The following is a 144,179-nucleotide window of genomic DNA, read 5'->3' on the forward strand; positions in this document are numbered from 1 at the left end:
TGCGCACTTCAGCATACTGACAGGGTAACTGTGAAGATAAAATGGAAGAGGGAGAATATTGTAAGCCAATTTTGTCTCCATTGGGGAGAAAAGTAGAATATAAAATAAATTTATACAAATTTTTAGGTGAATGGAGGCTTCCTTACTGTGATTCCTCAAGTATGGAACTTTCTCCTCACGTTAGTTCCCGACACCTCCAGAGCTTTATAGTCAGATGAAAATTATTCTGTTTTCGTCAGTTCAGTATTTATTTGTGTGGTTGTTCTCTCTCCACTAGTTAAACTTATTTTCCTGTCCTTCCTGTTCATGTTATTCCTGCATTATATCTTCAGTTCTATGATTGGTTTATGGGTCTGTGCAGGATAATAAATGTGCTCGTCTGCCTTTTTTTTTAAGCTGCTGGGCTTGCTGGCTATAGTGTGATTTTTTAATGTAATAATATAGTGTGATTCTTTAATACTGCTTATATTTTTATTTAACATTGTTATATTAAAGTGGGGAAGTAGGGCATTAATGTCATATACAGATGGGTTGGGAGCTTATTCGGGCAATCACCAGGCAGATCACCATAATGATAAAGTGGCTGGCCTCTGTGCTGAGCAGCAAAATCAGACTACACAAAGACTGCATACTCAGCAGACTCCTTGAATTTGCAGGAAAATAGGAGTGAACCCAAGGGGGGGAATTGGAGCAAAAATCAATCTGATGAAGACTGAATATACTCTTAAGAACAAAAACTGAAAACATTTCAAAATTACTTACAGCGAAAGGGAGCAGGGAGAATTAGTCCATTCTAATCCTGGAGAGTTTGTACATGAACATACCTGACTCTGTCTTATACTGAATCAGATCAGTGCATCAAGGTCAGTATTGTCTACTCAGAATGGTGGCAGCTCTTAAGGGAATTAAGTAGAGGTGTTTCTCATCAACTGGCCCTCTTTAACTGGAAATGCTAGGGACTGAACCTGGGAACTCATACATACAAGGCAGATGCTCTTCCACTGAGCTACAACCCTATCTAGGGAATGTGGTGGAACATCTAACTTTTTATTCCTCATATGGCTTCTTGCTAGTTCCCAATTTGTAAAATCTTCATTAGGAAAGGTCTTTTTCCAATGTAGTGAAAGATTTGCCCCAACTCATCTTTATTATCTGCTTGTACTTCAACACAAGTAGTAATGGTATGGAGGTATATACTCCTGAATAAGCCCTCTAGAATTGTGCAATAGTTGCAAATTAGCCCATGATTGCAGTTTTTCACATAACATGTGGTTTGCAGTCCTTGACCTCAAAGATATGGCTATACAAGAGGATTGTAAGAATTCCTCAGCTCTGTGACAGTTCTTCCTATAAAGAAGGGTTGTTTTTTATACCCCATTTTTTACCACCTGAAGGAATCTCAAAGCAGCTTACAATTGCCTTTCCTTCCTCTTCCCACAACATCACCCAAGATAGGTGGAGCTGGAGAGCTCTGAGAACTGTGACTAGCCCAAGGGTTTGCTGCTGGGTGCATGTGGAGGAGCAGGGAATTATAGAATCAAACCCAGCTTTCCAGATTAGATTAACCACGATACCAAAATGTTTTCCGCTGCGTCCTGACCATCGTACCAAGAGTGTTCACAAAATGCATAGCTGAGGTGGTAGTTTACCTAAATCTTCAGGACTGTTGCATTTATTGTTAATCTAGACAACTGGCTTTTTGAAGTCCCTACTCATGCGGAGCAAGCACATCATGAGAAAGGCGGGATTAGAGGAGTCACAAATTGGGATCAAGATTGCAGGGATAAATATAAACAACCTCAGATATGCAAATGATACCACTCTAATGGCAGAAAATGAAGAGGAACTAAAGAGCCTGTTGATGCGGGTGAAGGAGAAGAGTGCAAAAGTTGCCTTGAAACTCAACATCAAGAAAACAAAGATCATGGCATCCGGCCCTCTCAATTCCTGGCAAATAGATGGGGAAGAAATGGAGATAGTGACAGATTTTATTTTCCTGGGCTCCAAGATCACTGCAGATGGGGACTGCAGCAAAGAAATTAAAAGACGCTTGCTCCTGGGGAGGAAAGCTATGGTAAATCTAGACAGCATCCTAAAAAGCAGAGACATCACTCTGCCAACAAAAGTACGTCTAGTCAAGGCTATGGTATTCCCAGTTGCAATGTATGACTGCGAAAGTTGGACCATAAGGAAGGCTGAATTGAGGCTTTTGAACTCTGGCGCTGGAGAAGACTCTTGCAAGTCCCTTGCAAGTCTCTTGCAAGTCTCCTAGAGGAGATCAGCCCTGACTGCTCCTTAGAAGGCCAGATCCTGAAGATGAAACTCAAATACTTTGGCCACCTCATGAGAAGGAAGGACTCCCTGGAGAAGAGCTGGGAGCGATTGAGGGCAAAAGAAGAAGGGGACGACAGAGAATGAGGTGGCTGGATGAAGTCACTGAAGCAAAATGTCTCTGTTTTTGTTCCCAGGGATCAAAAGGGAATGCTTTCTAGTTCCCTTGGACCCTATTCTATGCATTCTAGTAGTTCAATTTTGACCAGAGAAAGCTGGTTCCCAATTCTGTGGGCCTTAGCAGGGGGATCATTCATAACATTCCCATCAGGTAGGAATCTCCTTCAAATAGGAACACTGGCATCTTGAACCTCCATCCATCTGAAAGCTTGGTAGATAATTCAATGAACAGTTCTGAAAGAGTATCTGAGGACTTAGTATCTGCAAGAAAACCATCTACCAGGAAGTCTAAATGGCAGTGTTTTACTTTGTGGGCAAGGGAGAAAGAGTTCAAGCTGGACCAATCCTCACTGTCACAAATGTTGATTACCTCCTAGCTGTTATAGACCAGGGTTTGTCTATATCCTCAATTAAGGTCCACATAGTCACAATTTTAGCTTTTCATCTAGGATGTGACTCCCAAACGGTGTTCCAACATCCTCCTTCTAAGGTTTCAATTTGTTTCTGTTAATCTCTTGTTCCCCACTGAAGAAGAGAATGATGGAAGCTGCTTTGGGTCCCCACTGGGAAGCAAGGTGAGGTATAAATTAAGTAAATAACTTTGTCTGCAATTCTATGCACACTTGTTTAGGAGTAACTTCCATTGCAAACGGAATTATTAACTTCTCACTAAGTATGCTTAGGAATGAACTGCTAACTGAGGCATTACAAGATGCTTGCAGATTCTAATGATACATTTAATTATTTCATTTATAGTATGGTGTGCTCTATACTAAGAAATGGATTGGCCATTAAAACCAGACAAAGTGCCAGTGGGTCGAGAAGTACTAAAATAAAGACTGGTATAAAATAACCTTGCAATGTATTTTACTGCAGATTGCAGCAGTAATCATACCAACTACGCTTCATGATCTCTGCCTTTCATATGGGAGTTGTGATTGATAAAAGTTCTTTAACAGAGGCTACTAAATTGTCACAATGTTTATCTTTATTGGCAGTGCACATCACATTCTTCATCAACCTCACTGCAGAGTTAAATTGTACTTCTTCGGGAGAGCAGGTCAAGCACTAACTAGTATGGATTTTGACAAGAGCTTTTACTGTTAATCTGTTTTGTGCATTTCTATAGTATACTTACAGGAAACAGAATAGCATCTAATTTACTGTGCCAGTTGCACACTTTATTTGTTTGAGTACCAATCTCATCAGTGAAATTATGTATGACCCTGATTTTCATTTGCTTTGAGCAGCCTAATAAGCATCAGTATGGCTATTTGCATTTGTAATACCAGTTCTCCTCTTGACAATTTGCTATGACTAAGAAAGTATTTAAGGAATTCCTCAGCGTGCTAGCTGGCCTTCCTCACATAACTCGAGGAAGCAACATAGCACTTAGGTTATGACCAATGAAGACTGGAACATAAGAAAACAAAAGCGGCAAAAACAACAAAATTACCCCACCAAAGGCTGCACAGTTGTTGAAGACCATGCAAAGCAGGTTACTAACGACCTTCTAATACAATGCACCCCAACCCTTTTGTACAACAATCCGGGTGTTTAAAACAGCAGTTGAAAACTGTGTTTAAAACGCTGCCTCTTTAATTTAGATTCAAGCGGGTAGCCGCGTTGGTCTGAAGAGTCCAGATTGAGAGTCCAGTGGCACCTTTAAGACTAGCAACATTTTATTCAAGGAATATGAGCTTTCAACTGCACGCACACTTCCTCAAGTACAATTTCTCTCAGACATTGTATCAGGGGGAGTGTGCGTCCACACGAAAGCTCATACCTTGAATAAAACTTTGTTAGTCTTAAAGGTGCCCCTGGACTCTCAATCCTTCCCTCCATTGATTTTCAAGCCGAACCGGCTAACCCCCCTGAACAGAGTAAAATGGAGATGCCCAACTCAAAGCGAAGGCAAGAAGCGCGTGCGCCGCTCTCTCTCTTGCATTCCTCTCTATGGCCAGCGGTCGCACGTGCAGGGGGCCTGTGTGGCCAGAGCTACAGGAAGGAAGCCGCGCGGGAGAGCTGCCTTCTGTTCTCTGCCCTCCGTCTCATTCCCTCCGCGGGAAGAGGAAAGACTCGTTTCCCCATAAACCCGCGTGGGCTGCAGGGGGCGCTGTTCGAAACCCTCCACCCGCGCGGTTCCCGCCGGCGTCGCTCCCTGGACGCGAGCACGTCGCTGGGCGCGCGTTTGGCGCGCAGTGGCGGCCGCCGTAGGCCGCTCAGTGGCGCCTTCCCGCCCCACCCCCGTTTCTCTTTCGGCTTCGCTGGCGGGCTCCTCCGGTGGCCCCTTCTCCGTCCGTCCCAGTCGGCGCGAGGCTGCGAAGAGGGTGCAGCGGGATGTCGGGCGTGGGGCCGGGGCCCGTGGCTCAGGGGCTGAAGGAGGCGCTGGTGGAGACCCTGAACGGGATCCTGTGCCCGGTGCAGGGGGTGCGTGCCGCTGCCGAGGAGCAGGTGAAGGTGCTGGAGGTGACCGAGGGTGAGTGGGGGAGCCGCGGTGGGCTGGGAAGGGTGGGGTTCCGTTCCCCTCCCCCCTTCCGTCCTGGATGTCGGCCTCCTGCATTTCAGGTCTCTCGAGATGGGGCGGGAGCCGGGTGGGAGTTGCTCTCCCTCACCCAGCCCCTTCGCGGCAAGCGGGATGGAGATTTACGCGAGCAGGATGAAGGGAGGGAAACTCATGCTCAGTCGTCGCCGGCTCCGCATTCCTTTTCGGAGGTTCAGGGTTGGCTTCCGCCGCGCCGATGACCCCCCGGCTCGCTTTCCTCTCAAGAGGCACCGATTCCAACCGTGACTGTGTTTCTCGTCCTTCCGCCCACCTTGTATGGCTTGACACTTGGACTGTGCAGTTCCTGGTGGTGGTTGAGGATGCTGGGCTGTCGCTCTGTTGGCTTCCTGGTAAAGTGCCACAAGGAGCAAAGAGAGCAAATAGGGAGAGCACCGTTGAAATTGAGGGTGGGGGTGGTGTTTTTGCTTACCACAGGAAATTGGTTAAGTCTTGGGTAAGTTGTGTATCTCAGGCAGTTAATAGGAAAAGTTGATAAGGATGGTCAAATACAAATAATGGAATCAAATGATGAAATTTAGAGTCAAGTCTGCTCTGCAGTTTTCCAAATAGTGAAACTTGCTCCTTAGTTGATAAAGTGAGCTTCATTCATTCTTCATTGCATGTGTTGAATCCTAAATCTAAAGCTATGTTTCAGCACATGTAGTAGAATGGAATGTATGCACATTTAAGAAGGCCTCTCATATATTCCAAATTGGGAGGGAGAACCTACTTTATTGCTGTTGATGTACTTTATGTATTGGTTATGTCAGTAAATTCAAATATTAAATCAGACCTGGAAATGGAGACTTCTCCCCACATTAGCTGGGAATTTAGACTGAGTTCTTATGATCTCACTATGACAACTTATGAGTAGTTATGCTTGCACTACACCTATTGCAATTATGTCATGCAAGGAGAAGGGATATATTTAAAAGGTCTATCTGTCTATCTTTTATCCCATGCTTCTTCAGAGTCATTAAGGTCTGTGATTCTCGCTTCCCTATTTTATTCTTACAGCCCTATGTGGTGCACATGAACATATAAATGAAGTTGCTATGTACAGAGTCAATCTATTAAGGCCAGTTATTTACTCTGTGGGCCTTGAGTTAGGATCCTTCAAATCACCAACTATCTTTGAACTGGAGATGCCAGGGACTGATCCTGGGATTATCTGCATGCAAAACAGATACTGTACCACTGAAACAATAGTGCATCTCAGATTGGCTTGAGAATGACCGACTCAGTTTCACCTAGCAAGCTTCTTGACAAAATGGGAGTTTGAACAAGGATCTCCCAAATCTTTGTCCAATATTTTATTTATTTATTTATTGGATTTATAACCCGCCACTCTTAAAAATCGGCTCACGGTGGGTAACAAAAGAAAATCATCAATACAATAAAATTCAATAAACTCCCCATTAAAACCCAATCGCAATACAAAAATCACATGGCCCTCCTGAAAACAGGAAGGCCCTTGCAAGGGCAGCATGGGTGAAGCAAGATATTTGGTACTAGATGTATCTTCTTTGCCACTACACTATTCAGTCATAGCTTTCACTATTGAGTCATAGCTTTCACCTCACCTCGTGTCATAACCAGCATAGTACTTCTGTGATGCTCTGCTACTTATTACAGGGTGAGGCCCAATATTTTTTGTATGATTTGTATTTTTTCTGTCCTGTTAGTTTGGCATATTGAGGGGACTTTTCTTTTGACCTGGGACCATGCTTTGAGGCCTCTTCTCAGATATATAAATCTCAGGTATACAAATCTAAATAAATAAATAAAAATAAATAGATGCCTTTTCTCATAGAACAGTGTTGTATCTTGCTCAGTTTCTTAGGAGATAGATACAATGATACAGTTTTGCCAAAGGTTTGCTCAGAAAGGCAGAAGTGTTAATCTTTTGTGTAGGAGTCGGTTGCTCTTTTGAGAATACCAGTAGCTATTCATAAAAACTTGCATGGACTCTTGCAAAGGGCTCACAGACTCCATGAAAAGGTTCTTTAAGGATAACATTAGGCCTTTCACAAAGGAATAGGTTTTTATGGAGTCTAAAGTAATCTAAGCAATGTATTAAAGTAATCTAAGTTAGCGATCCCCAACCTGTGGGCCGTGGACCACATGTGGCCTTCGACTAGTTGGAGGTGGGCCCCGAAGGACGCCTTCTCCCCCCCCGCCCTTTACTTCATCCCCCCCAGCCCTTTACAACACACTTCATTGTTGTGGTGTGTCTGTATCTTATTTTGAAGGGATGTTTAAACATTACCATAGCAATCAGAGAGCGCTAGGGCAGTGGTTGAGAGTAGAGGAGTAAACTACCCCCCCACCGGGCCTCAGTAAAAGGCGTTGAGTGGTCCCCGGTGATAAAAAGGTTGATCTAAGTAATGAAGTGCAATATATGTTTTCTTTGTAACTTTCCAGATATTCTCACTCTGCTTTCTGCCTAGGAAAGCACTGTAGGCTTTCTGAAGAGCTTTCTAAGTAAGAAAGTCCCCAATATTGTCCCCATTCAGGAAACCCTTCCAGGGCCGTCAAGGAACCCCAGGGTTTCATGAAACACCAGTTGAGAAAGCCTGCACTAGACCTTCTGTGTCTTAAACATCATATCCAACTCCATTTGCATAGCAGTAACTTCAACTGTGTGTAACATCAGTAACTCAATGGGACAATATTGTAGAATGTCTACATGGGCTTCAGCTCATGCATAACCTCATTACATCAGCTGACCCAACTTTTGTCTGGAGAGTATTGCAGCAGCTAGTATAATCAGATTAGACATCAGCCTTCCCACCCAATTTAGGAAATTCTACTTTTGGACATTCCATACTAAGCTGAGAAATGAATGTCAAAATTCCTTCTTGGCTGAGGAATGGAAGACATTGCTGTTGGTATGCAATATAAGAGAGACATTTGAGTCTAGTAGCATCACAGAGATCAACAAGATTTCCAAGATAAAGATTTCCTATCAAAGTTACATCATCAGATGTAAACAGGAATAAAGATCCCGACACCCTTATATCCCAATCAGAAGGTGATAGAACTATTGTAACGAAGGGAGTCACTTTAATCTTCTGGACATACCATTGCTGACCTAAGTGTGACAGTCCTCAAACGCAAAGATTTCAAGGGGAGATTAAAAACTGAGATTGCTGAACACACCCCACCCCCAGGCTGAATAGAGGCATGGGATTATTATTTCACTACAGATGCTAATTTTCTGGCCCAGGCATTTCTTAACATGCTCTATGATTTGTACTGTTCTTTTGCATCCTGATTCACTTCTTCAACACCCCTCGCATCTTCTGACTGAGATACTAGGGCTCAGTAATCTCCATTCGTACTTTCCTATCTGATGAAAGGAGCATTGAGTCTCAAAAAGCTATATGTGGAAACCTTATTTCTCTCTAAGAAACTACTGGACTTGAATCTTTCTAAAGGTAGAGAATCCTTACTTGTTGACTTCTTATTCATTTCTTATCTGTTGTTACTTGCAGCTTCCTTCACTGTCCATTCTTCAAATAGCTATTGTTTTCTAGTTCAGTCAGGAGGTAAAGAATACTTTTTTAATCCATGGCTTTGGGAAGTGGCAAATACAGGGGTAGGGTATCTCTCACTGGTGGAGACAGGAAATGGATAGTCATGCCCTGCCTCCTTGACTAAATGGTGAGAATCACCCATTGTGTCTTGCTTTCTTCAGAGTTGAAGGAACTCTCATCGTACATATCAAGCTCATCTTTCTCCTGACAATACTATCTCCTTGCATTGGCCATATGGAAACAGTGAACTTTTTCAATGGTAGGTCCTTTCTTCTGGAATGGCCTACCAGGATGATTGTGAAGGGGGCCTTTACTTGTTGCATTTAGGAAGAAGTGTAAGATAGTTTTATTTCAGCAGTCATTTGGTGGAGGTAAACAGTTTTGGCTATTTGGCTCATTATTAACTGTATAACTGGAGAGCCAACTTGGTGTAGTGGTTAAGAGCGGAGAACTGGATTTGATTCCCTACTGCTCCATATGCAGCCAGATTGGTGACCTTGGGCCAGTCATAGTTCTCTCAGCCTTACCTATTTCTTAGGGTGTCTCTTGTGGGGAGATAAAGGGTAGGCGATCGTAAGCCACTTTGAGACTCCCTTCAAGTAAAAAGAAGCTCTGCTTCTTCTAATGTTTTCATCTTGCTGATAGACGTTAATGATGTTTTTGTGTCCTTGTAGCTATTGCTGCAATGGTAATCACGTAAAGTCTGAGGTGGTAAGGCAGGATATAAATCTTGCAAATAAAATTAGGATGAACTTCCTTTACACCTACCACACATTTATCACCAACAACAGAAACAACATTTCTGACTGATTCAGTGTGGCTAAGCCAGAGGAAACTGTCGAGACCTGGTAGTAGCCATAAGAAGCTGATTGCTACTCAGAAGATCAGGGAACAGTACTGCTGTTAAATAATAACTGAGGTTTGCTCATTATAGGAGTGGCTGCTTGAGAAGCTTGAGGACACATCACCTTTCCAGTTTCAGTAGCAAGCCCAAGCTGTGTTCCATGAAATAATGTCAGTGTGGATTGTGGGTCACTGTAAAGCCGTCTGATCTGACTAGCTTTTACTTTGCTTGCTTAGAGCCCTCACAGTTTCTTTCAGATGCTTCTGGATAGGTGTAGTATATTATTTATACTCAGGCTGACTGCAAAGTTGTATTGAAACTGGAGTTTCTGAATTGATTCGAGGGGAATACAGTACATTACAGCAGTCTGCTCTTGATATTACTGTTGTATAGATCTAGATAGTCTGATCAGCTGTATCAAGGTAAGGGAACATTCTTAGTCTAGGCTGGGTTAGTAGAAAGCGTTTTTTGCTTTTCCAAGCAGCATTTGCTTTGTCTTTTCAGGGTTTAGTTTCAGTTTGTTCACTCTTAGCCAGTTAACCACATCAGTCAGGCAACTATTTAGGACCTCTATCACCAGGAGATTTGGATAAGGCTATACAGAGCTCATTAATGCTCAGCATGGTCAGTGGCAAAAGGAAATGTGGTTGCCAAAGGATCCGCTGGCTCAACACAATCAAAGCCAACACAGGGATGACTGTGAACCAACTAAAAGAAGTGGTCATTGACAGAGACGCATGGAGGAAGCTTTCCTATAGAATCACCGAGGGTCAGACATGACTGAATGGATGACCTCATCATCATGATACAGAGTTGGTTCCAGACCTGCAAATAATTTGATCTAAGGGCTTTACATGGAGATGAAAACTGAGGGGGATAAAATTGCATCCTGTGGAACCTTACAAGATAGATTCCACACAGGTGATAACTGGCTAACTGACTCTTTAGGGTTGATCCATGAGGGATGAGTTGAACCAATTTAAGGCACACCCCTGATGCCTACTTCTGCCTCCAAGCATCTCAACAAAATGGCTTGATCAGCTGTACCAAAGGCTGCAGAGAAATACAGTAAGAGCAACAGAGAGATAAGGTAAAGGTATCCCCTGTGCAAGCACCGAGTCATGTCTGACCCTTGGGGTGACGCCCTCCAGCGTTTTCATGGCAGACTCAATACGGGGTGGTTTGCCAGTGCCTTCCCCAGTCATTACCATTTACCCCCCAGCAAGCTGGGTACTCATTTTACCGACCTCGGAAGGATGGAAGGCTGAGTCAACCTTGAGCCGGCTGCTGGGATTGAACTCCCAGCCTCATGGGCAAAGCTTTCAGGCGGCTGCCTCACCACTCTGCGCCACAAGAGGCTCTAACAGAGAGATATGGCCTTTATTTATACCCAGAGGAAGATCATCAACTAAACCTAGCAGAGCTGTCTGGAGCAGACAGATGACTTCTTTAAATGGTTAATGGAAGATGCCCTGAGTTAGTGACTGGATTTATAACAGATCAGCTGGCTAATGACATCTATAGATAGATGTCTGAAGTTACATTCCTTGTTATGCAGTGAAGTTATAGTTTTTGGTGTTTGGAAGCAATGTCAGTTCTTATTAGTAATATACACATTTTGCTTGTCATAGAAGTTCATTGGTTTTGGCCTGGTAATGTAATTGTTTGACCTTAGCAGTAAATTATATAATTTTATTAGAGCCATTTACACAATATACATATATTTAGATTAGATGTTTGCCTAAGACAATTTAAGTATAAGGTTAAAATGTCTTAACAATGACCATCAAATGGGCATCATACCAGTGCATTTTAAAGATGTGGATCTGGCTGCTGTGCTCAGTTTGAGAACACATGTAGCATCAAAACCAATGTACATGCAGTGGCAAGTCCGAATTGGCTGGCGTATAATGCGTGACATTTTATAGTTGCTGGGGGGTGGGGGAGAAGCTCAAGGATAATGTTGGTTTGTTTTATGGGGCCCAAAGATATAGAAGGTTGTTATTAATGGTATAGCACATGTTATGGGCTATATCCTGCACCAGGTACAGGGAAAGGTGGTGTATGCCATCAGCTAAATGCTGTCCTTATCTGTGCACTATGGTAAGATACCACCCTGTAACTGGGGGAAGAAACCCACAATTATTCTCATGCTCTACTAATAGGTGAAGATAGTGGCATTAGTTGACTGAATATATCTGTTTATGTTGCTTTCTGTTATTAATGGTACTTTGTTATTTTGGGAGTTACTTTGTTGGTTATTTTAAACAAGTCAGTATTATGACTGTGTATTTGTAATAAGGAAAAAGTGGTTCTGGATATAGTTTTATATTTTATAGCCACATTATATACTTTCTGTTCAGAATCCAGTGACCTGTCTTTGATGCTGGAAATATTGTTGAATATAATGTTTTACTTGCTACCATCAGGCTTACCTAAGAATTCATAATTCTCTGCTAGAGCTGTTGTGTCGATATGCTGAATAAGTGCATTGCCAAGTACAGGTTGTCTTGTACACCAGCTAATTTGACTATCTGGTTGGAGGAGATGGTCAAGAAAGATACATTTATCCGTAATAAACTGTACTGCCCTCATAGGTGTCTATTATCCTGTAATCTAGGGTTATATCTACTGTCATATACTAATTCCATTAAATTGGAAACTGACAGAGAAAGAGATTACTTTCTGATTCTTACCTGAGGTTTTCTGGATCTTTTCCAGTATAACCTAGACATGGTTCTTCTGCGGAGGGGGAGCCCTCGGGGGATCAAGACTCAGCCCTGAGCATGTGGTGTTCACTGAACCTAGCTGATGGAGCCTGCATTCAAATAAAGGCCAGTTGTGCAGTTTGTTTTTTTACTAATGGTCTTGGCTTTGATTCCACAAGTAGCTTTAGATGTCTAAAATATGTGCAAGTTTTTAACTGTCTGGATATTTTATAGCAAGAGGAACTTTAATGTTGCTTGGTATGCTCCTGCAAGGAATAGTGTCCCATCGTAACTCAGGAACCCTTGAAGAAAGAAAATGCAAAGCTTTAAGTTGCATTCTTTATATTGTACCTCATTAGCTTTATATATTGTGTGCTCCATTTGTTGTATTTCTAATGAAGTGAAGTAGAGAGGTTCATGAGAAGAATATAAATATGGGTTTAGCTGGCAAGAGGTTTCAAATTTTTGTCTGATTGGACTAACAGTGCCAAATGGGTGAATTTATAAGATTTTTGCATTAATAATTTGGTAGTTAAAATTTGGCTTATATTTTTGAGCTAAAATTATTAAGTTATACCACCAAGTGAATTAAAGCTAAATATGTTTTTAGAACATAAAACAATCTCAACCTGATTAACAGACAACTCTTATTAATTATGTGTAACTATGGGCATTTAGGAATACAACAGGCGTTATATTTGGGGGGTGGGGGGGAAGAACTCTGTGATGGTCTCTCCCTCCCCCAGGACCTGGAAAGGCTGCAGGCTGGAGGCTTCCGGGAAGGAAACTCACTAGCAGGGGCAGTTCTCACGCAGCAGGAATCTGCAGCCTTTAAGCCTCAGAGGAAAGTGGAAGGAGGAGGGGGGATGGTCAGGGGTGGGAGACAGAAGGCAATTGGATGGCCACTGGACAGGCAGGCAAGCTGGATGGAGGAGGAGGCACTCAGGGGTGGGACAGCCATCCTGAGTGGATGTTCCATGTAAACCGCCCTGAGCCTCCAGGGAGGGCGGTATATAAATTAAAATACATAAAATAAATAAATAACTGTTAAGCGCTGAATGGCACTTAAGCCATGAGACACGCTTCTCCTCCAAGGTCTTACCAGAAATATATTACGTGGAACAGATTACTATAAGGGTTAAATTGAAAACATAGAAAAAATCAATCATTTCCAACTCCACTCAGCTATCCATTTCTGACTCTGTGGAGGAATCTCAAGCTGTTCTTGTGAAATGACTTGTAAGTAAAAGGACACACTTTTTGCTTGCAACATCTACTAAATCATGTGGCTTTAGTGAAGGGCAACCTCCAAAAGTCAGTTGTCTCATGGAGCTATTAGTTTGAGTTTTCTTTGGACAGCTTCACATTTTATGGCATACTTGGTTGCTGCATGTACATTATTGTATCTTTTGTCTCAGAAACACAAATGGCAAATGTTATAACCCACTTGTCTGTAAACACTTGTCTGGGAACTCTAATTGGTTCAGGATTCCCAGACCCATGTAGATGGTTCAGGTAACATATGTGATTGTTTATACCTTATATATTTGCTGAGGTTTCGTGTAGCATCAGTATAGCTGTAAGATTTGCTGAGTAAAGTGTGGTGCTTCTCTTAGTTCTGATAAGGGCCCGTAGCAGTTCACGTGATACAGCCTCGTTTCACCCTGAATGAGAATCAGAAGTCTACCTCATTTGGCAAATAATAGAATTATATGCCAGTCTCTTCCTACTCTTGTCTCATTTAGTGAGCCATTGGGGAAAAGATGGGAATAGCGAGTTGTAGTTCCTTAGACCAGGGGTCATCAACCCCCAGTCCGCGGCCCGCTGGCGGGCCACAAAGGCCACGGTACCGGGCCGCCGGCAGCCATGCCTGCCTTCCCCCGCTGGCAGGAAGAAGGAAGGGAAGAGGCAGGTGCAGCCGCCAGTATGGCGGCGACGCAAACACGCATGCGCGCTGTTAACCGCGCGCACATTAGCGCCCCCTAGTGGCGAAAACGTGCACGTGCAGTTGTCGTGCATGCGCATTAGCGCCACCTCGTGGCGAAAACATGCATGCGCGGCAACTGCACGTGCACGTTTTCGCAGCACCCGGGCCGTCAGCTCTTCCCTCACTCCGGAGGCGGTCCCTGACCTGAGAAAGGTTGGGGACCGCTGCCTTAGACCAGTGGTCCGCAACCTTTATTAGGCTGTGGACCGGTCGGGGGGAGGGCGCTCCGGCTGCCACGCATGAGCGACAGCCAATGCGCAAATTCGCATGCGCTGCAGGTCCGCGCATGTGCGCTTGCTCCATACGTGGCTGCAAACGCTCCCCCCCTCCCGCAAAAAGAAGCTTGCTGGGCTGGGAAGTTTCTCACTGCGCCGGGGGGGGGAGCCGCGGCCCGGTGCCGGGGTCTTCGCATTTATTCTTTACCCCCTTTTTCTCCCTATGCTCAATAGCATGTTCTCTCCCTACTCTCATCTTTATATCTCTGCTTCTTCCCTCTTTGTTCCTGGTCTTCTCTTCTCTGCCATCTTTATTTTGACTCTTTGCTTTCAGTGACAGTAACACCCAAGGCTTTAATTTTCCTAAGCAGTTCATACATGAAAGGAGTCTTGGATACAGGCCAGCTGGAAATGCAGGTGTATCATGTACTTTTTGAATCCATGGAAAGGACAAGCATAAGATGTTCTTTTCTGTCTACCCTCATTTTAGTGCATTTAGATAGGCCTTAGATATTTCATAATGAGATGGCAAATGGCTACAAGTGCTGACTGGAATTAATGAGGAGGGGGTGGTAGAAAGCCAGAGATGGGGCTGCAGTTGGCCCATTGGCTTGCTTTTGCATATTATTGGTGTGTGTGCTGCCGCCACAGTTGGAGTTGCGGCGTGAGGGTGGTTGAGAACCGCTGCTCTAGGTCCTATCCTCCACTGCCAACAGGAACCACTCCTTGCCCTCCTCTAAGTGACAATCTTTCAAATGCCTAGAGCAATCATATGCCCTCTCAACCTCTTCTTCTTCAGGCTGAACATTTCCAGGTCCCTTAACCTTTCCTCATAGGGCTGCTTCATCAGGCCCTGGATCATCCTCATGGCTCTCCTCTGTACCCTCTCTGCTTTGTCCACATCCTTTTATCTTTTTGGAAGTGAGACTTCCAGAACTGCACACTACTCCAGGTGCAATCTGACTTAATGCAGTATACAGCTGTGCTATGACATTGTGCAGTTCTGATGCAACGCCTCTGTGGATACTATCACCTTCTTTATTTCCACATCACACTTTCTGCTCATATTTAGCTTACAGTCCATAAGTACCCCAAGATCTCATTCACACACAATCATACCCAGAAATGTACCTCCCATCCATTATGCATACTTCTCATTTTAGTCACCCAGATGTAGAACTCTGCGCTTCTCCTGATTGAACTGTTACCACATTATTGTCAAAACTAGGCTTTACAGCCTATCCATAAGGACGGGCTATGAAGGGGCTGGGGCACCCGCCCCCCGCCGACTCTGCTGCCTCACCACGAGCCTCGGAGCCTGTCCCAAGGCCCGTGGGAAGGCTCCCCTGGTTGGCCCCCTCCCCGGCGATCGGCCGGCTTCCCACGGGGCAGGGAACAGGCCCGTGGGAAGCCTTCCATGGGTGCCCAAATCCCCGGCACTCCCCCTCCCACTCACAGCTGCCTACCTGCCGTATCGCTGGGCATCCGGGGTGTGGGTGGGTTGGGAGGCGCTCTGCGCCTCCTGACTCGTCAGTCTGGGGCCAAGGGACCAATCGGAAGGCGCGCACAGTTTCGTGCCTTCCAATTGGCCCTTCCGCCTGTCAGTCCAGGGCGAAGGGGCCAATTGTTGCCCATCCCAGACTTGGCCCACCCCACCCCCCTTAGCCTTTTATTAATACCGCAGAATGCAGTTTACAGATGATTTAACTATTGAAAAACTAAGCGAAACTTCTGAATGAGTGCTGGCCTGGTGGATTTCAAGGCAAAGACAAGAAAGACCACTGGTGTTAACCAGCAGGGCTCCTATGTTCCATCTGTCATAGATAGTCCCAGTTTTTACAGTTAGATCATTCTGTGCCATATGTGCTGATATGGATAATATAATTTGCAATTGATCCTTGAAAAATGGCTAGAATAAATACAAAATAATTGAAAATAATATATTTGCGCACTTTTTCACATTTTATGAAGTTGCATCTTCTCTAGGCAGTCTTGTTAAGTCTCTTGTACAGAGATATACTGCCTTTGTAGCACAGTTGTAGTGCTTCTTGAGGGGTAGTAATGCATTTCTTAGGGCCAATACTTGTTGATTTGTTATAATATGGGTAATAATTGAATCGATATAATACATTGATCCAAATAGTCCTGTGAATCTTTGCTTCAGAAGGCTTGAAGTTACTAAATCAGTTGTATAAGTTGTTTATATATAACAATTATTTGGACCTTGATGATAAATAGCTATTACATATTTGATTACAAACCTTGAGGTGAACCAGCTTTCAACATAAACTTGATATCTGTCTCAGGAAATCATTTTACAATTAATTATTTTTGTGCTTGGTCCTGTTGATCACACCTCCTCATTTGTCACCATTATATTTAGTTTTCTTGCCACTGACAACAAATATAAAACTTGCCATGGCAAACTTTCTAAATCTGATAAGCATGTGTTAAGTGCTGCAGAGAAATTTATCTACCCATTTATTCAGTGCTAATTTAAAATGCTGAGAGATATGCAAAATTTCTGGAAATTTTCAGGAGGGGGACAGAAATGTCAGGCAGTATTAAAATATATGCAATGCTTACTGTCTTATCACACTTAAGCTACTTTCTTTGCTTTAGCAATATGAAATGCATCATTTACAACTTAGCATATAAAACTGGAAGGGCTCTCTTCAGCCACCATTTTGAAAATCCCCACATCGCAGTACTATTGAGGGGCCTTTACAGTACCTTGGTACCATGGTTGGAAAACCCTTGGTAAGAGCATTAGGACGTATCACTATGGGAGAATTATAATAAGGGTGCTGATAAGGGTGCTGGTGTTGATTTTTAAATCCCTGTATAACTTGGGGGCCACCATATGAACCTACCTGACTGTCATGCCCTTGAGGAGATAATCAGCCACAGTGCTGAGCCAACATCCATTCACCTTTCAAGAGGGGTATGTGAAATATTTGGAGAAGCAAAGCAGGAGTTAGTTCAAGACTGCTTCAGGGAGAGTGCAGTCTGGTCATCCTCCGTAAAAGAGAAGATACTTTGAAGGTTATCTCTGCCTGGTAGTATGACAGAGTCTAGCTCTACCTCTGTGAGGTAGTTAGATGGTAAGATTGTGTGATTGTTGGGCTCATCTCTAGTAATGAACTTATTCTGTGCCATTTAGTCCGACGCTTGGGAAAGGGCAGGCTAGTGCGGGTGGAAGTCTGTGTGTGCAAGAGGATCCAGCCTAGTGGCTTGTCGGTAGAAGCCGGTTTGTGGGTGAAAGTGTTTGTCGCCCTCTGCCAGTATTGTTTTGTTTGGGATTTTCTCACTGACTTTCAGTAGCCCTCCTTCCTGTTTCCATATTTTTATGTGTTTGTGTGTTTTTATTTTTAAATATATTTACCCGTGTATTTTAAACACTTTTCAGTGTTCCAGATATTTTAATAATTGCTCCCTCTGGGGACCTTGAATACAGTGGAAAGATGGCAAACAAATGTGTGTGTGTGTTTTTTTTTTGGGGGGGGGGTTAATAGTATACCTGCACTGGAAGGATGAGCAGCAGGATCTGGTATTGTCATCCTGTCATATGAACTTTTAATCAGTAGCATCTTCAAAGTAAATGTTTTTATAATTGAAACCATGAAGTCTAAGTGTAAATTGCTAACCAACAGTCAATTTCCTTGTTTTTGAGCTGTTTTGTTGAAATATCTAACACTTTAAATATATGAATGCCTTTTACTTACCTCTCCTTATATCTTAATGTCTTTTGTTAACTTGATGGAGTGAATATGTAACTGGAGCTCACTAATATTCTTAGTGTGATATCTGTCTTGCTGGAGAGGTGCATTCCTTATTCACTTGGAACAGTGTCTTTAAATGACCTGGGTTTTAGTGGAAAACAAGAAAAAGGAGAATGGTCTTTAGACTGGGGAATTAATTTATTCTGTAATCATGTTTACAAGCAACACTATCACTGGTGTCTTGAATTTCCATAGGTAACTTTGGAACTCTTATTTTTTATAATTATTATAATTGTTATCAATTACTGAATTGGAACATAATTTTTGTCTATACTAATGTTTTCAGTTAGCTGATAGACATTGGTTTGTAGAATGGGATGTATTGGGAATGCATTGTGCATTATATTGAGACTGTTTTTATTGTGACCTTTTATACTGGTTTCTATATTATCATTTTATCTTTTTTTTCTTTCAGAATTTGGTGTTCACTTGGCAGAACTGACTGTAGATCCTCAAGGAGCACTGGCTATTCGTCAGGTGACTCTTTTTTGACTGAAGTTATTGAAGGAATCAAAATAATAGCTTGAGTTACAGCATAGTCTCATGTTTTCCTTACAGAAGGCTGGTCAGTGAAGAGACTGTACACTTTCTAGAATTACAGGTTTCCCCTCATTTCTTCCATAATTCTTAAAGAGGCTAGGTTGTTGCTGTGAGCCAGTAGATGATGCTCCTCATTCATTTGTTGCAGTGAAGTAGAACAAATCTTTGTTCCTTATTGCTATAATTAAAACATTTGACTGTCATAACAATAATGGAAGCTGTTAGTGACACTACTTAACTCAAGGGTAAGCTTCTAACTTTGAGAAGATGGTCAGTGTAACTCAGTAGACTGGTTTTGGTTTGTTGAGGCAAGAAAAGCAACAGACTTCTAGCCCCTCCATGGCAGAGATAGCATCCATTAAATTTCTCTGTGTGGAAGTTGCTCCTCAATTTGCATGTTTCTATAACTTTTAGAATTTTGTTTCTCCTATAATCCAAGAGTCTCCAACCTATTTGAGCCTTCGGGCACCTTTGGCATTTTGACTCAACATGGGTGCAACTACAAAATGCCTGTCATGGAATGCAGAGCCAGCTACAAAATTGTTGCTGCAGTTTACCTTCAGTCACATAGTAAAGATCTTGGTGCTATGTAGGCAGTTGCTGCCAAAGCAGCATGTTTAAACTTCTGCACAGCCAATCAGGGTAGGTGTCAGTAGGGGCTATGGCCTTTTTAAAAAATAAAGGTCTAAAGTACTTTTTAAAATTAAGGCCTGAAACAAAAAGAATGCTTTGGAATTAATCATGAATTTGAGCACTTTTTACATTTTTCTTATCTCTATCCACAGTTGTCATCTGTGATTTTGAAACAATATGTAGAAACCCACTGGTGTTCCCAGTCAGACAAGTTTAGGCCTCCAGAGACCACAGAAAGGGTAAACCTGATTTTTAATACTTTATTTCATGCTGTCCTGGTTTTAGGAGCTTCTTTTTATCTGCTTGTTTTTTCACATAAACTGTATTTAAATGCACAGGCTCAGATCCAGATCTTGTTTTCTGATTATGGAAATGCCTCCCAGCAGTGGAGAAACTAGGGGCTGATTTCCTCCTCCAGTGGAGAAACTTGCTGATTTCCCCCTCTTCAGATCCTAACATTGCTTTGAGGCCTTTTCTTGGGAATCCCCTAAAATCTGGGTAGGTGGGTTTGTACATTGGGCAAAGGGAGGCAAAGTTCTGCTTCTCCTTCAAAATTTTGCTTGCTCAGTATTAAATCTCTATAGGAACTTATTTTTTGGCATGGGACAAGAGATTTGCAGTATACTGTAATGTTCAGAAGTGTTTCTTGCTAAGGGTGTCTTTCTCCACAGGCTAAAGCTGCTATTAGAGAGCTGCTACCTAATGGGTTGAGAGAATCCATTAGCAAAGTGCGCTCAAGTGTTGCCTATGCAGTTTCAGCAATAGCTCATTGGGACTGGCCTGAAGCTTGGCCTGAACTCTTCAATCTATTGATGGAAATGCTGGTTAGTGGGGATCTGAATGCAGTGCATGGAGCTATGCGAGTCCTTACAGGTGTGTATATGGCACAGTCTTAATTGATCAGTTTTGATTTGACATGAGCTTGACTCTGGGTCTCCAATTTTTTGTGGGGAAATTTGGCACTCTGCTTGTTCTCTTCTCCCCCATTTGCAATGCATAAATAATGTCCTGCACTTATACAAGATTGTAGAATCTTCATGGTGTGATAATTTGGATGTAGTCATGAATGGGATCAAAGTTCATTCTAGTAAAAAAGCATCAACCATCAACCATTTTCCTTTCAGCTATTGAGATTAGCATGTGTTTTATTCAGTGGTTTGTTTTTGGCAATGGGTATGCAGGTGTAAGCCTGTTATGTTCATAATGCTCAATAAAAACACAAAAGTATGTTTAGTTGAGACAGAAAAGAACCTGAATCCTGGGAAATATTTGTCTTCATAGGACCAGATACTATATTTTAAAGCAGGATCAGACTGATTAAAAGAGCAAACCTATAAACAGGCCTACTCAGAATCCTACTCAGGTGTATTCCATTGGACTTACTCCCAGGAAAGTGTTTTTAGAGTTGTTCTGTAAATTCCTGCACGATTAGAATCTGAAATGAAACATTGCAGTCCACAGTACCCCTTCCTTGAAAACCCCTTGATTATTTTTGTGACTCCTTGGGGGTGAGATGAAGGCATTAACCATTTGGGTCACTTTTGAGGTAGGAGTGGCATATGCTGATAAGAGGCAACATAGAAGGTAACTGGCAACTGATGGCTGTGTCCATATACCACACTATCATAGATTTTGGGCTATTCAGTATGATATCTCCAGTATCTGTTAGCCTGCCAAGCCTCAGCCAGGCAAGCAGAGAACTAGGGTGCTGAGTAGAGTTGAGTGATGGTTTCACTGCCGATATACATATTTGGGCCAAGTATTGCCTTTGAATGACTTCATTAGATATAGGCCCTGTTTTCACTGAGGAGGCAAGCTTGTATTTGGATTCTATCACCAGTATACAAGTAAAGATCTACGTCAAAAACTAAATGTCAGGGAAACCTTTCCTTCTCATTGACTTCTAATTTTCTTCATGTTGGGAATTACTTTATATAGAAGGGGATTTAATCTTGAGAGAACCTGGCTGCAGACTGAAGTGGTACAACTTAGATACAAGTTTGTCCCCTTTGAGAAGACTAGGCAGATTATTTTGAGGGAAAATCTTCTCCATGTTCATTTGTAAACATGTATGTGCCTTCTGAATACAGGGAATGGTTTGGAATTGAGGAACTACCCCCGAATCTCTGCAAAATGCTTTATAATTCTGTGACTATAATTTCGTAACTTAGACTGTTGTTATTTCCTAGAGTTCACTCGGGAGGTGACAGACACACAGATGCCCCTTGTTGCTCCTGTTATTCTTCCTGAAATGTACAAGATTTTTACAATGGCAGAGGTATGCGGGGAGCAGGGATTGCCTTCCCTTTGTCAGGAATAAAATAAAATAAATCTACGTTGGAGGAACCTATCCTACCAAATATCATTATGCTTAGGTACTTGTCACTGAAAACAAATACTTTCTGTAGTTTCTTATGTCCTTGAAGCTTATGTAGAAAAATTTAAATGTGCTAGTGGAGCAAAAAAAAAATCTCACTTGGATCTCCTAGGTTACTGTGTTGCTACAAATAGCAGGTGATCTACATATGGATATTGTTAGATGCCAAGCCAAAGGAAAGTAATTAGTGTTGGAGATGTGGCCGTTTAGTTCCATGCCTAGAGTAGGATGTAAACCTGTGTGCTATATATAAGGGACTATGGGCAACCAGTCATGTGTTCAGGGTACCACAATGCAAGATATGCAAGGAGAAAAGAGAATCAGATGGAAGAGAGAACCTGTAATGAAAAGCAAATGGATATCAGATTATCACCTGTAGGGCAATTTTGTCATAATAGTAATAGTGCAGATAAGCCTATCTCACAACCTTGGTGTGGTTAGGAGGGCTGACTTCTAATCTAGCAAACTGAGTTTGATTCTGTGCTCCTCCACAGCCAGCTGGGTGACCTTGGGCTTGCCACAGTACTGATCAAGCTGTTCTGACTGAGCAGTAATATCAGAGCTCTCCCAGCCTCACCTACCTCACAAGGTGTCTGTTGTGGCGAGAGGAAAGGGAAGGTGTTTGTAAGCCGCTTTGAGCCTCCTTCGGGTAGAGAAAAGCAGCATATAAGAACAAACTCTTCTTAGCTGTCACTCGGGTGCTTTATGCATTTCTTACAATTAGGACTCCTGTTGATAGTCGGTTAGAAACTGAATAGGAGGGTTCTGATTTCATTCTCTAGTGTGGTTCATGTTTGAGTGGAGAATTGCCTTCCCTCAGAGCTTTGTAGATTTTCTCACCTGTGATCTATACAGTGGCAATCCCATGTATGAATGCACACAAAGCTGTTTGAAGAACAGTAGGATTCACCTTCACTATGATTGCTATCAGAACTCTGTCTACTTCTGTAGATGAAAGTATTTCTAGAATCTGTACCCCCCACATACACACAACCCCTGGTCTCTCAGCAGCTGTGGGTGGGGGGAAACAGTCGATAGCAGATACAATTAAACATGTTTTTTCGTTAACTTACCCAATATCAGATCATTTCAAATAGACTTAAGAATATGCTTTGAGAGCCCATCAGACTAGAAGTGCCATTATGAAAATATATCAAGAACTGTCTTTTGATGTAATTATTCACCATTTTTCCTCTGTGCCCATCTGCTAGTTCAGGACACATTTCATGTTTATGTTACAGTACATCAGTTTGTAAGGTGCCACAAGACTTTGTTGTTTGACAAACATGATTACTTCTCTGGAATCTATACATTTTTTTTGTCCTGTGGCTTAAATATCCTGGTATTCTGAAACAGAAGTAATTGGCTCATTTAGATTCTCTATGCAAAGGAAAAGTCGGCTTTCCATTTTGCATAGACTTGTGGAATCATAATTCAACTGTTCAGAACACGAGAACAAATACTGTCTGTCATCTTTTAACAAGATCTCTCATATTAGGTCTACGGTATTCGTACGAGGTCACGTGCTGTGGAAATATTTACCACATGTGCCCATATGATCTGTAACATGGAGGAGCTGGAAAAGGTATACTGCACCATATATCTTGCTATGTTACTTACTATGTTTATACTGCTTCATACCTTATTGGTCTCTGTAGTATTACATGTTGTGTTTTGTATGTAGGAATTGTATGCGTTGTGCAACTGGAAGAACAATTGTGTAGTAGGGGTCATTAATAGTTAATATAGCTATTTTGCCCTGGTTGAGATGACCAGCTTGATCTTATTGGAAGCTAATCTTGTTTGTATTTGGATGGGAGAACACCAAGGTATTCTAGGGTCATAGAATCATAAAATCATAAGAGTTGGAAGGGACCTCCAGGGTCATCTAGTCCAGTGGTCCCCAACCTTTATTAGGCTGGGGACCGGCAGGGCATTGGGCCGCGCCCGCAGGGACCGCGCGGGCCACGCCCACGAGCCGCGCCCGCGGATCGGGCCGCACCCGGCCGCGCCCGCGGGCTGTGCCCGCGGGCCGCACCCGTGGATCAGGCCGCACCTGCGGGCCGCGCGGGCGCGGCGCGGCCCGGCCCTGATTCCCTCTCCCCTCCCTCCCCGCAGTAAGAAGCTTCCGCGGCCTGGGAAATTTTTTACTGCGGGGGGGGGGGCGGGGAGAGGGAGCCGCGGCCCGGTGCCATGGCCTTTGCGGCCCGGCGCCGGGCCGCGGCCCGCAGGTTGGGGACCACTGATCTAGTCCAATCCCCTGCACAATACAGGACACTCATAACTACCTGTCTACCTAATTTCATGCTCAAGTGATCCCCCATCACCACCACCAAAAATCTCCAGAAATCAGCCTGGCCTGGAGGAACTTCACTTGCCATCCTACAGTAGCGATCAGCAGTTCCCTGGGTATGTAAGGAAGGGCCACAAGAGACAAACACTGACACACCCCTTCCTGCCCACCCACTCACAATCTAAGTTCATAAAATCAGCATTTCTGTCAGATAACAATCTAGCCTCTCCTTAAAATAAAAACTTCCAAAGAAGCAGAACCCACTACCTCCCAAGGAAGCCTGTTCCACTGAGGAACTGCTCTGTCAGGAAGTTCTTCCAGATGTTTAGCTGAAAATTCTTTTGAATTAATTTCAACCTATCAGTTCGAGTCCAACCCTCTGGGACAACAGAAAACAACTCTGCTCCATCTTATATATGACAGCCCTTCAAATATTTGAAGATGGTTATCATAGCACCTCTTAGTCATCTTCTTAGTCAGCAAATCCTTTCTGAATATCTCTTGCCTTGAAAAACCCTATGGGATAGCCATAAGTTGGCAGTGATTTGTTAGCGCCTCACAGACATACATTGCTATTTTAGTGTCACTTGAAAGGACTTTTGAGTTATAGCATGTGACAAGGGATCACTCTGAGCTGGCTCCATTTTCCATTCTGACCCTATCGTCCTGCTTTAGAGCATTGGACAGGTACCTATGGAGACTGACTAAAATAGATCAACTGATAAATCATTAGAGGTTTATGTCTGTGGGAGGGCTAAAGAAAAAGATTTGTACCAAGAAGAATACTTAGGTGCAAAAGTTGAGCACCTTACTGGGTATTAGTGGTAGTTGGATATCCATCCCCATTTGAAGATGACCTAATTGTTTTGATACCCGAGTCTACTGATGCTCATCTTTGAAAATATCACTTTTGATTTGGGAAAAGATCTACAAATTTGAAAGTAGTATAGCAAAATGCTGCTTATTAGAGGCTGTCTACTAAAGTTAAGAAAACATGTGGTTTACCAGCTAGTCTAATATTCACTGCTGAACTGGTTGCAGGATACCAAGGCTAGATGCTCATTTAGAGGTTATGTTGACATTGAATAGTAGCTGAGATAGCTTGTTCCTTTTAAGGAGCAGGTGTGAAAATGGATCTGAATCAGCAGCTACAAGGCTTCCTAGACATTTCTATGAATGACAAGCCATTTACAAGTTTCTACATCTGCACCTCCAAGTACCAATTGGTTTTTTTTTTATCCTGGTAGGGAGCAGCTAAAGTTCTGATTTTCCCTGTGGTGCAGCAGTTTACTGAAGCATTTGTTCAGGCCTTGCAGATGCCTGATGGCCCTACGTCAGACAGTGGACTTAAAATGGAGGTTTTAAAGGTAAATATACAGAACCACCATATTAGCATGTAAAGATACATTGTTTTCCTGTTGGTAACAAAAAGAGAATTCTTCATCACAATGCCTTTTTACATTGTGTCTCACATTTTTGATGTGGAACATCTACTGGTGTGGTCCCTCCAACAGACGTCTATGGACATGATGTCTGTAGTCCCGCCCCCAGGGACCGCAGCAGTATATGGGCAGGGGCGCCAGAGCATAGAGGTCCATTCAGTGCTCTGGCATCGCCACCGCCAGTCTTTCAAGGCTGCTCCCTCTGGAGAGCAGGGGCAGCCTCGGGAGACTGGCAGGGGCAGGGACGGCCCAGAGAGACACAGTGCTGTGTCACACTGAGTTGGCCCCAACTCCATTATGCCTCCAAGTCCATAAGGGGCGAGAATCCTTGTTGGTAGATTTATTCCTCATTTCACCTCATTCTGATATTACAGCATTTTTCAAGGAGAGAACTGCTAGTAATAACATGCAGGTCCTTTGATATGGCTGAAACAGAATACACCCTCAGAGATTTTGAAGGAAGTATCTTATTTCAGAGCCTGTTAATAAGAGAAGAAAAACTCAAAAATACATCTTCCACAAAATTATATTAGTCTGGAAATAGCTTTGTAACAAATTACTCAGGGCCATTTTATTGCTTGGTAAATTGCATGATGAGCTCAGAGTGCAAGGCTGGAAGACCAAGAGTGAGTCTAAAAGTGCTTTTTTTATACCCTTCAAGATCAAGCTCCCATGAATTAATGTTTTTTTTATTTTAAAAAATCAGTATTTCCAGTATATTTCTCAAAGATGGTTCAACTACTAGTTGTGATTAGGGGTGGGCATGATGAACCAGTTCATGACTCAAAATTTGTCACCAATGTTCATGGAAGGTGCCTTCCTTGAATATTTCTTGGACTTTTTTCCAGTTTGGTTTAGCTATTCGGGCCAAATAAACCTGACAGTTGAGCAGAGCAGGTCTGTCTGTCAGCTGTTAGGCTTAAATGACTTGAACTATTTAACTTCTTCATGTTGTTCCTCTGCTTCTTAGCAGGATGAAGGGAAATGGTGAGCTTATATGTCTTACAGCCATTAAAGCCTAACAGTGGACATGCACAGTTGTCTCTCTATTAGGCTGAGATGGCTGCGAGCCATTTAAATTGTTTGTTTTGCTCCCAAGTGTGGGGAACCCAGGATTGGCTACGGTGGTAGGAACTGAGCAGAGAAGCAAAACTGATCAGTGAAATGGCTTGGAGCCATTTCAATGTTCCCTTTTGCTTCCCCTTTCTTGGCAACAGGCAGTTTAAATGGCTCACATCCATTTAAACCTAACAACTGATAGGTGAACCCACCAAGCAGTTAGGCTTAAATGTCTGCCAGCCATTTAACCTGCCCTCAGTGATCTCTTCACATCCCTTCTCTTGGTTGATTCAGGTATGTTTTGCTTGGTTCAAAGTTTGTTTTGGGACCACACTGACCCATATTTTTTCAGTTTTTTTTTTTAGCCCATCCCTAGTTGTAATGTAAATAAATGTGTAGATCATGTGTGCAGATGTCTTTAATCAGCTATATTACCATTGATATTCACTGGATAATGAAGGAGTATTCCATTCTGCAGAAGAAGAAATATTAATGTATCAGTACCTAAATTATGCATTTTTTAAAATACAGGTATGTTCAATAACTCTAAAAGTATAAAGGTATGTGTATTTTCCTTTCCAGGCAGTGACAGCCTTAGTGAAGAACTACCCAAGACATATGATTTCCTCCATGCAGCAGATTCTTCCCATTGTTTGGAATACCCTCACAGAAAGTGCAGCATTATATCCTTTCTTACACAGAATGTACTTATGGCAGGGAAAAGAAGAAACAGTAGAAGTGTAGGTTGGGACACCTTAAAATAGATATTCCTCTGAGTTTAAGACATTTGAGGCTGGAAAAATAATGTTGTATGGCTATTCTGCATAATATAGACTGCAGCCGGAATGTAGGTAACACTGTAGACACCAATTGGATTCTGGTAGCATCTTTCTGTTAAATAATTTGTGATATTCATTCTTCCTTATCTTCACTGTATTTCCTTAACTTGTTTCTATACCTATGTGAGAACAGAAGTAAATTACACAGAAGAAGTAGAGGACCCAGTTGATTCTGATGGTAGGAAACAAATCTATTGCTTTTTAGTTATTGGTATAGGTGTGACTGAAAATACATGTAAGCAAGAGAACGAATAGCATACGGCTCATTATAGGGGAAATAACCTGTGCTTGGAAAACATGGTGAAAAGACTATTACAGGATCTGTTGAAATAAGGGAATAATTTGAGAAATTCAAGGATCTTCCCTTTATTTAGATTTATAACTCTTCATTTAAAGGAACAAATAAGTTTCTTTTCATTTAAATGCTGTGGTTAAAACAGCAATAAAAATCTTCTTGCTATAGAAAACTGCAGAATTTGCAATCTGCTTTTTCATTTGGTGGACTTGTTGTTGCTTTCAATTTCAGTTGCATGAAAAAAATAAAACAACTTTCATTCAGTACACTAAAATAACTATTTTAAGACTTTGATTTTCTTTTTTTCTAAATTTAGGTGAAGTTTTGGGCTTTGAAAACCTAGTATTCAGCATATTTGAGTTTGTTCATGCACTGTTAGAAAACCCCAGATTTAAAAGCACGGTTAAAAAGGCTTTGCCAGAGCTAATATATTACATCATTCTCTATATGCAGATCACAGAGGAGCAAGTAAGTGAATTTTATATGCACATTTGCATAGAAAAAGGTTTTATTTCCAATATGTATTGTTCTTGAATATTTGAGATCCATGATGATTTAATCTGTTCTTTCAACAGTCTCTAGTGATTTTTATAGCCTTATCATATGGTTATGTCCATATCCATACATATATGTATATATGCCTTTTCTTGCAATATAGAGTTGGCAGAATATTGCAATCAAAATAGATTTCTTTCTAAGAAATATTTCTAATTGGAGTGGTATTTGATGCTATGGGAGGAGGGTTGCTAGCTCTGACTGCTAGCTCTGACTTCAACCTTTTATTTTATATACATTTGCCATCCATATCATCTGCTTCACTGAGGTATAACTGTTCAGTTAATATTTCAGTAGTCTGGTGGGTGAAAGAAGGTGTTCTGTCCATGTAGTCCTAAGGGCAAATCTCCTCGCTGTGCATTCAGAACAAAGAAAACACTGGTTATTCAGATGAAAATGTACATCAGATTCAAACAGCAGTGTGAGGGATCTAGCATGCTTTTTGAATAACAGTATATGTACATATCCCATCTGAAAATTCTTACACCTGCAGTTCCCAGAGCTTTTGAATTTAAGTTTTGTATAATAAGGAAACAGATGAGAAACTTCTAGGAAAAACTTAAACTGGGTATGCACCCTGGGTATGCAGTAATGCATATATATATTGTGGGAAATTGGAACTCTTCTGTATATGGCAGTTCTTTGGTTTACTTTCCTTTAGAAATCCAGGCTGGACAGAGAATTTCTTACAAATTACTGATCTATTGTGAATTCATTACTTTTCAGATAAAAGTCTGGAGCGCAAACCCACAACAGTTCGTTGAGGATGAAGATGATGACACATTTTCTTATACAGTTAGAATAGCTGCACAGGATTTATTGTTGGTAAGAATAAGTGCACTGTTTGAAACTAAATAGCAATAGAGAATGGTGTTTGTCTTTTACACATAGCTGGCCCATATTGTGGTCTTTTGGCTGCTGTGTATATACTTTGCTCTTGAGAGCGAGTGTTAACAATGTCAGACTGAAGTTACATCCACACAGAGGTTAAGAAACAAAGCATATCTTGCAGCAAGTGGGTGTGTGAGTGAGAGGGAATGGCTTTTGCACGCTTTTTCCCTCTTACTTCTTCTCCCCATCCCTTCTCTGTCTCTTCAGAAGCATATACATGATACTGATTGTGCTTTAGCTCTGCATGTTTCCTCTTACTTTTACTTTCTTTGCCGAGTCACATTGGGGTGCTTAGCTGGTAAAGTGAAAAAGACCTTTAAAAGGCATGTGTGTGAGAGAGAGAGTGCATAATTTATGAATTAGCATATAAAATTGTACTATTTGGCATGTTTATGGAAGTTGAGCAAATTAAGAACAGTGGCAGTGAGCATTGGTGAGACATTTGCTACAAAACAGCAACATCCAGAAATTTGAAGTCTAAAAAATTCTAGTTTTCTGTAAGAGAATTTGCATGTCAAAAGCTTAAGCCTTAAGACTTGTTGGGTTGCAGGGGAATATGAGTACTTTGGAGGTTCAGAAAAGAATGGTGTCAGGGATGCTTCAGATTTTATCGCAAACATATTAAACAGTCAAACTTTCAATGTTCAAAGGTGTAACTGAGATGTGAGCTGATCATACAATCTTTTTTGTTCATGTTGAACAGCCTCAAATGCTTGCTGAACAGATTCCTATCAAGTTTCTGCAAAATTGTGCATGTGCTGTTACTGATTCAAACCAATCACCAGCAATTAGATTCACTAGGAAGTACTCAGACATTGAAGAGTAGGATTTTTTAAAAACACAACATTTATGATTAATTTATTTAACATCTGGTTTATCTGTTTAACCAGTTGCCTGCTGAGTAAGCAGTTACACACATAGAAATAGGAGTATAGCAGAGCTCAGTCGGGCTGTTTGAGAATGGGTATGTGCAAAAATCCACTTGTTTTCTAGTGTACAGTTAGGAAGGAATCCAAGGGAGCAGCTTGCTAAACAGCCATGATCAGGTCAACAAATAGTTGAACAATCATTTTTAAAAAATCAGCTCCTTATTTGTGACTGGCAAATTTGAAACCAGCATGTGTTCGAGTATCTCTAGTCACAGGTCATAAAGGCGTGGAAAGGAGAAGTGGGCAGGTTCAGCCTGCCCAATAGGCAATGGGTGATTGCCTAGCTTGCCAGAGGGGTGTGGGCCAGCAAGTTGGCAACTGTGAGCAGCTTCTTTGGCCCCAGTGCTGGCCTCCATGAAAGAGAGGTGGAAGATACAGAAGCAGACAACTCCAGGCCATGGTGATGGCACCTGACTGGTATAGGGCAGTGCTAGTCAACCTGTGGTTCTCCAGATGTTCATGGACTACAATTCCCATGAGCCCTGCCAGCAAACGATGGCAGGGGCTCATGGGAATTGTAGTCCATGGTTATCTGGAGGACTACAGGTTAACTACCCCTGGTGTAGGGTGCCTAAAACCCTTGGGCTGGCCCTGGAGGTGGGGTACTGAGATGTCCGTTGAAATTTCATCATCTTATCCAAAGAGGCAGCCATAATTTTTATTCAAGATATGACTTCTGGATGTATGTTCACATGGTAGGATCTACTCTGACATGGGGGAGTGTTGCCAAATTTATCCGTCTGGATACATCTCATAAAAGAAGTGAATGGTGTGTCATGTTATGCTCACCATTTTACTGCTTCCTTGCAAACAACAACCACTAAATTGGGGTGGGGAGGCTCTAAGTGTAATGTCATACATTTGTTTTACTAGGCATTACTGGCAAGCTGTGGTTCAGCTGCAGACTCATGTGCCCTGTAATGTCTGAGTAGCCCTTAAGTGAACTGCAGATGGAAGAGTGAGGGCATTTCTGATTTCTGCTCAGATTCCCTGTGCTCTGGAGTTGGACGTTATATAACTTCCGTTCTGAATTATTTGTAAAATAGGGTAGGATTATATGAAGTATTTTTTTTTGTCTTGTCTGAAAATGCCAGCTATTGTCATACTTTTACCTAGGCTGTGGCAGCTGATTTTCAAAATGAGAGCGCAACAGCTTTGGCTGCAGCAGCTACAAGACATTTGCAGGAAGCCGAGCAAGCTAAGAACAGTGGCACTGAGCATTGGTAAGACATTTGCTACAAAACAACAACAACAACAACATATACGTTGAATATTATCTCAGCACATCCAACACAATCAGATTATTTCCACTGCTGATGTGTCAGCTTAGATAAGGGATGTAGAACGTGGTGATTACTGCAAGTGGTCTCAGATCTAATGAACAGAAACTTCATAAAAATCCCATTCTGCAGCCTGTAATAAGTGTTGTCTGTTTCTTGAACATCTTTTGCTTAAGTAGAGCAACTATGAGGTTGGAAATTAAAATTACCCACTGATTTCAATTTTCTGCGCTGTAGAGACTAGTGTTCTTGAATTCTTTGAGCCACAGAAGAATGTTATTGGTAGGTAATGATACAGCAGTTTAGGTAGATGAACAAGCCCTTAATAATAATAATAATAATAATAATAATAATAATAATAATAATAATAATAATAATAATAATAATAATAATAATAATAATAATAATAATAATAATATAAAATATATTAAAGGGTCCCATAATGGATTGTATTCAGATGTCACAAAAAAAAACATTTGGGTTTACGTACTTCCTTCCTGCAAGTGCCAAGGCTAAACGCTTCTTGTTTTATGAAATCTTCATACTAAACATAGTTTGTGACTATGCCTGAGTTTGGACATATTAGGAAATTGGGCTATCTTTCTTGCTGACAAACTGGAACCATAATCCAATGTTTCATCTTACCTGAGGGACCGCCTACCGCCCTATATCCCTTGCAGGGCTTTACGCTCAGCAGGGAGAATCTCCTGATCGTTCCTGGCCCTAGAGAAGCGTGCCTGGCCTCGACCAAGGCCAGGGCCTTTTCGGTCCTGGCCCCCACCTGGTGGAACGAGCTCCCGGGTGAGCTGCGGGCCCTGCAGGATTTACCAGCTTTCCGCAGGGCCTGCAAGACGGAGCTCTTCCGCCAGGTTTTTGGTTGAGGCCGGGGTCAGCGAATGAGTGCCAACATTCCCCCCCCCCCCAGACCTAGCATCTCCTCCCCACCCTCTCTGCCGCTCTGATAGCAGGGGTGGGAATAATAAGTTCCGCCATGTTGGGATTGTTTTAAAGTCTTTTAATGGGTATTTTAATGGGGATAGGACTGCTGTGACCCGCCACGAGCCTACGGGGAGTGGCGGGATATAAATCCAATTAATAATAATAATAATAATAATTAATAATTAGGGTCAGGGTCAAAGAACAATTTCATTTAGAAACACACGCAATGGCCTATAAATCTCTCCAGAGAACTTCTGTACCTTTTCTTATCAGTTAAATCATAGAGCCTACATTTTACTCTCTGCATAGTGTAAATATAATCATGTGTCTTTTAACAGGAACACAGGCAAGGAGTTGAGGCTGCCCTTATATCTGTCCTTTCATACAAACTGAATGATGCACTTCCAATGTACTTTGCAACTGGATTTTACTCTATGGAATGGCAAAATCCACTCGCAAACCAATGACAGAGTGCATTGGAAGTGGGTTGAAAGTAAAATATTCAGCATGTGTGTCTTTGCAGTACAGAAGAGCCTTTATGTGTGGAAGTAAAAGAGTGGGCCTAAATAATGAAGTCATCTACAGGATAATTTCCCCTAATAGTAAAATTCTTTCTTTTTTAGTAAATTAATATACTTTACATAATTGCCAATATTTGGCTGATCTGCTGATGGTCTGCTTTTACTTACCAAATGCCAGTCCTATTAAAACATGTTTAAAATGTCTAAATAACCAACAGTGAAGTACCAAGTATTGTAAGATACCGAACATATAAGATTCAGCTCAGTCAGCATCTTGTGTATTTCAGTAGATGTTCCGTAATATCATAAGTATTCATTTAGTATTTATTTATTTTTGCATTTCTGTACCACCGCTCTCCGCGGTTCACAACAGTAAGCAAAATACACTAAACATCCCTAAAACATTACGTTGACCAGATGCTGATCTATTTCTATTAAGAGTCCTAAGCTCTCACTCCCCCACCCCCGTTCAGCCCATGGGTCAAAAGTTTTCTCTCACTGGGAGCGAGGGACCAGATCTAATCACACATTGGGGGGATCCTCTGATGGTAACACTGTGACCCTGCCCTGGCAACCATACGGTTGGCGGAAGAGCTCTGTCTTGCAGGCCCTGCGGAAAGCTGACAACTTTCCAGGATCTCATTCCACCAGGTTGGGGACAGGGCCGAAAAGGCCCTGGCCCTTCTAGAGGCCAGTAGATTCATACCCACAGAGTGAAGAGCCGTGTGGGGGGGGCATAAGCAACTAAGCAGTCCTGCAGATAAGTGGGACCCAGGCTGCGTATAGCCTTAACGGTTAATACCAATACCAATACCTTGACCCGGAAGCAGACTGGTAACGAGTGCAGATATCGCAGCACCAGCTGAATATGAGCCCCCATGGTGTTCTAGTGAGGACTCCTGCAGCCGCATTTTGTACCAGCTGCAATTTCCAGATCAATGCCAAAGGTAGACCCACGTAGAGCGAGTTACAGAAGTCCATTCTGGAAGTGACCATTGTATGGATCACTGTATTAGCTCTAGGCATAGGACTGGGGGCTCAAAGAATTGCAGGGAAAGGAGAAATTCATAAACTTATTCATTTATTGAAAAGATGCGTATCCTATGATTTTAGTGTTCAAAATCATGGTAACAAAATGTTGCAGAGTGTTATACAATCTGATATATGTTTAAACTGTTACTGAAGCTTATTTTCACTTTAGTATGCAAAGGACTGTAATGGCATCTTTCATGTCATTGAAAAGGACATTTCCGCATAAAGATTCTTTTAGAGAGAACCTAGTGGGGGGAGGTCAGTAGCTTGCTGCTTACCCTGCCCCATCTTCCTCAGTGACAGCCCTTTGGGAAAAATGACCAAGCTAACATGGGAAATTGAAGACTGGGGTTTGGAAAGCCATGGCATATGGCAAACTATCTTTAGTGACTGTCAACTCAAACAAACATTGGAATAACTGAACTAGACTTAAGCCTGTAAGGGTAAGATGCCAGAAGCACAGGTTTCTATAAGTTATCTCTTCTGCTTTAATTTGAAACATACAATACCCCATGTTTACAAATATTTATCTTTTGTGTTAAGGGTGGTGACACAAATGTTTTCATCGTGAATGAAATAACTAAATTTGGAAAGCAAATATTGTGTTGGTTTATTGCAGGTGGAAGATTCATGAAGCTTGCATGCTGGCTTTAGGTTCAGTCAAATCTCTGATCACAGATAGTGTGAAGAATGGCAGAATACACTTTGACATGCATGGATTTCTAACAAATGTTGTTCTTGCAGATCTCAACTTGTCAGGTACCTAATTTCTTGCTTTATTGATCAGTGTTGAGAAAATAAATAACAGAAATTCAAGAACTTTGAAAATTTTCTGAATGTATAGGATAAATTATGTAGTAAACATTGAACACCTACATCACCTGTGGCTCAAGTATTAAGAGAGCTGAGGTCCACATTGCCATCGTAACCATAAGTGGCTCTTATATTTTATAAAGAGCCATGTGGGGTGCCCATGTAGGCACCCAGCTTTGGGACGGCCCCTGGAACACCCACCTTGAGGAGCTAAGCACGCGGGCCAATCAGGACACGCCCAGCAAAGCTGGCCATTTCTGGATTGGGACGGCCCCTGGAGCCGCCGGCTGCAGCCGACGCTCCTGCTCCCAGCAGCTGCAGCACCACTCAGTGAGGAAGGCACGGGACTGGGGAAGCCATGCGCTTGCCAGGACGGGGGCTGGGGATGGCTTCCCTGCGGACCGCCAAACACAACTGGTGCCTCTCAGAGGCGCCGAGTGTGCTTGGTGGGCCACAGGGGCTGGGGACGGCTTTCCCGTGGCCTGTCAAGTACACCTGCCACCTCGAACAGGCACTGGGTGTGCTTGGGCCGTGGGGAAGCCGCGGACTTGCCTGGGGAGAGGGGGCCCAGGGATGCCTTCCCCGCGGCCTGCCAAGCACACCCGGCGGCTTGAACAGGCACCGGGTGTGCTTGGCGCACCGCGGGGAACCCACAGACTTGCCGGGGTAGGGCCAAGGATCGCTTCGGCCGCACTAGCCACTCCATGGCCGGGGGGGGGGGAGGCTTTCAAAGCCCGTTCTTATGAATGGGCTTTGAAGCTAGTTATATCATAAATGTTAATTAAGGAAAGATAAACATTTGAAGAGGTTGAAAATTATACTAAGCCATGGCTCAGTGGTAGAACATCTGTTTTGCATGCAGGAAGTCTCAGGTGCAATCCTTGGCTTTTCCAGCTCATTGATCAGATAGCAGGTGACATTAAAGACCTCAGTTTAAGACTTTGGAGATCTGCTGCTGGTATGGGTGGATACCATGATGGACTAATGGCCTTGATTCAGAATAAAGCCAGCTGCATGTATTCAGATTGTAATCCAGTGTTTACTAGTTATAATCTTCTTGGTATCTATTTTACAGCAAGGTTACTTAAAAAACGCATAAACTTGGAGAGGGTCTTGATTAAAGATGCAAGATATTAACTTTTTCTGTTTTATTAGATAAAAATAATGGTAAGATGGTACCAGTTTTGACAAAAAATGGTCTGAACGTGGCTTCCGTGTACTCCAGAGTTTTTTCTTTTGAGTTATGTGCTTTTTCATCCATGCAACAAACAAATTGTCGTCTTGTGTATGATAACTGCTGCTAGGTTGGTTTTTGCAAAGGTGAGGCCGCAAAAAAATTGGTTCCCCAAAAAAGAAAATGGTTGGCAAAACTCTTGGAATAATGGTAGTTAGTACCTTCAGATTGGGAGAGGCAATGATTTGCATGTGTCCTTCCTTCCCTCCCCTAATTTTTCTGTAAATTTCAACTCCTTATGTCCTTCAAATAGAAACTGTTGCCACTTCTGGAAGCTTTGTGACAACCTCTCTTCCCTTCTGAGCCAGCTGAGAAACAAAGAAGGCCCTATAAAAACTGTAGATGTAGAAGAATACGAGCTACCAAGCTGTCTTATGCAGCCATTGTTCCTTTTCCTCTCCTTGCCCAGAGGGAAGAGACTTTTGAAGTGCAAGCCATAATTATTATCTTTAATAATTAGTGCCCTGGATGTTTTCAAGGGAGCAGTCTACAAATGCCTAATAGTGAAGCAACGTACATGTTCTCTGTAAACAGCTCCTTTCAATTTTGTATTGGACCACATAGTATAATAGTATTACTGAGAAAGTAATAGTAACTCTCCCCGCTCCCCCGCAGTGTCGCCTTTTCTGCTTGGTCGTGCTCTTTGGGCTGCCAGCCGCTTCACAGTTGCAATGTCTCCAGAACTCATCCAGCAGTTTCTGCAAGCCACGGTTAGTGGTCTTCATGAAACCCAGCCCCCTTCTGTGCGGATTTCTGCAGTAAGGGCTATTTGGGGGTAAGTCCATTGAAAAATAAGACTGATTGTGAGGCAGTATGAAGGAATGTGTCATCATCAGGCAGTTCCTTGATAAAACAGAAACAGTATAGTTTTATTGGAATAAATATTGCATGCTTACTATCTTAATGACCCTGTTGAAACTTTTCTTCTAGTTACTGTGACCAGCTGAAGATCTCTGAGAGCACGCATGTCTTACAGCCTTTCCTTCCCAGTATCCTAGATGGACTAATCCACTTAGCTGCTCAGTTCAGTTCAGAAGTCCTCAATCTTGTGATGGAAACACTTTGCATTGTCTGTACAGTAGATCCAGCTTTTACGGCAAGTGTGGAAAACAAGATCTGTCCCTTCACCATTGCCATCTTCCTCAAGTACAGTAATGGTATGTGCTTAGATACAGGTATTCATTTGATAAGTACAAAATAATTTTTCTCTTGGCTTTTTCCATATTCTCTTGGGAAAGACAATAATGATGTCCATTATGAATAGGAGAATTTAATGTATTGGGTAACTATGCCATTTCTTAATCCAGTCCTTCTAGTTAAGGGCGCAACCAAAGTAAAACGAGCTGTTAATCATAGGAAGTAGAGTTTCCGTGTGGATGGTATTATACACTAGCTTAATGTAAAATAGGTTCTGTGCAACCATCTTACTAAAATCATTGAGGCACATGCACATGCTTGAAAGTAGGACTAGATGAACTGGGTCGGAAAGATGTGCAGATCTGAGCTATCAACACTTTGAAGTATAGTCACCAAGGTCAATAAAAGCGAGAACACAGAATTATTGTTTTCCAGATTTGTTATAATCATATTATAAAGGAATTCTTTTATCATACAGTCTTGTTCTTTATATAGGCAGGATGGCATTAGTTAACCTTGAGGCTGATCCTGCTCACACGGCTAAGAAGTAGGGTCAGGTAATTTCCACAATTTTTATGGCTTTAATTCCTTAAGTGCTAATTTATTTCCCCACAGTTCAGACTTCTTACCCAAACTTTAGTATGGATTCTTATAACTTTTATTCCCTTCCATAAGTGCCTTGCAAGAAATCTTCTCTTGAAAACTTTTGTGGTGGCTGCTATTCAGCCTGCAATATCTCAAAGCTAGAGACTATCATCCAACCCAGAATTGTATAATACTTAGATAAATTGTCTGGTGCTCACAAGTGACAAGCTATGTTAATGTGTGAAGTATGCTACAGTGTGTAGTATACATTAACTGTTGTTGAATCTATGGTCCTCAGCGCATTGCATTTCGACTGGCATTCTTAAGAAGGCAAGTTAAAGATAAACCTAGCTGTATGGAAGAGGGATCAGCCTGAAGGGAACTTCAGTCACCGTGAATATGAGCCCGCCCTACTCTGATTCTTATTTTGGTACCATCTCTAATTGTCACAACAGAACCCACTATAAATTTTTCAACATAATGAATGTCTCCATCTTCCCCTTTCAGGCACTAATAAATTTTTTTCAAGCCTATCCAGCTTTTCAAAGTGAAGTTTAGATATTACATTTAAACCAATCACTGAATATAAACATACTTTCCCCATCGTTTGGACCTTATTTTAAGAAGAAGAGTTGGTTCTTATATGCCGCTTTTCCCTACCCGAAGGAGGCTCAAAGCGGCTTACAGTCGCCTTCCCATTCCTTTCCCCACAACAGACACCCTGTGGGGTGGGTGAGGCTGAGAGAGCCCTGATATCACTGCTCGGTCAGAACAGCTTTATCAGTGCCGTGGCGAGCCCAAGGTCACCCAGCTGGCTGCATGTGGGGGAGCGGGGAATCGAACCCAGCATGCTGGATTAGAAGTCCGCACTCCTAACCACTACACCAAACTGGCCAAACCTATTGATCAGTACTTTAATCCGTACTTTAATCCAAACCATCTAGATTGCTGCAGATTACATAAACATGTTGTGGGTTCTTCCCTGCCTTCACAACAGATGAAGTATATTTCAGACAGGAATTATGAGGTTCTCATCATAAGAGCATGTTTTGTCCAACATGGGACACTTAAGAAGAGAATCAGCCTCTGGAGTTGTCTTTTCTTCCTAACCCTTGTAACTACATTTCATTGTACTGAAGTGGAAAGGAGATATTATAAATGAGTAGTCTCTTTAGTTTATAATTAACCTACTGAATTGCAATATTATTGAAATGGTGCAACTTGGATTTGAATATCCTCAATCATTGTTGTTTTTCTTGCATTAGATCCTGTAGTTGCCTCTCTTGCTCAAGACATCTTCAAGGAATTAGCACAGATAGAAGCATGCCAGCATGCAATGCAGATGAGATTAATCCCAACTCTGGTCAGCATTATGCAGGCTCCTGCAGATAAGATTCCAGCAGGGCTTTGTGCCGTAAGTATAAAGGCACCTTCTCAAACTGGGAAAACATCCATATCATTTCCTAGTTCTATGTGTAAAGAACAAAAACATTTATTTCCAAATTATTGTGAAACATATACTAACTTTTGAAAGGAAATTAGGTTTTGTGAGAGGCTTGCTGCCTGGTCTTTTGTGCCTCATGGTAAGCTTCATTTCAGTAACTCTTTCCTGGTTAAATTGAATTGGTCCATCAGTTTGCTTCCAGATTAGAAAGTTTATACAGAGCTAAATTATAATGGGTATGGGGCTGCGGTAGAGCATCTGTTTTTCAGAATAAACCCAGGTACAATCCCTGGAATCTCGAGTTAAAGGTATCTGCTAATAGGTGATGTAAGAGACCTTGGAGAGCTACTGCAAGTCAAAGTAGACAGTATTGACTTTGATACACCAGTTTTTTTAACTTGATATATGGCAGCTTCATATGTTCATTTGGTTTAGATGTACTGCTAAATCATGGCTCAGGATTGCTTGTGCAATCTTTTCCCCCTTAAATGATGCACGCTAATTAGCGGTTTCCATGATAAACCATAACTGACTTATAAATCAGGACTCCAATTTGGGGGGGTGGGGAAGCAGCTCTTTATAATCCTGAACTGCAAGGCAAAAACTAACCATAGCTTGCCGGATAAGATATAGCTGCAAACTATGATCTGCTATGCAAATAGTGACATGTGAGGGTAAGAAGAGATTTCATGCACCCTTGAAGCTTCTCGGGGGCTTATTCTCATTCTGTTAAAGTACTGTTTAATGTTGTACCTGAACCAAGCCACTATTGTTCTGTGCCCTTACTCCAAACCTCACTTCTTGTTCCTGTTTCATTTTTTCAGACTTCAATAGATATATTAACAACTGTTGTGAGACATACAAAGCCCCCGCTTTCAGAGCTCTTGATCTGCCAAGCTTTTCCTGCTGTGGCCCAGTGTAGCCTGCATACAGATGACCATGCTACCATGCAGGTAATCTTCCCTGGGAACAGGAGAGGGTGGTTACGGGTCCAATGTTGCTTGCAAACTTTTGAATTTACCTTAACTGCAGAGGTCAATAGAACTGTAAAGACAACTGTATGAGAGATTTGTATATGATTTTGTCTGCCTTATGTATAATAGGTTATGTAAAATAGATAAAATAGAGACAAAAGCAAAAGAGAGAATATGTTAAAGGAGAACTGTCTGGAAAGAGATTATTGCCTTGATAATCTAAAGTGAATGTAAATAAATTTGGAGTCAGTGTCACTGCCTTCACTGATCTAGCGAATGTGGTTTCTGTTCACATAAAAGGAACTTCCTGTAAAGGCACAATTATATAAATAGCGTGGAATCTTTAAAACATATTTATGTTTTATATTCTTTTTTATATTTATATTCTTATAGATGGTATTTAGACTGTCATGCAGTTATTTTACGTTAGTTCCGTGTTTAAATAGAATTTCCTCAGTTGAGTCTTTGGCTGGCTGGCTCGAATATTTATCACATCCATATTCTGACCTCCCTCTAAAGACTCGATAGAATATATGGATCCAGATGTGCTCTGCTCTGCTCTGGTTCGGCTTCACTTGGAGTACTGTGTTCAGTTTTGGGCACCCCAATTGAAGAGGGATGTTGATAAACTGGAACATGTCCAGAGGAGGGCAACAAAGATGGTGAGGGGTTTGGAGACCAAGCCAAGACATATGAAGAAAGGTTGGGGGAGCTTGGTCTGTTTAGCCTAGAGAGGAGACAACTGAGAGGGAATCTGATAATCATCTTCAAGTATTTAAAAGGGTGGAGGATGGAGCAGAATTGTTCTCTCTTGCCCCAGAGGGACAGACCAGAACGAATGGGATGAAATTAATTCAAAAGAAACTCCATCTAAACATCCATGTGCAATTCATAGATAAAATCACACCTGTTCCAGCCAGTATGCTATTATTGCGGCAGGAAATCTTTAATTTTATCAGAGCCCAGCCTAGTCACAGTCATCTGAATAAATTTCAGCTTCTGTGGCTTGAGGATGTGGATGAGTTTCTCAGAGGGGTGCAGCACACTGGGCTGTATGAAGGCCAGTAAACTGAAGCTGCCCAAATGACTGATGTGCTGTCACTTGTTGTAGCTTATCAGGGAGTAAGTAGTCAGTGTATGGCTTGTGCTCTCCCTAAATGAGCACCCATCTTTTTATGGTGGTGTAAGATGAGTTCCTGCAGATAGACGTTCAGGTATCACTTATAGCATGTAACTTCTTTTAATCAACTTATGAGCCATTTGCAGTCCTTCCCTGAAAAGTGAGGTCTAACCACAGATTTCTGAGCCCTTAGATCAGGTTAGACTACTGCATTGTGCTTTATTTATTGGGGTTTGCCCCTAAAGACTCTTCAGAAACTTCAGTTAGTTCAAGACACGGCTGTAAGATCGTTAACTGGTGAAGAATATAGAAGTTATGACATTTATTTATCTATTTATTTATTGTATGGGCTGCCTTTTTCCCCAAGGGAGCTTATATTATTCTCTCAATCATTATATTCTTACAACAAACCTGATAAGTCAGTCAGGCTGAATGAGTGTGACTGGCCCTCTTCTACGGCAGAGTGGGGATTTGAATCTGGGCCTCCCACATCCTAGTCTAACCACTATACCACACTGGCTCAAAATAAGTGTGCCTATATTTTGTTAATTGGGAGTTTTGCCTTAGAGTAGGCAGGTTCATGTTCTTAATCTTGGCTGAATAAAGCGAGGTGCAAGTATATATATTAGGATTTACTACTGTTAAGGTTACTCTAAGGAAGCTTTCTTTCAAGGAAGTGGCAGGTTACAGTGCATGAGTGATAGGGTTGGAGGGTCCTGCGTAATGCAGGGCGTTGAACTAGATGACCCATGCGGTCCCCTCCAACTCTATGATTCTGTTCTTTGATTTTAGGTAATGTGGCTTAAATTAGCTACTTCTGTGAAGTCTTGGGTACTAGATACTCATTGTTCTAAAAGGCAGATAGCAAAATAACTGGCATTTGGCAGACTTTTTGCTTTTCAAATTCTTATCAGAGAAAGACTGTTGGAGTTTATTTGTTGGCTGATTCTACGTGTAACCAATTTAATTTTTCCCATATTATGCTGTTTGAATGTCTGAAAGGTACTCAACTCTCCGTAGATTGAAGAAGAGTTTTTTCTTTGTTTGTTCAGAATGGTGGCGAATGTCTGCGTGCATACATCTCGGTAGCGCTGGAGCAAATCGCTCAGTGGCATGATGAGCAAGGCCACAATGGACTGTGGTATGTGATGCAGGTGGTGAGCCAGCTCCTAGACCCACGCACTTCAGAATTCACAGCTGCCTTTGTAGGAAGATTAGTTTCCACATTGATTTCCAAAGCAGGGAGTGAATTGGGAGAGAATCTGGACCAGATTCTGAGAGCAATTCTTAGTAAAATGCAGCAAGCAGAAACGCTCACAGTAATGCAGGTAAGGAAGCTGGAAACTAAGAAGCTATATTCTAGTTTCTGTACTTCATATTTTTCTGTACTTTTAGATATGAAATAGGCCATATAATTAGGTCGAAGTTGATCTGTTTGGTACTGATTCCATTAATTAAAGACAGAGCAAGATAGCATTCTGGTTGTAAGTGGGTGATTTCTCAGGCTTGGATTCATGAGTCTGTCCATTGCTTCTGTGTAATACTCTGCATTTTCCAAGAACATTAGCATGCAGAACCATTTGCCTTTTAAAGCTTCGAAATGCCATTACGACAATTAAGAACTTATGAAGTTTTTCATTATGAGTTTTACTGAATATTTGGAATACACCCGAGCAGCACATCTGATGAAATTATAATTGGGCTGCACCATAGGAGGTGGCTAGGATACTTGCTCAGTTACTCAGCAGGAAGATGATCTTTAAAACAATAATGTAGTATAAGGAGACAGGATATTATATAATGAGGATATTATTTCCCATTTGGTTTTTGTGTGTGTTAAGTTCTGCGTTTATTCGGTCATTCAATTTTTAATTAAACAATACTGTATATTTAAAGAATATTGTATATTTTATTCAGTTTTATGATTGATAAAGCTGCTAAGGCACCCCAAATACAGGCATTCATAAAGGTATCATTATTTTGTCCCTCTTGCAGTCTTTGATCATGGTATTTGCTCATCTAGTTCATTCTCAGCTAGAACCACTCCTAGAATTTCTTTGTAGTCTCCCTGGACCAACAGGCAAACCTGCTCTGGAGTTTGTAATGTCGGAGTGGATGTGCCGACAACATTTGTTCTATGGACAATATGAAGGCAAGGTCAGGTAAGGAATTCCCTGATCCCAGGATGTTCCTTAGTGACACAAGCATGCATATTCTTCTTTAAAATAATCCTGTGTTGGTGCAGAAAAACAAACTGGAATGTGTATAGATTTCAGTGAGAGCCAGCTTGGTGTAGTGGTTAGGAGTGCGGACTTCTAATCTGGCAAGCCGGATTTGAATCTGTGCTTCCCCACCTGCAGCTAGCTGGGTGACCTTGGGCGTGCCACAGCACTGAGAAAACTGCTCTGACTGAACCGAAATATCAGAGGTCTCTCAGCCTCACCTACCCCACAAGGTGTCTGTTGTGGGGAGAGGAAAGGGAAGGCAACTGCTTTGAGACTCCTTCGGGTAGAGAAAATAGGCATATATGAACCAATTCTTCTTCATTGTTTGGTATTCCACATGACTTTTAAATGTTAACTTTGTTGTTGGCATGAAAATATCTCTTGTGCTTGATTGTAGCATGTAAAATAAAGTCAGTCAGCTGCTGGTCTCAGGTAAAACTAGTTCTTCATAGATTTTGACACTTCCCTTTCCTCATTGTCAGCCTAGAAACAAAAACGGTATAGAGACACTTAAATCTGAGGCAACAGAACCAGCTGGGAAGTGACTTTTTAAGGGTGTGGTAGCTCATCACTCTTGCTTCTCAAAGTGACCATCCAGAAAAAATGATTTACTAAACCTAACCAGTCCGAAAAGGGCCCTGCTCTCTCCCCTTGCCTTTTGGCAGAAACCAGGCCCAGAATGCCAGCCAAACTGTTGCTAGGAACAGCTACTATAGACTTCCATTTCTTAAAGCTACAGTAATTTATTTTGGGTTTTAACCCCATTCCCAGTGTATTATTTTAGATTTCAGATTTTTCGGCAAACCTGAGAGGCTTATTTTTCAGGTTTGTTGAAAGATCTATTCTGTCCATTCACAGCTCCACTCTCCAGATTTTAAGTATCCTCAGATTTACGCTGGGTTGAGTATTAGTGGGGAACCCACAAGAACTTATAGGGATGCATCTCATTTTCCTGTTTACTTCAATTATAGCTCACATTTCTCCACAATAGGGACCCAAAATAGTTTATATCATTGCCCGGTTTATTTTCAAAATAAAAGTGGGATAGCTTAGGCTGTTTGCAGAACTATCTCTTTACAGTCACTGTGGCCCCAAGCTGCAGATTTAAAGATCTACAGATTAGGCCACACTTGACTATTAGATATAATAATATATCAGTATACCAAAAACACCTTGTGCAGCTGCTTTGTTTTTCTGTTAAAATTCCCTTCCTTTGAAAGATTCTAAAGAGAGCTGAACGAATTTATTTTAAATAATGATTTATGCTCTTTGCTTAAGTATTTGTATAGCCAACCTTTACAGCCTTTTAAGTTTGGCCAGATGTTATTTCTGTGTTATTGAGGGGGAGGACCATCTAGATCATTCACAGCAGAAGGTGGATTTGAATCTATGACCTCTTGGAACCTCTTGTTTGAAATGTAAAGGGCTGGATCTAGTAGTAGATATCAGCTAATAGGGGAAATCACTTATTTCTTCCCACTCTTGCTGCAGATCACCAACTTTCCCTCATGCTGTTCCTGGGGATCCTGCATTTCAGTGAGCATTTAGAAATGCAGTTGGATAGGGGGGAGGGGTGCCCAAAAATTCTATTCCACCAACAGAATAGATTTTTGCCAGTGGAAATCATCACTTGGTCTATCTGATGACTTAGTTCCACTGTTTTCAGTCGAGAATGTCTTTAAAAAGAACCATGTTCTAAAACACATCCAAGCTGACTTGGTGAAATTGCACTTGGAAATGGCACAATCCCAGGAGAGAAATAAATCATATTGAAAGCAATGTATCAGCTCTTGTTAAAGATTTCAGGGGCAGTTTGTGAAGGTCCTAATGAACACTGTTGGGACAAATTCTCAGAACTCTGTATAACTGCACTGTACTTGTACTTGTCAGCTAAAAATGAAACTGATTTTCAAGTAACCTTATTTTTCCGCAGCTCTGTTGCCCTCTGCAAACTCCTTCAATATGGCATCAATACAGATGACAAGCGGCTCCAGGATATCAGGGTAAAAGGAGAAGAAATATTTAATATGGAAGAAGGAATACGTACACGATCAAAAGCTGCCAAAAGTAAGTAATCAAGACAGAATCAGTCAGCTGTAAAAGATCTAAAAAGTCTTATATATATTGTAGGTTGTAATAATGTGCACACACATACCAGTAGTCCTTTACCTGCATGTAATTTTGTAGAGAATAAAGTTGTGTACTAAGCACATTTGATCCATTTGGCTCAGTTCAGGCTAATGGGCAGTAAGAATAGCAATGGTCAATTAAAATATTATTCATAAAATTGAGATCGTAACTGGGTGTATGGCAAAAACTTAGGCAGGTTCAGCACACAATTCTCAAGTTCTAAATACACGTATAGCACAAAGCTGCCTCTTTGTAAGAACATAAGATCCTTGCTGGGTCAGTACAGTGGACCATATAGTCCAACATCCTGTTTTGCAGGGCAGCTAATCAGTTGTCCTGAAAAGCCAATAACAGGACACAAACCCTAAGATCTTCTCCTGATGTTGCTTCCCCACTTTCAAAGATTTACTGCTTCTGAATATGGATGATCCTTTTACTCACCCTGACTAGCAGCTGTTAATACACCTATTCTCCATGAATCTGTTGAATCTCCTTTTAGAGTTATCTATGCATGTGCCCATAATTACCTCCACTGCCAGTGAATTCCACAATTTATTGACATCGAGTAAAGAAGTGTTTCCTTTTGTCTGTCTTGTCTCTTTAAGCCATCAACTTTACTTGATACTCCCTGGTTCCAGTATTATAGGAAAGGGAGAAAAAGCTCCCTTTATCCATTTTCTCCATCAGATGCATTATTTTGTGTTAGTCTTCCTTTTACTAAACTAGTAAAAGAGAGAGGAATGGGAAGATGACTGTAAGCCGCTTTGAGCCTCCTTCGGGTAGGGAAAAGCAGCATATAAGAACCAACTTCTTCTAAAACGTCCCAGTCTCTTCAGCCTTTCCTCATAAATACACACACATTGTAAACATTGTACACACTGTACATTGTAGAGTCCAGTAACACCTTTAAGACCAAAAAAGTTTATTCAACAAATAAGCTTTCGTGTCCACACACCCTTCTTCAGATACAATGAAATGGGAACTGTCATACATATAAATAATGAACAGTAAATTAGCATACAGCATAATGAAGAAGTTTAACAGATTCAAGGACCAAGCAGGAATAATAAACTTAGTTTTTTATGGTCACCATTTGTTTGGGCTTAACTCTGGGTGAAAGCATAGTGAAGGAAATAAATGTGTCTCAGTTAATTATTCTGAGCATTCTACAATTAATGATATCTGTCCATCAATCTCCAATTTTGAGATATTTCTTTCTTTCACGGTTTCCTCCCTTTGGTCTTAAAGGTGCCACCAGATTCAGACTTGGTTCCATTCCTTCAAACCACCATGGATACTCTCCTGATTCTTTAGTATAAAGCTATTTCCTCATAACAGGACAAAATAAAGACTATAGACAGGAGCCATATAGTGCAGTTGCCCAGCTACAGCAAGTGAGAGGCCTCAAGATGTCTTAATCATAAGCCTAGAAAATAGAAATATTGTGGTGTCCCCTGCTGTTTCTATAACTATCACCTTTCAAACAGTTAGGATGTGTCTTCAAATCAGCCATGGTAATATTTTTTTCCTACATTGATTTTCTTGAGAGTATTCAACAATTTAAAAAATGTTTTATACCTTACAGATCCTGAGCGCTGGACAAACATTCCTTTGTTAATTAAAATTTTGAAACTGATAATAAATGAACTTTCGAATGCAATGGAAGCAAATGCTTCCCGCCAAACTGCTACGGAATGGAGCCAAGGTATCATGATGGTTTTTACTTTCTACTTTTTATGGTGATAACCTTTTGATAATGTGTCATCATTGCAGCTTTTAGAACAGTTTTTTTCTAGGTAGTGCAATCCTTTTTCAGTGTCTGGAATCTCTTTTCACATATTTTATACAGGAATTGAAGCATCATGGTAATATGATCCTTGCTAAACTTAAATGTTTTTAGTGTACCTGGAAAATATAAAATGTTTGTGTTGAACATTAGAGCAAAACATTTTTTTTAATATTCTTCATGACAAAATGTTTCTCCATTTTAATTAACAGATGAATCTAATGATATGTGGGAAGATCAGGAAGATGAGGATGAAGAAGAGGATGAAGGTTTAACAGGACAGCTGTTGTCAGATATTCTTGCCACAAACAAATATGGTAAGTAAAGCAGCTCTGATATAGAATTCCTTCCCCAGGATGATAATGTCTGTCCCCTTATATCATTGTCTTCCACCAGCATGTGAAGAACTTTTCATTTTGGTTGGAATTCTTCAATGATTCTTATTGACTTTTCCTCCTATCTACATGTTTTGCTTTAACTGCTTTTATTTATTTATTCGTTTTTAATGACTTTATTCACTTCCTTGAGGACACTAACTTGGGTATAAAGGCAGTTTTAAAAATATTGAATTTACAAAAAATATCTCAAGGATACTACTTTCACAACATTGTATCTAAAGAAGTGTGTGTGCACACGAAAGCTCATACCTTAAATGAATTTTGTTGTTCTTAAAGGTTCTACTGGACTCAAAGTGTTGTGGTAATAGAACAAAGTTTTTGTAAGTTTTTAATGAATATGATGAATAGCCAAGTAGATGGTTTGTCAGGAGAACTCAAACTATTGCCTGCTACATGAACATAATGGATGCGCAGGCAAAGTGTCTCAGACTTGTGCACTGCTTCTGCCTTGTCCTGTTTGTGGGTTTCTTGTTTGCAAAGCAGATGCAAAACACAGCTTGCTGCATCAAACATCTGCATCGAACCTGTGTAAACCGCTCCAAGACAGTATGTACGAGAGAGGCAATGTATAAATCCCTTAATAAAGACAGACGCAGAAACCGAATGGCAAATTTTGACATGATGTGAACCTGAAAATCTAGTTATCTAGCTGTACATTAGAGGAGGAAGTAGCCTTAAACTTGGCTTAATCTTAAACATAATCACAATAAAATGAGGAATGGATGTATTTTATGAACACGAGAAACTACAAACATGCATTTTCATTATACCATTTTAAAAAGCTGGAACATAACCAGTATTCTGAGTTTAATTCTTTTGTTGTCCACTGCTCTCTTTTTAGTGAAAATAAAATACGTCCGTTCCCTTCAATGTAAAAACAGCTATCAAAAAGACATCTCTAACCATATATTTGTTTGGGTAACAGATGATGATTACTATGAAGATGATGATGAGGATGATCCCGATGCACTGAAGGACCCTCTATATCAGATAGACCTACAGGTATGGTTAAGATTTTCTCTGTGTGTTTGTGTGAGTGGGACAACCTACATCCTATTGCCTATTTGCTTGCTTTTTACTAATTTTCTTTTCTTTACTGGCTAAAGTAGTACTATTTTTTCTGTTTTTCTTTTTCAATCCTCTCATAACACCATTTGAAAACTGAAAATAATTTTAATTATTACACTTTAACACTGAATAAATTACCATTCCATTACCTTACCAAAGTACTGGTTGTAACTGGCCAGGTTGGTGGGATTCAGCTGTTGTTTTTTAATAAGGGCCTCACCACAGCCTCTTTCATTCTCTCCAGGAACGTCCCTGACATCAGGGACAGGTTGATAATCTCCTACAGTGGGCCCCAGATCTCACCACCACCAGCTCTTATTAGCCATGAGGGACAAGGATCACAAGTACATGTGGTTGTCTGGACAGCTGCCAGGGCCTTGTCTGCTTCAGCCAAGAAGACCAAACTAAAAGTGGTCCAAAGTGGGACTCTGAGACTGTTGAGGGGCCTCTTGTTCACATTCTGCATCAAACCTGGTCACAAAGTCCTGGTGAAGCAACAAGATTTTCTCCCCAAAATAGCACGCAAAAGCCTCAATCTAATAAGTTTCAAATTTGGGGAGGATCCTAAGGATGTCAGTGACCTAATTATTTTAAAAAATTTGCCAGGAGTGAGCTTGCAGAGGCAATGGCTGCTGCATAGAATTCCTTCTTAGTGGCTTTCACTGCCATCACCTGCCTCGAGCCTTCCAGAAGAGGCGGGAAATAAATTGAAATATAATAATAATCATCATCATCTCATAAGCATCTCATAAGTTGTTCTTGCTGCTTCGTCACAATTTTTCCATTAGACTCACTCTAGCTGCCTCAACTCATATTTCTTATACAAATCAGACATACATTTTTTGAATCATGCAAAGTTAAGTACACTATTCATGACTAGCGTGGTTGTCAACTATTTATATTTTAAACACTATAGAATCTTTGAATTTATAAAGAAATATCAAGAATCTTCTGGAAGTGAAAATAACCAATTTTTTCCCTTTTGTCTTAGGCTTACCTTACAGACTTCTTGTGTCAGTTTGCGCAGCAGCCTTGCTATGCAGTGTTCTCAGATCACCTCAATGAGAATGAAAGAAGAGTGCTACAAGCCATTGGCATATGAATCCAGAGCATTGCGATCATATCTAGACAACATTTTTCTGGTTTGCTTCATGTTTTGTGACTTATGAAACACCTTCCATTGTTCACCAGATATTATATAGATGTGATCATCTTTATTTTGAAGTACTTCTCTTTATCACGATGTGGGTTAACAGAAGGATTGGTCAGAAGGCAACAAAAGATGTGCATTAAGTTTTGCGCGCTGGATTCACACAAGGGGAACATTTTATTCTTCTGATCAACTTTCCAGTAAACCATTAAAATAATGTGCCGTCACACCAAGTTTCTCTCCACCCTTGAAAAGGCACTCTGCTGACTTTTCATAGCACAACCTAATGGAATGAGGAAGGAATTGTGGTTCTCTGTAGTTTGTTTGGATGTGTAGAGTGGGGGGAGGGGGAGCTTGTCCCACTTGCACTTGTGTAACACAGGGTAAATTATCTCAAGTCTTACCATATCACATCTTTTTATAGAACTATGGATCTTTTTGACAAAGAGACACTTGAATGAAAAGGAATCTACTTACAAAACAAGAGTTTGAATTAAAACCTGAAAAAAATAAATTAATTTTTCCCAGTCGTAAGTGGAAGTAAATGACTTTACCTGGGTTCTCTCACTTTCACAATTTTTCTCTAAATCTGTCATTGCAGAACTTGCTACATAAAACTCAGTTCCTGTGGTTACTGATGACTTTGGTTTTGAAACCAAACAAACTTTTTTATATGGAATCCTGGTATTTAACATGTCAGTTTACTTCATGAATACAGTTTGATACTTTTGCTTCCTTCTCACACAGGAATTATTCAAAACAGCTAAACTCATAAATTAGTATGTGTATTTTTATAGGTGAGTAAAATTAACATATACCGACTAATCTGCAGGTAATGTTTGATGCATCTCACAACACCTCTTTGCCTTTTTCTCCCTTTTTTGGGAAAACTAAAATAAAACTGTTCAAATATTTATCCTTCTGGACTGAAGGGAGTGTCTGCATCCTTCATTTGCTGGTTTTAAGCAGGACAAGGACCACTGGATGTGTACAGTGACTTCTGTTCTTTGTATTACATGCTTTAAAATATAAACTTTATTCCTTATCCATCAAGTTGTGGAAGTAAAAGTTCTATTAATCAATTTGTACTTCAATATGATGGGTTTTTATAACCTTGTGTTGATGCATATGTTAGCTTGGGTGCATGGTACGCCCATTTCCTCCTCCTTGCTTAATCTAAACAACTCTGCATTTTTTTTATCTTGGGGGAGTACAGTATTACACAATCCGTGTTTCTCTGGTGTTCTGTGAGAACAAGAACATCATATGGATGTCTTACAAAAACAGACATGGAAGCTTAGACTTCATGAGCTGCCAAGTTTTAAACATGATAGAGAAATTCCACAGATGAAATCAACTTGGCTTTTGATGCTACAACAGATACATCCATCATATGTTCTCAAGTCAGTTTATTTTAATGGCTAAAATCCTATGGGTTACTCTAGCACAAAGAAAGGTGGAGGCTTTTGGTTACAAAAGTTCTAGTTCAGTAGCTGGCAGTAATTTCAGTTTTGAATTCTGTAGACTTGCATGTAAGGGTGTAGTATGTGCATGTGAACTGAGAGAGAGAAAGAAACACTATTAATAGATGGACCAAATAAATGTGTGTGCTGTTAATCGGTCTCCTTAAGCAAAAGGCTTGCATTAGGGTTCTCACCCCAGTAGGTACACAACTGTCAGTAGGAAAACCTGGACTGATACTAATTAAACAGTTTATTGAAATACACAACTACAAAAAGATGTATGATACAGGAATACGTGCAAAAAGTATGGGTACAAAATCATTAGTAAGATGTAGATGGTTCAAAGAAGTAATATAAGCAGATGCATAGGCAGTGCTGAAGCATGAGTAAATAAAATACAATTCTAAACCAGTTTTATGCCAGGGATGGTCAAACTGTGGCTTTCCAGATGTCCATGGACTACAATTATGAATGCCTGCCAGGGGCCCTCTTCTTATTGGTCATGAGACTGGTGGTCTTGCTCATCAGAGTTGTAGTGGCTCACCAGGTTTGTTTGTCAGTCTTCATGCTTGGTCAGCAATCGGAAATGTATTCTGGGCCTTCCCAAGGCTGGTGTTCAAAGAAAAATACTCTTGAATAACATGATTGTCCAGGCTAACAGTCACTGGGGGTTGTCTTTTTGACTTTTGTGTGAAACCCAGTACTGTGCAGTCTTTTTCTTACAGCTTCTCAGTAGTAGTTTAGCTTAGCTGACAAAATTAATATCCTTGTCAACATTTCAATGTCTGTGCACCTTCAGCTGAATTCGCAAATTTTCCCAAAACCATTTGTGCAGTCACTCAATAGGATCAAATATCCAGCAATCCATACTCCCCCCCCCCCCCATGTTATGATTTGGGGTAAAACATAATTGAGGTCTTCTCGTGGGAGGTCTTCTGTTGTAAAAATCCATTTGAACAAGGTCATACCTAAGACAAGTTTTAAGCAAGTTTGGGAAAGTTGTCCCTCCTAATAAAAGCTTTCAATGCTATGCTCTCCCAGTGTTTACAGCTACTTGCTACTTCCTCCATATAATTACAGGTCCTTTGGGGTCTGCTGTAAACCAATTTCAGGTTGGTAAATTTGTGGGGATTTGGGGTGGAGTCAGGCAAGGAACCTGACTGGGATATATTGCCATGGATTCCACCCTCCAAAGCAACCATTTTCTCCAGGAGAATTGATCAGTGTAGTCTGAAGATCAGTTGCAATTCTGAAAGATCCTGGTTTCACCTGGAGGTTATGAATCCAGCGTTGCCTAGGAGGTGCCTTGGATCTCAACTTACTCTTGGTTTTGATGAGGCGGTGTGCTTGAGAAACATCACAGATAGATACCCCTAGATGTTAGCATTCTGGTTTCCTTTTTAATATTGGGTGATGGCTTCCCTCATACAGTTGCCAGGAAGGAACAGCCTCACTAGAAATGGATTCCATGTTAAATGTTTATGTTTTAGAGGCCGTTGCCAGAAATGTGAGAATTAAAACAATTCTGGCAGAAGTCATTATTATCCATATACAAATCAATGACCTCTGTATTTCTCTCTGCGGAAGAAGAAACCAGTTTCACGTTCCAAACTCCAACTACTACTCTTGTGATTTCTAAGGCCACTGCATAATTGCAAAAGAACTTATTATATTGTATGAAAATGTTTCAGACTTTGACCTAATGTCTGGTCCTTAGTCTGTGGCAGAAGAGCTCAACTTGTAATAGAATAACAGTTGGCTATATATTGTTGCTCTGGGCAAAGGATGTTGGGAGATGCACAGGACCAAACATGAAATGCCCCTTCTGTTGGGAAATATAAAACCAAATGCAGTCTTCGGCTTTTCAAATGCTTTTTGCAAGTTTTTAGAAATCAAGAAAGAAATTCTAGCTTAGATTTTGAAAGGAATCTATGTTCAATGTTGTATGTATACAAGTTATATAAATATTCCTTCTTTTAAACATCCATCTTGAAAACTTTTTTTGCTAGGAAAAATATTTGTGTAAATGTAATAAGGATATTCCTACCAGTTGAATCAACTATCTTTTTCTAGTTTAAAATCGAAGCTAAATTTGCAGTATTTTATGGAAAACTTTACATCCCTTTAAAACAATATTTATGTGAAATGTTGCACCTTTTGAAATGAAATTTTGTTTTGTCAAAAATATTTGCATGAAATGTCAAGGTATATGCCTACAGGCCTATTTTTGCTCAAAGTGGGCAATTTTAAAAATGGCCAGTTGACCTGAAATTCTTGCTTGGTGATTCAGCCTATTGTTTGCATACTGCAGATGTCTGGTTTATGGGCAAACCATATGCTTGGGTGTGTTTTGGTGCCATGACCCTTCCACTAACAGAGAGGTGGCCAAACTGTGGCTCTCCAGATGTCCATGAACAATTACCATGAGCCCCTGCCAATTGGCTGTGCTGGCAGGGGCTCGTGGTAACTGTAATCCATGGACATCTGGTGAGCCACAGTTTGCCCACCCCTGTGACTAATGCAAGAGTCAATTGGCATGGCAGAGGCAGGTCTTGGACTGGAGGAAAGCACCAGCAGGAGGAACTGATAGGACCCATGCCAGGTTTCTGGAGATCACACTATAGTTTACCCATCTGATTGTACTATAGTTCGTACTTTTCCTGCAAACCAGGATTCAAAAGTAAGATTCCACCATAACTGAGAATCATGGTATGCTGGGAAAGAACAAATTATAGTTTTTTTGTGTGGCTGTAACAGCCAGCTATGGTTTCTGTGAAAATGGAAGTAGCTAATGCTGCATGCATAGTGAAGTAGAAGACAGCAGGATTCATGCATCAAAGTCTGAAGGTCCTTTGTTCAGCAGAAAACCATGGCTTGCTCTTGCATAAATAATGAAATTTTCTACACTTTGTTTTCTCTGTTAAAATTTCTAACAATTGTGTACTGCATGAACAATAGTTTACCTAAAAATCATAGTAACGCCATCGTGTTTGTACTATATGAAATGAAGGTACGCTACTTAGGGACAGGATGGTAATACCATTTAGGGCAGCGGTCCCCAACACCCAGTCCTGGGATCGGTACCGGGCCGTGGCTCCTCCTTGTCCTCCCCGGCTGCTGCCTCAGGGGCTGCCCTGCCACTCTGCTGCCAGCTCATCTTTGGTATTCTCCAGTGGCCGCCATGGCTGGGGCTCCCCCTCGGCATGGCGCTGCGCAGCTGCTGCTGGCAGCACCCCCCAGCGGGCTGCAGGAAGTCAGGGGCGCCGGCAGGAAAGCAAATGGAGCAGGGGCTCAGCCGGCGGCGGCAACGTCCCTTGGCAAAAGACTACCCCCCTCCGGGCCCCAGTAAAATTGTCAAGCATCAACGGGTCCCCAGTAATAAAAAGGTTGGGGACCAAAGGGCACACAATATCTTTTCACTGTTCCAGTTCTGCTTAATTTAACATTACAAATATGAGAAATTATTGGCATTCTAGCAAATAGATTTAGAATACCTCACTACTTCTGGAAGTCTTCCCTACAGCTAGATCGGTGTCCAGTACTATTTTAGAGGCCTACATGATTTGTGGGGTATAAATTTTGGAGAGTCAACCCTCGCTTCGTTGGATACCACAGCAAAGCAGTGTCTCATGAGCCCCCCAGCTCTCCTACTATAATCTCAACAAAGGCCATATGTACCTTGGAATCCTCTTGACATGTATTCCTTGGAATGGTCTGGGTTTTGCCTAAATTGGTGCAATTTTCTATGCTTTGGTTGCAGTAGCAGCCAGTCCCCATCCCACAGGGGACCTTTGGGTTTTTTAAACAAAGTTTGTAATTTACATATTGATTGTTGACCATATTTTAACATTGATAAAGCGGCACACCATTGGCCGGGGGGGGGGGAGTTCATGATTTAAAATTTGGTCTATATGGAGCAACAAAAAGTTTCATAGAACACATAGAACACAAATATAGTATTGTAATATATATTTTTAATTTCAACATAAGTACAATTTGCCAGGTACCCCCAGATGTGCCTCCAAAAGTGGGATAATATGGTCACCTTAATATTGACCACTGACTTAATATTGATATTTCCCTATCAATTTTCTGCCCCGGTGGAGATGGCCAATTTGAAAATGGTAGGAGAAAATAGGCTTCTGCAATCAGGCCTTTCTTTTTGTAAAACTCTCATTAATCTATTGTTGGTGCATTCTGAAGCTCCTACAAACCAGCTACCTGGCCCAGAAAACTAAGATGATTGGGCATCGTCGTCTAATCCAATTAGGAGTCGAGATTTGATTTTATTACTTCAAAACCTTGCATTTTGTTTGGGTGGTCAAGTTTCTAAACAGGGACTATGCGGTAGCTCTGAACTAACAATCGGCCTGTAAAGCCACCAAAGGTAACGTCGCATCACTAGCTAACCCCCCACTTCAAACGACAACTTTCCTCAGGTAGAGCAGCAGAGCAAGGTATGCCGGGATTTGTAGTCTGAGCGCGTTGCCTGAAGCGGCCGTCGAAAGGGAATGCTGGGAGCTGTAGTTTGTTCTGAGATGTGGCGTCGGCTTCTCGCCCTCTGCCATTCATGCCTGGACCATGGCGGCTGTGGCCAGTTCGGTCGGGCGCTCCAAGGTGGCACCCAGCGTGGATTTCGACCACAGCTGCTCGGATAGCGTCGAGTACCTGACTCTGAACTTCGGGCCCTTCGAGACGGTGCATCGGTGGCGCCGCCTCCCGCCCTGCGACGAGTTCGTCGGGGCCCGGTGAGGCGTCCGGAGCGGTTGGGGAGGGGGCGCGGAAGCGGGCGCTGGGCTGGTGCAGAGGGGCGAATCAATCGGTGTTCTCTTCCTTGTCCCCCCAGCCGCAGCAAACACACCGTGGTCGCTTACAGGGATGCCATCTACGTCTTCGGCGGAGATAATGGGTGAGTCCCTCCGGAGTGGCTTCCCTTCGACTGGACCCGGCGTCGCCTATGCAGAACGAAGTTGTCATTTTGCAGAGAAGAGTCGCTCTGCTAATCTTCCCCACCGACCCTTCGTCCCACTCCTGTGAACAGGGTTCTTTAACAAAGGGCTAGGCAGATATTTCAACAAGTGAAGTGTTCCCGGTATTGGATGGACAGTGGTGGGGAGAGAGTTTCACTTGTCGGATTTTTGCCTGTCATGCTGCTGTTAACAGGCACAAGAGCCCAGGTGGTGGTGGAAAGTGCCATCCAGGTGCAAGTGACTTATGGGGTTCCCCTAGGGTTTTCAAGGCAGGGGATATTCAGAGGTGATTTCCCCTTGCCTGCTACTACATAATGAGATCAGCCTAGCCTGGTCCCTGCTGGGTTGGAAATGGGTGGCAATTCTAAATAAAGGTGCATTCTGTTCTTTAATGCCGCTAATCACAAACCCACAAGTTGACAAAAGACAGAAAGAGGTGCATTTGAAAGCTGTATGTCCCAAAATAACATTTTCAGCATATATGTATGAATTGATGTGATAGTAGTATGAAAGGGAGTTGGGGTGGGACTTGTATCCTATCTTTTTGGATCCTGGCCTTTGTCTGCAGAAGATTTATGGTTGGACAAGACCCATTGAGGCTATCTTGGAGATGTTTGAATGAGGTTTTGTTGTTATTTTGGAATAGTGCTTTACCATTAGTACCTCATGTTACTAATTCTTGCTAGAAGAGATGATTGATTTCCAATACTTGAGAAATCATTTATTATAAAAATGGTGTTATTGCTATTAGGCTACATTATACTCATATTGTTCCAGTCACTGTGTCCTGAAAAATGGGTATTAAAATGTTCAGCCTTCTACCCACCCTTGTCTGCAATACAGATCTAATGATATTCTTCTTTCATCATTCTCTTATCAAAGAGTGACAAGTGGAGTGCCTGAGGGAACTTTCCTGGGCCCTGTGTTGTTCAAGATATTTATAAATGATTTGGATGAAGGAAGGGGTGCTTATTAAATTTGCAGATAATTCTAACATGGGAGGGAAGGCAAACACAGCAGAAGACAGAATCAGAATACAGGATGATCTTACAGGCTGGAAAATTGGGCAAAAATGAATGAAATGAATTTCAATAGCGATAAATGTAAAGTTCTGAATTTAGGTAGGAAAAATCAAATGCCTCATTATAGAATGGGGGAGACCTGTCTTGATAGTAATGTGTACAAAAAAGATCTAGGGGTTTTGGTAGACTGTACACTGAACATGAGTCAGCAGTGTGACGGTGTCAAAAAAGTCAAATGGTATTTTAGACTGTATTAAAAGAAGTATAGTGTCCAGATCATGTGATGCAATGGCATCACTTTACTCTGCTCTCGTTAGACCTCGCTGTACTCAGTTTTGGGCATCACAGTGGAAGAAGGATGTAGACAAACTGGAACGTGTCCAGAGGAGGGCAACGAAGATGGTGAAGGGTTTGGAGACCAAGTCGTATGAGGAAAGGTTGAGGGAGCTTGGTCTGTTTAGCTTGAAGAGAAGATGACTAAGAGGTGCTATGATAACAATCTTAAAATTCTTTAGATGATGCCATATAGACTCAGCGGTCCCCAACCTTTTTCAGGCTGGGGATCGGGGGGGGGGGGGAGAGGAAGGTGCGGCGCAGCACTCACTGTGCTGGGAGTGTGCTGTGGAGGGGAGGTGCAGGCGCTGGCCCACAAACGCCAGCCCCCCTGCACCTGTGCCCCCCACAGTGCGGCACTCGCGCCTCCCCCCTGCAAGCACTGCACTCGCTGTACCGGGAGGCGGCCGATTGCTCCCGGTGCAGCAAGCATGCCCCGTGGGAGGGGAAGGGAGGGAGGTGTCCCTGCTGGTGGTCTGGTGCCTGCGCCTTCCTCCCCCGCCGCAGCCTGGTACCGAGGCCTCCACAGCCCGGTACCAGGCTACGGCCCGGTGGTTGGAGAGCACCGATATAGAGGGTGGAGCAGAGTTGTTTTCTGTTCCTCCAGAAGGTTGGCTCAAAACCAATGGACTGAAATTAGTTCAAAAGAATTTTCAGCTAAACATCTGGAAGAAGTTCCTGAGAGTTAGAGCAGTTCTACAGAGGAACAGGCTTCCTCAGGAGGTGGTAGGTTCTCCTTCTTTGGAAGTTTTTAAGCAGAGGCCATCCTACAGAAATGCTGATTCTGTGAACTTAGGCAGATTGTGAGTGGATGGGCAGAAGGGGTGGTGTTGGTGCTTGGCTCCTGGGGTCCTTTCTTGCATGCCTAGGAAAATGCTGATTGCCACTTTGGGGTCGGGAGGCCTAGTTCTTCCAGGCCAGACTGGCCAGGGAGTCTGGGAGTCTTAGGGGGCATCATCTGGGCATGGAATTGGGGTCACTGTGGGTGAGCAGGTAGTTATGAGTTTTCAGCATTCTGCTGACCTGGAGGTCCCTTCTAACTCCATGATTCTATGATTTTTTTACTAGCTTATAAACTGTAAGGCTTATTTTTTTAATGCTATATTTTTCATAGGATTTCTGAATCTGACAGAGAAGAGTCTTATATACTTACTTCTGTTCAGTGAGGAAGGGATTTTTTTTGCTATCTAGTCACAGCTGACATGGTGACCCTGCAAATGTTCTGAGGTGGTTTCCCATTACCTGACTCCACATCATGACCCTGGTATTTCATGGAGATCTGCCTTCCAAATACTAGCTAGAGTCAGCCCTGCTTCCTTATGTGATTGGGCTAGCCTAGGCTGTAGAGGTCAGGATCAGGAAGGGGATATAATGCTGTCAATTCATTACATTAATAACATCTAGATTTCCAAGTGGTATCATGGGAGTAGCTGTTGTTAGTGCTCTAATAAGAAACATTTAAAACCCCAAGAAATGGGATCCATAAACAAAATAACTGTCTTTTGCACCCATTCCTGTGAGACTCAGATGCTGAAGGAGTATGTGCTGGGAGAAAATGATGTTAATAAATCATCAGACCTGCATGATAGACTTGAAGGCTACATTTTTAAGTTCAATCTGTACAGAGAGATGAATATATTTGTTCACTAATACTGACAAACATGTGGCCAATTAGTCAATAATAATAATAATACTGTTTCAATTAAGTTAAGTGAGTGCTCAGTCTTGGAACAATTCAATGCAGTAATAGTGTATAAAATATGTTTATTAAGACATGCACATATCTTATGCAACTACTCTAGTCAGTGTGAATTAAGGTTTTAACTGTCTTTCACTTTAGTTTCAAAACATTTCCTGTTATTCTTTGCCACTTGTCTTTGTCAAAGGCAAAAAAGATATACTGTGCCTATAAAAAAACCTTTTTAATCAATCAGTATTTATGTTGTAGCTTACAACAACATGCCTTCTTTCCGTTCTCCTGCAGAAAAACGATGTTGAATGACTTGTTGAGATTTGATGTGAAGGACTGTTCTTGGTGCAGGTAAAACAGTATTTCTGGTACCTATGTAATATGTGTTCAGTTGAGATTTGTAGGTGAAAAAGAATACCAGTGTTTTAACCCCTCTGTCTCTCTTTGTTTAAACATTGGCACACAGGCCAATGGAAAGCATTTCCTTCTGCTAAGCTCCAGATCTAGGAGAACCCATTACTTTCCTTTTTGGCAGAAAGTTGAGAGTGAGGTTTTCTCACTGGCCTGATTGTCCTGACTGCCATCAGAGTCTTCTTCACTGAGCAGCCATTCTGCAGGAGGGAGAAACAGGGAAGCCCTTTCTGCTGGCCTGCTATTTGTATCACACATTTTCTTGTTGGTTCCTTTGATTTGTTTTTAGTAATGCTGATGCATGTTGCATATCTAATCCAGCAACACATGCAAAATATTCAAGATGTCTGTAGATTGTATATGCCTCAAATAGTGCATAACAACTCCTCAGTCAAGTAGAGCAGGACCAATTGAATAGTGAAAAACTTTACCAAAATATCAGTATTTGTCTCCATACAAATAAATTATTATAACTATTACACAGGGCTTTTACCACAGGGACCCCTCCAGCACCAAGGTATCATCATTCAGCAGTGGTCTATGGAAGCAGCATGTTTGTCTTTGGTAAGTCATCAGAAAGGTACCTCATTTTAAAAGAATATCTTCAGTGTACTACTGGACTTTGTGAGAGTCCCCATCAAACATAACCCAAACAGTAAATTTGTCACCTTCAGCATCAGAAAGGTTCCAGTTGGAGAACAATAAAATTACAAATATCAATAATTTTGTTGTTGTTGTTGTTGTTGCTCCTCCTTCTGATGGCGAAGTTGATGGGTTTATGTTTGTCGGTGGGGCAGAAAGACATTGAAAAGGAGTTGGTTTTTATATCCTGCTTTTCATAACCTGAAGGAGTCTCATAGGGGCTTATAATTGCCTGCCCTTCCTCGCCCCACAACAGACACCCTGCAAGGTAGGTGGGGCTGAGAGAGTTCTGACAGGACTGTTCTGTCAGGGCTGTGACCCGGCTTGCAAGATTACACTACACTACTACACCCGGCTGACTCATCTGTTCCACTATATATTTCTGGTAAGGCCTTGGAGGAGGAGCGTGTCTCATGGCTTAAGTACCACTCAGCACTTAACACCCACTCAGGGCGGCTGTCGCACCTTTGAGTGGCTCCTCCTCCAACCGGCTTGTCTAGCGGCCAGCCAGTTGCCTTAATTCTCCACCCCTGACCACCCCCTCTTCCCTCCACTTCCCTCTGAGGCTTGGAGGCTGCAGATTCCTGCTGTGTGAGAGCGGCCCCTGCCAGTGAGTTCCACAACAGCTGCCTGCAGCCTTTCCATGTCCTGGGGGGAGGCACTCCACAGAGTTCTTCCACTCCCCCCATCTAATCTAGTGCCCGTTGTATTCCTGAATGCAATGGGCTTGGCTCCTAGTAGACAACATAAGTTTTTTTTTTGGGGGGGGGGGGGCTCCCCAGATTCAGAAAACATAACTTAGTATTTAAAAACAAAATATTTCATCTCTTTCCCCCACAACATACCATATGTCCTCATGAATCATGAGTCATGATGACTGTGCCTACTTTAAAAAACTTAGGACACTCACTTGAGCATCGCTTAAAGGTGTGGGGGCTGGTGAGAAAGAGAGATGGAAAAATTGGGCAGCTCATATCTTTGTAGTATTACAGCATGCTCAGAAGAAATTCTGAATCAGGGCAAATCTGATGTGGAGTGAGTATGCTCAGTGCTTTTAGAAAGCTGAGTGATGGAGTCAGTTGAGAGGAGAGACTCAGAGGGATATGGAGAAAGTGGCCTGCGCTGTATTCCATGGTAGGGATTTCGTAATTGTTTAGGAATTCCAGGACTTCTTGCAGATCTCCAGCTTGTTTGCTACTATAGGGAATAATGTTCAAGGCCCTGTGTCAATTCAGTTTTGGGTACCAAAGAACCGCTTTCAGGAAAATGTATGATTTGTCTAGGAAGTCTTAAGTAAGATTGCATCTTTCCCACTCATTATTGTTTTGAGCACTCATGGTATTCAGAGCTGGACTATCTCCACAGTTGGCAGCTCCCAGCCCTCAGCTTGATCAAGCCATGGCTGACTTGGGTGGCCAGAAAAGAAGCTGTGCTTAGATTTTTGTCCAGTGGCTGCTGCCATGTTGGGGTTGCAGAAGGCTTATTTAGGTGAGCTTCTCCCTGAAAATATTGAAAGTGGAGCTGCATTATGGCTGCAGCATGAGGTACCAGTCAGAGAGTTTGGTCAGTGGCTCCCCTGTGTCATTTGATTGGGGGGGGGGCTATCAACAATTGATAGAAGAACTTCTCTTTCCCTCTGAATTCTGTCAAATGCCCCATGTGTTGCTGTACTTTTGTTGTTACCCAGGTGGCTACACTGGAGACATTTATTCAAATTCCAATTTGAAGAATAAAAATGATCTTTTTGAATATAAACTTGCAACTGGTCAGTGGACTGAGTGGAAGATTGAAGGAAGGTAAGAGTGTCAGTCTTTTTTAAACAACAGAGATGGATTCACACAGCATTCATTATCCTGGTAGTAACAGGGGATATGATTGTTCAGACTTTTTGCCATAGCCTGCGCTCAGATTCTGAACCAATAGCTATCAAATATTGATGCTGATGCTTTCTCCATGCAGTGGCTTGATGAGGGTTGACTGTGCTCCAGAAAGTAAAAAATGTTGAGTTGTTAAAGGCAGAAAATTGGTATGATTGGAAGGCAACCAGGATATATATACAGCCCACAAGGACTAGCAGGAGGTGTCTCATTTCCCTCTCCTCTTCCATTTTCTCTTTCAGGAAAGCCGCATAGCTTCTCTGCTTTTCCTGCTTCCCTCTCTTTTCCAGGGTTGCCAACCTGGAGGTCTCTTGAGATCAGTTAGGGTTGCCAGCTCCAAATTAGGAAATTCCTAGAGACTTGAGCGTTTGGGAAGCTGAGGTTTGGTGAAGGAAGTGACCTCATCAAGCTATATTGTCACAAAGTCCTACTTCCAAAGCAGCCATTTTCTCCAGGAGAACCGATTTATGTCATCAAAAGTAGTTTAATTCTGGGTGATTTCCAGCCTCTACCTGGAGATTGGCAACCCTAGTTGACCATGGAGGAAATGGCTGATTTGTATCTGCTTCCCATCTTCAGCTATATCTATTTATTTCATTTTCACCTTTCTCCGGAGTGGAAACAGTAGCTTACATTATTCTACTCTTCTCCTTTTCATCTGCACAACAAACCTGTGAGGTAGATAAGGCTGCAAGTATGTAAACTGGTCCAAGATCACCCAGTGAGCTTCCACAGCAAGATGGAGATTCAAATCTGGGTCTTCCAAACCCTACTCTGAGGCTCTAACTGCTACACCATAAGATGGTTGCTGTTGAACAGTGGCAATCCACCAGGCCTGCTTGAATGATGCAAGTCAGGTAGTATCACATCACCCAACTGGATTTAAGTTGCCAAAGATTTGGCCAACTTTGGTATTAGCATATAGACAAATGGGGACACTCAAGAAACTTGCAGGGAGGGTACTTCCCTTTCCTCATCTTTGCTCCCTTCCTTTCCTCCCTTCTCAAATAATCTTCCACCCCCTTTCCCCCCTTCTCTGAAAATCTTACCCATCTCTCATTCTCTGACAATCTCCCCCTTACCCTTCTCTGCCAATAGTTCCTCCCATCTCTCTTTCTCCCCTCCCAGCCTTACCTTGACTTCTTCAACTGCTGACTGACTAGAAAGGATGTTCATTTTACAACATAGCTGAGCTGGCGACCATAGAGGGGTGCAAGTGGGTGAGGAAGCTTATGCTCATCACTGTCTCTGTCGCTGCTGGGTTTGTACAGCTGCCATTTAAAAACTTTCTCCCAGATTCTAATGTGTCAGACTTCAGGGAAAAGCAGCACAGGAGCTAGGTAGGAGAGGGAAGCAAAGTGTCTCTCCCCCACCCCCATACCTGTGCTCGTTTTTCCTGATGGATTAGAAGCTGGCAGCTGAGCCAGCAGCTACAGGGATAGGAATGAGGTCCCCTCCTCTCCTGCCTGCACCCTTCTTTCCTTGCTGCCTGCCACTTCTTCCTCCCCCCAGTTCACAGGCTCCCAGGCACCCATCCATTTCCTGTCCCTTCATAATAGCAGAAGCAGAGCCCCTAGCAGCTGGTAGGGCCTGGTGTATGGTGATAGATGCTTTGGCAAGGGCATCTCCAGGGAAGTGATCCATGCATGCGCAGAACATTTTTCTATTTAAGTATTTTTTTTTAATGTTAAGGTTTTTCTGCAAACCTGGATTTCCCTCCCAGGTTTAGTGAAAAATGTCCTTTCTCCCAGTGTGGGCTCAGTCCACAGAATTAGGTATCCACAGATCTGCCCACACTTGGGAAATAGATGTGGAATTAATTTATTAAAGATAAACAGATACTGATCTGTTTATAGCTGGATGGAAGAATTCCTGATAATTGCCTGTGAACTGTCTTGAGTCTCATGATGGATGGAAGGTTGGATATAAATATAATAAGTGGGTAAAGAAATGTGCATCATCAGATGAGATGATTGGTAGGTCTTTTGTTGTTTCAGACTACCAGTTGCCCGGTCAGCTCATGGTGCAACGGTGTATAGTGATAAACTGTGGATCTTTGCAGGATATGATGGGAATGCACGGTAGGTAGTTTTTCTTGTGGTTGTTATCCTAATTGCTTTGCTGTTGTCAAAATTTCAGTTTTGATAAATAATTTTTTTAAGACAGGAAAACATAAATTGTTGTAATACTTCCATTCACCCAATACATCTTGTGTTGAGTCCTGTAAGTAGAATTTTTTGTTGGCAATGCAGATTACAGTTTTCCCAGTCATCTTAGTCATTTTTTAAACTGTAATATCAGGCCATGATGACATTTAGAAACTCAAGAATGACTTAATCTGAAATGTTTATCATTTATTAAATAGTTGAAATGGATGAGGGGAAACACAAAATTGATCTCAATGTAAAAGAGTTTCCCCACAGATGTTATTTTCCATCATGCATTGAAGGAGCAGCTCTAACAAGTTTTAGGACACAAATCTTGGCTGCTAATTTTGCTCTGTTGTTCTGGTGGTTTAAATACAAGAAATTGTAATGTGGACCCGATCAGATAGTTAAGTCAGTTTAATCTTGTAAACACAAGATGTGGAGCTGACATTGGAAGAGCTGTTTTCAAGCAGCTCAGTTTTGAACCTGTATTCCAGCTCTCAGATTCTAGTGGCCTTGCACTTCTATCTTATCGGGGGGCAGGGGAAGTTCTGGGGGAGGGGGCAGACAGGGATTCTTTCTGTTTTGTCTGCAACTTAGTTTGTCCCTATGGAAAGCATAAATGAGTGGGTTTTGTCACCTGCTTCCTTGGAGAAGGGTGTGGGCTACTGTTTTCTGTGGAGAAGTTTTAGAGGCACTTCTCATTGACAAGAGACAGAAATTGAATAAAGCAATAGATTGCTGCTGTCAAAAATTATGAACGTATTTTGTGAATACTTATTGTCAGACAAGATACAGGTTAGAGAAAAATACATAAGAACTTACCGCAGTTCCATTAGTTTGCATGGCAATCTCTTTTGCATAGCTTGCTTGGTGCATTTGTGATATGATGTATTTGGAAACTCATGGAGGGGAAGCAGTGGGAGGCAGCATTATCTGAAGAAGAAAAGGTGTTTTGTGTCTCCCAGTTTTCACTGTCCAAAAGAGTCTCAAAGCAGCTTATAATCGCCTGCCCTACAACAGGCACCCTGTGAGGTAGGTGAGGCTGGCAGTGTTCTAAGAGAACTGTGACTGGCCCAAGGTCACCCAGCTGGCTGCCTGTGGAGGAATCAAATACAGTTCTCTAGATTAGAGGCCACTGCTCTCAACCACTATAGTAAACTGGCTCTTGGGATGGGGAAGTGACAGACAGGAAAAGAATTAGGTATTTTCCTTACTGTTCCTTGTGTACTATTGTATGCAGATTTGTGTAATCACAAATTCATTCAGTTACCAGTGGGAAGAAATCTTCTTGCATATATTACAGGATCGTAGTGTGGTTCCTAGTTAGCTCTTGAATATTAGAAAAATCCAAAATGTTCTTAATGAGTTGCCCTTTTTTATTATAGGTTAAATGACATGTGGACTATTAGTTTACAAGATAGAGAGTTAACTTCCTGGGAAGAGGTAAGAATAGGCTGATTATTCTTGTTAAAATGCAGCTTTTCTATAGTATGTATTGATACTTGATCAAGGTTATATGTTCAAACAAAATTCCATTCTTGCAGTGATTATCTAGTTTTGCTTGATGAAGTAAGTGATATTGAGGTAGTCCCCCCAACAAAAATTACAGAGAAGCTTCTTAGCCGTGAAATATATTATCAGGACCCAAATTCCTTGCTTGCTCACTTAGACTCAAGTCAGAGCTTAGCAGTGTTTTCTTTTCCAGAAAGGTGAAAGCATATTATTTTTAGTATGTACATTTATCCCACGCTTATCTCTCATACATAGACTGCAGGGTTTTTAAAATTGTTTTGGAAAACTGAAAGAAACTATTAGATTACTGGTAGGAGTGAGACAAAAGAAATGTGTATGAACACAGGAATTGGTGCATTTTTCTAGCAACTGAACTGCAGTAGAAACCACTGTCTGTCTTCGGTGGCCTAGATGCAACTAATCTCCCAAAACCTCATATTTTTAATATTTTATTATGTAAACCGCTGCAAGACCTGTTGGGGAGCAGCGGTATATAAATCTCAAAATAAATTAAATAAATAAATATCTACCTTTCAACCTCAGTGCATTGGGAAAATGACTCAGTGGAAAAACATGGGAGTCAACTTTTTTTTAAAGCCTTCCCCAGTATGTCCTCAGGCATTGCTACAGATTCCTGATAAAGTCCTCAATATTTTCTTTAAATGGTAAAACAGACTTACACTGAGGCTGGCTACTGTTCAAATTTTAATGCTCATTTAAGATTTGAGTCTCAGGCTCCACAAAAGTTTGTCTTGTCTGACTGGTGAAACCATAGTATGGTCTCCACTGACACCTTCCCACTACTAAGGCTTTTGCAATTAGTCAGAATTTGGGACAATCAGAAGGGCTTCTATTGACTTTAAAGTTCAGCTGAGTGACATGATAAATCTTTCCTCCTAGACCCTGATTAAAGAAAGGGGAGGAAGGATGTCCCTCATGATACTCAGCAGTGCTTTGCCCTAAAAGGCTGACTTCCTCCTCCTTCCCATCCCCCCCCCCCAGACTCTTTCCTCCCTTCCACCCTGAGCAGTGTGGAGGTGGCCCAATCTCTTCCTGCAATGGCCTGTGCTGCCCCAGCTGGCCGCCTGCCGATTTGTCCCACAGCTGCCTCAGCCTCCTCTAGCTTGCTTCCTGGGGCAGGACTATGGATGTCATGTCCATAGTCAAGTCCATTTCAGGGAACACGCTAGAAGATGTGTTCCAGATCAAGTTATTTGTAGGTGAGAATTTGGGTCCATTCCTAGTTGAGTTTTGTTAAGTGTGTGGTCTTCACATGCGTTTGGACAATATGGAGAGAATGCAATGGATTTCAAATTTGAGATTGAAAATCAAAATTATTTACTCATCTGCAAGTGCGCGTCTAAGTGAAATTTTTGTAATTTTTATTATTGCTGCTTTTCAGATTAAACAGAGTGGGGAGATTCCACCTTCATGCTGTAATTTTCCTGTAGCTGTTTGCAAAGAGAGGATGTTCGTCTTTTCTGGCCAGAGCGGCGCAAAGATCACCAATAATCTCTTTCAGTTTGAATTCAAGGAAAAAATGTGCGTGCCAAAAATAACTAAGCCAAACAATATTGTTGCTAAAATAAAGAAAACACTAGTGCCAAAATAGTTTGAAATAATGTAGTTTTCATGAAGTAGCCAGATACAGTGTTTAAGTTCAGTGGATAAAACGCTGAAAATTCTAATAAATGTGAAAAGTGGGGAGGGGGAAGACAGGTACAACAGTAAGTATTAGTATTTTTGCTGTTTGGCATATACTGCAGCTGCTTGCATATATATCACATACACATCTACTACCATCAGCAGACTAGATCAGAAAAGGTCTTACAATTGTTTCCCATACATTGCAATATCAATTTACATTGTTTGAAAAATGTGTTGAATCAATGCAGCCAATATAGATGGGGCATAAAATATTATATGACAAAAATGATAGGCTTAAGTTTTTTAAAAAAATTAAGTACTTTATATGCCCAAATGATTGAGATGATAAATAAAACTGTTCTTGTAACATATGTATATAAGGAGTATTTATATGGTTATATTCTGGTTTTGTACTTTTGTATCAGTTGACTTACTGAAAACTTGTTTGTACTGCTACTCATTTTCTGTTTTACTACTACTCATTTTCTGCGTTAGTTGGACCAGAATTCCTACTGAGCACCTTCTACGGGGCTCACCTCCTCCTCCACAGCGGAGATATGGTCACACAATGGTCGCCTTTGATCGCCACCTTTATGTGTTCGGTGGGGCTGCAGACAACACATTGCCTAATGAACTTCACTGCTACGATGTGGACTCTCAGACCTGGGAAGTTATCCACCCTAGTCCCGATAGTGAGGTAGGGTGCTCACTTTGAGTAATTCTTTATTTCCTTTCCCATGTCACTTATCTGATATGCATGAGTGCAAAACAGCCAGTTCCATGCATTTGTACATAGATGAAGGAACATGAGTGGATAGTGCTTCATATTACCAATAATGTAACTGATTACTTCTTCATTCAGTAGTCAGAACAAACAAGTGAATTGCATCTTGAGTGGGAGTAACTCTGAGACTCAAAAAGTTGTTTAATATCCTTGGGCAAAGAAAGAGAGGATAACCAGATTCTCCTTTACCTTTGATAGACATGCTCAAGAGAGTATTTGTAAGGACTACCCTTGTTTACATTTGGGTCACCTGTTGTTTTTTCCTCCACCGTTTTCCTTTTAAAATTATTACCTGAAGTTATGCGTCGTACAATTCTGCACTTGGGGAAAATGATTCTTTCTGTCATTTTCCTGTTGCTGAGTACTAGAGGGTTTTTTAGTCAAGGCAAAGTTTTCTGCGACAGTGTTAATGGTCAGTATAGGAGGAAAGAACAGAATGCAACATACTTTCCAGTAAACTTTATTTGATACATGCAGACTTCATTTTAGTCTCCTTTTGATTTCTAGTTGCCAATTGGAAGGCTCTTCCATGCTGCAGCTGTCATCTGTGATGCGATGTACATCTTTGGTGGGACAGTGGACAATAACATTAGAAGTGGAGAAATGTATAGATTTCAGGTAACAAGCTAAATGTGTTGATATCGTTAGACTAATTGTATATTTACATGTTTTTATTTACTTATTCATTTAAAATATTTATGCCCTACCCCATCTCCTCTGAGTGAAAGCAGCTAGCCAAGCAGTAAATGCTGCAAGGGCTCAGGCACCCTAAACATTCAGCAACCAATTAAAAGCCAATTCATACAGTTAAAAACTGCTAAGTAATATGACAAAACTTTGTTGCTAAAACTTGAACCGTTGCCCCCTTTTAAGTTCTGCCATGTGCTAAATTATGACGAAAAGGGTTAATCAAATTAAGTTCAGAAATTCCAGGAATATTTTGAACACTATTTTCAAGAATTTTTTGGAAGCATTGTCCTGAGTTTGTGAAGATTGTGTTATGAATGTGTCATATTCTACTTCCTGTGGAAAGCCTCACAGAAGAAAGCTATAGAACTTGGCTTGTAAGGCTGGAATGAGCTTGTCCTACATGATTGTACCTTCCACAGGTGACAAAGATACCCACATCAATACACACTGCCTGTTCTTATGTGTAATAGTAACTTTGTGTTCGTTTCTGGTATACCTAACTGACTCAACATCATTAGCAGTGCATCTAACCTACTATCTAAACATGTGGCATCTCATCACAGAACCCTGAGTGGAATGGAAGTACTTTTTCTTTTGCTTAGATAGCAGGGGACTGATTGACAATTACCAGAAGTGTTGTTGAACAGAAGTGTTCTAAGGCAGCTAGGTGTGTCAAGCTGTTTCCATAATGTGCCTTTGCTCAGTTTCATCTGTTGTTACTGCAGTGGCGTTAACTTCAGTTTTGTGGGCAAGGAAGATTACCAGCATTATATGTATACACAAACATTTAATCTCCTGTAGAGTTGTTCCACTCAGTTGTGTTTCAAGCATACCATCCAGATCTCTACTGTTATGAACCAGTGTGGCTGTTCACAACTTTTTTCCATGTATGAATTGGTGATGGTGGAAAGGGCTGACAAGTCACAGCTGATGTATAGCCACCCCATAGGGTTTTCAAGGCAAGAGATATTCAGAGGTGGTTTGCCATTGCTTTCCTCCACATCCAAGGTATTCTTTGGAGGTCTCCCACCCAAATATTAGCCAGGGATGACCCTGCTTAACTTCCAAGTTCTGACGAGATGGGGCTAGCCTAGGCTATCCAGGTCAGGACATGTATGAATTAGGCCTGAATATTTCACACCACTCCAGCAAATGCTATACTTCAGTCTTTCTATACCTGGTGGCCATATAGTGGAACAACCCCATAACAAAGAATAGTGCTTTCACTATCTGGCAGTACAGAGTTATAGTTGACTGCATCATACCTTTTTCTGTCCCATACTACAACAGTCTTAATTTTTGGTTTCAGTTTTCCTGTTATCCAAAATGCACTTTACATGATGACTATGGAAGATTGTGGGAAAACAGACAGTTCAGTGATATGGAGTTTATTCTTGGTGAGGTGGGTAGCTCAAATTAAAATACCAAACAGAAGTTGTCTTGTTCCCTGCCAAAAATACATGGTTCTGTTATTCTGAACCTCCTTTAAAAAAAAATCTCTTGATGTCTGTTTTTTTTAGATTATGTGGGTGGCAGCCCATGAGAGTACTTTGTGGTTCCTCAGTCATCCCAGAGATAATTATTTGAAGCCCTCTCATTTACCTTGAAGTTGACAAATATGTCGTTTTCCATTCCAGAGCTGTTTCTGAGTGATGTCATGTTCACATATTTTACTACAGCTGCTTGTTCATTTCAATTTCAATTGACTTCAGTTCAATTTTTGTATTGTTTCTATATTGTTATTTTATTGGTTTTATTTTATACAGTAAACTGCATTGCAGCCTGTGGGACAGAAAGGTGGAAAACAGATACATACCTCAACAGTTATTTAGTTCAAACTACCTACTTGTCCTGTTTAATTTGATGGGAAGGCTGAGGAATAGAAGTTCCAAACTGACTTTTTGTTTTTTGTTGATATAATTTAAGCAATTAATAATAATGCCAGTCATTGAGTGCATTTTTTGCAGTTTTCTGGTTTAGCCTTTTAAAATTATAACCTAAAACATCATTTTTGTCATAGTATGATGTCCTGAATTCTTCATCTCAGTAGATATTGAGGGTGGCATTGATAAAGAGATCTATTGCCTCTCCCCTCCAAAAGTTGGAAGTAGAACTCCAAAGGGCACCAGTCTTTACTAGAGGGTGAAATCCAGAAGGTGGCGCTGGTAGACTGCTTCATCCTATGGCCTCTTCACCTGTTGGGTTCTGCAAAATTCAGTCTCCTCTGCTATGTTTATCATCTTTGTAAAATCGTAGGATGAGGATGTCCTGGGATCTGGACTACAGTGTCATCAATAAGTAGATGATTCCGAGTTCTTCCCCCCCCCCTCCTTTAGGATATCTTGGGGACACAGTTGAGACAATGAACCTTCCAAAATATATACATGTGGTTAAAGTTTTCATTTCATCACAGTCACCTACTCTGCTGGGGTTTTAAAAGATTGGTTGTTAAAATCCTTTGCTGGATGAAACCCAAGGAATGTCTAATGAACTTGCTTTCTAATGAAATGTGCTCTGTATCTCTGCAGAAGGAAGAAAGGGTAAAAGGGCATATAGCCATTGTCACTGCTCGCTGTAAGTGGCTCAGGAAGAAAATTACACAGGCAAGAGAGAGGTTGAAACAGGTAGGGTTTGTGGAAACAGCTTTTAGGCCAGTTTACCTTTGTGGAATAATTAGTAGTGATCATCATTGTTGCCTACATGCACATTGAAGAACAGCCTGAAGACTGAAGCTGGAAATGATCTGAAGCTGGAAATGATCTACTGAAGACTGAAGCTGGAAATGATCTACAGACTAATTCACATTGCAGGACTACTTCTGAGAAGAAGCTGAGAAGTGACAGATTATTTCTAAATGCCTACTTAGGGGTCTTCATATGCAATAGTTAAATTAGTTAACCTTGATAAATGCCTATGTCAGCAATATTATTTTGGTTGGGGGATGTGTTTTGGTTTAGTAGCAGACATATGCCAAATAAAACAAATTGACTTTCTTAGGTTAATGGACATGGTATGCATGTGGTTTGTCATGTGAATTAATGGACTTCAGAGGGCACTATATGAAGGCACAGCTGTACGAGATTTTACTTCTCCTTCTGTCCTGTTCAGAAGCCCAAACAGGAGATTGATGAGGAAGGGCAAGAGTCACCCCAGAAAGAGATGTTTGGCAGCAACATTAAGCTGTGCCGCCAGCAACCACCACTGGAGGTAACCATCCGAGAGGCTGAAGCACAGCCCTTTGAGGTGCTCATGCAGTTCTTGTATACAGACAAGATCAAATACCCACGCAGAGGTAGGACAGCAGATTTGTCTTTTCTATAACATGTTCTGTATATATGAGGCTGTTCTAGAATGGCTACTTTTAGTTTTGTTTTGTTTTTAGTTGTTAAAGCTAAAATTGCTGAAATGCCAACTTAGCAGTAAAACAGCAGGGCAGTAAACGGCATTAAATCAATACAGTGCTTGGGATGTACAAGCTAGTAGGCTATAGGGGTGTATGTTCGACTAAGCGGAGCTTGAAAAAAAGCCCAAAAAAGACCTTATTGGTATTTTTCAAGTATTAATTCACCTGGATATATTTGGGGTGGATGGCCACAGTTGCACAGTGCATTAAAGGGCTCTCAGTCCTTTTAAATGCTTTCTGAGTTCACCCATGCCGTCACAGTGGCTTGTAATAGGCATTTAAATTTTAAAGTTTAAATGCCTTTCCACTTCCATTGGAAACAATGATGGATGGGGTGCCTTATTCGGTCTAGTCTATTTCAAACCTGTTTTTTTTTTGTGAGGACCATTATAGTCAATGGAGAATCAATTCTGGGGCCCCTAGAGGCCCCAAAATCGATTCTCCATTGACTATAATGGTCCTCATCATCATAGACTATAATAGAGCAAAAAAAAAAAAAATCCAGCATTTCTGAGTTTTACTGAATCCAAATACCATACCGATACTGGAATTCAGGAATATCAGAAAATACTAGGGGGGTTTCCAGGTTCAGTATACCCAAACCTGAAAAGTATTGTTTTTGTTTTCACCTAGTGAATATTTCTAGAGAGAGAATTCTGTAATTCTAGTGCTAGTCAACACTTGTGTAACCTCTGAAGGGGCACTTGGCTTCCAGAGGTAATCTCAGATGATGGGCAAGCATATTGTAATTGAAATCTACAAGCACATTGATATTCATTAATTTGTATATCTGTCAGCTTGCAGTATTCAAAACAGCTATACTGAAGTCTGACCTATACCAGATGCTCACAATTCCAAAGCCAAATATAGATTTAAATCTATTCATGCCTATGTTACAAGTAAGCTACCAGCATATTGGGCAATGATTAATTTTTCTCTAATGTTTTTTAAAACATTAAGCACAACAGATATTGCTTCAGAAATCCATAGATTTCTGCCAAGATAGCTGCCCACGAAGAGAGAGCTGCCCCCATGTCATAGGAAGTGTGTTTAGCAAGTATACAAGGATTCCTCCAAGAGCAGCCCATTCAAGATTCAACCACTACAAATATACTATGACTATTATAAACAAATGGCAGGTTGTCAGCTGTTAACATTACTAACACGTAGGTCTATTTTTATACTTGTCTGCCAGTTCTAAATGACAACATTCTTCTTCCTTCTCAGTATACAATATATACAACTAGATTTAAAGCCCGTTCATGAGAACAGGCTTTGAAAGCCCCCCCCCCCCCGTCTGCTTCTGGCCCGAGGGGAAGGCCTACTTCCCCCCTCCCCCCCAGCGTCAGCATGGCCTTCCACTCGGGCCTAGAAGTCTAATGTGTTTCTAGGCCCGAGGGGAAGGCCTCCATCTTTACTCACAGTGTCCTGTCTCTTCCCTGTGGCTTTCTGGCCTGTCCTGGTGAGGGCCTCGAAGCCTGTCCTAGTGAGGGCCTAGAAGCCTGTGCTGGTGAGAATTGTTGTCTGTCCTTGTGAGGGGCCAATTGGAAGGTGCTTCGAGGCTTCCAATTGGCCCCTCACATGGACTGGCCCCGCCCACTCTCCATCCACTTAGCCCTTAGCCAAATATGAATACAGCGAATACAGTATAAAGATACTGAGAGCTATATAATGCTGTTTCTTCTTTGGTGTTGCTTTTTACAGTATCATTTCTTCTTGCCTGGGATTGAAGTGCTTGATGGACTTTGTGCCTTAATGTTCCATGGTGCGAGGGAAGGAAGTCATTGTCACAACAAATGTTAAGGTGGAAAAAGAGGCAAAGGTGTATGAGACACAACCTTCTCAGAAGCATATAGCCGGATTAGCCCAGTTGTGACCCTATTGTTCACCCTGCCTGTGGGATATATAATGGATTGGTTTAACCAAGTAGCAATATTTTAAAGGCTATACTGCTATAGAGGATGTTGGCTTTTAGCCAATGGTCTTGATTGACCATTATAGTTTGTGCCAGGTAATTCACCAGGAAGTCTGGGTACTGCTTGTCATAGAATCATAGAATCATAGAGTTGGAAGGGGCCATACAGGCCATCTAGTCCAACCCAACTCAACGCAGGATCAGCCCAAAGCATTGTCATGTAGAAATGCCACAAATACCTCCTTCTGTTAGGATACATCCTTTGTTGCTTTCTCTTAATTATAATGTTATTGCATTCCATGGTATAATCAGACTTTCCTACACAGGATACCACTGCTGTAACCCCCCGCCTGCAAGCAATCAGTGATCGAATCAGGGACCTTAACTTCCTTCTCTGTGTGCTGGAATGGCTGTCAGTCTCTCAGCAATATGTAGAATGAATTGATTTATTTCTGTTGTTCAGGTCATGTGCAAGATGTACTGCTTATTATGGATGTGTATAAATTGGCCCTTCACTTCAAGCTCTCAAGACTTGAACAGCTGTGTCTCCAGTACATTGAGGCATCAGTAGATCTTCAGAATGTGCTGGTTGTATGTGAAAACGCAAACAAACTTCAGCTGGATCAGCTAAAGGTAAGCTTCATGCAAGACAATAAAAGCTGATTAGAAAAGCTAAACCAGATAGATCTAAGCGAATTTACATCATATGAAGGCAGCCACAGTCATAAGCATGAAGGAAAAACTGAGCTCTCCTGTCTCCATTTTTCTTTCACTTCATAAATGTCAGCAAATTGTGTTGAACAGATTATGTCCAGTGCTTTGTTGGAATGAAAAAAAAAACATTAATTGTGATAAATCTGGCTCCAGCAAGACCCATTATGCACGGGGGGAATAACGCACATTCGGGGTGGAATGGCAGCGACTAAAATCACCGATAACGCACAGAGCCAGCTGCAACCGGCCGCAGCTTCGGTGCATGCCACCGAAAAAGCCGCGTCAGCGAAACGCGGAAGAAAGCACAGCTTCCGGGTGACCGGGGCACAACCAGAAGCGGCGCCAGGATCGCCGCATGCATAACCGGTTACTCTGGGTTTTGCTGCCGTCACGCCCCATCCCGTGCATAACTGGTGTGCTTCACGTCTTCCCCCTCCACGTTTTCCATGTGACCCAAAATCGCCATTTCAGCGGCCGTGCATAATGGGCCCAGTTGAGAGCTACTTCAACACATGCAGCAAGCTGGGTGACCTTGGGCTAGTCACAGTTCTTGAAGAACTGTTCTTGCAGAACTGGGTTTGATTCTCTGCTCCTCCACATGCAGCCGGCTGGGTGACCTTGGGCTTGTCAGAGCCCTGATAGTGCTGTCCTGACCAAGCAAAAATGTTAGAGCACTCTCAGCCTCACCTACCTCACAGGGTGTCTGTTGTGGGGAGAGGAAGGGAAGGCAATTGTAACCCGCTTTGAGACTCCTTCGGGTAGGGAAAAGCGGAGTATAAAAAACAATTCTTCTTCTGCATGTGGAGGAACAAGGAATCAAACCCGACTATCCCGATTAGAGGACACCGCTCTTAGCCACAACACCATGCAGCAACTGAACCATGAAGCTGAAAGCCAGTGTGGAGTAATGGTTAGACTAGTTCTGGGAGACCCAAGTACCAGTCCCTGCCTCTGCCATGGAAGTTTGCTGGGTAATGTTGAACCTATCACACACTGTCAACCTAATCTTACCTGCCTCCTGTGGTTAATGGGAAGATAAAATGGAAGGCACTGTGGGCCCTTATTGGGGAGAAAGGCTGAGGATAATTGAAGTGAAGAGATACAAAGTGTACGTTTAGGTTGTGGCCCTGTCATTGGAGCCAATGGCAAAGGGCATTGATGCACAGCAAAGAGGTAAGGAAACTCATGTGTAATCATTACCAAAAGGGTACCTGTAATGTCAGTCAAAGCTTTAGAGCAGGGGTAGTTAAACTGCCAGGGGCTCATGGGAATTGTAGTCCATGGACATCTGGAGGGCCGCAGTTTGACTACCCCTGCTTTAGAGCCTTCTCACCAGAGAAAGTGCTAGGAATGTTTTGTTCTTCATTATCTATTCAAACAGCCGTTCTAAAGATTGTGTAATATGTCGCCGCTGAAAGAGAAACGCTTAGCAGTAGATGCATTATGCAAAGTAATGCAAGAATTTATCTTTGTACATTAGTATAGGAAATAATTGCACATGATTTGTTACATAGTGATGAAATCTTTCTTTAAAAGCAATAATATGTCTTCAGATAAAAAGGTTTGTGTGTGTGTTTTTTAGGAACACTGCCTGAATTTTGTGGTGAAAGAATCCCATTTTAATCAGGTAATAATGATGAAAGAGTTTGAACACCTTTCCTCCTCTTTGATAGTAGAGATAGTACGACGAAAGCAGCAGCCGCCTCTTCGAACACATTCCGATCAACCTCTTGATATTGGTAACGTACCATTCTTCTTTAATCAAAGTTGCTTGAGAGTCTTGTTCTTGCATAGACAAGGACCCAAGTCTTGCAAGAAATATCTGGTTCTTTGATTAGTTCTGCATGGTTCATTGTTCAACTATAGGTGTGGAATGGCAGTTTTCAAAAGCTGACTTTTGAAATAGAAATATATCCCAGATCTTTAGAGAGATGGGAAGGGAAATCTTCTCATTGGCTAGCTCTTACTAATGGTTTGGGGAAATATGTTAAGTTTCACAAGAGGACCATGAGAAGATGTAGATTTGACCTTTCGGCAGGTCCTAAAAGATGGTTTGGACAGTGGTGTTAACTGTTAAATTATGTGTGTCGAAACACCCATACCTATATGCTTAACAAATACTGTATTCTTAGGTAGTCTCATAGTACCTTTCATTGCTTAATGCTGGTAGAGTGTTCTGGTGGTGGAAGGTTATGTGGGTGTTTTTGTTTCCTGTTACCATTCTGGTAGGAAGATAGCCCATCCTAAGTTCTTCCTATGCTGTAAGAAGTGTGTGTGTGTGGGGGGGGGGGAGGGTTAGCTCTTTTCAAGGAAATTGCTTTGTTTAGCTCTGCTTTCCCTTGCCTGCATTAGTTCAGGCAGGGCAAGAAGTGGACTTTATTTAGCATGCCAGTACATTCTTATGCTAGGTATGTAGCTTACACATAGTTTTGGAGAGGACACTAGAGGCATGTAACAGGCAGTCCAGCTATTGAAAGGAATAAAAGACAGATGCCACAAAAACTGACTAAGGGGCAAGAAGAGGCATCTTCTCTGGGCCACTGAAGCTTAGCATCTGGGAAAGTCATGGAAGGATGTAGCAATCCCATTCATTAACCCACATGTTAGGGAACTAAGGCTGAACTTGCAGGCTGAACTTGTACTTTAATTGCTGAAAGAAAATCACAAATCACGCAAACTTGAGCCTTAGGTGACTCAAGGGGAATCTCTTCAGATCCCTACGCAGTTGTGTGTGGAGTTGGAGTCACAATCTCTAACCTCTATCTTTTGCAAACTGCCAAAGTATTGGGCTCAAGAGAAGGACCTCAGAAAAGGGATTTTATATGTTTTGTGCAAGTTATATAAAGCATGAAAAGGACAGCTTCTGTAGAACCCCTATGTTATTTCTGATTAATCTTTCAAAATGTGTGTTTTCTTTTATATTACTGATCAGTTGCTTGGGATTAAAGGAATCTTCCCATAGGAGATGTAATTTAGGGTGTTGCCTATTAAACTTTCCTCCTAGACACAAACTGTTTCAACTTTATATTAACTATATACAGTAACCCATATCTGCATGTTATTTATTTGCCCAAATTCTCTTATTCAGGAACCTCATTGATTCAAGATATGAAAGCTTATCTAGAAGGTGCTGGACTTGAGTTCTGCGATATAATACTACTCTTAGACGGTCAGCCAAGGGCTGCTCATAAAGCTATTCTTGCAGCTCGCTCGAGGTTAGTAATTCACTGATACAGCATAATTCTAAGGGTTCTTGAAGCACTTTCCCCCTCATCTCTCTGAGTGGTGAGAAGAAATGTTTTATGTAGTTCACCTCCACATGCTCACACCCACCAATCACTTCTGGTTGCATATAGAGGTGAATACCCTGTATAGAAGAGCCTCTTGTGGCGCAGAGTGGTAAGGCAGCCGTCTGAAAGCTTTGCCCATAAGGCTGGGAGTTCAATCCCAGCAGCCGGCTCAAGGTTGACTCAGCCTTCCATCCTTCCGAGGTCGGTAAAATGAGTACCCAGCTTGCTGGGGGGTAAACGGTCATGACTGGGGAAGGCACTGGCAAACCACCCCGTATTGAGTCTGCCATGAAAACGCTAGAGGGCGTCACCCCAAGGGTCAGACATGACTCGGTGCTTGCACAGGGGATACCTTTACCTTTACCTTTACCCTGTATAGGCCCCGCCTTTGGTTAACTGGGCACAGATTCTTCTCCTGAGAATGATGGTGGCTATTGGGGACCGATCGAGGAAGGAGGTGGGTTTTTAGATTTGTTTTCCCACCATCAAGGATCATTGTGATTTTGTTTATGGGGTTGTATTATATTCTTGTATCATATTGTGATGTATTGTTTTATTCTTTTACTAGGATGAAAGCCCATTTTAAAAATGGGCAGTGAAAGGGCCGGTGCAGTCGTGGCGAAAGGCAGGGAAATCCTCCCCCTCGATATTGGCGCTGCCGCAGTAGCCTCCCTTCCGGACACAAAGCCCTCTTGCCGCAGCGAGACGGCTTTGTGGCCGAAAGAGAGGGAAACCCCGCTGACACTAGCGAGACCATGCCAACGTCCCTTTCTGGCGCAAAGCCCACTCGCCGCGGTGAGAGGGCTTTCCGGCCCGAAGGGAAGGGAGGCGGCACCCTCGATGGCTGCCTTCCAGCATCAACCTCCCACTGGCCCCAGAAAGCCCTGGTGCCACCTGTGCGAGGCAGCGGCAGGGCTTTGTGGGCCAAGGGGGGGCTGGAAAGGCCCCTCCTCACGCAGGTTCCCTTCAAGCACCAGGCGGTTGCTGGGAGCTGGTGGGTAGGGTGTGAAGGGCTCAGAGCCCTTCACAGGGCAAGCGGGGAGGGAAAGTGCCCTCCTGGCGGGCGCACTTGTCGGTAGTTGCCGTTCGTGGGGGAAGCGGTGTTGGAGAATCCTCCCTCCCCCAGGGTGCACCTCTGGAGTTGGCGACCGTGTCTCGCTGGCTGGTGGTGGGCAAGCTGAGCAACGGGGAAGGGCATGAGCCCTCGAAGCGCCTTCCTCAGACTTTCCCTCTTGCAAAAGTTCACCTTCGCCTTCTCTCTTCTTCCTTTCTGGCCCAGACTGTCAACCCCACCAGTCAGTCCTCTAGTGCAGGGTTAGTCAACCTGTGGTCCTCCAGATGTTAATGGACTACAATTCCCATGAGCCCCTGCCTGAAAACACTGGCAGGGGCTCATGGGAATTGTAGTCCATGGACATCTGGAGGACCACAGGTTGACTACCCCTGCTCTAGTGCTCTACATGGAATTTCATCATAGTGCCCCCCAGTGGTGAGGTCATACCTCCTGTTGTACCTCATTTCTATCACATGATTGTACTGTCATTTGCTTGCACTCATTTCTCATTCTTCTACCTGTAAATTAAAGGTGGATTCAGAATCAGGAAAATTAATTAAATATTGTTGAACTAACACTTTTCTCCAAAAATATTTATTAAAACATTGCTGTTGATAAATTTGAATTTTGGCTAATTAATTTTATGACTTTTAAAAATGTATTTAGAATGGCCCAAGTAGCTGTATGATGCTTCTTTGTCCACTCTTTGCTTGCCGGATAATAAATCTGCAATGTAGTTATGTGAGAATTAGAATCAGGTCGAAAATCCAGTTGATTTACTGTTTCCTCTTGTAATTCCACTTCTGTGTTTTCCCAGCTACTTTGAAGCCATGTTCCGTTCTTTTATGCCAGAAGATGGGCAAGTTAATATTTCCATAGGAGAAATGGTCCCAAGTAAACAAGCATTTGAATCTATGTTAAGATATATTTACTATGGGGAAGTGAATATGCCTCCTGAGGATTCCCTGTATCCTTTATCTGGTCTGTGTAAAAATACACTTACCAAGTGGTAGCATTTCTAGTTCACTTTTCTCAGGTGTAAGTGTATAAAATCACATGCTACTTATGTGAATCAGTAGGGGGGGGTTTTGGTCATTAATGCATTGTGCATCCAGTGTAAGGGCTTGATAAACATAAAAGAGTTTGGGGGATATCTACGTATTGAAGGAGAAATTATATTGTTAAGAGACCTTTTTTGTGAATTAATTAAGTTCCCATGCATTTTTGCCCTACTCTCAGTGTATACAATTCAAGACTGGAGTCTCATGTTCTTGCTTTATTAGTTCTCCCCGTAAGAAAACACTCCAAGGACCTTTTCTTTCCAAAGATAATTTGCCTACCTCTTTATATAGCTTCTGGTTTTCTGTCTTGGGCCAAAGCTCCTCAGTCAGACAAAGAGAGGGTTGGATCCTTTCCAGCAACACAAGAAGCCTTCCTGTAGCAGTTAAGCAGTTTCTCTCTTATTGCAGTCACTTGTATTTTGCCCATATGGGTCACTCAATGACTAGCATTGCTCACAGATGGTTGGTGGGCAAGTTTATTCAGTGCATGATGCTGGCAGAGGCTCATGGTAATTGTAGTGCATGGACATCTGGAGAGCTACAGTTCTGCCACCCCTGCACTATTGGAAAATAGGATCTAATTTGTATTGTTTAGTAATTGACATGTTGCTAAGTTACCCAAAGTACAGATCATCTTCAACGACATCATGTGTTTTTTTTGTTTGTTTTGCTTACAATATCTTTTTCCAGAATGTTTGAGTTCACCAAAATGTAGGCAGCAGCTGCCATGTGTATAGCATGGTTGAAGCAGCAGCAGTATGCATGGCCCAAATCCAAAGAAAACTTTAAAGGAGGCAGCCAGCTGCAATTATATTGAGAATACATTAGAGAGAAAGCAGACAGAGGTCAAATCTCTGTTCATCCTTATTGCCATTCCATTTATGTTTATGGTACCTTTGTTCCCCACAACTTGAAACATGAATTTTCTTTAACTGGCTTTTTTAAGCTATCTCTTTGCTGCCCCTTATTATTATGGATTCTACAATAACCGTCTGCAAGCATATTGTAAGCAGAACCTGGAAATGAATGTTACTGTGGAAAATGTACTCCAGGTAATTGTAACCACTGAATCAGTTTGAAACTAATTGTAGTTTAGTCCCCTAAAAGATTTTTTGCTATGGGAAATAGTCAATTTAAAAGCCCATAAATTTTTACTTAGAAAGTTTATAAGACCTAGTTCACATTCCCAGGCAAAACCTTATTACTGGAGAAACTCAGTGCATGCCTTCCTATAAAAATTATGCCTAAGACTCTGTGAAATCATTTGTATCTAAGGCAACATGCTTTGCTGTGAAGATAAAAGTATGCTACAAAACACCTATACCTGTTAGTTTGTAGTATGTGAGTGGAATATTATTACTTGTAAAGATATAACACAATGTTCAGATTGAGAACAGCTATTTATCACATGAAATGTTATATTGGGGAAACCTCAGAAATCATGCAAATGCTCTCACAAATGTGTCACAAAAGATGAAGGAAAGGAGGGGTGTTGTGAATTTAGAAGAATAAACTATTTTATTTCCCTTCCTTGTGGTAGCTCTGCATTCACACCACTGGGCTTCATGACTGCTCCAAGTCTTGATTCAGAGCATTCTAGAGATACTCTTTTATGTATAAAATATTTTGCCTACCATGGTAGTAGCAACAACTGGGAACATTCTCAGAGATTCTGCTATGAGTTAGCAAACTTCTTTCTTTCTCTCTTTCTTTCCTCATTGAAGTGGGGATTTTATTTTTGATGCATCATGCAAATTTGGCATAGAGTACCACCTTCAAAAGATGTTGCTAATCTTGTGGAAAATTCACAAACAGGTGTGACCGGTGTGTTCTCTGGCTTGATGAACTCAGATATGAGATTTGCATCCATTTCTGGAAATTCACAAAACAGGGAACGTTATGACAAGACACTGGCAATATCTTCAGTCAGACTTGCCTGTTCATTGTTGGCACTTCAGGCTCAAACTGGACCAGGCCACTGAAATGGAAATATTGAACCCAATCCCATTTGGCATGGAAGAGAACAAAATTAAAGAAGACGCAACAATAGAAAAAGGATTGGAGATCTCACTATCTCAATCCTAACCCTGTTGGATGTTTCTCTGTGCATTTCTCCAGGCTGAAACACTGGAATCACAAGAACCAGTACTGATCAAGATACAGGAATTCATTCCAGTTCCTCACATGCCATGAGTCAATCAAGATTAATCCCAGGATGTTCATACATTTTGTCCTTTTGCAGAAGGACAAGTGGATAAAGCCATACAGGATTCATCCTATGAGTAGCTATGCCTGCTAGGTCTTCCAGGGACAGCTTCTTGATCACCTCATCTGCTTGTGCGTGCTTGTTTTTCAGCATCAGTGAATTGGTTAGATCACCTCTACCATTGCAGTACACTGCTGATGCTTGGAATCATATGTCAATTCCATCTGCTATTGTTTCTCATCCTGCTCAAAACCACTATCTGTGGAATCAACAGTGTTTCCTTCATAACCTTCAGCTCTGTATGTGCTGCTGTCAACTAAGTTGCATACCCCAGAACTGCTTTCTCCTTACTATCAGGACAGTTCCTGCCTGCATTATTATCCACTATATAACTATTATGACTAATCAGTGTTGAAAAGCTCAAGAATCTGGTCATCTTTCAGAGCCACTCAAACCAGCCTGCATCAGCATATCTTGTGTCAGTTATGCTCTTGGTTTGATTTTAAATATATGTAGGATAGCACTTTCTTCTGACACAGGTCTAGCTTGCCTGGCTCCCCATCTCTTTCTTGAACCATAATTGCTGAGGCTATCTCATGGTCAAAGAATTATGATGCTTTCACAAAACTACCGCTAAATATATAGCTTTGGCTAGTTCCCATCACTCTAGTTACCTGTACTGATTCCCCTACAAGAAATTAACTTTTAGTAAATTGTAAGATGTATCAATTTTAATATGATGACCACATAAGTAAATAATTGTGCATAGATGATGTATACTGAGAAAGCATAGCCCAGGTTTGCCAATGGTGCAGGTGAAAGTTTTATGGAAATACATACCTAAAACTAACAATACATGAAGAGACTTATTGAAGAGCCAGATCCTTCATATTCATTGATCTAGAGCTATTGCAACATCCTAAAAAGACGAGAAGTTTTCACCAAATACTTTTGAATAAGAATCACAAAGTTTTAAAAAACTGAGATGCCTAATCCATGCTTCCAGTTCACCACTGTAGTCTTTCTTGATTTCAAGTTTTTACTCAGTAAAAACATATGCATTTGGTTGTGTTTCAGATTTTAGAGGCAGCTGACAAGACCCAGGCGCTGGATATGAAGAGACATTGTCTGCATATCATTGTTCACCAGTTCACCAAGGTTGGTTGGATGTTTTCTGGGGTTCTGGGCATCTGCTGTCCCCTTTCACTGCCATGGCTGAAAACAGCTTAAGGTAGCCCTCCATTTCATTCTTGTTCCACCTATGCTATACTTTGTAACCTACCTTTAATACTAGTAGAGTTGATAAGACTTTTTTGTTAGTATCACCGTTGCCTTTAAAACAGTTTCTTCAGTGACTATTACCTGTTCTGCAATTTTCTTTTAAATATTGACTGTTATGTATATTATGATAATGATAATGTCATGTTTCTATGTGATATTTATTAGTCATGTACCATATAACATTTTTCCTACAGCTGGATATAAATAAAGCTTAGCTTTCTGTTCAAATGGTAAATTTGGTAACACCATTATTGGCTAGAATCCAGAGAACAGTATAAATTCAAGAAAAACAAGTCTAAAGCCTCCTCAAACACCAGTTTCCCCCTACAGTCTATTGCTTGGGGGAAATTCATGTGGTCATTGGGGAAAAAATTATTATGTTTTCACAAGCTAATTTTGTAAAACCAGCTAGGTAAAGGAAGATGTAACACTGTTGCAACAGAAAGGATAGTTTAGAAATATTCCTTCTGCATTCATTCTACCTGCACAGATTGGCTATCACATATGTCAACAAGGATACTCTGCTCTATCCACAGAGCAATTTTGCACTAAAAAGAAACTCACGCAGAACAATCTAACAAATGATCCACTAAAAACTGGATGCTTTAAAAGTAAAAAGTATATCAGATAGCCTGCTTTACCGTGGTAGATAATGATTGAGTGAACCAGCATTTGTTTTGTTGACATGTACCTAATTTCAGTGGCAAAACTGAGAGGAATTGGTGTTGTGCAGAGTTGCTGAGACACACACAGAGGTGTTTTTTTAAAATACTAGGTCTATCATGTGATGTTGCCATATAGAGATGGGAACAAACCTAAAATTCCTGAACCAAACTGACCCAAAAAAGCCCAGAACCAGAAAAAAGGGGAGTCGGATTGCTGCCAGCCATTTAACCCATCTGTTTTATCCTCCGCTCCCACTTGATGGGCTTAGCTTGCAGTCATTTAAACCTAATAGCTGATCCGCAGACCTGCCCCAGAGTTAGGCTTAAATTGCTTGTAGCCATTTCAGCCTAACAATGGGATAAATGTACAAACAGAGCATATAGAACCCTTCACTGCTCAGCTTTTAAGTTTTTGTGGTTATGTTTCTTATCACTAGTTCCATTTGTCTCCACATGCCAGTCACTGGAAGGATGCATTTAGTCATCTTATTCTATTTCTGTCATCTTTACTTTTGCTTCTTATCTTTCTTTAGCAATTTTAATAGTTACATTGGTCATGAAAGTTTTTCATTTCTTTTGGCTACAGAAATAGTCTTTGCAATTCTTCCTTGATAATATCCTTGATTAAACCCATAGTTCTTCTGGTTCCTGTTCATTTGAACTATTCTATACATGAATGGTAAAGTCTTCAGGAGTTTGCTTATATTGTATTTGAGCAGTATGAATGTTTTGGTGGTTCTTCAACTTTATTCTATTTTTTTTATATTAACAATTCTTAGTCTGTACCACAGACAGCTCCTGGTATTGTATTAGCAGAGAGAACAGAGCTTCTATGTGTTCTAGTTTGATTATGTCTATGAGTTGCTCTCCTGCATTTGGTTCTATAACTTTTATGTTCCTTGTTTCCTGTCACCTATGATTAACAGCACATCTTGTTTAGGTGTGTGATCAATTTCTTCCTGGTAACTTGCAGATTACTTCTTCTTTGTCATCTTTAGCTAGGTTGTACACTTAAATGATGATTACATTGATAGGCTTTCCATGAAGTCTGATATTGTTCAGTTAGAATTCAAATTATAGCCCCTGATTACTTGTATTATGTCTCATGCAAGTATTAAAGGAACTCTATGACGTTAGGACATTTTCAGTCAGAAAATGATATATTTTACTTGGGAAATGACACAACCCCAGAAGAAACAAATTCAATCACTCTCAGGATTGCAATTTTTAATGCTCCATTTCTTATCTACAATTTCAAGCTTACCTTTTTTTTTACTTCTCACATTCCATGTTCCTATTATTTGTATTGAGCAGTTTTACACTTTTCCTTTTGTATCCATTTACTTCAACACCTGAACATCCTTTTGGCTTATCCAGTTACATAATTAAGAATAGCGCCACTTGTACTTATCCTCTGTTCTTCCCCAGTACCTGATTGAGTATTATCTGGGAGTCCTATCTTCTAGCACTATATTATTTTTTATTTTGTATCAACTCATCACAGGGTTTTCAAGGTAAGAGATGATCAGAAGTGATGTACCTTTGCTGCCTTCTGCTCAGTGCTAATCAGGGTTAGATAAAATGTCTGTGATAATACCTCACCTTCCATTGTTGCTGCTGTGCAGTAGCTACCCTTCAAGGATTCTTCTATCCCCATCCTGGCCCCCATTGGCACTGGCTGTTCTCTTTTGCTCATGTGGGCATTGACTCCTGAAAAGGGGGATGCACCTTAGTCTAGTGTCTCAACTGTCACCATGAGTGGAATCACCTTAAGTGACTCTGCTTGCAGTGTAGCCTCTTGACAAAGTCTAAACTCCTTCCAATATTATTCTTGGCTTCTCTGACACACAAATCCCCCCCTCAGTATGTTGTGTGCATCTAAGAGTGAAAACTGGGACAAATCCAGTACAGTAATCTTTTGCTTCCTCCTTGCAGGACAGAATTCTACTAATGTTAACCACTCTCTTATAAACTCTGTAACTTCTATTGCTTCCTTTAGCCAAGTGTATGTACTGAGAACACTTCATCATTAGAAATTTTATATAAATTGTATATATGAGTAAGTAAACTTGCTGGATGTCTACATTGTTGAGTGAAACTAGTGATACTTAACAGTGAGAATAAACCAGTTTCTATAATAGATGTAACTAGCTTCTTGCTATTGGTGTAACTCTATGAATAAATATTAAACAGTGTTGTTCTTTTTGCTTAGTCATGTATGCATTTGCATTTTTTAAACAATAGGAGTTTTTCAGTTTCTTTTTATTTCAGTTGTGATTGCACAGCATAATAGGAAAATTATAGCCTTGGCTCCAAAGCACGTGAAAGCAAGGCTGCAGTGAGAAGGAGAATTGGCAGAAATCCCTTCCTAACGTTGTTCTATAGTTTGGATCTAAGCCAATTCTTGGCTCAGAATTTCAAACTAACTATTGAAATCAGGATTTACTATGACTGCAGTGCTCTATTAAAAAACTGGTTCAGGTAATATAAATGTAGGGTTCTTAAAGAGAGGAATGTTTTTGTTGTTGTTCATTTAAACTTCAATACATTTACTGTTTTTAAATAAGACCTTTGATTTCTAAGCAAAAACATTATGCTTCTTGGGAAATTATCACTGAAAAAAGGACTGTCACTGAATTTAAGATGTCCCATAATATGTAGTGGTATTACATGTACCTTTTTTGTGAATGTTAGTCATCTGTAACCGCTCCCGCGGTATTAAATAAAAGGGTAAGGGCAATGTGGGATGAGAAAGGGCAGGCTCTGTCCAGAATAAAAACTCGGAGGGCCCAATCAGGAGCCACGAAGCGGCTCCTGATTGGGCCCTCCGAGTGTCCATCCAGGACCAAGCAGCCAATTCGTGCGGCTCCCCATTGGCTGCTTGGCCCAGCCTCACCTGGCCCGGCCGGGGAGTCACCGCGAGACACAGAAGGATAGCCGCGCAGTGAGTCCTCCGCCTGGGTTCTCCTCCCACTAGGGAAAGGAGCAGGGAGGCCGCGTCAAAGACGCAGCCTCCCTGTTCCTTTCCCGCCCCAGGTCCCTTACTCAGGAGCCTTCTGCCAGCCCCAGGCCACCTTCACAGCGTCCAGGATGCTGTGAGGGTGCCCCTGGCACCGCCAGAAGGCCGCGCCACCCCCCATCGCCGCGAAGAGCCTTCTGCCGACTCCAGCCGCCCCCTCGCAGCCTCCACAACGCTGTGGGGGAGGGCCTGGGACTGGCAGAAGGCCACGCCACCCGCTGCTGCTGCAACAAGCCTTCTACTGGGCCCAGCCGCTCCCTTGCAGTGTCCTGGATACTGCTAGGGAGCTACTGGGGCCGGCAGAAGGCCGCCCCCACCCCCGGCCAAGAGCCTTCTCCCGGCCCTCCCCCCTCTCCCTCTCAATTTGCCCCCCCCTCGTGACTCCCCCCCACGGACCCTTCAAATTTGTTATGTGCGAAGTCGTGTCCGACCCATCGTGACCCCATGGACAATGATCCTCCAGGCCTTCCTGTCCTCTACCATTCCCCGGAGTCCATTTAAGTTTGCACCTACTGCTTCAGTGACTCCATCCAGCCACTTCATTCTCTGTCGTCCCCTTCTTCTTTTGCCCTCGATCGCTCCCAGCATTAGGCTCTTCTCCAGGGAGTCCAGGGAGTCCAGGGACCCTTCAAATAACCACCTCCTTTTACACCACTGCCCTGAAAGTCCACCTACCTCCCTGTCTGCCTTCCTTCCTTCTCCCTTCCTTCCTCTATCTCTCCATCTCTTCCCCCCCAACTCCCTCTCCCAGTTCGCCCCCCCTCTTGACTCCCCCCCATGGACACTTGAAATACCCCCCTTCTTTTCCCCCACTTCCCTCCAAGTCCACCTACCTCCCTGGCTGCCTTCCTTCCTTCTCCTTTGATTCCTCTATTTCTCGATTTCTTCCCCCCAGCTCCCCCTCCCAATTCACCCCCCCTCACCACTCCCCCCTTCACACACACCCCTGTCCCCTCCAAGTCCACCTACCTCCCTGCCTTCCTTCCTTCTTTCCTTCCTGACCTCCTCTACTTCTCCATCTACTTCCTGTCTATCTCTCTCTCCCTCTCACTTGCTCTTTCCCCCTTCCTCTCTAACACACTTCCTGCCTTCCTTCCTGTCTTCCTTCTATCCATCCCTTCACCCACCCCTTTCCCTCCTTTCTCACTCCCATCCTTCTTCAACCTTCCTTCCCTCCCTTATTCTTCCCTATGCTCTAACGCGGGGGTAGTCAACCTGTGTTCCTCCAGATGTCCATGGAGGGTGTTTGCTGGTGGGGGATCATGGGAATTGTGGTCCATGGACATCTGGAGGACCACTGGTTGACTACCCCTGCTCTAGCGCCCACTGTATTTCAGCTACAGCGGGCTTAATTTCTAGTTTTAAAATAAAGTACTTGGGTTGTTGAGCAAATAGCTTCTTTGCTGAAATAGAATGCAGTGAAGCTGAAGGAGAAATGTGTTACAAAGCTTTTTCAAGTGCCTTTACATGTATTTTGAACATGACTGGGGTTGTGCATTTAGCTGATCTGAGCTGAATTCAGTCAAGGCTTGGTATGAAATGTGGGATCGAGACTTTTAAAGGGATTGAGAGTTTACTCCAAGCTATAAATGCCTTCTCTACTCTGGCTTGGAGTGAACTGAGTCCAATGCGTTTAAAGGGATCCCAGTGCCTCTAAATGCCTCAAACACATGGATCCAAAAAATCCAGCATTCCTGATCCCTTTCCAAATACCATACTTGCATTGGGATTTGAGAACATCAAGAGATACTGATGCTTCAAGTTCCATAAACCTGAATCCAAAAAATGCTGGTGAGGGGGCATTTTCCATACCCCTAGATATGACTATATTTGTTGCCTCCAAATACAGTATTTGCTGGTGTATAAGACTACTTTCCCCCCCTGAAAAACATGCCTCCAAGTGGGGGGGGTGTCATCCTATACACCGGGTGCACTTCAGTTGGGATAGACATAACTGCCCATAGTAGCCTCCTGATGCCTGCCCGGTGCCCATAGTCGCCTCCCTATGCTCGCCCACCTCATTCTACATACCATCCAGTATCGCGCGGTATCCTGCGCGGCAGCGGTGGGTCATCAGTGTGGCTGTGGCAAGCATCAGCAGCGAGACAGGGATGCCAGCCTTTTTAGTGTGACTGGCCCATTCTGCTCAGCGGGAAGCAGCAGCACTACGGCCTGCCCCTTGTCTACGCAGAGCTCGCACATGTGCACTAGTGCCAGTCACAAGGAGACACAGGGGCGGGTCGGAGGCGCTGCGGTTGCGCTGCGGCCTTACAATGGTGACAATGACAGGTACTGTAATGTAATGTAACAAACTCTATATTTTGAGTGGAAATGTTGGGGGGTCGTCTTATACGCCGGCAAATACGGTAGATCAACTCTGCTTCATTGTGAAGCACTAATCTGGAGACAAAATTGTTTTAAATGGACTGTGCAAATAAGCATTTTCTCTTTTTTCTTCAAAACTTTGTTCAGTAGCCTTATTATCTGTGAATGTCTTATGATCTGTGAATTGATTTATTCCATGTCTATTTAGACATGGGTTGGAGTGATAACTAGATATTTTTTCCCTTTTCTTTGAAGGTCTCCAAATTGCCAAATCTTCGATTCCTCAGTCAGCCTCTACTTCTTGACATCATAGAATCATTAGCAAACCACATATCAGACAAGCAGTGTGCAGAGCTTGGCTCAGATATCTGAGGATTCCTGTATTCTTCATATTGTTCTTCAAGAGGTTGCTCTCTTCCTTATATGTATTGTCAGTCTGTCTAGTATGTTACCATTCCATATTGACCTGATGAGAATGTCCTCGTCAAACCAAAGGTTAGGTTAAAGAAAACGCCTTGAAACCTTCAGAATGTGCTGTGAAACTTCCTAATCTTCTATAAATATATGTAAACCTGAATCTCATATCTCAGATGTGAAGAAGAGCAATTATAATTTCAACTTGCCTTTTAATATCATGCTGGACAATGTGTACATTTTTTCCCAGTATTCATGAGGAATAAACATTTTGTTTCAAAATCTGCACCACCAGAAGACGGGATCAACCTTCTTCTCCTTCTCATCAGTACTTTTCCGGTGCCTCACATGGTCCCTGTTAACTGAACGTTGGGGTATAGGAGGCTAAGAGATTATATCAGTGGCTGCTGGGAATGGTATCAGGTAATAATGAGTACAGTAAAACAGCCAAAGCTGTGGTGTTCTCCTGCAGTATAACAATTATAACAAAGGCACCTGTGAACAAAGTGCATCCAGTCTCTTTAAGACCAATGAAGATTTATTCAAGGCATGAGCTTTCAAGTACATGCAATCTTCCTCAGTATGAGGAAGTATGAGGAAGAGTGCATGCACTCAAAAGTTCACGCCTTGAATAAATCTTTGTTGGCCTTAAAGGTGCTATTGGACTCAAATTGTATTGTGCTACTTCAGACCAACACAGCTACCCACTGGAATGCATCCAGAATGTATTTGCAGATTTGTAACTGTTCTTCCTTTTTCAGCATCTAAGCAGATATCACCAAAGACTGTCTCCAAAACACTTATTATCATCTATTTCACTGTCTGTGGGTATAAAAGATCAAATACGTAGCCTGAAAAGAACAATAGCAAGGAAATGTAAATTTAAGGAATATGAAATACACCAGCTTGATGTAGTGGTTAGTAGTGTGGACTTCTAATCTGGTGAGCCGGGTTTGAATCTGCACTCCCCCACATGCAACCAGCTGGGTGACCTTGGTCTCACCACAGCACTGAGAAAACTGTTCTCACCGAGCAGGAATACCAGGGCACTCTCAGCCTCACCCACCTCACAGGGTGTCTGTTGTGGGGAGAGGAAAGGGAAGGCAATTATAAGCCGCTTTGAGACTCCTTCAGGTAGTGAAAAGCAGCATATAAGAACCAACTCTTCTAATATGCATGATACTTAGTAAATCTGTGCTGCTTTAAGTTTGCAATTATTAATGCAAATGATTGTCTGACATTTCATGCCATTATGTGTTGAGTGAAGTTTATTCATGATTCTAGAAATAGGTTCAAAAAATGATACTTACTCTGCCGTAGTATTGATAGCAATGTAACACCCCCCCCCCCCCAGTTAATCGAGCTATATACTGGCTGCGAGCAGCTTGATTATTATGGGGTTACATTTTTTAAAAAAAGAACAACATTCAGCTCCAGTAACACGTTAAAGACCAATTAAATTTTCCAGGACATGAGTCAAAGCTTACTTCTTCAGATATGTCTAGGTGGGTAGTTGTTTTGGTCTGAAGTCCAAAGTCTGGGTCCAGTGGCACCTTTAAGACCCAGAATTAAACTCCGTTGGTCTTGAAGGTGCCGCTAGACTTTGTTTCATTAGATATGCTTTGACTCATGGAAACTAATGCTCTGAAAAATTTTGTTGGGCTTTAATGTGCTACTGGACTCAAATTTTGCACTACAATGGCTGCAGACTAATACAGCTACCCAACTGAAATTTCAATATATCTCTCTCTGGATTTTTTAGTTAACAATAAGGGCATACTTCACCTTAGGTTTTAGCAACAGTGCCATACCTACATCTGGCCATTTCAAACTGCCTTGGTATTCCATTTTAGCAACTGATTGCTGGTGGATTTTTTTCTGTCATTTCAGCCAGACCCATTTATGTAACCGGGTGCTAATAGAATTTATGTACCTGTTCCTGCAAATCTGCTTATGATGTCCTAGCAAAGTGGAGTTTAACTGCTTTTGAGGGAAACGGCTTTATTTCATTTTCTACCCCTTCAATGTGCTTCTGAATTGTTGTGGTATGCTGTTTGAAATGTCCATAGTGCATCCTACAATGCTGCTTCCCCTCCCAGCCCTCTTTCACCACGCAATCTTCCATGGACTTAAAAAAACCACATTCTAAGTTGAATGCTATAACTCTAAACCAATATAGCACTTCATCGCTATAGCAGCAACATTGAGGTGCCTTGTGCTCAACTTAAGAAGGCTAAAAAACACCATGAGGAAGATTGCATGGCAAAAGAGGATGGGAGAAAATCAGCACTGTGAAATTACCATAGCACTTAAAAGAGTGAAGGAAATTCACTGCATGAAGCCCCCATCCCTTATCATTTTATTTGAAATCAGGCCAACAATGAATAACATCTAGTGTAGGACAGTAACATGAAAATCTTCTATGTTAGGAAAGGTAAAGATAGAACACTAAAACTTAACTTCCAAACCAGAATGATTTTCTGTGAGGTCCGATTGCCGATGCAGTGCTTTATGAAATTATCCTTGCAACCAAGATTCTAAACAATGGTGCTTCCATTTTTAATTGTAGTTTCCCTTACACAGCCAGTATGCATTGACACTATTCCATATTATGTTCCCACAACATTCTCCCCCCACACTGTTTTAATATTTTGGATAATGCAGAAATGCATAGAAATAACTCATGACCTTTAAAAAAAAACCAAAAAACACCTCCACATATTTGCAGACACTTCAAATTATTTCCTGCCCCCTCCTAGACTGAGCTGTGGGTGATTCTCTTCTGTCTTCAGAAAAATTAAGCATTAGTAATGCAGGATAGGAATAACATAAGGAGAGCCTTTTAAAAATTCCTTACATTTGCAGAGCCTCTGGCAATCCCCCCTCTAAAAGAGGCAATTCTCTTCTGTTATGCTGATTTTTGCCCTTTGAGGTAATTAACAAATGAAAAGAGTAATTGACTAGTTCTTCAATGAAGTACTCCTACTGTACTGTTTCCCTCTTCAGATGCAAGAAACTGTGCTGATAGGGTCCTCCCTTGGAAATACTGGGGTGGGGAGTGAGGTTACTGGTTTAAAATAAAGCAGGGCTTTTTGGTGTGTGTATCTGTATGTCTGTAAAGTACAAACTGTTAGTGGACTGTGCACAAATACAGAATGAAATAACGTGGAAACTTGAAGAAAGTATCAGTTGTGTGGTTGGGATGTGAGAAGTCCTTTGTGTGTCTTTTGTTACAATGAAAATATAGGTTAAATAAAATATATTAGATTGGCACTAGAAAGATAAAGGAACCAAACATTTCTGCACATGTGCCGCTTACTGCTCTTGTATTTGGAACAAAGTTTGCACAGTCGTTGCCATGTTGGTGCCTGCATTTGTTTTCAGAAATGTAAGTCATAAAACCAAAAGCAGAAGTGTCATGGCTTTTTCAAAGACTGAGTTGGAGTATTTCAAATTAATCTTTTCTTTTTGTAATAAATGGCAGCCAGTTGTTCTGCTTGGAATATTTTCTGTTCCTCCGAATTGCCCTTACTTTAGAAATGGTGAAATGTCCCACTGTGAAGAACTGTGTACCAGAATTCATGCTGTGCAAGTCTGAGGGTGAAAAGACCACATGCCTCTTAATGGGGTTTTAGTATTTCTTGAAACTCTCCCTGTGGGGTTAATATTGCGCTACTGGGTATAGCTCTAATCTATTTCCATGTGTTGGAACAATGACTGTAGGAGATACTGGCACAATTATTGGTAGCCAAGATTTATGTAGTACATATTTTGAGAATGAGTACCTCAAAATGAATGAAATATATCTTGATAGTCTGGTTTTCATTCTACTCACATTAGGAGAAAAGTGCAGATCAGAGTTGCTTGTGTAATAAGCGTTTTGGTTTCTGCAAGAAGGACAGATTATAAATGAGGTCAATAAAAATTAATTTTAGGAGCGGTCACCCTGACTACTAATGAATTACACTGCCAGTAATCAAATGATTTCCCTGCCAAATCTGACAGGAGATCTCCTGATTGTTCAGATGCATGCTCAACATCTCTCTTAGCTCCTTGGTTGATCTCAGATTTGCAGTCCACTTTGAAGGTTACAGTCAACTATTAAAATATTTTCTTTCACAATAAGTGTAGACCTCTGTGGCAATGGCATGCCTTTATCACAGTCCTCTCTTTCCCACTGTTCACTTTCAGTTCCCCATATCTAACCTTTAACTACTGTATTACCACCACTATGCTAGTCTTTTAAGGAAAAGCAGTGTCACTTTAAAAATATTTTACTCCTGGTTTGCTTTATTCTGCTGAATGTTATGTAGAAATGAGAGTTAACCTCACTGACATCATGGGTCAATACATTAGTAGTTACAGATTTAGTTGAAATTTGAAGCCATTCCAAACTGACTTCTAATTAAAAGTGGAGTGACTGTAAAATGGCTAATTACATTTTTCAATTATCATTTAGTTCACTAGTTCTACTTACAATTCAAATGGAGTGCATGAATAGAAATCCTTTGCAATGTAACAAAGCTCAATTGATGCCTTGCCCTGTATTTTTGCAAACTGTAATATGTTGTGCACATCACCCAACTAAAACCATTACTTCAGCAAATGGATATATTTAATATGCATGTGAATAGCTGACTTAGTCATATATACAAGGCTGCAGAATTTTTCTAAAGTACTGCAGTGTCCATGCAATGGAGACAACAGAATTTTCATGTTACCTGTATTTCTTGAGTCTCCGGATGAGTCAGTCATGATTAAGTTGTATGATACATGTAGTATTGATTTCATAATGGGAATAAAAGCATCATTTATATGTATGGAGCTAGTTCATAGGAGTGGACTGGAAAATTAAAGTAGCCTTGCAGCAAGCCTAGCTCTGAACAGCGTCTTGCAGCACCACAAACCTGGACTTCAAGGGACCTCTCAGATGCACCAGCAGTGGGTATTAGTTTACCCATTGCTGCCTCCTGAAAACTGGAAGCTGTAGGAGGAGGCCGTTGATGAGTTGATAGTTATTTGTATTGCTGCTGCATGGTCCATGCCAAGTGGCCTTTGATGTATTGGTAGAATTGGGAAGCCTTGGTTCTTCTTGCTCCTGGTAGTGGCCCACCAGTGAATTCCCTTTAAATGGCCCATCCACCCTTACTAGCACCCATAATTAGCCTGAATATGGTTTCTTGGAATTTACCAAGAAAGATCAGGACCAAGAAAATCCATAGGAGTTGTCTTTTCTGTGCCTTAGTTTGATACATCTTGTTTATGCTTGGGTGTAAAAAATGCCTAGATGAACTGGCAGAAAGTTGATCTGTAGAATATGCAGGCCTCAATGGGATTTAGGGTTGGATTTGAGTAATTGTCTGAGCCATTCTTGATCTGAGAATTCAATCAGTTTGTGAGTTCAAACACAATAATTGTATTCAGGATTTGTACTGAACTCTTTGCATGTGCATCTGTGTCAGTGACCACATCCTGTTCTTTGTTTTAAGGGTACCTTTTATTAACAGATTAAAAATGAAATTATATTGTTTCTGGGGGCTAACAAATCTTCATATCCATTTTTTTTAATAATGAAAACAACAGTCTAGAATCATCCAGTAATCATAGAAAATACCTAATGTGCTACACAGTTCACAAGATACAGGAAAAGTTTTTTAAATTAATTACTGACAAGATTCATAAAATAGAGAAGGATTTACAAGAATAAATAAGAGAGAATGAGCCGTCAATTTTCTGTTCCAATTTGGATCATTTGATTGGATCCAATACAGCATTTCCATATATGCAAGGAGTCCTACCTGCAGAATGTGGCAGCCTCCATTGCCTCCTGAAATTATATTCCTGGGTATTGACACCCCCTCCCCAGCAACATTTCAAAGGACATTTACAAGCAAAATTTGTGTTAGCAACAGTGTTGCACTGAATCCAATACACAATGTTGTATTTTCTATATCCAGCATTTTATAGAATTTAATTATCAGCCCTTTTGGATTTCCTTTTTTCCTTTTCAGAGCATTAGTGACATTTGTACTGTGAAGAATGGGCTTCTACATTCATTATCAAACCCAAACTTCAGCAATTCCATATTTTTCACAGTAGTACTCCATCCTTCCTTTAAAAATCTCAAGGATCAAATGGAATAACCTACACAAACTGACTGAATAGACCTCGTGAGTGGCTCAAACTCATGACCTCTTTAAGAGTTGGGACTTGAACCCAGATCTCCCCCAGGCCAAGTTAGGCAAGGTATCCATTATACTGTACCACTTCAGGATCTTGTATACATTGTAGAGAGGAGTAATTATAGAATTCTCCCATGTTCAGTTTAATTAGTGGGTTTAGGAAGCAACATGATGAACTCATTTGGATGGTCTTTTATGTTCTGTAATCTTTTGCCTGCTTTATGAATTATAAAATGGTATATGACATTTGCACTGCCACGTTAGTGCATTGTGGATCACACAGAAATATTTAATAGCAGTGGATATCTGATCATCTGAAGTGGCAACACTGTGGAAACATTCCTTAATAGGAAACCATGCAGCACTCATTTGTTTATCTCATTTCATTTCAATTATTAGAAGCCCTCAACTATCATAGTAGTGATCATCATAGTAGTGATACCAAGAGATCATCAAAGTAGCTATGGTAGTGCTAACCAACATAGACCTGAGAAAGGACACCTGAACTTTGGAACTCCCTTCTCAGGGAGATTCTTCTGTCTTTGTCCATTGGTGTCTTCTGCCCATCAATTACAACTTCTTTGTTTTGTTAGCATATCCCCAATAATAGTTATTGGCCATTCTCCCTGGTTCTAGTGCATTTGTGTTTAATGAATTTTCATCATTTTAATGTTTTTAAGTCTTCTAATGTCTCATGTATGTTGCCTTGGGGACCCCAATCGGGTGGAAAGGCAGCATGAAAATGTTGTACATAAATAAAATAGATACTACACAAATGGTTCTAGCAAATTGTTTTTAGAGCAGACAATTTCAGTATATTTTGTTGCATGCTAACTTCATTTACATTCTTCTAGTCTATCAAGTATTTAAACAAATATCAGTCAATGTTGATATGTAGTTTAATAATCTCAACTTTATTTAGTCAGACTTAATTTATAAATGCAACATTAATTTTGATAAATGACTTTAGTGTTACTTGTACTGGAATGTGATTTGTATCTGATGACATTGTGCGTGCATTGGGAGAAGGGGAAAATAAGTGAATAGTTTAGAACAGCCTTTCTCACCTTTGTTTTACCATTCAGAAGCCCCAGGCTTCAAGAAACCGCAGAACTGGCACGATCAGGTAGAATATGGTTGGGAAGTACAGATGTGTACACACCCACTTGGGGTTTCATCTCTTCCCACCCCATCCAGGCCCATCATTGGCCAGTATTTATTTACTTATTTAATTTATATGCTGCCCATCCTTTTGGCTCTGGTTATTTCAGGGGTGGGTGGGTAAGTAGACATGACCATATATGATCATATCACCTGATAAATGTTTAACAAATTAAATATATATTAAAATTAATTAACTCTCACCCATTTGGAAATCCTTCTAGGGCTGTTAAGAAACTAAAATTGTGAATGCCACCTCATTTAAGGCAGCTCACAGTAATAAAACACTAATTCAAACAACAAAGCAGTGAAATATTTTTAAAATAAATCCATGGTATAGTATATTAATTAACTAGCCCCACAGAAAACAAATACAGGGAGTGGGATTAAGTACCAGAAGTGTGAGCAGTACCCAAAATGACAAATATGGACTCAGGTGATAATTTCTAGAAAATGATTTCCACAAACTTTTGCACCCAGCAAAAAAAACTCCTTCTAGTGACTTCAAAGTGAAGATAGTTGAAATTATTTGCTAATGATTCTCTTCACAGCGGTACAAGTTTAGAGGAAGAAAATGTCTGTCAAGTAGCCTAATTCCAGACTGAATGTGTTAATACTGAGTTTGTTTTGAGGTTTGTGTTTTATTTTCAAAGGGCCCCGGAAATTAACAAAAAAATTGAAACTGTTCTTGTTAGTTGTCTCTTCAGAACTTCTGATATTGTCAATACATTTGATTTGCCTGGTTAAATTCTTGTCAGAGCAATCTGCGAGACCGAAGTGCGGAAACTATTTCCTGAAACGATATGAAGCAAAGCTAACGGTGTGGGGAGTTTGTGTGTGTGTGGGGAGGAGGGTTGAGTGCATCCGCTGGTAATTATTTCAGATGCAAAAACCAAACCCTGTGCTTTTGTATATCTGTTGCAAATTTGTCAGAAACTTTGCTTCAGTCTCTTGACCATCTGCACAGAAGACGTCTCTCTCTCTCTCTCCCGTAAAGGGGGAACTGGAACCAGCAATGCGAGATGTCTCTCTCTGTTCCTGGAGCTCTTCCTAAGACCTCTGGACCTTTTTGTGTTCTTGTCTTTCCCGCCGCCGTTATCTCAAGCTCCCCCGCCTCCTCCCCAGGGGGCCCTAAATCTTAACTGCGCGCCCTACATGTAGGGCAAGGCAAAGCTCGGCCGCGGAAGGCGGGCAGAGGCCGGGCGGGCTCGCTCCGGTTCCCTCCAGGAGCTGAGCGGGGTTGGACCGCTTCGCATCCCCCATCCCACCTCTCTGGCCGCGGCGCATGCGCGGTCGGCCAGGCCCTGCTCTCCCTGCCTGAGCAGGTGCAGGGATGGGCCCCGCCATGGAGCGGAGGCAGCGGGGATGCCGCGGAGCCCCAGCCTGGGGGTGCCGCCGCCTCCTGCCCTTCCTCAGCGCCCTGCTCTGCGCTTCTGGGGACCCCAGCGTCGGCCCGGTAGGGACGGGGAGCGGCGAGCCGCCAGCCTTGGTGGGTCTCGTGAGGGGCAAATGCGAGGAGCCGGGGGACGCCTTCCGTGCCGAGGGGCAGCCAGGGCCGGGCGTCGCCCCGCCAGCCGCCCGCCCGCCCCCCCCGGGAGGGGCAGCCGGGCTCGCCTCAGGTGCCCACCGGCCAAGGTGGCTCAGGGGAGGGGTGGGGAGGGAGGGAGGGCAGCGTGCTCGAGTCACCTCTAGGGATGGGCGAGGGAACCGTGCAGGTTGGCAGGGAGGGGCTGCCTAGGATGCGCCCCCCCCCCTCCCGCCCGCCCGCCACGCGCGCGCGCTCGGTGTTTTCTTCAATGAAAGTGGGGCAGGAAGGGGCGCCGGCTGCCTAGCGGGTTTGTTCTTTTGTCAGCCGAGCGGGGTTTTGCGTGAGGCTAATGGAGAGGGAGTGAGCAAAAGACTCCGAGCAAGGATGTGCTGAGGTGTGGAGGATTTGTTTGGGTACCACGAGCCAGGATGGATGCAGGCTGGCTGGCTGGCTGGCTGGCTGGCTGCCTTCAGAGCCTAGCTAAATAGGAAGGGGATCAACTATTCTCTCCCTGCAGGGACTATGGGGCCAAGGTGACTCAGTCATGGACTGGATGTTGGGGTTTTTTTGGGGGGGAGGGGGGTCTCATAGAGGAACCCTGGGTTAGAAAGGAATTGAAAAAGTGTACTGGGTTTTGTTGATTTAAGAGAGCTCGGCATAAGATTCCTCTCTCCATCCAGCCAAATTGCACAGAGAATGTTCCGTATATCCCCCAAAGATGTATTCAGAATTGTTGTGGGGCAATAAAGAAATATACAAACATATTATTGAAAAGCAGATATTGCCTTTATGGTGAGCATGAAACGAAGAAAGCTATGGCAGTAGCTTAATGTGTGTTGTTTTGGGCTGTTGATGTCAGTGTGCAGTTAAATTCCTCAACTGACCTTTTTGCTAGCTTCTATGATATCACGCTGAATACTTTTTGGCAGTAATAGCATTAATCAACATTAAGCATCAATAGATTCTCTTGACATTTCCTTTTATTAAAGGATGGGATTTTCATTAACTAATATCAAAACAAAACCATAAATAAAATGATACTATATTTAACTTTTCATGACTTGAAGATATGCAATTTTGATAACATTTTTTTCATATTCTGGGCAGTAGAAAAATAGTGGTGGCCAGATAAGAGATATTCAATTTTCTTTGCTAGGAAAACAAAACTGAACTTTACTGACTGTCTTCATTCTTAGTGTAATGATTTTGAAGATTGCATTAATGAGATGAGTGCTATGTGAATGGGCAACAGATAAGAAAAGCTCATTTTAAGAGTGCCAATAACTCCACTGTACTAGCAATTTTGCTTGGGTTTCTCTAACATTACAGCCTTGCTATGCCATAGGGTTAACTCTGCAGCTATAAAATGTTCATAGAGCAGTGGCAGCTGGGCCAACTAACCTACGCATAAAACTCTTGATGCATGGCCAGTCTGTTTCATAATACTGACTCATTAGCTGATGACTTTTTAAGTTGGTGGGGCTGCAGTTTTAACCCCCTTTTGTGAACAACACTAGCACTCACATAGCATGCAAAGAAAGCCTTTAAACATGTGCACAGTAGCATGTTCTCCTAATGAGAAACATTTAGCTGTTCTCTATACATCATAAATAAGAAGAATAGCACTTCAGGTGAGAAGGTCCAGTGTCCAGAAAAACATAAACCTCAACACAATTAAATATATTAATTTTTAACAAACACACCAAAACCCATTGCCAAAATAAATGATTAAAGTTTTTACAATATCAGGGGATGCTTGCTTCTTGGAATATGCACTTTCCAATATCTGAATTCTAAAAAGCCAAACTATTTCTATACCAAATATTGATGCAACTAATTAATTAACATGGAAAATAAGGGTGTAATTTGAGTCAGGGCTCAATAAAGTTTAGTTTTAGAAAAAATGACTTTCAGTCCTTAGTTCTGAACATTTAGTTGTAATTTCTGACCATGTACAGAGCATCCTTTCATCCCTGATTAAACACCACATACAAAAGAGAAACTGATATCGCCTTTTAATTAAACAGTATCCACAAAGGAAGTATCCAAACAGTATCCAAATAGAAGTGCACAAAGGTTTTCTCTTTCATCTAGTGACAATTTAGCTTTAAAAAAGAATTTAGATAAATTAATAGTAAAAATTATGGTGGGTACCTCCATGTACCTCCATGTACAGAGGCTGTAAACCTCTGAAAATCAGTGTTAAGAAGCAACATCAAGGAGGACCTTGGTCTGCGTGCTGTGCTCATTGGCAGGACACCTAGGTGGCTATTGTGTGAAACAAGATGCTGGACTAGATGGACCATTGGTCTTATCCAGCAGGTATTTTCTTATGGGGGGCAGGAAAGTCCAAAACCTCAGCTGATCTGAGGAAAGTCCCAGAACACAATTTAAACTTGAGGAGAATGGAGAGGAATCTAAATAAGCCATATTCAGGCTGCTATCTGAGTTGCAGCTGGTTAGTCCCTCTGTTAGAGTCAACACCAGGATCCTGACTATGCACAGTTGGTTTGTCTTCTCTTAGCTCCACAAGGCATGCACTATATTTTCAGGAGCTAACAGGTAGCTTGCAAGCTGTAAAATTAGGCTCAGTAAAAGCAGACCCATTATATAGGAGAGGTTTGTTTGGGTACCACTGAGAAAGCCCAGAGGCAGCTTGAGATGCCATGTGATACTCTACTCCGGGGTGGCCAATCTGTGGCTTTCCAGATGTCCATGGACTACTATTCCCATGAGCCCCTGCCAGTACATGTTGGCAGGGGATCATGGGAATTATTTGTTGTAGGTTTATGTATTTAGATGTTGTGCTTTGAATATTGGAAAAAGCAGTATATAAATTTTGCAATTAAATACAAAAACAATACCTCCTAATTACATCTATTAGAATCATTGTATAGGGGTGCAGACAAGTTATTTGGCCAAACTCCTGTTAATTTCAAAAGATGCCATTTTAGAAATAAATTATTTCCTAATATTCTATGTAATTTGTCAAGAAAATTGTGGAAAACTATGCCAGTACAACCAATGAAATGTTTAAAAATATTTCACAAATGTATGAGTGACTGCCAAATAACTACATTGTTAATTCTGTATGCTTGAGTTTTCTTTCGACTTGTGTTGCTTGCTCAAATTGCAGCTCCTCATGCCACATGGCAAACTATTTTTAAAACTAAAGAGATTTTCCAAAGCAGAATATGATCTGGCATAGGGTCTGCTTTCCAGCAACAGCAAAAAGTCAGAATCTCACCAGGTATAGGCCTTGACTGTTCCTTATATAGGTATTTGGATTGTAGCATTATTGTGTTTTCACTAACCAGTATAAATTCCTCTACTTAAAAAAAATTGGGGCAAATAACAAAGTTACCTTTTTAAGCTAAACATGTTTTCAAAAATTATGCAAGTATAAAAATATAAATATCAAATAGCAGCAATTCTTTTTAAAATTCTTGTATATTTACAAACAAAATATTTATGGGACTTTTTTGGTTAACTTCCTCCTATATACAACCTACAATATGCACTCTATAACAGTGGCATCAAAAACATGACCCAGAGGCCATAACCAGTCCATCCAGGTTCTTGTCTGTTCCATGGGCAACTGGTGTGAAAGAGGGAAGGCAGGAGGCTGTTGGGAGGGCGGGGGTGCATGCAGTGAAGTAAGTGTGGTTGAGTAGTCAAGAAATTAAATGAAATGGCTAGATGCTATATGATATCCCTTGGAAAAAACAGAGGGCCATTCCGCACAACCGCCAATGTAACTAATTCTGAGTGCTATTGAAAAGCGCTGCAATTAACAGTGGCAGGTCTCAGTAATGCATGCAGCCATTTTTCTTGGAAGAAAGGCTCTCCCACTAGTGCTGTTCTTGTAATGCACAAGTTTCTGGTCTCGCCATAATCGCAACAAAGGAGGCGATATTTTTCCGCGCTTCCTCCCGCCCCTGGCCGTCAATCAAACCTAGCAGCCAATGAACTGTTGTGTTCATGCTTCCCTTTAAAAACTGTTTTTTTAAAACCCAAACTGTTGTGATCGTGCGTCCCTTTAAAAACTGGGGTTTTTTTACGCCCCAAAACACCTGTAGTAACGCATATTTGTTCATTCGATGTATCAGAAAGACTTTTTTGCTGGCGTAGGAGCTGGTGCTTAATTGTTTACACCAGTAGTCCCCAACCACTGGTCCGCGGCCCTGTACCGGGCTGCGAGAGCCTCGGCAGTGGGCCGCAGCTCCCTCTCCCCGCCCCCCCCAGCAAGAAGCTTGCCAGGCCGCGAGCAAATAGGTTGCCAAAGTGGCCGATTAGCTTGCAGCCTGGCAAGCTTCTTCCTGCGGGAAGGGGGGGGGAGGGAAGCGCGACCGCCAGCACGCCACCGGCACAAATGTGCATGTGCGGACATGCCGCGTATGCATGTTTGCACCCGTCAGTTTCGTGCATGTACGCATGCAGAGACCCACCACACATGTTTGTTTGCAACCTGCTGGGAGCGCAAACGTGCATGTGTGCATGCGCGAAACTGCTGTGCGTGAATGTTTGCGCCCCTGCTGGGTGCAAACTCATGGGTGTGGCAGGTCCTCGCATGCACGTTTGCATGGGGCTGCTGCACATGCACGGGCCCCGGGTCGCCCTCTCCCTCCACCCCTTGGGAGCGTTAAAAAGGTTGCGGACCGTTGGTTTACACACTCTTAAAGTTCAACAAAAAAATCCCCCCGGTGCAATTTCTAGCCGAAATTACAGGCAGTGTTGAACTGGGAGCTGTATTATGCTCAGAAACTTTACAGACAATTGTTTGTGGAGGGATTTCAGCCAAAGAAGCTTATTAGTTGCTTTTGCCGGTTTAAGGGGGAAAAATGGTGATCGCAACATCAGAAGATTGGGTGCAAGAGATTAGGGAGGGACATTCTTGCTACCACTATATTGAGAACGCACATGTCTTTTTCAGATATGTTGCAGGTTGTTCTCAAGAGTCTAGTGGGGTTTTTAAGGGGGAATCCACGTTTGTGGATTCCCCGAAAAGTGCTACAATGAAGCGATTTTTGCGAGAGTGTTGCATATTGTGTACGACGTTGTGTGTAATGTTAAAAAATAGTGTTACACAATGGTAAGACTTCAGCAACATTAACACTGTGCTGAATGGACCCTAGTCTTGTATATGATTAAATACATTTATTGGGGCGTGTAAGGATTCCCCAGTAAATCAATAGCTTTCACTCCTAGGAATAAATTGCTTTTGTTTGTATTTCAACTAAAACATAATATCATTAATTGGGTTTGCCTGTGTCAATAATAAACTCTATATCTCCAGTACCTATTCATTTTATGACAGATATGGCCCAGCCCAACACAGTAACATATTCAGATCTAACCTTTGTAACGATTGAGTTTGACACCTTTGCTTATAACAACTGTTATTATACAGTAAAGGTAAAGGTATCCCCTGTGCAAGCCCCGAGTCATGTCTGACCCTTGGGGTGACGCCCTCCAGCGTTTTCATGATATACTCAATACGGGGTGGTTTGCCAGTGCCTTCCCCAGTCATTACCGTTTACCCCCCAGCAAACTGGGTACTCATTTTACTGACCTTGGAAGGATGGAAGGCTGAGTCAACCTTGAGCCAGCTGCTGGGATCGAACTCCCAGCCTCATGGGCAGAGCTTTCAGACTGCATGATTGCTGCCTTACCATTCTGCGCCACAAGAGGCTCTCTGAACTGGATTAGATGACCTTAAATACCAGCTATTTGTGGACTGGGCCAAAGCCACCCTTCAGTACCATCAAAATCAATGGAAGAAGTTAGTTTGAGTTATCCTATTAATATTAAGAGGAGCAGTGCAACTTTCTCTGGCTCATGGTATAAATCTATGTCAGCCTTTCTCAACTTTTTTACTATTAAGAAACCCCTAAAACATTCGTCAAACTTTGAGAAACCCCATAAATGGTGTGATAGTGTGGAATATGGTTGGGAAGCATAGTTGTGAAAATGCCCCCCTGAGGCCTCTCTCCTTCCCAGCTCCTCCAGGCCCATCACTGGCCATTTTGGGAGGGTGTGGGTGGGTCAGTATGACCATATATAATCAAATCACCCAATAAATCTTTAAATGTTTAACAAATTAAAAAAATATAAAAGTACCCTCAGATAACAAAAACAATCTCCTACTGAAATGGCAATATAAGTATATTATATTTGTCATTTGTAATTATGACTTCAGTATCATTTTTCCCATTTTACATGCATTTCTGTCTAGTTGAGTATTAACTGAGAAATTAGCTGAATTTTATACAGCCATGTCTTGCTCAAATAACTGGAAACACTATTTTCCCAGCAAAATATTCTCTAAGCAAAACATTTATTGAAATTTAATTACAATGGGTTGGTACTTCCATTCACATGACAGTTTTGCAGTTTTTGCCTTCTCAGTGCAGTTATACCTGAGGGTCCAGTAACTCCCCCCCCCCGGAAGAGCTTCTGGGTGCCCAGCAAGCTATAGCAGGTAATGGGAATTTGAAAATTTGAAAATTCCATTCTGGAAGCCTGACTTCGTTTGTGGTGTATAGCAGCGGTCCGCAAGATTTCGCCCGCCGCGGACCGCTGCGGCGTAGTGGGGGGAGAGGGCGGCCTGGGGGACCGCGCACGCGCGGCAGCCCCAGCGCAAACGCGCATGTGTGGCAGTCCGCGCATGCGTGTTTGCGCCGCCGCCATGCCGGCGGTCGTGGCTCCCCCTCCCGGCCCCTCCGGGCCGCCAGCAAATCGGCTACTAAAGCGGCCGATTAGCTTGTGGCTCGGCAAGCTTCTCTTCCCTCCCCTCCCGAAATAAGAAGCTTGCCGGGCGGTGAGCTAATTGGCTGCTTTGGCGGCCGATTTGCTTACGGCCTGGCAAGCTTCTTGCTTCGGGGGGGAGGGAAGAAGGAGCCGTGGCCCGGCACCGGGCCGCAGCCCGCGGGTTGGGGACCACTAGTGTATAGGATCTGAACTGTTTCTAACATCCCCTTGGCTGATATTGAGAAACTATGAAAATCTGTGAAACTGATTTTAATTTAGTACCTGTTCTACCATGGTATCTGAAGATTAACATCTCATATCCCACAATACAAGAAAAGTTGTCAGAGCACTGAGTTGCAGAATTTCCACAGAGGGAAGGGAGATAACTTTTACCCCCTACTGCAGATCTCGTATTCCCTTCTGCCCTTCCTGGGGAGGTTCTGTGTCCCCCAGGAGAGGGAGGAGGCAAGGCAGTCATGCTCAACCAATGGGAATCCCTTCCATCAACAAAGATCTTTGGTAGACCCAAGCCATTGCTCTAACTTACAACATCTTTCATTCACTAAACTACGGGAGAATGCATGGCATATACAGGGCTTCTTATCATATCACTGTTAATCTAGAAATTTACTTGAGAAATTCCAAACGGTAAATTGACATATTCCAACATAGAATAGTTTTAATGCCAAATAAAATTAAGTAAGGTCCTATCCTTATTCTTCAAATCCTTATACAGCTCTTTAGGGAAAATACTTTCTGAGAGGCACTTCCTTTTCATTACTTTGCCTCTATGTCTCATTTATAAGGTTTTGTTGCCTCTAAAATGCAGCATGAATATGAGCCAATCTTAAATTGGGTTTGGGGGAGAGAACGGATGTAAATTTTCTCAGTTTGAAAACCATGGGGATAACTTTTTCTTGTTTTGTTCCCAAAACCACAGAAATGTCAGAGGAAATTTAAATTTATGAAATATTTACTTTAATATCAAGCCTAAATTTATTTTACTGCTTCAAAAACATAAAATGCATAATTTATAAACTGCCATATATTACTGTAGTATTTGGTGTAGTTATGAAATTTTAAAGTATAAATGCCTTAATTTTTCAATAAAAAAATGGCAAATATATTCAAATATTCCTGTTACCAGAAAGAGTATATAACTGTGGCTATCTCAGCACATATATGTTCGTTTTAAAGGGTCACCAGAAGGAAAGCAGCAGTCGATGATCCTGTTATATGCAGCATACACATAATTAATCCCTAATGTTGTAGATGGTTTTATGTTAAAACCTCCATATTGTTCATTTCAATGGAATCTGGGTCCCCAAATCTCTACATTCTATACCAGGTTTTCTCAAACCTCCCAGGGAGCCGTGTGACACCTGGGTTTCGTGAAACCCTGGGGCTTCTTGAGGATATGGAAGGGTTTCCCAAATGGGTGGGAAGTTAACTATTTTTTTAACATATTGTTTAAATTTGCTAAACATTTATCGGGTATATGACCTATATGGTTATGTTGACCCCCTCCCAAAACGGTCAATGATGGGCCTAGAGGGGGTGGGAGGGGAGGGGCCTGGGTGGGCATGTACACAGCTAGGCTTCCCCGCCATATTCTGCATGATCACACAAATTCTGGGGTTTCTCAAAGCCTGAAGAATGTTTCAGGGGTTTCTCAATGGTGATAAGGTTGAGAAAAGCTGTTCTAGATGTTTGATTCCTTCCTTAATCCCCACCAAAATCTTTAGAGTGAGAATAGCAACACATATTTGAATAAAATTGCACCAAAATCTGTCCTATAAGCTTAATGATGATTTGAACTGATGCCATTTTAGGTAAAAAGAAGTTTGTAGACAAGTTGATTATTTGCACTGGCATATCTGTCAGCAATCTAAGCATATCTTCTTTTGTGACATTATGCTGGCACAGCAGTCAGTATGTTCCATCCAAAATATTGTTTGCTGGTGCAGCAAGTCTTACAACTGAGCTGTTAGTCATTTGAGGATCACCAGTGAAGCCTTTCTGAGGGTTCTTGAGTATATAACATTATTATGACCATAAAATAACTGCTTCTGCAGGGTATTTTAATTTCTTATAAGAACTGTGAAACTGAATTTTCTGTAGAACAACAGTGGTTCTCTGTCACATCTTGCCAATATGTTCTGGTGTCATATCACTGTAATCCCCGTATGGGACTAAAAGGGTAAAAAAGGCATTTAGGTAGCTTGGTAACTTCTTTAACATGATTATTTTAATTTTTACATACATTTGCTGTGGTCCGTTTCTGAGCTGTAAACCAGGACATTCCTGGGTCAGATTTAATATCAAGCACAAATTTGTGAGATGTCCTTAAGGAAGTTTCTGTTCTTTCAGTCTCATAATAATACTAGCATACTTAACAGGGCTATATTAAGATTCCTATTATAATATACCTTGAAGTCCTTTGAACTTCTGACCCATACTGTATAAATGCTAAATATTTATTACAACTCAGTCTAATAATAAAGTTGCTGCAATAAAGAAGTACAAAGGTGCCACCCGCAGAAGCTGTGGACTTCTACATATTTAGTGGTATAGTCGGTTCCATGTTAGCAAATACCTGTACATTTTGGGGGAGAAGCCTGAGGAGGGGAGGGTTTGGAGAGGGAAGGGACCTCAACAGGATATAATGCCATAGGGTCCACCTTCCAAAGTGGCCATTTTCTCCAGGTGAACTCATCTCTATTGCCAGGAGATCAGTTGTAATCCCAGAAGATCTTTAGCTATCACCTAGAGGTTGGCAACCCTAATATTTGGGGATATTTTAAAAGTATGCATAAAAATATGTATTCATAAATTAACGATGGCAGATTTTTGAAAATTGTGCAAATTGTCAATTTTTTTTAATCTTTCTTTTTCTAAGCAGTCTTAATGAAACCAACATTATTTTTGTTGAAGTGAAGCTTCTGGAATAAAGACTGCTCTTGGGGCATATCTGCACATTAGTAAAAATAGCGTTACGCCAGTTGAATGGCAAAGCGCTAAATTTTATTGCATTTCCCAGACCTTCCTCACCTTTTTGCTGTTTTGCATTTTTCTGCCAACTTTTTGCGTGTCTCACCCTCAACATCTGCTGATGGAAATGGCGGAAGAGAGCAACGGGCTTTATACATGTCACACTTCCGCCTGTCAATCAATTTAAGCAACCAATCCCTTTCCTCTATTGACTACAATGGGAATTTCAGCTTTTATGCCTTTCCTGGAGCCTGGGGGGGTGTTGAGGTACAGCCTCCAAACTTTCAGGATACTTCTAGTAGGCTATTCCCCGAATCCCCTCCAAATTTCAGAATGATTAGTCCAAGAGATCCACGTCTAGGGGATCCTGAAGAGGGTGCCCCCATCCCTCCATTATATCCTATCGGATGGACTCTCCATTGGATATAATGGAAGGATGGAGTCCCCTCTTTGGGAGCCCCTAGAAGTGGACCCCTTGGACCAGCCATTATGGAATTTGGAGGGGCATGAGGTAAGAGCCTCCTGGAGCTACCCTGAAAGTTTGGAGGCCGTAACTTAAGGCCCTGGGAAAGGTAGAAAAGCCAAAAGTCCCATTATAGCCAATGGCCACATTGACTTTAATGGGCACCAAACACAAATCAGCTGGATTGGGCCCATAGTCATTCATGAGTCCTTTGATTTTTTGGGGGAGAATCGTTCCTGATTGGGGGGGAAGAAAACTTTTGAGAGGCACGCTTTGTGTCACAACACAGAAAAACATTTTCTTTTATTTCTGGCATCGCCTATACGTGTGTCCATCTATTCGTTGCTCCAGGCACATTGCCATTTTAAAAAATAAATCCTGTCCTCGGGAGAGGGAGGTGGGTGCAAGGGCGGGATGATACAGATGACTCTAGCATTTGAGTCTCCATACCTTCCTTCTGCTGATTGCTCTCCGGGCGCTGGCACTTTTTAGATTGGTGAATCCACTTTATGTGTTTCCCAAACTTGCGCTTTAAAATTGAGGATGTGGTGAGCTGTCAGTTGGCCAGACACTGGATGTGGACGATGTCATACAGAGCGACCAGAATATAACGCCTACATTAGGTAAGCATTTCACTATATTTATCGTGTGCAGAAAAGCCCTTGGAATTCCCAGCTATAAAGAAATGTTTCTATAATTCATCCAAAATCTAATAAAGTCAACCTAAACTAACACTTTAAAAAGAGAGATTCTATGAGTCATTTACTGTATTCAGTTACCTACAAAGCTAATTGTAATACCAGGAAAGCATTTAATAAAGTAGAAAAAGATGCAAAAATCTTCAGTGACTGGAAGCTAATATACATACCCAAAAAAATTACTTCCCACTGATGGCAAGTCATTTCTGGTTTCATTCCAAAGAGATATCTAAAATTCCATCCTTTGTAGAGGCTGTCTTTTTGTAGAGGCTAGCTTTATGAAAGATGGATTCTTTCTTAGCCATCATTAATAGTTATTGTGCAGTTATAGGAGAGACTTCAATGATCTGTTTCATGTGGGCATTTGGATTATTCAGTGGTGGACTGAGGAGTTAAAATGGCCCTGAAAAAAAAACCCACCCATGTGACACATTACTTCTAACTACCTACATTCACTATATTTCACTGGCAGCCAAGTTTTGTAAACTTGCCAGGTAGATCATTGTGTCTGAGTGAGGGTGTGCTGAGGCAACAGTTGCTTGTTACCTTTTCATTACAAATATGGTGTTGTGCAGGACAAATACATGATACTTGGATTTTAGTAAAGCTTTTGACAAGGTTCCCCATGATGTTCTGATGGATAAGTTGAAGGACTGCAATCTGGATTTTCAGATTGTTAGGTGGATAGGGAATTGGTTAGAGAACCGCACTCAAAGAGTTGTTGTCAATGGTGTTTCATCAGACTGGAGAGAGGTGAGTAGCGGGGTACCTCAGGGTTCGGTGCTCGGCCCGGTACTTTTTAACATATTTATTAATGATCTAGATGAGGGGATGGAGGGACTACTCATCAAGTTTGCAGATGACACCAAATTGGGAGGACTGGCAAATACTCCGGAAGATAGAGACAGAGTTCAACGAGATCTGAACACAATGGAAAAATGGGCAAATGAGAACAAGATGCAATTTAATAAAGATAAGTGTAAAGTTCTGCATCTGGGTCAGAAAAATGAAAAGCATGCCTACTGGATGGGGGATACGCTTCTAGGTAGCACTGTGTGTGAACGAGACCTTGGGGTACTTGTGGATTGTAAACTAAACATGAGCAGGCAGTGTGATGCAGCAGTAAAAAAGGCAAATGCCATTTTGGGCTGTATCAACAGAGGCATCACATCAAAATCACAAGATGTCATAGTCCCATTGTATACGGCACTGGTCAGACCACACCTGGAGTACTGTGTGCAGTTCTGGAGGCCTCACTTCAAGAAGGACATCGATAAAATTGAAAGGGTACAGAGGAGAGCGACGAAGATGATCTGGGGCCAAGGGACCAAGCCCTATGAAGATAGGTTGAGGGACTTGGGAATGTTCAGCCTGGAGAAAAGGAGGTTGAGAGGGGACATGATAGCCCTCTTTAAGTATTTGAAAGGTTGTCACTTGGAGGAGGGCAGGATGCTGTTTCTGCTGGCTGCAGAGGAGAGGACACGCAGTAATGGGTTTAAACTTCAAGTACAACGATATAGGCTAGATATCAGGAAAAAGTTTTTCACAGTCAGAGTAGTTCAGCAGTGGAATAGGCTGCCTAAGGAGGTGGTGAGCGCCCCCTCACTGGAAGTCTTCAAGCAAAGGTTGGATACACACTTTTCTTGGATGCTTTAGGATGCTTAGGGCTAATCCTGCGTTGAGCAGGGGGTTGGACTAGATGGCCTGTATGGCCCCTTCCAACTCTATGATTCTATGATTCTATGATACATCCAACATGGGCCAGATCATAGGTACACTACCTGACTCACCTGTTTGACTAAATTTAGGGAAATACTGGTAAGAAATGTTAAATCCACTGTTTCTGAATGTCAGTACATTGTAGGAAATGCCCCTTAAACAGCACTATTGGCTCTTCACTAGGGGAGGTGTGTGCGTGTGGGGAGGAGCTTCTAACCAACTTTTGACAGTTGAAAGGGCAGAGGGTCTCCCCACGCTTTCTCTGACTCTACCTGCCATATGATGGATACATAGAATCAGAGATAAGGGGCATAAGGCACCCTCCTGGCAAAAGCAGGGTGGGAGGGAAACGATGCTTCTCCCCCACCTTGCAGTGTCAAGTGAATGAGGGCTGCTTAAGATAGTTCCCCTGATGTACATCTGACTGCAAATTGGATAGCATGCCTCTGTCCTGATTGCCAACTTCAAAGAGGTGCCCAGAAGTCTCCCAGAATTACAAAATGGCTGGTTTTGAAGGTGAACTGTATGGCATTATACCCTGCTGAGATCGCTTCCCTTTCTAAACCCTGCCCTTCCCAGACTCTTTTGCCCCCCGACCCCATGTACTGCTTCCCCATAAATAGACAAAGAGATAATAGTTGGGCTCATGCCTGAACTAAATTCCTCATGAGGAGGACTGTCTTATCATTGCTCCAGGTGCAACCACAGCAGCTGTCTGGACTGGGTAGCTTTCCGGAACACCAGTCCACTGGAAAATCTCAAGATATTTAAACAGCTAATCTGCCTGGGGTTATCAGTGATTTTCTCATGTTTTAGCATGTAAACTGAGGACATTCCTTGACCAGGTTTGAGCAACATCAGTAGCAAAATGCATGAATGTAAATACTAATACTTTTCATATCCTTGTTTATAAGAACTATATCTAATTGTCTGGAAGGGAAGAAAAATCTGCTCTGGTGCAACAATTTGCTATGGTATGTCAGACTTTTCCCCATACAAATATCTTCAGTTCCACAATCTGTACTGTAAAACTCTCAGATAGGGGGTTAAACATGTCTTTTCTAGTAACATTTTTGTGATTCAAAGGGAAAGAAGCAAACTTTAGATAGCTAAGCAAAAACTGTAGGGATCCTGGGAATGAGAAATGTTTGACTAAATTTAGGGAAATATTGGTAAGAAATGTTAAATCCACTGTTTCTGAATGTCAATTCACAGATCCTGAATTTAGAGAGGATCACTACAATTGCAGCCATTGTGTCTTTGTTCCATTCACCTTTGGTGAAGCCAAGGGTCTCTTTTGCATCACCATGGTCTACTTTAACCTAATTAACTTTGCATCACACCTCTTCTGCTCCATCTTTCTCCAGCATGTAGATTTTGCATCATGATGAACGACAACATCTCTTTCTCTCCTTGTTTTTTATGGTTGCCTGTTGGCTTGTTTTATGTATTCTTGGACACACAGTCTGAAGAAGTATTCTGTGGAATGCTGAAGCTTCCTTACTATTTTGTGACATTTTGTTGCTTTTTAGTTCTAGATACTTAGCAAGATAAGTGCTTTAGTTTTGAGAACAAAACTGAAGAATAATGCATTCACATTGACTAATATAATAAAGATGACCTTGCCTTTAAATGACATACATCTGAAATCAACAGGTGACCCCCAGTTCAGGAGATATCCCATCCAGGAATCCTTTCAAAAAAATCTTTAGCTGAACAGTCAGCAGGTTTTGGATTTAACCACACAGCATATACATTGAGTTGATACTTACTGCTTTAGATCTCTTAATCAACTGGTGAAAGGATGTAATACTGCATACCATGAAAACAATGGGAATTATAGCACAAAATAATATAGTAACAACATAGTATCTACTAAATTGCACAGATCCAGAATATCTCAGGTGATCTTACCAACCTGTCATCTGAATCCTCTGGTATGGCTGCATATTGCTGCTGTGATACACTGTGAATTGTTGTAGGAAGGCGAAAGATGGAGACAAAGCTCACTCCCCTGGGGAAAAGCAGCTATGCAGACTCAGCCTTGGAAATCCTGTCTGTGGTTTTGGTCAAAAAACTTGTTTCTAGGCAGAAAGAAAATTCAGGCTGTAGTACCAAATAGATGCTTGACGGTGGCAGCATTCCAGATCTGGTAGGGTAGGCATGTATGACTTCTCTCATATATTTTAAAGGATGTGTGATATGAAACCTTCATGTTAATACTAATTCACATGTTCTTTAAAGAGCATGCTGAGACACCCCTGACAGTGATAACATGAACCACAGCACAGTTGCTGCTAGCTTTGCTGCCAGTTTGAAAGTTTGTATTGAAAATGCTATTAATGAATCCCACAGTATTCAAGTATTAGAGTTAATTGCTATTACACTGTAGGCTTGAAGTAGAAATGAAATGTGTTTCCAAAAATATACTTTGGTATATTTAGTTAAGCAAATCATATAGTTAAGCTGGTGGGCATCTAGTTCTTTTGACTTTTAAAAATTCAAAATGGGATGTCCTGTCCCAGCCCCAATATTTGCCATATGGGGATAATAATACTGATTGACATGGCTTTCGTAAGGATTACTGTGACAATATGTATGAGGCTATTATTATTATCATGATCAGAAATGGCAAATATTACTGGAGGGACAATGTAGTTGGGATGAGAGAATATAATCTTGGGTGCAAATATGTGGAATATGGATTATTTGAAATAAAATATTTTGTAATGTTTGAATAATAAAGTCTGTTCTTGTTGATGTCAGAGACTGTGATCTCTACTGCACAGAACATTTGCATTTATTTAACTTGTAATCGTTTGCTCACTATTTGACAGGTCCGCAAGCACCTTGCTGTCAGAACTTGCAACCTCCGTGTGCACTATGCTGCCAAAGCCTATTGTGGGATGCATAGGTAGCAACCCTAGTTTAAGGTTGCTTTTTGACTTGCTTTGGAGGCAGAACTAACATTCTCCCAACAACCTAATTGCAAACTAAACTAACTAGTAGCTATAACATTACATTTACAAAATCTGTACTAATCATTATAAATACGTAAGGCTTTACTACACATGACAACAGCAAACCTTTTTGTTAAAATCTTTGTCTATCTCAGTTTCATATAAAATGAGTTGTGGGGCTACGTTTAAGAGCAACTGGGATACATCTGTAAGGGGGGCTGCACCTATTCCCTACCACAGCTTACATATCAACTGTTCATCCCAAATTTATTTGAGTAATTTATAGTCTGTCTTTCTTACTGAAACTCAAAGTAGATTACAAAGTGTAATTCAAGTACACTACAAAGGGGTGGGACATCCAATGAATAGTAATACATTGAAATTTAGGAAACAGAAATGTAAAAAACAGACTGAAATTTAAAACCAAGCTGAAACAATCCTGAAACCATGCATAAGCATTTAAACATGATATGTTAAATGGTGTAGAAACTACATAGCCCACACACACTTCCCCATTCGGAGGTAAAATGTTCCCTCAAAAAAATAAATGGTTGTTCCCTTATTGATTGAGCTGCTCTTGTAGTGTGTTTTCTTTATTGTAAAAGATAACGCTGACTGTCCTGCTCTGTCACTGACAGTAGATTTGGCTTTAACTGAACCCTGGAACCATTTGAGAAGGTATGAGAGTCCTCTTTTCTAAAACTTTTTCAGAATGGCACTGAGATTATAGAAGTCCAACCAAAACAAGAGATATTCTTTAACGAGGGGAGGGTTAGATGGAATGAGGAGATAAAGTTTTGTTGTAAAATCAGTTACAATACAGTGTGTAGAATCTGAAACAGGCTTTAGAGAGGTCTAGACATTAATTTTTTAGTTTCTGTTTTCTTTGAGAAGCTTTTGTTTCTGTGGTTACTCAAACACACTTGTGTCTTTTTATCTGAGTTCCTCCAAACTCCCTGGTTTCTAGAATGTAGGTATTATCTTCTTATACTCCAATTTTCCTTGCTAGAATCACCAGCTTCCTCTAACTTTTGAGATGTCTGAATCAGGTTTCTTTCCTACCAGACCAAGGAAATCCTCACCCAATTTCCTCTTTTGAATTAGAATCCTTCTTCTCTCCCCAGAAAATTTTCCACCCCCTGAATTGGCCTGAATTGGGAGTATCCCTACCTGCTCAAATCCTTCTGCCAAATAGTAGTAGTAGTAGTAGTAGTAGTAGTAGTAGTAGTAGTAGTAGTAGTTGGTTCTTATATGCCACTTTTTTCTACCTGAAGGAGTCTGAAAGCGGCTTACAATCGCCTTCCATTTCCTCTCCCCACAACAGGTAGGTGGGGTTGAGAGGTAGGTGGGGTTGAGAGAGTCCTGATACTCCCGCTCAGTCAGAGCAGTTTTCTCAGTGCTGTGGCGAGGGGGAGCGCAAACCCAACCCACCAGGTTAGAAGTCCGCACTCCTACACCAATCTCAGTACCCCCAATTGTGTAGAGCTGCTAAATTCAGACTATTAGTCGAGAACATTTTTTCTAAATTTTCTAAAATTCTCCTCAGAGTAGTTATTGTTCATTTTAGACACAAACAGGTCTTCTCTAGATACATTTTCTGTCAGACTCTCAACCAGAGTAATTTCCCTTCAGCATACAGCTATAATCTAATACCAATTCCCTCACAGCTGTTGCTGGCCAATCAGAGTGCTTGGAACACGCTATAATGCAAGCTCTTTGCTTCAGTGAAGAATTTAACCCTTCACTTACTGCTCCTTGTTACTTTAGCATTGTGAGCCTGACTTTTAAAGTGCTGTCCGTCACACATACTTACAGTGATAAGCAGCAATACAGTAGTATAGTTGCTATCCTTTTAGTGGTACAACTTTCTGAATCATTTCATTACCATACAGTCCTATTTAACTGTGCAAAAAAGCAGTATTTAATAATTTACATAGTTTGTGGAAAAGTGAAGATAATGGGAGGTTTCCTGACCTTCTCATGCAGGCCATTCTGTAACTTGAGAGCCACAATAGGCATGTTTCTTATCACTGAGTTCGTTTGTGATATCCAAGTCAATGGCAAGGAAGAAATTCCGGAGGAAGGCAAGGCACAGGAGATAGCAGGGCTCAGCTCCCACACCTATGTTCTTTAAAGTTGGTCCCCATCCATTGCTGTTGTCATGTGGTTTTAAGCCAACTAAAATTCATTTGATTACATTTTTATTGCATTTAAAACATGAATATTATTATTTTTTTGTTATACCTTGATTCTTCTCAGAATTGTACTTAGCCTGCTTCTCTTTCATTAATGCAAAAAAAACCACGTGGAATAAAGCCCTTCTGAGCAGGGTTTAGACCAAAAAGAATGGTGTGGAAAGAATGGTGTGGTCATTCCTTTCACAAACTATTTGGCATATATTAAAAAAAAAATAGAACATCAAGTGAAACTGAGATCTGTGTGTAGACAGAAGAACTAAATTTCCACACAGCAAGTAATTCAATTACCTTTGGGAAGTTAGCAGGCAAAGCACTGCTCACTGCAATAAGCTTTTGTACATGTTGTGAGTGTTATCTCTCAAATGCCCTGCATTCAGACAAATCAAGTAAAACGAGTAAGCATTGAAATTACAGCAATATGCTTTGGTTCTGAACTTACATTAAGCTAACAGCGTATACCATTATTTAAATAACAAAACTAATGTTCTTGTATGTGCTGTCAAACCATAAAGTGTGTAAGTTTAGCTTTGTTTTACCGTATTTTTTCAGAGCTGGTTAAAAACCTACGGTTATCTACTTCCTTCTGACACACGAATGTCTGCTCTGCACTCAGGAAAAGTTATGCAGTCTGCAGTTTCAACTATGCAGCAGTTTTATGGCATCCCAGTAACAGGAGTGTTGGATCAGACCACTATTGAGTAAGAGTTTCTTTTGCAAATAATTGAAAGCATTGTCTTTCCATAAATTATCAGTGATTTACCTTCAGTTGGTAGATTGCTTAAAACTGATCGCTTGAGAGAGACTTCCCACATCTGGAATGCTTTGTGAGTGTGGTACAAAGGTAAAATTTGATTGAGTGGATAGAAAATCTGGTTTGGAATTGTGAAAAGAGCCTCAAAGTCCTATTGTTGTGGTGGTCTGATTAGGATCAGTCCTAAATTATTGAGGGACTGCCTCCCTGCCTATGCCCCTCAAAGAGCTCTACGCTCTGCCATCACCAACCGGCTAATGGTCCCTGGCCCTAAAGAAGCCCGCCTGGCCTCGACCAGGGCCAGAGCATTCTCTTTTCTGGCCCTCACCTGGTGGAATGAGCGCCCAGAGGAGATCAGGGCCCTGACGGAGCTTAAACAGTTCCGCAGGGCCTGCAAAAAGGAGCTCTTCCACCAGGCATTTGGTTGAGACCAGGCACAACCAACAGTGACTGAAGGGCCCCTGCTCCCCTGCCTCCCAGAACTCCAGCAGAGCACTCTGGACCTGTTTGCACTGTTTACATTGTTTATGTTGTTACAACTATCAGTTACTAGTATTATTGTTACGATTATTCATATGTTATGGATTGTTTCATATATTGTTTATACGTTCCATGTAAACTGCCCTGAGCCTTTGGGGAGGGCGGTATATAAATATAATTAATAAACAAACAAACAAACAAATAAATAAATCCTGCATTTGTAAATTCAAGCATGCTGGTAAAGGACACACTCCTGAGATATGGGACAGTTAGTAAAAAAGTTAGCTAGAAATTGGCTGATAAACTGAAATATTCCATGTTAAATCCAAAATAAGAGTATTCATTCAGGGATTTGCACTGGTTTAACTAAATCGGTTTAAACAAACATAATGTTAGCGCATCACAGAGACCTTATAGAAAGATACACAGGCTTAGTATGCAGTATACAATATCACTATCCTGAGAGCTTTTAATTTTTCCCCATTCATTCTAAGATAATATCAGCATAGGGGTTTGCAGTTTTACAGCTCTTAAACCATTCTACATATTTAGAAGATTTGTTTTCAGCTCTTAGGTCTCATCCTGAGGGTAGCCTTAGTCTAATCTTAATGGATTCCTTTATGGATTGAACTGAAACTGTTCTACGCTTAGGTATGAACAGTTCTTTCTCGTGTTTTAACTATGCCAATGTAGAGTTTTTTCTGCCACTAACTTACAATGAATACACTGATTTGTAAATGCATTGAAACACTCAGGACCCACAGTGTTGGCAGCTGTGTAGTAACATATTGCTTCATATTCCCTACTTTCTTGAATGAGAAGAGGTTCTAAGGGTAGCCTGTGCAGTTGACCAGGGAGGATAAAAAACAGTTTACAAATTTCAGGATGAGCAGGTTAATTCACCCTCCAAAGCAACCTTTTTCTTCAGAGAAACTGATGTCTGCAATTTGATGAGTAGTTGTAATTTTGGGAGCTTTCCAGGCCCCACCTGGCAGATAGAGTGCCCACATTCTAATCTTAGAACATCTTCAGTCCCCAAGAGCAACATTGAAGTCTACTTGCTAGCTAGTTCTAAAAACACAGATAGTTATGCTGTGCATGCATATCAGTAGAATATAACGCTTTAAGATTATAGAACTAGGCATTTAGACACAAAATGTCCCCCCTTTTTGAGCCCACATGCCCTAGGTTAGGAATTGTGGCTTCCCACTCAATCCTCTTTGACTGATGCACTAGGGGCATTGATTGTCACTATTCTCCTCAGAAAAGTCTCTGTGAGCTAGCATCTTCAAAAAAAATTCCTGTCATCTTTGTTCTTTCTCTTCAGTATTTTCTTCTCCTTTTATTTCTTCTCTTTGACAACTTTGTTCCTCATTTTTGAAGGATTTGAAGAAATCTTTTTTCCATTACTTCAGGGCTTATTTCACTCACAGATTTTTCTGTTTCACCAACTCTGGTTGGGTGCACTTTAGTAGTTGTTTTCATGTGATGTCATCCTCCATTTCTATTCCAATCGTGAACAGCCCATCCCCCCCCCAAATTAAAAACCAGTCTTTCCCAGCACAGTGTTGCAGGGACAGTCTTTTTCAAGTGTATATAAGCGAAAGTACACCTTCTGATTGACTAAAATAAATGCCCCCTTTCCTCTGCATTTTCACAGTGAACTGCCTTGATGTGTCCTTGATGATACCAGCAAAACTGGGGGTTGGGGGGGGGGGTTCAGTGCATTGGCATAATGCTGTCAACTGCATTACAAAAGTGCAAGTGTTTACTGCCTCAGCATTTTAAAAGCTATTGGAGTGGTCTCTGTCCTTCCCCCAAGCAGCGAAGGGGGATGCAATTAGCCTTTCCAATGTTGATGACCACAACAGGACACCCAATACATGACATGACTAACATTATAAAAGGGTTCAAGTATTGTATTATTCTGGAGCAGTGTTTTTTTTTTTTTACTCTCGAGCAGCAATTCTGCATGCAGCAAAAAACATTTTTTTTTAAAGGTGGCCAGATAACTGTGATAATGGCATAATGACAGCAGGGGTTGTTGCAGTCCACATCAGTGTGAAAGGGAAACTACAGCTAACAAGGGTGAAAAATCGGATTATCGTGTGCCATGTGGACTGTGTTGAAAGAGCTAATTGAGCAACAGTTGCACTGGCAACATGACTTGTTCAGAATTAATCCAGGTCTTTTGTGTATAGCTGAATGAACCATTTTCTAAAAAAAGAATTGTTGGCAATGAAGAAGAAAGTTGCCTTCCATCGAGGGAACGAGTGCCTTTTCTGCCCAGGAAAGGGGCAGCAATAGGGTTTCCAGCTTTGGGTAGGGCAATTCCTACAGATTTGAGGGTACAACCTGGGAAGAGCTTACTTTGGGAAAGAGAGGGACTTTAGTGGGGTATCAACGCCATAACATCCACTCTCCAAAGCAGCCATTTTCTCCAGGGTAACTCATCTCTGCAATCTGGAGAGCAGTTGAAATTCTGGAAGGTCTCCAGGCCCCACCAGAGGATGGCAGCCCTAGGCACACATTAATGCACACAGACCAGGAAGACAAAAAACAGGTTGCTTACTTCTAACATACAGTCTTTGAGTTGTCTTCTGTGCAGTCACTCAACCCATTTTCCTTTGCCAAAGCACTTGCTGGAGCATTATTAATGAGCTGGGAGCCTGAGATGGAAGCTGCAGCTCTTTCCCCTTGAGCTGTCTTGAAATGGGAGGATTTTATACCTAGCTTGTTCCAAACTGGAGCTCTGCACAGGTGTTGGAACTCAATGGTGTGCCGGCAAAGATAACCACTTGAAAACAGCCCCTGACGATAAATGATGTATGTTTTCCTCTTGGCCAGATTTGAAGCTGCCTTTTTATTTCTTGCCTTGGGATACACGTTCTAAAGCTGAACTGTATTTTTAATTACCGTAACTGATTTTGAAAATATATGTCCTGCATTCCACAATCAATGCAGGTGCTCATGAAAGCTCACAAACCACAAGGAATTGTATACAAACTCTCCTCCTCTCCATAAACAGAGCAATAATATCTTCAAATCAGAACAAAAAAATATTTGGATAAACAAAGCCTTCTCCTGAGCAGGAAGCTTAAGAAGTGTTTTGTCAGCCAGGTGGAGGAGTGGACAACTGGAGTGTCACAACTGAAAAGGCATAGATGAAAATGATAGTCTGTCATCATGAGTGTCTAAATGACCAAGCAGGACATCTTAGGTAATTGTTTTCTGGACTCAGTAATATTTTGATTTTCAGGTGGATGAAGAAGCCTCGCTGTGGTGTTCCTGATCATCCCCATTTAAGCCATAGACGGAGGAGTAAGCGATATGCATTAACTGGACAAAAATGGAGACAGAAGCATATCACATACAGGTATAATCCTCTATTTATATTTATTCAATTAATGCATGTCGGTATCACAACTTTTCAATTACAAATTCCCAAGGCAATTTCCAGCAACAATATTATGCAACTTCAGAGCACAATAAACCAGCTCTATAAAACACAGTAATAGCAATAGCAATAGACTATAAAATGCAAACTATATCTACCAGCAATAAAATAATTAGATGGTAAAATAATGAATAAATAATAAGGAACCAGCAGAAGTGGTAAAACAGCAATAAAATACCAGGGGTAAAACAGAAGTGCCATTCTTGCCATTTTTAAGTATGATACGTGGATATTCAATTGAGCTTTGCCATGAAAAAATGTTATCTACCAGGGTATCTGCTCATATTCAGCATCAACCAGCACTCCAAATACATTTTGACACTTCTTTGATAGTCTCACCTTGCAGAGTTGTATCTCATAGCCAGTGATGGAGAGGTTGTGGCAAGGATCCATCAAGCCCTCAGGAGTGCAGAAAGCAGTGAGCATATGTGAGCATAATGAGAAAATAAGTGAGCATAATGAGAAAAGAAAGCTCTACTTGTTCAGGTTCCATCAGTTCTGCATTAGTCTGAGACAAACACACATTTTGCATTTTGACCTACTGAGGCTAAGATAGCCAGAATACTCACTAGCATCATGAAGAAGGGAATAGCTCAGACCCTTCTTGCCCATTTCTGTGAAGATTTTAATCGCAATAAAGCCAGATTTCTGTGGGAAGAACTGAGCTGCTTAATGGTCATACCTGGAGGGCACTGCTAGGAGATATTCTACCTGGAAGTCCACAACTGTTAGGATTTAGAATAACTTTACTGAAAAATATTTTAAATCTTCCTTGAAGACCAAAATTGTGAAAAGCCATGATATAAATGTTTAAAGTAAATAATAACAACTCAACACATGTAACTTAATATAAACCAATTTAATGTGACTTTACCCTTCTTGCCATTTTGCATTAAGAGTGGTGCAACAAACCTCTTCCTAAGAGTCATCAGACTTAGGAAATCTACATTCTTCTCCTTTGGTAAGAACTGTGATGACAGTTGGAGCGCTTGTTAAAATTTGTTTTGTCAGTTTTGAAAGTTTGCACAGAAGTTGGAAGAGAGGATGGAATAAAATTCCATTTAGCTTAATGAATATATTTCAATCCTATGTATTTTGAATTTGAAAATAAGGAGTAGACTTATTTATCTACTGCATTTCCCCTTCCCAGTCTCAGTTTAAGGCATGCCATGAATTTGATACATATTACTTCACGTATATTATTGATAACCCTTGTCTTTTTTAGTTAAACATTCAGGTTGCATGGGGTGTGTTGTACTATAAAGGAACTAGTTTATAAAAGCAGAAGAAAAAGAACCTTCCACTTTTCTTGTCCAAAACACATTATGTCTTTTTTTTATGACTCCTTTAGGCTCTTATTTTTGCTATCTTGATCTGTCTGACACTTTGCTCCTTCTAAATATAGCTCCATGGACTATTTTTGTCTCTTAATTTATTCCAAATGGCTAAAATAGAAATTATTACCAAGCTGTCTTCAAGGATTCTGTTTTGCTATCTACCTAAAACAATGATGGGTTTTGAAGGTCACATGTATTTTTATTGCAGTCTAGACCACTATGTTGAATGCTTGCAATACTTAAAATATTAAAATCAAACTTTAAACCCGGATTCCTCTGCATTTTCCAAGTTTTCATAAGACTGCTAGCCCGGGAAAAATTTCATCATACAAGACTAACAGGCCAAAACTGGGACCCTTTATTATGAAAGGAGCTTCATGAACAGATAGTGCCGTCAAAAAAGCTCTCATCTCAATTTTTTAAATCATTATTTTGAAGGATTATTGTAGGTCTTGTGACTTTATACAGAAGCAAAGTTTTTAACATTCTCAATATTCTAATGATAATACCCTATGGGGGTCCAGAATTTCACAATTGTAACTGAAATTTTGGTAGCTCTTAGACCTGAAGGAAGAGCCTCTTGTGGCGCAGAGTGGTAAGGCAGCTGTCTGAAAGCTTTGCCCATAAGGCTGGGAGTTCAATCCCAGCAGCCGGCTCAAGGTTGACTCAGCCTTCCATCCTTCCGAGGTCGGTAAAATGAGTACCCAGCTTGCTGGGGGGTAAACGGTAATGACTGGGGAAGGCACTGGCAAACCACCCCGTATTGAGTCTGCCATGAAAACGCTGGAGGGCGTCACCCCAAGGGTCAGACATGACTTGGTGCTTGCACAGGGGATACCTTTACCTTTACCTTTAGACCTGAAGGTTCACCTGCCTGGCCGAATATTCAGCCAAACATAATGTGTGATAGTTCTTCCCTCTAGTGAGGTTGCTTATGACCACAAGCAGTGTTTTAGGTCTTGATGAGATTTTCCACCAGTCCTTACTAGGATAGCCCAGTCTCATCAGATTTTGTAAGCTAAGCAGAGTCAGCCCTAGTTAGTACTTTGATGGGAGACAACCAAGGAAGCTTAGGGTTGCTATGCATAGGCAGGCAATGGCAAACTGCCTTGAAACATCTCTTGCCTTGAAAATCCTACAGGGTTACCAAAAGTTAGCTGCGAATTGATAGCAAAAAGTGGGGGGGAACATGGTTTGCTCCAGTTGTTTACCAAAGGAACTTTAAAAAAAAGTCTTCAAGAATAATTTACACATTATTTGTTTCCTGAAATATCTCTGAATGTCTCTCATGGGACCACTACATGTTCCTGATGATTCTCAGGATGCGGACTTGGATGACACAGAGAACATAATTCTTTCACACTCACAAATCTAATCTTAATAATGTTAGTCGTATTGGTGAGACTAGAAAAGCTACTATCCGTTAAAGTTGTTGTAGTTATGGGAAATTTAATTGTTGCTTTGATATTGTGTCTAATTCTCATAATTAAGTGTAACCTACTTTAAATTTGAAGTGATGTTGTATCTACTGCATTCTTACCCAGTTGCCTGTTTAACTGTACATTATTTTGTTTGTTTTTATTATTGGCCTTCATATGGATCTTTTCATAAACAAGACTGTTTTGATTGTTCTCATGCCCTCCCCCCTGTCTGCTGACGTTTCTCTGATTCTGCGGTATCCTGTGTGTGGCTGAGTCACTCATACTGATTACACTGTTCCAGAAGAAGGCTGTTTCATTGATTTGTACAGTTGTATCCATATGCTTCCCATCCCACTCATTAGCCATGACAACAAGCTTTTCTGACTAGAGATACAGAGTCATCTAAGGTTTCCATCCTCATGAGCAACAAGTGACGCTGCCAGATTCTGATTTGGATATAGGTAGAATTGAAGCTGTGGCAAGATGAGAAATCCATGCTTTGTTCTTCAGAATACATGGGATTAGGGTTGCCAGCTCTGGGTTAGGAAATACCTGGAGATTATAGGGGTGGAGCTAGAAGCGGCTGGAATTTGGGTTGGGGAGTGACCTCAGTGGAGTATTACGCTATGGAGTCCACCCTCTAAAAGAGCCATTTTCTCCAGGGGAACAGATCTCTGTTGCTTGGGCATGAGCTGTAAAACTGGGGGGGGGGGCACGTCCCACCTGGGGACTGGTATCCCTATGGGAACGAATCCTATCAAATGATCCTCTTGATGAGCCTTTTGCCACTGCAGTTTATGGGTTTTATTCTTTCCTTCTATGCAAGTTTTGTTATGGGTTTTGTTCTTTCCTTCTATGCAAGTCTCATCCGTAGCTTGCTTCCATGTGCACTCGGAATAGAAGAATATGTTATTTGAAGACATTAAAAAAATCTTCACAAAGAGAGATTCTGTTCCTGATGTGAGATAGTGTTTACCATTGCAGGCATTGGACAAGTTGTTTTGTTTTGTTGTTTGGTCTACCATCTAAAATTCTAGATTATATAGATCATAGTGTATTGTATTTATATTTCATACTAAAGGATCCATTTTGGGAAGACTTTTACTGTTGGCAGGGGATATGGTCTAGTTGAGAAAAGTCAAGGTATATTTTCCTCCCTAAAGAAATAATAATAATTCTTACAGAGGAAAGGTTTGTAAACCTGAAAATCTCTCAAAAATATAAAGGGACCTAAAATTAGTACTCTGGCTTTACTAATCTGAAAAATGCTTTTAAATACAAATGGTCTGTATTGGAAAGTTCCTGTCAGTAAACTCCTTCTCTTCTTCATACAGTGTACACAACTACACTCCTAAAGTTGGAGAGCTTGATACAAGGAAGGCCATTCGGCAAGCATTTGATGTTTGGCAGCGAGTGACACCACTCACTTTTGAAGAAGTTCCTTATCATGAAATTAAAAGTGACAGAAAAGAGGCAGATATCATGATATTTTTTGCTTCTGGTTTCCATGGTGACAGTTCTCCTTTTGATGGAGAGGGTGGATTCCTAGCCCATGCTTATTTTCCTGGACCAGGAATAGGAGGTGATACTCATTTTGACTCAGATGAGCCATGGACATTGGGAAATTCTAATCACGATGGTAAGATTCTAAAATAATTTCTTATTTAACACTAACCTTTCAGAAGAGGTGATGGTTTCATAGAACATTTTGTATACAATAGTGGTTCAAATTCTGTAGCAGAATCATTGTGTTTCACAAAGTCAGGCACTACAAACCAACACATAAATGCATTTGTTGAGATCTGAGAGAATGATCTAGACTAGTGAACGAGAATTCAGCAGACAATCATGCTTAAAAAAAGCAAACAGGGCTTGCTTCCAAAATAATGGAAGCCATTGGCATGTCAATCCAAGTCAATCTCGGCAGAATTAAAAGGTATACCAAATGGCCCAGTTGTTCAGTTTACAGCAGCTGTCCCCAATGCCCAGTCCGGAGACCAGTACCGGTCCTTGGATCAGTTGGTACTGGGCCGCGGCTTCTCCTCGTCCTCCTCCCCGGCTGCTGCCTCAGAGGCTGCCCTGCTACTCTACCTCCGGCTCACCTTTGGTGCCCTCTCACCTTTGGTGCCCCGCCATGGCTGGGGCTCCCCCTCGGCGTGGTACTGCGCAGCTGCTGCTGGCAGCGCCCCCCAGTGGGCAGTGGGAAGTCAGGGGTGCCGGTGGGAAAGCAAGCAGAGCAGGGGCTCAGGTAGCGGCAGTGACGTCCCTCGGCAAAAGACTACCCCCCCGGGCCTCAGTAAAATTTTCAAGCTTTGACCAGTCCCCAGTGATAAAAAGATTGGGGACCACTTCCATCCTTCTTCCAGTGACCTCCAAGTGGTATGTATGATTGTTTCATTCCTGTTTTATCCTCACAATAAGCCTGTGAGAGTTTAGGTTAAGAAAGAGTGATTTGCTGAAGGTCCCCCAATGAATTTAATGGCAATCTGGAGATTTTAACTCAGGTTTCCTAGATCCTAACCTAACTCTGTTAAGCAATATATCACACTAAATTTAAAAAATTAGATTAGTTGTAAATGTATTAAATGTTTGAAGAGCAAACTTGGAGTAATTTTAAATATTTGTAGTCCAATTTTCACCTATATATTTAATCTCTCTTTCTTACTTATTTATTAGGTGTATGTTATCTTTCTGCTAGACCACATACAGTGATTTGTGATTTGGGGATGTCATTCCATTTTGTGGGATTTTAAGTTCCTTTTAAGTTCTTGTTCTGCTAGGTTTTCCTTCTAGGCAAAGGATTAAATCTATTTCTCTGTATTAGCTGATTCCACGGGAACTGTCTTGCTGTGACTATGGTCTCCCATGCTGGGGTTTCCAGATGTCTGGTAGCAGATTGTTTCTCAGAACACATAATATTCCTTTGTTGTGTTTCTTGGTGCACAAGAGGGGGGATGTCTTAAGAGAAAATCTACCATTCACAATAACAGAGATTTAGTTGCTGTTTTTTCTTTGTTTTCTGAATAGTACATGCACAGGAGATTGTGTGTTCTAAATTTAAATTACGGTAGGTGAGAATTATGAAACAAATTTTGGGCATTGGGTCTTATATTCTCAGTTTATTTCACAATAGATTACAGGATGCTAAAACAGAAAATTATCTTGGCTGTTTTAAGTATATAAAACAACTGTGGTATTGGGTGATTAATATTGGTTGCTGAAATTGATTAAGGTGACCAGATTGTCCCACTTTTGGAGGGACTTCTGGGGGCACCTGGCAAATTGTACTTACGTTGAAATTAAAAATATATATTACAATACTATTTTTGCATTCTATTGTTCTATGAAACTTTTTGTTGTTCCATGTAGACTAAATTTTTAATCAAGAACCCCCTTGGTCAATGGTGTCCTGCTTTACCATAGTTAAAATCTGGTCACATTACAATTGATTAGTGTCAGGTGCACCACTTGGCATAGTTTGGACACTGATGACGCTTATAGATTATTTGCTATCTCTTTTGTGATACTTGATACACTGTGCATTTTGCGTAATCTTTGCATATCCAGAAAATGGTTGTGGACACAAAAGAAATTGCTTCTATCATGTTTAATCTAGTATATTACTGTAGTCTGACTGATATAAACTCCCCTTACATTGGGTTGTATTGTATCACTCTGCCTAGCTAAGTGTGGAACCTTACCCGATGTCAATGAATGCTCTGTACTCAGCAAAATGGGATAGAAGATTGCAGCCCATTGTTCCTGTGGTCTACATAAAATCTAACACAAAGTCTAACCATGCACATTGTTGTTAACACAGAAGTATTTTTAAAGAGAAAAGTAATCAAATGGCTTGAAATGTGTGTTACTAAAGCTAAATATGAGGTGCAAGATTTGTAATCAGTTCCTGCATTTTTAAGAGTTCAAAGCAATCATCGGGGTGGTTGTATTTTCTCATGCAGAGCAAATAACAGTTGAAGGGGAAGACAGATTTGCATCCAAACCAGAGCAAATGCTACATTTACAAAATAATCTTCAGAATCATGAGGATTTCACATAATTAATGAGTCTTAGCATGCTAAGTCACACCCTACTAAGTGTGCAAAATTAAAGCCTGTTATTGAGGAAGACATCTGCCTCCATATAGCTCAAAATGGTGGCAGTGGTGCTGCTGGAGGTGGATAAGGGAAAATTTCACGACATAAGAAAGAGTAATAACAAAAAAAACTTGGTGTAGTCTAAATGCAAAATTGTTTTTGGGTGCTCTGCCTCCCTCCCTCCTTTAAAAAAATGCCGATGGCTGCTTTGAACAGCCTTTACTTATTGCTGGTAGTGATTCCTAGAAGGCACCAAACATCCTGGGTTAGTTGTGTTTTACACTGTTTTATTTAATTGGTTTTATCTTGCATCATTAGGTATTTATGGTTACAGTCCTATTTATTAATCCTGATTTAATAAAATGAAACTTACCTCTGTCTAAACTTGCATAGGATTGCACTATAAGTAAGATGACCAGATTGTCCCACTTTTGGAGGGACATCTGGGGGCACCTGGCAAATTGTACTTGTTGAAATTTAAAAAATTAAAATATATATATTACAATACTGTTTTTGTGTTCTATGCGTTCTATGAAACTTTTTGTTGCTCCATATAGACCTCTTGTGGCGCAGAGTGGTAAGGCAGCCGCCTGAAAGCTTTGCCCATGAGGTTGGGAGTTCAATCCCAGCAGCCGGCTCAAGGTTGACTCAGCCTTCCATCCTTCCGAGGTCGGTAAAATGAGTACCCAGCTTGCTGGGGGTTAAACGGTCATGACTGGGGAAGGCACTGCCAAACCACCCCGTATTGAGTCTGCCATGAAAACGCTAGAGGGCGTCACCCCAAGGGTCAGACATGACTCGGTGCTTGCACAGGGGATACCTTTATAGACCAACTTTTTAATCAAGAACCCCCACCCCCCAATCAATGGTGTCCTGCTTTACCAATGTTAAAATCTGGTCACCTTAACTATAAGTTGCCTTGTTTATAATACAAGATGGTAATTATGATAGGATACTGACGAATAATGTCTGGAAACACAAAATGTTGAATCAACCAAGCCACTGGGAATATGCGATGAATTTTATTTATCATTATATTTATATACTGCCCTCCCCTGAGGCTCAGGGCAGTTTACATAGAACTTAGCGAACAGGGAACAGTACAGATAATAGTTGTAAACAGTAACAATACAGTGCAGCAACGTGCTACAAAACTGACCAAGGCATTATTTGCCCTCTCTGGGCCACTGCAGGGCAGAAAGGAGCTGGGCCTTTCTGGGCCTAGCTCTTCCCTGTCCACATGTTCCTGCTGTGGGACAGGCCTGTGGGCCCCTGCAATATCTAAGGGAACGCAGATTTTTCTGCATTCCCTTACCCGGGCCAACTGAGGGCCTGATCAGCAGCAGGCCTAGGATGGGGCCTGCCCAGCGGCTGCATCATGTGGAAGTTGGGATTTGCCCTGCTTCCATATGACCCAGCAGCAAACCGGCAGCTACAGTCTCCATTTTAAAGTGATAGTTCGGGGAATCCACTAAACTGGATTCCCCCAACTATGTAGTGTGAGCGGGAGGAGAGCAACCAGCAAACCACACACCAAGGAAATGTGCATAACCAAAGTGGACAAAGTAGCGCTATCTCCATCTCCAGCACCCACCTTTGAGCCCGCTTCTCTCTCCCATCTACCCAGAATGGTAGGGCTGTTTTTTTGTAGCAAACTGCCCGGAGCAACAAATACGCATCGCTTTAGCCAGGCAGAGCAAAAAAAATTTCCCCCACCAGTTGACACACAAAGCATGCCTCTCAGACCCCCTCCCCCAAAATCGTGAAGAAAAATACTTTTCTTGAACTTCAAGGCTGGGGGTGGCAACATTAAAATAAGCACTCTGCATCTTTAAGTAGATGCATAGGCGTCCCAATGGAGAAATTTGGATCGCTGTCCCTTTAAAACAAGGGGAAAGGTGATTGACTGCCTGCCATTAGTAACAGGTGAGGGGAGAGTCATACGTATAGCGTGTTCTTCCCCTTTGCCTTTCAGGCAACTGTGCAGAGTGCCAGGAAGCATCAAAAAGTGGCAGTAGAAAGCTGGACAGCAAGAAGATGAGAAATGGCGTGATTTTTTATAGTGTTACACAATTTCGCTGGCGTGACGCTATTTTTTTAGATATGCAGAAAAGCCCTGGGTAAAAGCTTCTGTGTGCACGCACATTTCCTTAAATAACTCAAGAAGTGTCTATGCACATGAAAGCTTCTATCCAGAATAAAATTTTGTTGGTCGTAAAGTTAGCACTGGACTCAAACTTTGTTATTCTGGTTAGGACTGTGCTATTAGTATGTTTAGGAGACTGTAAAACAACAGTCAGTCCATAATGTAATAAAAGGGTTCACAAATGCTATGTGATAATATTTGGCCGTCATTATCTGGACTGTAGGCATCTTGGGAAGACTTGATCAGATGGAACTGTGCTAGTTGTACATTGCCAGCCTTCTACTTAGGCTGTTAAAACTTGTAACAGTTCTCTGCATTGAGGTGGGTACTTACTGGAGATCAAAGGCTGCCAAAACTAAAAAGGAGAGTAATTAGTGACTAAATGCCTTTAATCTCTGAAGTTATGTTTGTATTAGGTATGTATCTTCAGGTCTTTGCATCAGAAGACTCTTCAGTTGCTCTTCGCTTTTTAAAGAACTATTGATTTCATACAAATTAACATTATTCTCATTTCACTTTCTAAGATCCTTCTGCAGAGATAGCTATTACAACAGAAAAAATCAGCTGGGTGCAAATAAAATAAAATAATTTCTACTCTTGGTTTTCCTTTCTCTGTTTTGTACCTCCTGTCTCTTTTCATTGTAACTTGTAAGGTTGCAAGAGCCTCTCTGACCACTGGTAGGGCATGGGGGGCAGGGTTACCCATTCCACAGTGGGAAACTCCTGGTAATTTGTGGGTGGAGTCTGAGGAGGACGGGAACTTCAGTGGGGTATAATACATAGTCCACCCTCCAAAGTCTCCATTTTTTTCAGCAGAACTTTATCTTTGTGCTCCAAAGATATAATTTCAGAGGATCTCTAGCTCACACCTGGAGGCTGGCTGTTCTTGTTTCCCCTAATTTTAAAAAAAATTCTGTGGCTCTCTAGCATAGTGTCAAAGAACTATACTTTCCCTCCTCTTGTTTTCCATTTACAAGGTTCAAATACATGGAAAAACACTCTCATTATATTTTTGCTTTGCTAGCAAAGTTTAATACTGTGTAATATAAAAGGTAAAAATTGGCTAGATTTTATTTTATTTGCTTGTTTTTGCTGCCACTGGTTTCTAAGGACAAATAAGGTTAATTTTATAGCTCACTGACTATTTTGTTATTTTCTGCTTCATCATTTTATTCTTGTTGTGATCGCTCGCCATTCCACACACTCTTTCATTTATCAACCTTGTTTCCGAGATGATAACTGTATTAATCACTGTTCTGATTGGGATTCATTTCCCCTGTTCCAGAGATTTTGGGCATCTACAGTTCTGACAAAGGGAGCTTTGATACTTGAAGGAACTCTTGGTGATCTCTAATGTGCTATCAGGCTTGATTCCTGAACTCCTCCCAAGGAAGAGGTTTTCCAGGAATGCAGGGGTTTACTTGCAGCACATGTAGAAATATACCAAAAAACTACAAAATAACAAGACACCTTGAACCACAAAGAAAGGTGGGGTCTAAATGTTTTAATATTGGGAGGGTAGTATATTAATTTAATAAATCATAATAATACACAGTCCTAAATAGACATACACTCTAAGGCTCTTGAAGTCACTAGATTCAGAAGACTGCAATTTTGTTCAGGGCTGCACTGTAAATAAGCCGTTTGTAAAAAAATAGGTTGTTTTCCAGAGCGGTATAAATAAAACAGTAAGGGGTGTGGAGGTGGATGCTGTCAAGGATGGGGCTCCTCCCAATTGGGCCCTCCGCTTGTCAGTCCAGGGCCAAGGGGCCAATCGGCGCACGGCTGACGATTGGCCCCTTGGCCCAGGACTGACCAGTTGGGAGGCGCAAAGCGCCTCTCAACCCGCCCACTCCCAACCATGAGCCACCTTCGGCCCACGGCCGCCATTCCCATGCTGCCCGTCGACACGCCAGGTAGGCCCTGAGGCCCCGGCATCGAGCAGGAGGCGTGGGGGGGTCTCGGCCCGGCCAAAGGGACAGCGGCGGGACTGTCCCTTTGGCTGGGCCAAGGCCCCAGTGTCGAGTGGGAGGCGGGCGCAGGGAGGCCTCGGCCCAGCAGAAGGGACAGCCGCGTCGCAGTCGCATCGGGACTGCCCCTTTGCCCGACCCGAGGATAGCGCCCACTGTATTTCACGTACAGCGGGCTTGCATTCTAGTACAATATAAGGCGATAGGAGAGATGAAGGAAGCTGTTGTACTGTTTCACTGAACAATTTTGTTGCATGAAAGGGCCCTCTGGATTATTGCTAGGCATATAAAAACATTTCTCAAATTATGCTATTTGGCCTCTACAACGGATAGGAACTGAGGGTTGCCAGCTTCCAGGTGGCACCTGGAGATCTCCCAGAATTAGAACTTATCCCCAGTCCTCAGCGATCAGTTCCCCTGGAGAAAAAGGCTGCTTTTGAGGGTGGACCCAATGGCATTATACCCCTCTAAGGTACCTCCCTCCCCTAAATCTCCAGGGATTTTTCCAAGCCTGACTTGGCAACCCTAACTTCATATATGTGAACAGATGATATATTAAAAGCATGCATCACTGCATTCAAAGTACCTCTCATCAAATAGAATTTTCCTTTCCCTCCACTCTTGCAGCAACTCACTGCACCCCTCAAACCCTGCTGCCAGGAAAATGATGCAGCTTGCAATAATGGGAGGGGAGAATCAATGAAAATCACCATCTACTAGGATAAAATAAGCATTAGATAAACCTCTTCAATTTACAGTGTATTAAAATCTTACAAACACCAGTAAATTTGAGAAAGTCACTTCTAAAAATAAATAGTAATTGATGAAAGACAAATATGTTGGTTAAAAAAACTTCTAGTTTCTGTTGAGTAGTCCAAAAACCTCAGCTTTTCCACTGACGTTTCAGACTTCTGTTTGCTAAGGATTAGCTTAGTTCAAGCATTCTTATTTATGATTCATATTCAAGTATGATTAGAATTTCTTTATGACTCCCTTCTGCATAATGTTGCTTGCTTTGACTCATATGTCCCTACATATCCCACTCATGAGGTCCACAGGTCACCTAAAGGAAGTACGACACATTCTGCATTAATTGCACAAACATCCTCAACGTTTTAAAGTTTTCAGAATTGTATAGATTTTAATTTAAAATACAAAATAGCCATGAAGGTAGCATATTAATTTGTCTTGGCAAAGGACTAAAATAAATTGTGATTTTACATTTTTCATACCTTAACCTGGTACTGCATCTTTTACCAAGAATACTAACACTGAGCTGTGGAAAGGGAAGAATTCTCATAAAATATTTAGACACAAGTAATTCCATTAGGAGTTGAAGTCAAGGAGCATATGGCATGGTAAAGGAACAGAACATGTGGAGCCAGCAAACCTTCACACTTGAAATAACTTGTCAAGAACCTCTTTGCTCCTTAAATTTTAACAGATAACCGTTCTCAAGGTTTCAAGCTTTATACCCACAACTATAATCTTATTTCTCCTGGAATGAAAGCTGAAATTAATTATTTTTAGTTGGATTTTTAAATGGACTGAAAAAGAAGATTCCAAAACCTGTAACTATAAACATTTCCAGAGCCTTTGTTACTGCCCTTACTTGGCATGACTTCTCAAAGCAGAGAAACTATTTTGGAAGAACCAAAGCCATATCTCTAAAGTGGGTCACCTGTTCTTGCTTTAATTGCATTGTTACAGTGTACTGAGTTTTTATTAATTTGATCCCCAAGTCCTAAATCCGATAGCTGCTGCTCTTTCTTCTTCTTCATGAGGTGCGTATGCCTTTCAAGTGTCAAATTGTTATTTGTCTTTGAGTTGTATTTCTGTGGACTTGGGTCTCATCCTTTTTCTTTCAAGCTCCTGAAACATATTCTGCACTGTTTCTCAGAGAGATTCAGCTACCATCTCATTTGCATAGTTTAATCACAGGTTGTCAGAAACTTCTTCCAGTTGTCATCACCATGAACCATATTATTTAAAAACAACAAAGAGGCTTTGGGCATCTTAAAGACTAAGAATTTTATTGTAGCATAAGTTTTCCCAGCTAGAACCTACTTCATCAGATCCATCATCTGTGAGATATGACCCAGGAAATCTGTGATTAGACTCTCCTTTATTTTTTTAAATGTTCTAATGGTTTGGGTTGGTGCAGTGCGAGAGGACTTAACCCTTTCCCCTCTGCACAGTTTTCTCAATGTTGATTGCTGTAATTGACCCATAGGAAAACATACACACAAACACAAAAAAGTTGGAAAGCCTGTTGCGTATTGTAATGCAATGGGTGCTAGCTTACGGTTTGGTGTGAGTTTTATGCCTCACTTGGAAGCCGGCAACCCTAAAAGGAGGTCTCTCTGTGCTCCAAAGTCCTGACTGAAGTTATGAAGTTATGTTCAATCACAACTAGGAAGTGTGGAATTCCAGAACATGAACATACACCTATCTGGCAAGCTTATTTCTTCTCTGAAATGTTTTCTTGATTAAACTGAATAAAATGAAGTTCAATAGGGACAAATGTAAAGTTCTGGATTTGGGTAGGAAAAACCAAATACACCAATATAGGATGGGGAAGACTTGTCTTGGCAGTAGCAAGTGTGAAAAGGATCTAGAAGTCTTAGTAGACCACACATTGAACATGAATCAACAGTGTGACTCGGTGGCTAAAAAGGCAAATGGGATTTTGGGCTGTATCAAATGGAGTATCATGTCCAGATCATGGGAAGTGATGGTACCGCTTTACTCAGCTCTGGTTCGGCCTCACTTGGAGTACTGTGTTCAGATTTGGGCACCCTAGTTGAAGAGGGATATAGACAAAATGGAGCATGTCCAGAGGAGGGCTACAAAGAAGGTGGAGGGTTTGGAGACCAAGACATATGAAGAAAGGTTGGGGGAGCTTGGTCTGTTTAGCCTGGAGAGGAGACGACTGATTTGATAACCATCTTCAAGTATTTTAAAGGTTGCCATATAGAACAGTGGTCCCCAATCTGCGGCTCCCTCTCCCTGCCCCCCCCGCAGTAAAAAACTTCACAGGCCGCAAGCTTGCGGCCCGGGAAGCTTCTTACTGCGGGAGGGCGGGGAGAGGGAACCAGGGCCGGGCCGCGCATTGCGCATGCGCGGGCGCGGCCCGATGCGCAGGCGGATGCGCGGGCGCGACCTGATGCGCGGGCACGGGCGGATGCGTGGACGCGGGCATATGCGCAGGGGCGCGGCCCGATGCGTGGGCGCGGCCCGATGCCCTGCCGGTCCCCAGCCTCAGAAAGGTTGGGGACCACTGATATAGAGGATGGAGCAGAGTTGTTCTCTCTTGCCCCGGAGGGACAGACCAGAACCAATGGGATGAAATTAATTCAAAAGAAATTCCATCTCAACATCCGGAAGAAGCTCCTGACAGTTCAAGCAGTTTCTCAAAGGCTTCCTTGGGAGGTGGTGGGTTCTCCATCTTTAGAAATTTTTAAACAGAGGCCGGATAGCCATCTGACAGAGAGGCTGATTCTGTGAAGGCTTAAGGGGGTCGCAGGTAACAGTGGATGAACAATAGGGTTGTGAGTGTCCTGCATAGTGCAGGGGGTTGGATTAGATGACCATGTGGCCCTATTTTAGTGGGATGGTCCCGCCTTCCAAAGAAATCTCTTGTGTTACGAACGATTAAAAGAATGTCCGGCTTTTGAGGCGGGACCACGGCCAAGGGACAAAGACGCGCGCTGGGAAGGAGGGAGCAGGAGGAGCGCCCCTCCCGATGGCCATGGCCAAGTGAGCAGTGGTGGGGGTGCGGGACGAAGCCTTGGCAGGGGGGGGCTGGTATGTTGGGAGGCAGCTGCCATCGGGTGGCAGGCCAGGTCTTTAGCTGGGGATCTGGCTCCGCAGGTCCGTCCTGCCGAGCGGGATTCGGGGTCGGGCAGCCTGGGCGGGGACAGAGGGTGGGGCGGCAATGGGCGGGGCTCCCCAGGGTCGGCTCCAGCAGAAGCAACATGGCCTCGTCCAGCCTGGGGGCGCCGCGTGACTCCCCCCTCACACAACGGCTGCTGCTGCTGCCCATCACCTTGCTGATGGTGGCATAGGCGGAGGTGTGGCGCACGGGCCCCTTCCCTGCAGCCTTCCCTGACAGAGAAATTAAACAGGAGGCAAAAGAACCCCCACAACAGCATCCAGTCTCATCAGCACAACAACCTTGTGTGGTGGTAGGCTTCAAATGTTCAGAGAGTGCAGGAGACACCCATGGCTTAACTGTGCCTTCCCTCTAACAGAGGCCAGCCATAGCAGTGTTTTAAGTGAGAAGGGGCATTTCTGTGGCCTCCCTGTCAACCAGCGGTTAGGCAGAAGGGGAACGCTTCCCCCCCCCCAAAAGGAAAACACACACATGCCCTCAGACTCCCCTGCATTGCGCTCGGAATTGCATCCCTTGCCTCAGCAGGGGCTGTTAGAGGCTTCCTTTACGGCAGGCCTGAAGAGATGGAGAAGTGCCGAATCCTGAGCAAGAGCAGCAATTGGCCCTGAGTGGGGGATATTCCACCAACAGGAGGCTTTGGAACCTTCAACATTTTGTCAGGGCGTACGGTCATTATTTTATGTATATCGAAGAAAATAGAAGATAGATGGGGGCATGATTGAGAACATGATTGAGAAAATATTGATTGCAGCTACGCCCCCTCCCCAACATCACAGCCCTGATCCAAACTGTAGACCGTAACAGCTGGTTTTAAACAAAATTAAATTTTAATGATCTCCCACATTATGGGGCCCAAGTGTTTTGATTAGGAGTCCCATGGTTCGTATCTTAACTCGGACATAAACTCACGAGATGGCATTAGACAAGGTCCTATATGTCTCAACTATTCTTTCTTTAATATGGTGACAGTAATTCAGCTTAAATGGACTCCGGGGAATGGTAGAGGACAGGACGGCCTGGAGGATCATTGTCCATGGGGTTGCGATGGGTCGGACACGTTCGCAACTAACAACAACAAATTCTGCTGTACTTTGCACAATATAAGGTCTACTGAAGTCATGTATATTCAGTAGGATTGCTAACTGCCTGGAGGGGGAAATAATCCTGCCCCTTTTATAGTGGCTTATTTGTGTAGAAATGGGCAGCTGAAGAGTTTCATGTCATGGTGATTTAAAAAAACACCTAATAACTAACATCCCATTAGAAAGAATAAGAGCTGTTTATTCTGCCTTGCTTTATACTACCCGAAGGAGTGTCAAAGCAGCTTACAATCACTTTCCCTTCCTCTCCCCACAACACTCTGTAGGATAGGAGAGGCTGAAAGCCTCTCTGAAATAACTGTGACTAGCCCAAGGTCATCCAGCTGGCTGCATGTGGATGAGCAAGGAATCAAATGGTTCTCTAGACTAGAGGCTGCCACTTTTAACCATTACACCAAGCTGACTCTCTAGCCCAGTGGTTCTCAACCTTGGGGTCCCAACCCCAAGTGGGGTCGCCTGGCCCCTTCTGCAGGGTCGCTAGGACAGGTTGCTGCTGCAGCTGGTGGCAGCAGTAGGCAGCGGCTGGCAGCAAGTGGAGCCATGGCACTGGCCGCCTCCATGCCACCTCCAGATCGTTGAATGCCATTGCGCATGTGTGCACACGCCCCGCCCCCACTGCTGCTGCTGCAGTAGGGGGTCACGGTGTTACGGCAGTTGAGAACCGCTGCTCTAGCCTTTGTTAAAGGTCCATGGCCCTCTTTCCTCCAAACAGCTAGTAAACTTAATGTGTATTGAATGCCCCAAAAGCACTTGGGAAACGCTCGGCATTATTACCCAAACAATATGTAAGTGTTGCAGTATATGGACAATTTACAATTCCAGCACCAGCAAAGCTTCTCGTTCAGAGGTCTGGCTGCTAAGCCTCTATAAGTGCTGGTTAAAGTGGTTCTTCAGCACATTCAGGCAGGTACTTTTAACACACTGAGGTAACACTGTTATCATCTCATTCTTTTGTTGTGCCTTTTCTTCCTAGGAAACGATCTCTTTCTTGTTGCAGTGCATGAACTTGGCCATGCACTAGGTCTTGAACACTCCAATGAGCCCAGTGCTATCATGGCTCCTTTCTACCAGTACATGGAAACGCACAACTTCAAGCTACCACTGGATGACCTTCAAGGAATTCAAAAGATTTATGGTGAGGCAGTATCTACATTATTTAAAATCTCTATTCTAACCTTTAGGCTCAGGGCAACTTAGGGCTCTGTACTATTCTGACACAAGGTATGCGTAGGGAGAGTGTGATTGCATCAATGTGCATTAAAAACTAATTATACTTTTTTAAAAGTGCAAGTAACCTCAACTATTTTACTACCAAACTTCTGTTTAAATTTTTGAAAAGCTTCTTGAAATGCTCAGGCCTATCTCTATTTAAAAAGGCAAGTAGGGCTGAAGAGGAGCCATCGGGAATGCCTTTTTCTACATGCCCTCTTATATCTGAAGAAACTGCATTTTAAAAAAAATGCCTTCAGGGAGTCATAGGGCGTTTTCATATTATGATCCTTTATTTATTGTACCCTGCCTTTCTCCCCAGTGAGGAAGCAAAGCAGCTTGTTCTCCCCTTCTCCTTTTTATCCTCATAATTATCCTGTGAAGGAGGTGAGGCTGAGAGGGTGTGACTGGCCCAAGGTCACTCAGCAAGGTTTCATGGCTGAGTGGGGTTTGAGAAGAACTGGGTTTTGTACCCTGCTTTTTACTACATGAAAAGATCTCAAAGCAGTTTACAATCACCAACCTTTCCCCTCCCCACAACAAACACCCTGTGAGGTAGGTGAGGCTGAGAGGTCTCTGAAAGAACTGTGACTGGCCCAAGGTCACCCAGCTGGCTGCATGTGGAGGAGTGGGGAACCAAACCCAGTTCTCCAGGTATGAGGCCACCACTCTTAACCACTACACCAGACTGGCTCTCCAAACTGGCTTTAGCAGTCACTAAGGTGTTGAGCAGGGTGAAGGCAATGTTCTTCCTGTAACCGCAGGAGTGGCTTATGGGGAGATTTATGTTTTTTCCAGTACTAAAAGCATGGTATGTTGTTGCTAGTAATGTGCAGTGTCCATTCTCTCAGCAAACATAGTCATTGTATATAGAATAATTAAATGAAAATAGTTGCCTGGGAGCCAAATTACATTATGGGTGGGCACAGGACAACCTGTGTCCTCTGCCACCGTTTATGAGGGGAATTTAGCTGTTTAAATGTTGCCATGAAGGCCTGCAGTGCAGTGGCACTATACTGTCTTGTTCTGCCTACATCTTTTCCAAGTGCCAAAATTAAGCTGAAATCAATCCTTTTATAGTGCTAAGCCCCAGCTCTTTCATAAAAGCAGTGTATTGTTATTTCTTGATCATTTTCCTCCATTTTTCTGTTTCCGTTTCAATACCAGAGGGCACATCTTTACTGACATCTCCCCCCTCCCCAGAAAATAACAGCTTTGAAGAGAAGAGCAATAAAAAAGGAGAAAAGTGAAAAGGAGGCCTATTCCACTCAGCTGGGTTAACCTATCCACAGCAAGGATCAAATACTGTTTACTAAAAATGGTATGAGATGCACTGGTCTGCCGCCAGAGAGCTAGTGGGATTTGCGTTCATGTAGGAAGTAGAAAATTGTGTTCAGGTCTAGGTAGGAAGCAAAGTTCACTGGAAAAACCTTGAGACTCTGTGTTCTGGTTATTAATCTGTGCTTTTCCTCCCTTCCTTTTTGTTTAGGTCCTCCTGCTGAGCCACTGGAACCCACCAGACCTTTACCAACTCTTCCTGTTCGTAGAATCCATTCCACTTCAGAAAGAAAGCATGACAGACATTCAAGACCTCCCAGACCCCCATTAGGAGACAGGCCATCTACTCCAGGCAGTAAACCTAATATATGTGATGGAAACTTCAATACAGTGGCTCTGTTTAGAGGAGAAATGTTTGTTTTTAAGGTAGTAATATTGTGTTCCATTGGAACTCTTTCTTTTTTCATGTATATGTGAGAAGAACCTTTCATCAGTATTGCTTTTTATTCTGTTATGTAACAGTACACCATAGTTCACACAATACCAAATCACGGTTGGGTGCCACATGAATGAGTCCTGTCCTTACACAGTTTTATCTCATACAGTCTGTGTCAGCTACAGTACAATCCTAAGTACACTTTCCTGGGACTGAGAGCCAATAAATAACCTCAGTAGAATTATGAATAGTCCTTTTAAGGATTGCTCTCTTAGGTACATGCTTGAGCATAGCCGATGGTATGCTGTTTCACCCTCATGTACAATGTGAAAAAATGCTGAGCAGAGCTGGACTATTATGCTGAGCAAGCTACTGAGTCTAATTGGGGGGCCCTTCTGGGCATTAACTGAGGAAAAATAAACTGGCTGCTGCTTCTGTAAAATTTCCTATCTCTCAGAATGTAGCAGTTGTTCTCACATTAAAAGTTGACAAAGGGTTGTCCAGGTAGTGGGGCAAAAATTTAGAATTCCAGTAGCAAAGTTAAGAGCTGGTCTACACATTATGCAGAATGAGACGGTAAGCCTGTTAAATGTTGGTCACCACTTCAAACTTTATAGATCATATGTAGATCAGATTTCCCTGGGATCTATTATAAATTAATTAATCTGGTCCTGCTGCTGAATTTTATCAAAGTTGGAAGAATCTGTGTATGTATCTGTGTACTTGGTGAAAGAAGAACTGAATGTGAATGTTTTGACCATTTTGGGGGAGATAGGTATTGTTCAGAAAGACTATTCTTATGGCTGGAATAAAGGATGGCATAATAAAGTGGAGGAAATGTTCTGCTGTAAGGCTAGTCTAAACGAGGTAAATAAAAGGGAGCGCATGCTTCAGCAAGTAAAATGCAACTCAGTGATCAATCAAGCATAAAGAGACTATGAGAAACATCTTTAGATGCTTTGGGCTGATCCTGCGTTGAGCAGTGGGTTTGACTAGATGGCGTGTATTGCCCCTTCCAACTCTATGGTTCTGTGATTCTGTGATCTTCTATTTGGAACCACTGTTATGATTACTGTGATTATGATGATGATGTATACCCACGATGCTACATGTAAACCACCCTGAGCCTTATGGGAGGGCGGTATAGAAATCCAATAAACAAACAAACAAATAAATAATGCAGAAAACATAGACAATAAAAATGTTTTCAAATACATTAGAAGCAGAAAACCAGACCAAGCGGTAAAAGGATTACTAAAAGATTATAGGGAAATAACAGGTGTGCTGAATGCCTTTTTTGTCTCAGCCTTCTCTGTGGAAGATGGGAGGAGCTTGTCCCTTCCAGAACCACTGATTTCAGGAGGGGCATCAAAAGACCTCAGTCAGATTGAGGTGATGAGGTAACAATTGACAAGTCACCAAGTCCACTGCAGCCAGCAAAAGTCTATGTCTTCCACAAGGGAGAAAGTAATCCACAGCAATCATTTTGCCAAGGATGCGAGTGACTGCTTCCTGGTCCCTCCATGTAGCCCTTTTGACCTCTTGGAGGGTGGCCTGCCTTGATATCCCACCCATGGCAGCTTTCTTGGAGGGGCCTCCTGCTCCCGCTCCACTTTTACCTGCTGAGAAGGAGTGGGCCTTTTCCTCCCACTGGCCACCACTCTTTCCTCTGCTGGCAACATACTGGGGACACCCTTTGATTCTGTTCTGCTGGCCTTTTAATGCCCTTGCATTCTCCCCTTTTTTCTCTCCATTAGAAATGATGGAGGATGGGGGAACTTCTTGGGGGGGGGCATAATTCAGACCCATTAATCCAATCATGACCAAACTTAGCATGTAGAGGAGCATCAGGGGAAGTCAGCTGGAGATCCCCTGTGATGCTGGGGGTGGGGATATTCTACTGCATCACAAACCAAACCAGTTAATTTAGTGCCAAAAGGTTAATGATGGTCCATAGAGGGGGGATAGCATGGTGTGTAAAGGAGCACAGAAGAGCTGCTTCATTTTACTTTTAAATCAATATGGCAAAGGAACAGCTGTGAAGGTAATTGTATTCTGAAGGGAACAGAGGCTCTTTGAGTCTGATATTTGAAAACTGAGGTCTTTTAAAGGTAACTCTAGATCTTGACTTTTTGCTTGGTTATCACTTGTCTGATTAATGGTCTTAGGAAAACTTTTTTTTTTTTAGGATCGTTGGTTTTGGCGTCTCCGCAACAATCGTGTGCAAGAAGGTTACCCCATGCAGATTGAACAGTTCTGGAAAGGGTTGCCTGCAAAGATTGATGCCGCCTATGAAAGATCTGATGGAAAATTTGTGTTCTTTAAGGGTAAAATTTTTTTGATATTAATTTTACATACATAATTCTGCTGTAATGTTCATCTATCTGAGCAGCAAAGGTGGATATAATTATTTTAAAATTTAATTTGGTAATGAAAATTTAAAGAATTAAAAGAAAGGTTTTCTGTTTTGTTGTTTATTTCATTTTCTGACCTATGAGAAATGTTACCCATAGGATAATCTTTACAAAATTAAATTTAAAACTTCATAAAGAAATAAGTGGACTCCGGGGAATGGTAGAGGACAGGAAGGCCTGGAGAAACATTGTCCATGGGGCCACGATGGGTCTGACATGACTTCGCAACTAACAAGAACAACAAAAGAAATATGTCATGTAAAGTATAATGATTTCATCTTCACAACTAGACTATGTTTCTATATTAGTTTTCATTAAGATTTTAAAACTGGGTGATTATTTTCATTTTCTGCAAAAGAAATGTTGTAACTAGCTATCACTTTGAACCTGAAAAAGTAAAACTTTATAGAGGTAAAAAAGAAGTACTTTATAGAAGTAAAAAAGAAGTACAGTTTTATAGATAACAAGTAATTTAATTAGGATAGAAAAACAGGTTTCCTTTGTTAAATAGTTTCTTGAGGCTATTGGCTTGATCTCTGGCAGCAAGCATCATCCAAAAATCTTCATTTTGCCATGAAAGGTATTTTTCTGGGTCAACGTGCACCACCCTTTAAAGGTTTTTTCTGTAACTGAGGCCTTTTATGTACCTGTGCTTTCCTGCACTTTCACTTTGCAGGTCTGTCGGGTTTTATTTTTGGTTATGCATTGATTTTCCTCCCTTCAGCACTCAGTTTGCATTCCCGTCACTCTTTCTCTGGATTATCTGTAAACCGCCCGTGGCGCCGCGGGCGCCACGGTCTAAATAAAGCAGTAAGGGGTCCTGGGGCGGGATGAGTCCGGGATGAGGAAGGGTCCAGATTGGACCCTTCCTCATGACAGACAATCGGAGGGCGCCTGCCGATTGGTCCCTCCGATTCCCAGCCCCAGGAACTGAGAGCCGCGCGCAGCGCGGCTCTCAGTTGCTCCCGACCTGACGCGGAGAGAGGCGCGAAGCGCCTCTCGCCGCGTCAGGCCGCCGCCTGAGGGAGCCCCCGGCAGTCGCGCTGTGCGCGGCTGCCGGGGGCTCCCTGCCCGGAGGCCTGACGCGGCGAGAGGCGCGAAGCGCCTCTCGCCGCGTCAGGCCTCCGGGCAGGGAGTCCCCGGCAGCCGCGCACAGCGCGACTGCCGGGGACTCCCTGCCTGACGCGGCCTGACGCTTCCTACCGCTGTCGGAACGGCCGCTGCTGTTGGCTGTCCTGCT

General features: G+C 41.8%; 3 protein-coding genes across 8 annotated transcripts in view; all 3 read left to right on the top strand.

Annotated features, from left to right (window-relative positions):
• Positions 1 to 4,560: 4,560 nt before the first annotated feature.
• IPO9 (importin 9) lies at positions 4,561 to 50,676 on the top strand. 2 transcript variants are annotated; one of them, XM_077335157.1, is made up of 25 exons: positions 4,564 to 4,930; positions 12,101 to 12,213; positions 18,487 to 18,548; positions 19,397 to 19,483; positions 19,916 to 20,117; positions 21,434 to 21,522; positions 23,120 to 23,206; positions 25,162 to 25,281; positions 26,998 to 27,098; positions 27,374 to 27,432; positions 27,866 to 28,017; positions 28,831 to 28,929; positions 31,041 to 31,147; positions 34,316 to 34,455; positions 36,359 to 36,518; positions 36,674 to 36,900; positions 38,731 to 38,879; positions 39,734 to 39,862; positions 42,056 to 42,331; positions 42,999 to 43,165; positions 45,162 to 45,295; positions 46,944 to 47,063; positions 47,357 to 47,461; positions 48,468 to 48,544; positions 49,602 to 50,676. In XM_077335157.1, exons 5-25 carry the CDS (start codon positions 20,057 to 20,059, stop codon positions 49,710 to 49,712), a joined length of 2,670 nt encoding a protein of 889 aa, XP_077191272.1. In that variant the 5' UTR covers positions 4,564 to 4,930; positions 12,101 to 12,213; positions 18,487 to 18,548; positions 19,397 to 19,483; positions 19,916 to 20,056; the 3' UTR covers positions 49,713 to 50,676. The 2 variants fall into 2 exon arrangements, with proteins under 2 accessions (XP_077191271.1, XP_077191272.1); XM_077335156.1 differs by lacking the exon at positions 12,101 to 12,213 and having other exon boundaries at positions 4,561 to 4,930.
• Positions 50,677 to 55,653: 4,977 nt separating this feature from the next.
• Positions 55,654 to 93,805, top strand: LZTR1 (leucine zipper like post translational regulator 1). The gene is made up of 20 exons (XM_077335158.1): positions 55,654 to 55,971; positions 56,070 to 56,132; positions 59,533 to 59,589; positions 60,134 to 60,213; positions 61,979 to 62,087; positions 64,166 to 64,249; positions 65,704 to 65,761; positions 67,233 to 67,372; positions 67,973 to 68,174; positions 68,769 to 68,879; positions 70,261 to 70,353; positions 71,480 to 71,575; positions 72,060 to 72,243; positions 74,733 to 74,902; positions 76,566 to 76,722; positions 78,072 to 78,198; positions 80,145 to 80,294; positions 81,335 to 81,440; positions 83,672 to 83,752; positions 90,140 to 93,805. Exons 1-20 carry the CDS (start codon positions 55,805 to 55,807, stop codon positions 90,254 to 90,256), a joined length of 2,352 nt encoding a protein of 783 aa, XP_077191273.1. The 5' UTR covers positions 55,654 to 55,804; the 3' UTR covers positions 90,257 to 93,805.
• Positions 93,806 to 98,910: 5,105 nt separating this feature from the next.
• Positions 98,911 to 144,179, top strand: part of MMP24 (matrix metallopeptidase 24) — a 50,661-nt gene continuing 5,392 nt past the window's right edge. The window contains exons 1-9 of one of the 5 annotated variants that reach the window (XM_077335162.1): positions 98,949 to 99,097; positions 112,705 to 112,764; positions 114,628 to 114,704; positions 117,498 to 117,646; positions 121,439 to 121,555; positions 125,729 to 126,033; positions 138,576 to 138,737; positions 140,301 to 140,515; positions 142,714 to 142,852. In XM_077335162.1, the coding sequence (XP_077191277.1) occupies positions 117,543 to 117,646; positions 121,439 to 121,555; positions 125,729 to 126,033; positions 138,576 to 138,737; positions 140,301 to 140,515; positions 142,714 to 142,852 (1,042 nt within the window). In that variant the 5' untranslated portion in view covers positions 98,949 to 99,097; positions 112,705 to 112,764; positions 114,628 to 114,704; positions 117,498 to 117,542. Of the gene's footprint in view, positions 99,131 to 112,704; positions 112,765 to 114,627; positions 114,705 to 117,497; positions 117,647 to 121,438; positions 121,556 to 125,728; positions 126,034 to 138,575; positions 138,738 to 140,300; positions 140,516 to 142,713; positions 142,853 to 144,179 lie in introns of all 5 variants that reach the window. The other 4 variants (XM_077335161.1, XM_077335163.1, XM_077335159.1 and 1 more) reach the window with 4 other exon arrangements.

Source organism: Paroedura picta, chromosome 4 (assembly GCF_049243985.1).
Source record: "Paroedura picta isolate Pp20150507F chromosome 4, Ppicta_v3.0, whole genome shotgun sequence".
NCBI classification, from domain to species: Eukaryota; Metazoa; Chordata; class Lepidosauria; order Squamata; family Gekkonidae; genus Paroedura; species Paroedura picta.

Bases quoted from the DNA above. Each gene is read 5' to 3' on its own strand.
- LZTR1 (XM_077335158.1), top strand. From the start codon at position 55,805: ATGGCGGCTGTGGCCAGTTCGGTCGGGCGCTCCAAGGTGGCACCCAGC. The intron at 56,133-59,532 runs GTGAGTCCCTCC...GTTCTCCTGCAG, and splicing joins GTCTTCGGCGGAGATAATGG to AAAAACGATGTTGAATGACT. The intron at 81,441-83,671 runs GTAATTGTAACC...GTTGTGTTTCAG, and splicing joins CTGTGGAAAATGTACTCCAG to ATTTTAGAGGCAGCTGACAA.
- IPO9 (XM_077335156.1), top strand. From the start codon at position 4,792: ATGTCGGGCGTGGGGCCGGGGCCCGTGGCTCAGGGGCTGAAGGAGGCG. The intron at 45,296-46,943 runs GTAAGTAATCAA...TATACCTTACAG, and splicing joins ACGATCAAAAGCTGCCAAAA to ATCCTGAGCGCTGGACAAAC. The intron at 47,064-47,356 runs GTATCATGATGG...TTTAATTAACAG, and splicing joins TGCTACGGAATGGAGCCAAG to ATGAATCTAATGATATGTGG.